Source organism: Martes martes, assembly GCF_963455335.1.
Source record: "Martes martes genome assembly, chromosome: 4".
Taxonomy (NCBI): domain Eukaryota; kingdom Metazoa; phylum Chordata; class Mammalia; order Carnivora; family Mustelidae; genus Martes; species Martes martes.
The window spans coordinates 92,463,596-92,604,525 of record NC_137891.1 but is presented as its reverse complement, the minus strand read 5'-3'; the positions used below and the strand labels follow the sequence as shown (position 1 = coordinate 92,604,525).

The window sequence follows — 140,930 nt, the reverse complement described above, 5'->3', positions numbered from 1 at the left end:
GCTGTGTGTGACCTCCAGCTTGTTTACTCTGTGGTTGTTTCTGTTGCCCAATGAAGCGGCTTTCAGCCAGGCTCAGAGGTGAAGCCAGACTCTTCTAAACTAGTAGGACAGTCGTGGAGTCATCAGTGCTGAGTGTGACCTCCGTGGTCATTGGGAATCTTGATACTGACCGTGATGCCTTGAGAGAACTGGGTTTACAAAGGAGGAGATTGCACTGCTCTTTGCTGTCCAGCATCTTGTCCTGAGAAAAGGCAGAAAGAATTTTAAAAATAGCTGGAAACGCCAAGAATTATAATAAGAACTTAGAATTCCTAAGCATGTCACCTAGACGAAAATGTTTTCAGAAATAAAAATGAGATTAGGGTCAGTGAGAGCACCAAGTACCCCCAGAGTCAGTAGGTGGGGATTGAAGTAAGGAAGAACCTCATCCCTAGGAGGGAACCCGGCAGACAGATCCACAGCTACACACCTCTGTCCTGGCCTGAGTCCTTTTACCCAGAATCCTTAGCTAATCTGAGGGAGGGTAGAGATGATGTATGCAAGGTAGGATGGGGAGAATACTTGCACTGCTAAATCATTTGTACATCAGTTCAAAAATTGATATTAAATATGCCACACATTGCTGAGCACTGAAAACCAAAGGGTCAAAGCGAAACCTGAAACCATCCCCGTCCTCCCTGAGGCTTACAGTCTCCCGTATGGCTGTGGAGTGACAGTGGTGTCAAGGGCTGCGAGAGAGAGGGGTGGTCGCTGGGAGGGCTTGGAACAAGGAGCTAGAACAAGAACTATATTAGGGAAGACTAGGAAAGCGGTGAGGGAATTGAAGTCAGTACCGAAAGGCTAACCAGGCAGAGGGAAATGCCTTTCTACATCCTGCTTCCATTAGCGGTCACTTCACCCAACCTCCCCAGAGACAAACTCAGCAGGCATGCATCCTCTGGGGTAAAGCTGAGCGAGGACTGCATTTCAGAGATGAGAGTGGGCAGGCCGCCCGGTAGATATGTATGTTTGTTATCCAAGACAGCCAAGGTGTTTATCCTTTGACGACATCCCAGAGGACAGAGGCGGTAATCTGTGGCTCCCTTGTCTTACCTGTAACACCGGAGACAAAACTTACCTCGTGACACTGTACCTTGTTGATGTTGATGCTTCACTGCTCACAACTCAAGGGTGATTTCTGAAGCACTTTGCCTCGCTGGGAGCAATTCCTAAATCTTCAGATCTCTCTTTTTTTTTCCTCACCTCAGGAATCTGGGGCTCTGCAGATCACTCTTAACTTTGCCAGGTCTGTCAGCTGGTAGGACAGTCGAATTGAATTTGGACCCCACTGTACAGCAGGCCAATGAGCAGGCCACCCCCCTCCTCCCACACAAACTATCTTAGTGTTTGTAAAGGAATTGCTACCATGAATACTGCTTCAAGGCTAGGGCATTTGCCAGAACGTGGATGTCTGACAGAAATTTTCTTTTGCACAGAGCTTCATCTACAGTAGAGTTCTACAATTACCAAAACCCTTTTCTAACTGAAATACATGAAAAGCTTTTTATCCTCGGTTCTGAAGCGTGATTTGTTAAAAGACACACGGGGAAAAATGATGTAATACAATAAGCTTCTCCACGGCAAAGCAATTCCCTGGATGTCTGAGGTAATTGGAAAATTCAAGACTGGTCCCTAAAGTGCGTAAAATTTATCTAGCAGGTTTGAGAGAAAGGCTGATTTTTTTTTTTTTTTTCCCCAAGTGGTATTTGGTTAAATGACAAATCTGGCGTTTGGGGGAAGCAAAGTCTGGCATATAGAAACAGATACCAAGGAGAGCCAAACTGAAATTTGTACCAAATGAGATCTTTTTTTTATTCAATAAAATGTTGATTAAGCCTCTACTATGTGCCAGGAACAATGTGGTCAATAAACGCCAAATCCTTGTTTTCATGGAGCTGACAGAGAACAAACATTAAACAAATAGAATATGTATGTGAGGTGGGGATGAAGCCGAGTGAGGGGGATATGGAGCCCTGAGGTGAAGAGTTGTTATTTTATACAGGGTAGTTAGGGATCTCTCTGATAGGATGATGTTTGACAGATGATGTTTGACGTAGGAGCGGAAACCTGAGGAGAAAGAGAGACAATCATTAAATATCTGTGAGAAGAGCATTCCAGATGATGGGGCAGTGATTGTAAAGGCTGCTGCACAGAGCACGTGGAGGGTTTGTGGAGCCCAGGGAGGCAGGTTGGGCTGGAACAGAGTGACTAGGGGTGAGGGAGTAAGAAATGAGAGAACAGGGAGCCGGGGTGCAGGCTCTTACATGCTGATGCAAACGCTGGCTTTTTTCTGAGTGAGATGGGAAGATGCTGGGTGTGGAGTGGTAGAGTGATGTGATCTGAGGTATTTCAGGAGGACCTCTTTAACTCCTGATGGGAGAAGAGGACACAGGAGGGGAAGGGTGGAAGCAGGGAGACCAGCTAGGAGGCAGGGGAAAGATCTGGGTGTCTTATACCAGAACAGTGGCCGTGGAGGTGGAGAGCAGTGTTCAGCAGATATATTTCGAAGGGAAAGCCAAACGGACTCACCCGTGGATTGGATGTGTACGTGAGAAGGGGAGTCAAACACGTTTGCCAGGCCGTTGACTCTACCTACCACCTGTAAGAATGGATTTGGACTTTCCTCCGAAAGAGGTGGAGCCGACTGTGGGAGAAGCAGTTTGCTAGTGTAGGCAGGTGGGAAGTGGGAATGGGAAACTGGGAGTTCTGTTGTGGAATCTGAAATTTGAGGTGCCCGGGATGCCTGCAAGTGGAGGTGTTAAGCTATCAGATATAATCCTTTGGAATTTGGAGTGGGAGATAAACGTAGGAGTTTTCATGTCTAAATGGTATTTAGAGTCAGGAGAGGAGGAGATCATCTGGGGAGGGGGAGGTCATAGAAATGCAGGAATGGATCCTGAGGGCGGTCCAACATGTTGGATCGGGAGAAAGGAAGAGGAATTAGCAAAGATGAAGAGTCAGGAAAAGTCAGAGACAGAATGAAGGAGAGTGATGCCATGTGAACCAAGCGAAGGGAATGTTTCAAGGAAGGGAAAGGGATCAGTTGTGTTAAATGCGGTTGATGGAAACATCGGGAACTGATCACTGGGTTCCATAATGTGGGCATTACTGGGGACCTTGAGGAGAGGTGGAGGGGTGAGGAAGCGGTGGAGGGGTGAGGAAGAAAGCCTGATGGGGTTAGATCTAAGAGGATGCAAAGAGAAGTAGAGCTAGTAAACAATTATTTTTGAAATTTTTTAAAGGGAAGCAGAAAATGGAGCACTGCTGGGGGGGTGAAACATGTTATGGACTAAATTTTGTTCCTCCCAAATTCATAGACTGAAGCCCTAATCCCCACTGTGACAGTATTTGGAAACAGGGCCTATAAGGAGGTAACTGAGGTCAAATGAGGTCATGCGTGTGGGCCTTAACTCAGTAGGACTGGTGTCCTTATGAGAAGAGCTACCAGGGAAGTGTCTGCACGAAGGAAAGGCCATATGAGGGCACAGGAGGCAGCAGCCGCCTGTAAGCCGAGAAAGAGGCCTCAAGAGAAACATTCATCTTGGGCTTCCAGCCTCTAGAACTGAGAGAAATCAATTTCTGTGGTTGAAGCCCCATAGTCTGTGGTGTTTGGTCATGGCAGCCCTAGCAGACTAGTACAAAAATCAAGGGCAATCTGTTTTTTTAAGAGGGGGAAATACTGTAGCATGTTCCTGAGGGAATTCCTAGAACAATGTTCCTGGGTTGTGGAGATGCAATGCAGTCTAGCATACAAGTATAGAGGTTTGGTTTTTGTCTCATTGTTTTGTTTTGGGGGATTTTATTTATTTGAGAGAGAGAAAGAGAGAACGTGTGTGCACAGGCAGAGGGAGAAGCAGATTCCCCGCTGAGCAGGGAGCCCGACGAGGGACTCAATCCCAGGACCCCGGGATCATGACCTGAGCCGAAGGCAGACCCTTAACCCACTGAGCCACCCAGGCGCCCCAGAGTTTTGCTTTTGATAAGGATATAGGCAGATTTGTAGATGTGGTGGGAAGGTAGGAGAATTCTCTTCTGAATCCTTTTATTTTCTTGGTGAAATAGGAGGCAAGGTCATAAGTGGGGAGGAGAAGTGGGGTAGAAAGTAGAGTTTGTGAGGGAAGTATGAACTAATTGTCTAGCAGAGCGGGGGAGCCGACTGACAAGGGAGATGTTGTCAGACAACTAGGTGCCCACTGAAATTTGTGGCTGTAGATTTAAAGCGAGGCTAAGTCCTCGTGCTCTTGTGTTTTTCTCCAGGATCATCCAGTCGGGTTAGATAGAGTGTTGGATCCAACCGGGGGTTTTACCAAAAATGATAGGGAGACCACATGCAAGAGAGTGATTATGATGCTGGGTCTGTAGAATCTGAGAGAGAATGAAGGAAAGCACATGCAGGCGTGAGGGGAACCATGAGAAGGTGGTGGAATCACTGCATTGTGTGTTCCAGAAGAGGGTCGGGTTATTCTCGTGGGTGAGCCGTAAAGATGGGGGAGCTTGTGGTCATGGGATGCTTGAAATGGAATCGATGCGGAGGGTGCAGTTGGAACCCAGCCAGGTGGAGGGGATGACTGACTGTATGGCCAAGGTAGGGGAAAGGGAACATGGAATTAAGAAGCCTATGTGAATATTGAATTAATCTGAGACTATGAGGCACGGTTCTGCCGTGGCAGCAGGCTCAAGCTAAAATCGTCAAGGAATGAGGGGGACCACGGAGGGGCAGCAAGTTGTAGAAAGGCATGAGGCTCAAGGCTGGCCATTTTTTGAAAAAAGAGAGGTAATGGTCTGGAACAGAGCTTCTCAACAGAGGCACGGTGAACCTTTTGGACTGGGTCATTCCTTGCTGCGAAGGCTGCCTTGAGCTGAGCAGCGTTCCAGACTTCTACACAACAGATGCTAGCGGCACCAGCCTCCAGCTAGACAAGGAAAAATGCCTCTAAGACTTGACTAAATATCCCTTGTGGGGAAAGATCCCTCCTGGCTAAGCAGCACTGATCCTAAAGCAGCAATGATCAGCTCACAGGACACCCTCCTGATGTGGGGCCCAGCAGTAATAAGAAGCAAGGAAAAGCAAGTAGCTAACACTTTGAGAGGGTCACAGGGCCATCATGGTCTTGTGGGAAGATCAGATTTGGGTTAGAGAGCACCGAAGAGAATCTTCCTGGGCAATGGTGGGAATACAGTGACTATCTCAGGATTACAGCTGTGATGTAGCTCTCTCTCAGCCCTAAGGAGGAAATAAATGTATCCCGCGATGACTGACAGTCCGTGTGTTTCATCTGCTTGCTTCACTTCCTTTGCCTGACCCAATGCACTGCTCAAATGAGTCACCTGCTTTTTAATGGCTCCTGAAATGCAGATTTCAGTAATTATATCTAATACATACTGAAATCCAGAGTCCCAGAAGATCACACCAAGTACATACAGTGAAGCTGCTGGCAGGCCTGAGGCACCAGCGCTGCGTGCTTCCTCTTCCCAGAGTTCTCTGCAGCTTCTAACAGCTAGGCAGGCTCACTCTAGGACTCGGAGCTTCGACCAAACTTCCTAGCTTTACAGACCAGAGTAAAGACTCCTCTGTAAATAACAGCAGGTTGGGAGATGTGAGGAGGATGAAAGTAGCTAGATTGCCCGGCAAGAGTAGAACCGTAACCAATTTCTGAGGTGATATTTCACACTGTTTCCCTTTATTTCCTTTCTGCTTGTTTGCCCTTGATTAAATACTAACCTAGCCTGACGAGTATGAGATGAACGTGGCCTGGGGTGAAGCCGGGGACCTCCACCCCAATGGCAAGGTCCCATTATAAATAAACCATTTAAAGTGTGCTAGGAAAAAGTAGATACGATGAAAGGCAGTCTTAATTCTTTGAGGGAAACAGCAAACATGTGGCTCTGGGAGAAATAAACGAGTTACATATCCAAAAGTTAGGAACTAGACTCCCCGCATGATTGCAAAATTCCAACGGCGTAGACTGCTCCATTCCTGTGTGAGAGAAGGGGGCCTCGGTGTAGAATGAACACTGCCAACTATCACGAAGAGAGAAGCATGGTCTCTGGTGCTCAACCGTCCGTACATACCATCAGCAAGTGACTCACAAGAAAGGACTGGAACTCGAGAGTGTAAGATAAGGCACTTTGTTTTTAATTCTATCCGTTTCTTCAGAATTAATCAAGGTCTGGGGTCCTCTGGTAACTGGAAGTTGTGCTGACGGCAGCTAATGGGTCGACCACGTGCCCAGGAAGGTGTCAGAGTGCCACGGTCCTGAGTAGACTCCTTGGTGCGTTCTGCCCACCCATCCACGTGCATTCTGACTTCTCGGCAAACTTCCCACAGCATGACCAGTGCGGGCGCCCTGGGTGGCCTTTGTGTCCGTGGCCGCAGCCTAGGTACCCACCTGTGTGGTACCAAGAAGAGACAGAAGACATCCATTAAGAGTAAAGTCCAGCAGTTTTCCGTGGAAACTTAACGTGGACTCATGGATGTGAAAACATGTAATAAAAACCCGGCAAGAGAAACAAACTGTCTGGCGCCTGTCTAGGACTCCTCCTGAGGACTGAAGACAGCGCATCAATTAAGGTTTACTGAAGTTCTGAGAGCGTAGTTTTAACATTCTGCTAACTCGAGATGAACCGGTTTAGGTTTTAACTGTAAAGTAATTGAAATAAAAGACACGGGAAGAGTGGCTGTAATAAAGAAGATAGTTCCTAAAGTGTTTACGCAAAAGGATGCATGAGCCTATCTTAAGGCCCACCACGAGAGTAAGGACACAATAGGATACTATTTAAAAAATAATTAGGGGGGCGCCTGGGTGGTTCAGTCGGTTAAGCATCCGACTCTCGATCTTAGCTCAGGTCTTGATCTCAGGGTCCTGAGTTCAAGCCCTGTGTTGGGCTACACAAAAAATTAGAGGGGCGCCTGGGTGGCTCAGTCATTAAGCGTCTGCCTTCAGCTCAGGTCATGATCTCAGGGTCCTGGGATCGAACCTCAAGTTGGGCTCCCAGCTCAGCGGGAAGCTTGCTTCTCCCTCTCCCACTCCCCCTGCTTGTGTTCCCTCTCTCACTGTGTCTGTCAAATAAATAAACAAAATCATAAAAATAAATTAAAAAAAAAAAAAAGGTCTCTTGCCTGAGTCAACCCTCCTTCCCCTAAGAAAAGAGCCAGACCTGGTCAACTGATGTAATCACCCACTTCCCCATCCTTGACTTGCTTGGCATTTCTAAGCAGAGTGGCTTTAGATTTTTTTTTACACTGCCGGACTGTTGGAAAGGGTACAGACGGAAATTGAACATCCCAGGGAGAAGCACAGGGCTCATAAGACGGGTGAACTAGATCAGAACTGCAAGAACTCAGAACTTTGGACCTTATTATTTCACTTTTCAGAACAGAGAAGCTTTAAGCGAACTTTTAGAACTGTAGTATATTGATATGCACGGATTATATTCCTAGCAAGAGAGCCTAAGTCTGAGTCTCCTAAACCCAGTGGCTGTGTGGTAGTTGACCCCGCACTGCCGGGAGATTTTCGAGTGTTCCTCCTCACCTGGCATGGTGCCTCCACAGGCACAGCGAGCCGTCTTCTGGCCTCCGCTGGAGCAGAACGTGCAGCAGTGAAACACGCCCGGGTGTGGACGATGCCTTTTCCTCACGGTCACGGTGAATGGTGAGCCCTTCAAAGTTGAGGCCAAGAGCAAAGAACAGCACGTTATGAGTCAACAGGGATGTGCTGAGCATCCCATTTGCTTAAACGCAGTGTCAGTCACAGGGCCTGGCCCTGGAGAGTTGAGGACAGCAGGAGGGAAATGGATGAGGGGACAGTGACTGGCTGTGTGACACCACGTACAAATGCATGAGAGTCAAGGGCTCTGTGCGGCCCCTCTAGCATGGAGCCCGCCTGATACATGAATAAGCCCATATAAATAAATATAATTTATAAATTTTTTAAAAAGCTGTGTTTTGTGTCACTGGTGTCCCCATCTTCTCCATTCTGGGGGGGTCTTGGGGCTCGTTAGTAGAGTGCCACAACCACAAGGCTAGGCCGTCCCATGATCCTTTCTCCAACTCCTTGTCACACACCTCCTCCTCTCACACACTGAGCCTCGCTCCCTTCCTCCCTCCCCTCCACCCTGGACATTTGTTTCCCCATCCATCTAGTCTCAGTCTGTGAGGATACAGGCAGAAAGGTGAAGAGCGTGTGCTTAATAATCCTCAAACTCGAAACTCTCCCACCTGCCCCTCTCCTTTCAGGACAACTTCCATTCTCCACTTTCTGTCCTGTGTTAGACAATCAGTAGCTAATAAGGTAGCTCATAGGCCTTTCCCTGACTGAGAAGCATGCTGTCTGCAGAAGCACAAAACACAGAATCTGGTACCTTAGAAGCCTTTCAAGTGTTCCATCTCTCCTCCTTTCAAGAATTTACGATCCATTTTAAAAACACCTTGGAGTTCAAGAAAATGGGTTCCAGTTCTGGTTTTGCTCTATAGGGACTGTGTACCTCAGCACGTTTGTTCCTTAGCCCAACTGCATGATGATCCCTAGGCCTCAACAGCCTGGAACAAAGGCCCAAGAATGTAGGCAGAGGCATTTGGCCACTCCGGCCAATGTAGTTAGACGGGCAGCAAGTGGCTGCTGAACAGGAGTCTTCCCCTCCCTTCCTGCACACACCACAAGCCCAACACGTCATGACACTATGGTGTTTCATCGTCCCTGTCAATGCTGCTTTCTGGTTGGGGAAAACCTATGAGTACTAGCGATTCTGTTGGACCTGCTGAGTATGGCCCAATTTTTAAAAATTCACAATCTCTAGATCAGAAAGTGTCATCCTTGTCCAAGGAGGTGGTACAGTAACCCTGGTAAGAGCTGAGAACATACGGAAATAGGCGAAAGAGTTACAAGGGTAGATGGTCAGGCAGAGAGACAACTGGTCAGCTGAGGGGAGAGGGCATAACTCTCCCCAGTTGTGTTCCAGTACGTTCCAGTCTGTCTGGTTACAGTCTGAACAATCCTGAGCTAAAGGCTATTACTTGAATGTGTATGCTTGTCCCCTGGCAGAATGCCTCCTGGGATGACGGTATCTTTTCCAAATTAAGAATTTTCCAACGGGAAGAATGATAAAATACAAGCCCAACAGCCAGGAGGAGGAATAGGCACAGAGTTCTTACCGTCACCAGCAAAATCTGGGTCATTTCTCTAGTGAAGAGAAGGAAGAAAGAGGATCCCATGCAATTCTTCCACAGAGCTGATCCCCCCAAGTCATGTCTCCACAACCTGAGATGGTAGAAGCCAGAGGAAGCAGGGAGAAGGGAGGCCAGGGCCAGGCACAGGTCCTACTCACCTGCACATGCTGCTCCTTGATGCAGACCACCACGGTATAGACACCCGGCTCCTTGGGGGTATAGGAGACATAGTACGTCCCGTCCTTGTTATCTCGCACCAGCGCTCTGACCGGACTGAATGCAGATGGGGTTCAAAAAACCAGTCACTCTCACAGGCCTGCTGCAGCTGCCCGCCACTTGAGGTGTGAGCCCTACACCATTCTGCCCCACATTCATCTGAAATGTCCCCCAAGCAGGACATCCCTTCCACTGGTCTCAGAAACTAGTTTCACAACAGGAAGGAAGCAATATAAATACTGCTTTAATCTGATGTACAGAGGAATTCCATGAAATCGCCACTGTGTTCTCTTTAATGGACTTGCTATACCCTCCCGCTCTCCTCCCTCCTCTGATTCCAGGAGACACACGAATATACTCCCAGCCCAACGGAGTAGCAGAGTGGGGCTGAATTTTGAGAAAGGGCCCGTTGGGTCCAACATAAGAGTATTTTTCAGGGAGCAGACTTTTGGGAGAGAGTGGAGTATTAGCATAAAACCCACACAAGAAAACACATCTGTTCCAACTGGTCATATCACATATTTTAATAGCATCTGGGGGCACGGAGGGGAAAGTTGGATGTAACTACTGCAGGCACACCTCCCCAACTACAAAGGGGCCTCAAGTGTCCAGTTTCGTCACTGCTTATTACCCTTGACACCTGGCTGTGTAATACACACCTGTCTTTCTTATCTTTAGGGATGACCGCGACTTGCACGCTGTCTCCTCCCCGCCCCATGCTCTCTCCAGCTGCATCCTTACACAGCAGAGTGAAAGAGGCTGTCTGTTTCTCCCGGGCTCGGTGGAGATCTGCGGAAGATCAAACACTCAGTCCTCACCTGAAAGGCCAGACGGGGTGACTGCCTCTGCAGATCAGACACCATCTTCCTTCTTCTCTTTAGAACAAAAGGTCGTGCTTCCTGTTTATCGTAATCATCCTGCTCCCTTTCTTTTCCCTTCCCGCTCCGGCTCCCAGAGCATACCTCTTAGGAGTCCCTCCTGGCAAGCCTGGTTGTCTCTCAGCCAGTTGCTGCTCTTGAATCACCCAGGATCCTGAACCTTAACTGCAGCCCTAAGGGAGCTTTGAAAAGACTTGGGATGGACCTCTGTAGTCAGAGCAGAAAACCTCTAGACCCTCTGAGGGAAGCTCGTAAGCCCAAAGCTATCCCATCTGAGCTGCAGATCGTGCTTGAATTGGTGGGGGGTACAGCTGATCAGCTTGGACTCTTCAGCACTTGGGCCAAGCTGCTGGGGAAATAGTCACTAGGTGCAGCTTCCGGCCCAGCAGTTGCAACAGGGTTTCTTAACAAGGGGTTCATGAACTACCATGTGGTCTCTGCAGAGGCTTATGAGAGGTCAGAGAATCTCCTGAAGTGGGGTGCCCAAATTAGTGGATGTTTCTTGGGAAGAGATCATTCTCGAAGGGACATAAGACCTCCAAAAAGGTTAAGAATTCCAGTGCCAGAGTCAGGCTGCATCCATGGTCCAGTCTGCCCATCAGGACCGATCTCCGACATATCTGTGTTTGAATAACTGCTTTTAAGAATAGAAGGGTCCTTTAGGGACAGGAGAGTCAAAGGAAATTGTTTCTCACCCTACCAAATGAAATGCCTACCATAATCTTTCAAATGTCAAGATGTGGCTTACATAAACCAAGAAGGGCACAGATGAAAGTATGCTCCAACCTTGTCTTCCTCACTCCTCTGAAACTCTCATCGGAATGATCCAAGCCCCCTGCGGCCCTGCCATGTTCCTCTGCAGGCAGGCAGGACTTTACCCCGGCCTATCCTGTCACCGTCTTTGGGCACTGTCTCTGTTCTACCATCTGATAGAAACAGCATGTTCCTGGAGGTCCTTGCTAGTAACTGCTTCGCTCAACTGGAAAAGGGTCATGCCTCACTGCTGTATGGGATACTAACTGTACCCTGGCCAGAACGAAACAGAAAGAAAGGGCAAGGAAGGGGTCACTGTCCTTTCAATCACTATGGCTCTCGCCCTCGGTAAACTGGCTGGTAGGAAGCTCTTCCTAGCTGGATGAGGGCCACAGCTGAAAAAGCCACACCTCCTTAAACACCATGTCCTTGCCCACCGCCCTCTCCAGGCCAGCGGGAAATGCCTTCCTACCTTCTCCTTGAAGGACACATTTGCTTGGATCGACCTCTTTGGTATTGATGGCCCCATAAACTTCATAGCCACGGCACCGGCCTGCTTTCTGCTGAGGAGAGAAGCATATCTTATCGTTTACTCCAGGATGGACACTGTATTCGACTTTGTTCAGCTTTGTGAGCCGTTCTACTACCACCCCCTTGGTGATGAGGATCTCCAAGTCCGAGCCACTGGTCAGCAGGTGCTCCGTGAACTCCACGCCGGTCCGCATGTCTGCCAGCAGCTGCTCTAGCTGGGCTTTCTGCAGCTGCAGGGAGTTCTCCTTCTGGACCCGTATATCTTCCAGCTGCTTCAGCAGCTTGTCCCGGTGCTCCTCGATGGCCTTGATGTAGCCTTCAGAGAACGTTCGCACGTCGGCAGCCACGGCCTCCACCCGTTCCTGGAGGGCAGTGTTCACCCCTTTGATCTGTAGGAGGGCTTCCTCCAGCGCCTCCACGTGGGGCTGGGTGCCTTTGAGGAGCTCCCGCACCGAGTCCCCATGCTTGTGGATAACATTGCTTGTGAAGTCGTAGGGGTGCTCCCGGTGCTCCCCCACCACGCAATCCCGACACACGGGCCGGTCGCAGAGCTCACAGAACAGCCTCAGCTCCTCTGCGGGGTGCGAAGGACACAGAATGGGCTTTCCGATCCTGCTGTAGCCTTTCAAGTCTTTTAGGTCCACCATCGTATGGTAAGTTGTTTTCTTCTGCCGTCTAGAGACAGAGTCAGGAACAGGCAATTAGGGGCCAGTTCGGCTGGGCAAGTCTGGCACTTTTCAGAGCATGGCTTGGAAATCAAACAGATTAGAGTTCAGTCCCTTGCTCTGACCTCTTACTTAACTATGCAATCCTCTGATTCCAGTTCCTCCTCATCTGTGCGAGGAGGAAATAATAACACCTATTTGAAAAAGGCTATTATGTTGAATAAAATGATAGTAGACTACGGCTCTCTGGCCTGGGATGGGACTTTGCCAAAGGTTGCAACACTAAAGCCTAGGGCCTGGAACTTTCACTGAAGCATTAGTTTGGCAAGCTGAGACAAGAGCCATGGCCTACTCCTTCAGTAAGCTAGAGGTGAGAGCATGGTGGGAACCCAGCACCAAGAGACAGAAACTCTGCCATATGGCACAGCAATAAGCCCCAGCAATTAAAAGTGTCCAGCTGGCCCCGACAGAGAGTCCCTCCACTTTCATTTGAGATTTTGGTAAAGTATTTCTTTTGACCAGTGTCTGCATCACCCAAAGCAGTAAGCTAGAATTTTCCCCAAGTCACTGACATTATTAGAAAGACTGAAATCAATGGTCAGTAGTCACAGCTCTCTTTTAATTCCCCTTTCCGGTGACCCTCTAGAGATTCAGGGAAATCCCCAGGAAACCCGATGACTGTTGGGAGATGCCCCAGTAGCATGATAGCAACTCGGAGCTCGCATGACTATTCTGGCACCAGAAGAGCGGCTGTGGAGAAAACAGGGTCAGCCGTTTAGCTGGTAGCAAGGCAGTCATAATTACAAGTTAAAAATAGAAAGACTGAAGATTACTAACTTGTTCTGTTGGTGAGACCAGAAAACAAATGGAAGGCAGAATTTAAAAACTATTTTAAGATAATCCTAAAATCTTGGCTATTTTATAATCTGATGTCCTGGAATGGGGGTGGGGGTGGAGAAGGGACAAAGAGTGATTCATGTGACCAGCTGTTCACCAAATGCCATGAAAGACAAAAATCTGCACCCCAACAAGCACCTATCAACAGCCCACCTCACCAAGCTCCAGAGTCACTCTAGGGTCCAAGGCAAGGCTGTGATGGGGCACCGCCAAATAGCCCTTATACTGGGCAGGCAGCATGGATTACTAGAAAGAGCACAGAATGTGGTCAGAAGACCTGGATTTAAAAACTGGATTCTGTTATATGCTACTTACTGGCTGTGGGGCCTTGGCAAATCACATTTTGCTGAGCTTCAGTTTCCCCAAATAATAAATGGGAGTGAAAACAGCGCCTGCTTTTCTATAAGAGTTACAAGGCATCAAATGCGATTGAGGCCAGGCGCTGTGCATTCTTCTGTTTATCCAGCACCCACTACAATTATTCACCATACAAACGATTGATGATCCAAGGAAACTGCGACTGTGCTTTGCAAACTGAAAAGGATTATGCAAACTGTTGCTTCTATTATTCCGAGATGTATTATGTAAGACTGCAGGAGTTCTACCATTCCAGAGTATTTATGACAGCATATACTGCTCTTTGACCTTACAAGGCATTCGAGAGAGCTTTCTGTCCCATCTGCTCACCAGGGGGTTTCTAGCTTGATACCTCTTTGTATTCTGCTCTTAAGCCACACCTGGGGGGGGAGGGGTATCTTTACCTATGAGCCTGGCAGCAGAAGTGGCAGAGATTGGCTTTGCAGGTCTGACATCTCTTCTCCACCTCTCTGTCGCTGCACAGGTCACACACCAGGCCCTGGCCTTCCCCATGAAGACTCTCCAGCATCACATCATTCATGGCCAGGTGATCTATGGTTAAAGCCTTCACTCCACCCATGGGCAGGTCCACCTGAGCATCACACACCGGACAGAGGATGCCGATCTGTGGCTGCAGACTGGGTGGCTTGAGTTCCTGGAATATTGACCCCTCAGAGCTTGTGTCAGAGTCTCCCCCTCTGAGGTCCACTACTGAGAAGGGTTCCAGCTGCTCCAGACACGTGGTGCAAACTGTGTGCAAACAAGGCAAGAGCCTGGGGGCTTTGAAAAGCCCCATGCACAAAGGGCAGTGAGTCTTGCCTGAGTTCCCCAATGCGGTCCCCCTGGGGAGTTTGCCCACGAAACCCAGCAGCGGCTTCCTCTTTTCTGACATAATCCCCACGTTTGTGCCCAGTATCAGAAAAGGCGGTGGAGAGCGCTATAATGAAGTAGTAGGTGATTAAGCCCACCCAAAGAGAAAGTTCCCAGAATTTGAGCAGAGACCATGGGGACTCTCTCTTCGGCAATTCAAAGGGCAAAATGGTAGAAGAGGAGTCGTCAAAGGAGCCACACGCAGATCTACTTAGGAGGGCCCCCTCCTTTCCATGGCATCCCATACCAGACGCGCCCACGCCCTCCTGTGCCCCCCAAGTCCTCCTTCCCGGAAGCGCTTCCAGGTCTACGTCTTGAGCTGGTCTAGCCGCCGCCAACTCCCGGACCTCCGCGCCTCTCACTCCCTCCACTACCACCCCCCTCCCGCCGCCCGCCCTACTGGCCCCGTGCCCGACACGCGACAAGAGCCACCCCCGCCCCTGCGTGATGAGGTGGGGGGGGGGGCTCCTTCTCCTTCCCTCAACCCGGCCCTGCGCGGACCGCACACGGCGCGCAAGGGAGCTGCGAATCCCGCCGGCTTCTCGGTGGCCGCCGCCTCCCCAACACCGCGGCCCAAGGTGCCCGGAGGCTCTGGCCTCTTCGCACCAATCCCAGTCCGGGTCTACACAGGGAAGTCCAATCACCGTCCGAGAAGGGCGGCCCTCGCCGCTGGGGGCCCCGCCCCCCACCAGAGTGACACCACCAGCATCCAATAGGGCTTGGAAATTCCACATCTTCGCCCGTCCACTGCGACCGGGAGGGGAGGGACCAAACTGAGGGCGGAGGGCCCCGGGTCGGAAGGTTGAGGGCTCGGGCGGAGGGGAGGAAAAGAGCGGGGCTGGGACTGAGCGGCATAGTATAGCCAGCGTCACCCTTTTACGGGGACTATCTCTCTATCGCTGTAGCGACCAGAGAGGCCAGAGGACCCCTTAAAAATCCGCGCTGATAAGCCCCGGGGACGACCTCCTTCGCGCCTTCGGATTGGGCCCACGAACCAGCCTGGGCTTTCCCATTGGTGGCTGGCGCCCCGAGCTCAGCGCACAGCTTGCCGGGAGTTGTAGGACCAGGCGTCTTCTTAGTGCCGGAGGCTTCGGACGTGACTACCGAAGTTTCTGCTCAGCGGGTGTGAGCCCGGAGCTCCCCTCGGGGCCTACCCAGCTTATTTTAGTTCAGGAATCCCTTAGGCCTAGAGTGCCGGCTACAAGAGCTTCGTTTCCCGGGGCTAAGGGCCATGAGGCCCTGGTTCTGGGGCCCCGTCTGGTTGACCGTTGAACCGAGGGGTGGCGGTTGGGGAGCTCGGCTCCCCGGTGGCTGGGGCTGGAGAAGCCGTGTTTCCCTTCGGGGCCAGGGGCGCGGAAGATCTGAGGGCATAAGGGTTTGTCCCCCAGAATGCTACAGTTCTGTATACCAGAAACGGAGCACGTTTGTCCTGCCGTTTTGATCATGGCGGAGGGCCCGTGACTGGTCACCGTGGGAGAGTGGCGGATGTCGAGGAGGGATGAACCCTTTGTGGGCTCACAGACTGATGGCGAAGATGAACGCGTCAGGCAGCCTTGACAGTTTCTTTGTCTCCTTCTCTAAGTGTCCGTACCAGGAGTCTCCTCGTTAGGCCCTGTGGGGGCTTGGCCACACCTGGGATCCGCGACCCGTAACTCCTCAATTTCCAGAAATGGTAACACTCTAGCTCCTTATCCTCCACTGTTCCTATGATTTCTGGTTGCTTCAGCCTATCTAGTATGCCTGATTCTCTCACTGCTGGTTTTGTCACCTTCCTTCCTTGATTGGACCCCATGGGTCTCCATTACTCATCTCATGCCAGAGGCCCAGGGCCTGGAGCCTAAGCTTACAAATACAGGGAATTCCGAAACACAAAACAAAGTAAAACATGACTCTAAAACATGAAAGCTATAAAAACTTCTAGGAATTGAAATGTTTGGCCATTTCCAAAATGCAACATGTCAATGAAGTCAAATGCCACTTTTAAAAATTTATTATTTTTTAATTTTTTAAAGACTTTATTTATTTATGACAGAGAGATAGGGAGAGAGGCAACACAAGCACAGGGGAGCTGGAGAGGGAGAAGCAGGCTCCCTGCCGAGCAGGGAGCCCATATGGGGCTCTATCCCCGGACCCTGGGATCATGACCTGAGCTGAAGGCAGACGCCTAACTGACTGAGCCACCCAGATGCCCCTAAAATTTATTTTTAAGATTCATTTATTTATGAGAGAGAGAGAGAGCGCGCGTGCGCTCGTGTGTGCAAGCATGCACCGGCAAGCTTGAGGGGCAAGGGGCAGAGGGAGAGAGAGAGAGAATCCTTAAGTTGACTCCCCAACAAGCGCAGAGCCCAGTGTAGGGCTCTAACCCAGGACCCCAAGATCACAACCCCAGCGAAGTCATGGAGTTGGCCGCCCAACTGACTGAGCCCCCAGGTGCCCCCAAATGCCACTTTTATATAAAAATTACATGTGATTTCCAAAAATAAATATGCCTACCAAGGTTTTAAAATACTCCTTACCTAGGTTTCTTCAGCTTCTCCTCCTCCTCCTTTTCCTCACCTACTCCGACTCAGAATCTGCTTTCTACACTCGGGTGTGCCAGAGTAAGTCACAAAAACTGTGCAGACTTGCATTTGCTATATATTCTTGCTCTCAGCTTCACCTGATGCTGGGTGATGCTTGGCTTCATCTCTTATTCATGCTCTGTCACATTTCCCATGGTAGATATTGCAAGCTTCTCTTGTTTACGAAGTGCTTTAGAATTTACACGTGCATTATTTCACTTAATCTTTTAACAACTCTGTGAGGAAATGGAGTCTCAGAGAGGTCTGGTGGGCAGCCCAAGGTAACACCTCTGAGACTTGAACTCCTGTCTTGGGATGCCATGTTTAAGATTCGACCTTGACCTCCCTTTCCTTTCTTCTTGAGCATCTAATCACTTATATACTCAGCAGGTAACTGCCTTTAATGGAGTGAGAAAAGCAAGGCTATCTGGAGAACTCCCTCACTTTCTACTTAAAAATCTATGGTTTATCAGGGTGCCTGGGTGGCTCAGTGGGTTAAGCATCTGACTCTTGATTTTGGCTGAGGTCATGATCTCAGGGTTGTGAGATCAAGTCTGGCTGTTGGGGCTCTCCCTCTCCCCCCCCCACCAAATCTATGATTTGTTACACCTCCTCCCATACCCATCCTGTCTGCCTTTCTTCTGTTCCTCAACTCTTTATTCCAGCCTCTCCTGGCTCTTCAAAACCTTGCTGCTCCTACATTTTCTTTCTTTCTTTTTTTTTTTTTAAGATTTTATTTATTTATTTGACAGAGATCACAAGTAGTCAGGGCTGCAGGCAGAGAGAGAGGGGAAGCAGGCTCCCTGCTGAGCAGAAAGCCCAATGCGGGGCTCGATCCCAGGACCCTGAGATCATGACCTGAGCCGAAGGCAGAGGCTTTAACCCACTGAGCCACCCAGGTGCCCCTGCTCCTACATTTTCAGTCACTCCTTTACTAGCATGTTGTTCTGCCAAGAGTTGTGATCAAATCCTAAAGGGGGAAGCAAATCCTCCCTTGACTGAGCTGGATTTCCACTTACTGACTTTTGTGACTCTCACCCTTATATTTCTCAGAAGGGTAGTCCCACTTTCTCTGGTCATCATCATCATCACCCATTTTTTTCCTCCCTCAAACTAACTTCCAACTCCTCTTTTCTATTGAAACTTTTCTCTTGTAGATTACAAGTGACCAAGTCATTGGCCTTTTCTCAATATACAGTCTCTTTAGTAGTCACCATTGTTACATACTTCCTCATCCTTCAGGCTTACTTCCTTCTTGACTTCTGAAATGCTCTACTCTCCTGGCCTTCTGATCTCTTGGGCTGCTTCTCATATTCCCCTTCCTCATTGTTTCCCTTTCATCCTCTCTATACCCTGCCTTTTCTCTCTACATGCCCTCTTGCTCAGATGATTCCCAGATCCACACTTTCTTCCCCCTGAGCTTTGGTCACAAGTATTTTAAATCTGCAACTAAATGTGTCTCCATCATCTTCAGGCTCACCTACCTTAAACTTCATTGAACTTTTTTGCTCACTAAACTGTGCGCTCTGAATTTTCCTATTTTATTCTCTCAAGGATATCATTTTTCCCCCTTCGCTCCAGCTTGAAACCTTACAGTGCTCCTGGCTTCCCTTCTCTTTTTCCATATCCAGGCAGGTGCCAGTTTCTTTCCATCCCTACTGCCAACATCTATCTCACTGCATAGAATTTTCAGATGACATAGGACCCTTACCTGTAGTATTACACCCTCACCTCAGATATTGTAGTAGTCTCTGAATTATCCCGGCCCTCCCTTTTTTTTTTTTTTCAATCAATCTTACAATTTTGCCCAAATTAATTGGAAAAACATGCTTACAAGGCAGGCTTCATTCTAAAAGTTTCGGTAGCTCCCTATCTCCACAGGATAAAATGTGGATTCCCTAATATATCCCCAAACTGGCCTTTTAGTTGTCCCCTAAATATTGCCAAACACACTTCTTTTGTTGCCAGTTTTGTCTGCAGAATCCTTCCACTTATATTATTTAAACCGACCCCTCCTTTGATGTCAGGCCTGATTTACACTACCTCTTTGAAACTCCCTGTTACTTCAGGACTCCAGACTTGAGCTCCAGGAGCTCTTTTGCTATACATTTTTCTTTTCAGTTTGTGTGATAGTGTTAATCATGTTTATTTAGTTTGTATATATGTATATGAACATACGGGTGCATATATGTATGTATATACATATGTATATATGTACATATGGGTGCATATATGTATGTATACACACATGCACAAACACACTGTCTCTGTATGAAGATGAGAAATGCTTAGCAATGAACCTAATGCCTGGTCACTAGCTCTGTAATAAAGGCTTATTATTGATGAGGCAGGGAATGATGATTGCAAATAAAGGACAATAAACAGGATGACATACACCCAAGAGTTTTATGGGCTGTGCAGACCATAGGTGATATGGAGTGAAGTCACAGGAGAGCATTAGTTAATTAAGGATTCTCCTGTCCCAGAATCAGTTCAGTGTTCCGTGCTCACATACTGCTTCATCTTTCTGGGGACCCCAGCTGGCAAATAGTATAGGGAAGTACTGAAGTCGCAGGATCAGAGGAATGGGACTGATGAAGGTGTCCATCAAGGTGTCTACAGAGTTTCAGCCTACCCTCGTAGCCCAAGATAGTACAAAGTACCAAAGGCAGGAAGGATGGGAAGGCAGGAGGACCTGTGAAGAATGAAGAGTGATCAATTAGCCCCACCAGAGGCAGAGTGAGTACATAGAAAGTGAACCAGACAGCTGTGTCAGACTTACTTTCACCACTGCACCTCTTTCTCACTCACCATCCCTCTTGCTTCCTTACTTCAAAAATTTTCAGTTGTTATCAAACAATTTGCTGTGGTTTTATTTTGTTTTAAGTAAGTTCTACACTCAGAGGGGGCTGGAATTCACAACCTGGAGATCAAGAGTCACACCAAGTGGCCCTACCTACCGAACCAGCCAGTCACCCCTGCTTGTGACCTTGACAAATTTCTTCTTAAAACGTTCTCTTCCCGGGGCGCCTGGGTGGCTCAGAGGATTAAGCCTCTGCCTTCAGCTCAGGTCACAGTCTCAGGATCCTGGGATTGAGCCCCACAGGGCTCTCTGCTCAGTGGGGAGTCTGCTCAACCCCCCACCCCTGCCTGCCTCTCTGCCTACTTGTGATCTCTCTCTCTCTGTCAAATAAATAAGATCTTAAAAAAACAACCACCAAACTTTCTCTTTCCTTGGTTGCCATAACACTATTCTTGATTTTTCCTTCCACTTCTTGTCCCTCTGACGACTCCTTGTCTTTCTCCCTGCAGAGCATGACTTCTTCCACCCAGCTCTGACATGTTGGTATTTCCCAGGCTCCTCAGCCCTATTTAATAAAAATCTTCGTCCTCCCTTGATTGTTGTGAGATTTGAAGGTGGTGTTTCTAGAGCCCGTGTTTGATATAGAGGGCTCTTTTTACTGTTATCATTATTATCCACACCATATCTCTGAATTGACTCCTTCCCATCCATCCCCACTATTCCTGCTTTCAAGTCAAGTTCAAGTCCTTATCACATTTTGTTTAGATTACTAACTGGTGTCTCTGTTTCCAGTCCATTCTTGATAATCCTGTCAGAGATCTTTCTGAAACTCCCAATTTGATCATCATCTTCCGTGGCTCTTCAGGACCTTCCTTTGTTCATCACATATTCTTTAAGCACCTGGAATGTGTTTTCCCAGAATGTCTTCGTGTCTAGCTCCCCCCCTAGAATAGTAACCTCTGCGGGCCTACTCAACTACCTTTCTTCTACTGCCCCACCCACACTTTTTTTTTTTTTTTTTTGACTGCCCCATCCAGACTTTTTTTTTGAAAGAGCCTGTTTCCTAAAACATTCTTTAGTGCCATCTAGTGGAAGTAGCTGCAATAAAATGCTATTCTACTTAGAAAGCTTGGACCGTGCACACTTCTATTTTGCTTGTGTTGAACTGAGATGGACAGGAGAATACTTGGTTACGTTGCATTATGGCTGCTTTGCGTTTTATCTAGGAATTCACTGTACCTTGAGATGTTTCTAATTGTGACATCTAACAAGTATAAGTAGTTCCTTAGAAGTAGTATTTTATGTTAAGTGGGCAACTCTTCAGCCTTGAGAAGGTGTAGGATGAAACGGCTCGACTGATCTGAGGTTTGGAACTCTCCTTGTGTAACTTCTTTCAGGTCAAACTGGAACTGAATAAGATATAAGTTCCATTATTACTTAACTACTCACGGTTTCAGGAAGAATTCTTTCTTTAAGATCTTCTAGCTCTTCTCACTTGACTCCTCCTCGTCTGACCAGAGGCTCTGCCGTGACCCCAAACATTCCAGAATTGATAGAGTCAAAAAGCTGCACCCAATATTAGCTAGTTTAGCCTAAATATAAGCTATTCTTAGACCATACTTTATTACATACTTTATTCATCTTTTTCTGTGAATTCCTTTTTTATGTTTATCAAATAATAAAGTTCATTATTAACCTTTTTTGAAATAGATGTTTCATAAAGCGCCTGATATATTAACATATTTACTAAAAAATTAATGTGGATAAATGCTTTGTGATTACATTATCTTTTATATAAGTTTATCTTCCACATAAAATATACATAAGCTGGATAATATAAAGAAAATGGCACATTCAGAGATTGGATTTTGTATGGCATATGGTGATAATTCTTGTGATTAAAATTAGAGCAGCAGTTGTGGAGTGCTCATACTGGTGTATTAGAGAACAGATATTAAAAGGCATGTTTTAAATGAATAAACAAGCAAAAAGCAGAATCACACCTGTACACAGAGAACAAACTGGTGATTGCCAGAAGAGTAGGGGGTAGGAGGTGGGCAAAATAGGGGAAGGGGAGTGGGAGATACAGGCTTCCAGTCATGGAGGGAATAAGTCTCAGGAATAAAAGGCACAGCATAAGGAATATAGTCAATGGTATTGTAATAGTGTTGTATGGTAACAGATGGTAGCTACACTTGTGGTGAGCACAGCTTAATAGTTAAATTTATCAAATGGCTATGTTGTACCCCAAACTAATATAACATTATGTGTCAACTACACTCAAAAAAATTAAAAAACAACAACAAAACGGGGCTTCTGGGTGGCTCAGTTAAGCGTCTGTCTTCAGCTCAGGTTGTAATCCCAGGGTCCTGGAGTAGAGCCCCACTTTGGGCTCCCTGCTCAGTGGGGAGCCTGCTTCTCCCTCTGTCCTTCCCCTCCCACTTGTGCTTGCTCTCTCACTAGCTCTCCTGCCCCCTCTCTCTCGTAAATAAATAAAATCTTTGAAAAAAAATTTTTTTAAAGGTTAATAAAAAGGAAGAAAAAAGACATGTTTTGCACTCTTTATAATATTGCATTATAATTTAACTTATGCTATGTTTTTCTTATTTGTGTTTTCTTATTTCTTATTTCTTTTCTTATTTGTGCTTAATGAACATGTCAACTTGCAAGATTAATCAGGAAAATTTTGATTTAGAGGAGACCCTTTGTCTGGAATACATTTGCCTCAGATATCTTCTTAGCTTGTTCATATCAGAATGGTAAGTCTCTGCAGGCAAGGCCTGTTGTCTCTTGTATACTCTATGTATTCATAGTATCTAGATGCGTGCCTGGCCCATAGTTGGAGCCCAACAAATATTTATTAAATGGGTATATGAGAAAATTGAGGCACAGCTAGATAGAGACATGGCCTGAGGTCACATGAAATTTCTGGAAGAACTGGGGCATGAATCCATGTGTTCTGACTGCTATTCTGTTGAGTGGTTTGGTGTAACACCTGGTCTCTAATCAGTACAGGTTTTATTCCTGGCCACTGCCCTGGGCTCTTTGTTTTGGAAGGACCTACTTGGGCCCCTCTTCAGTCACATCCTCACCCCGGGACAAGGAACACTAAGTACATTATCCCACTCCACCCCCTCCACTTTGGCCTCAGAAGTGGTCAAAGGGCAGCTGTAGGGGATGGTGGAGCTTGATGGAGTTTGTTGGGGTGTCCTCTCTTGGGTGGAAAAGAAAAACAGTATGAGCATATGACTCTTTTTCTCCTTTTGCTCATGGCCCCTCAAACATTGGGCGTGGCCATATCGCCATAGTAAATCTAGTTCTCCCTATGTGTTAAATGTTGTTTAAACACCTATATTGTACCTGACACTGTGCTTTCAAGTATATTTTCTCATTTAAATGTTATTCTTAGTGAGGCTCAGAAGTAACTTGCTTAAGGACCCACAACTAATCAGGTGCATAACCAGTTTCTTCAGGAAGTGTAGAGTGCTCTACACTTAACAAAACACTAATGGGTGTGCAAATGTGTACATATACATATGTGTGTATATAGGTTTTTTAATTGAGAAAATAATGTTTGATAAAAAAGGTGACTAATTTAAAAGAATGTAAGTAAATAGTAAATCTCCTGTGCCACGCCCTGAGTCAGGAATAACCAGGTAACAATTTCTTTTGTTAAAGGTATCTACATATTTGGGACCTCTGGGTAGTTCAGTCATTAAGCGTCTGCCTTTGGCTCAGGTCATGATCCCAGGGTCCTGGGATCGAGCCCCTCGTGGGGCTCTCCCCACTCAGCAGGAAGCCTGCTTCTACCAGTCCCCCTGCTATTCCCCCCCCTTGCTGTGTGTCTCTCTCTCTCAAATAAATAAATAAAATCTTAAAAAAAAAAAGATTCTACATATTTTTAAACTTACCACCAATAATTTTGAACTTTTTTATTTGGAAAACTTTAGATATAAGCCATACACAGTGCAGAGAGTGTAATGAACCTCCACGTATCACTTATTCAGTATCATTTTTATTTCAGGTATTTCCCCCAACTTTTATTTATTTATTTATTTATTTTAAAGATTCTATTTATTTATTTGTCAGAGAGAGAGCAGAAGCACGGAAAGCTGCAGGCAGAACAGGCAGAGCAGGCAGAGGGAGAAGCAGACTCCCCGCTAAGCAAGGAGCCCGATGTGGGACTCAATCCCAGGACCCTGAGATCATGACCTGAGCCGAAGTCAGACACTCAGCTGACTGAGCCACCCAGGCGTCCCTCCCCCAACTTTTATTATTATTTTTCTTTGTTGGAATATTTCCAATTGAATCCCAGATATCATGTCCTTTTATTAAATTATGTTAAGATTATATTGATACCTATTTGAAAACATTTAGCTATCACGATAGAAAATATTTTGACTTTTCATAAAGAAGTTTTAATTTTAAGAATACTATACACAGGGGCACCTGGGTGGCTTAGTGGGTTAAAGCCTCTGCTTTCGACTCAGGTCATGATCTTGGGGTCCTGGGATCGAGCCCCACATCCGGCTCTCTGTTCAGCAGGGAGCCTGCTTCCCCCTCTCTCTCTGCCTGCTTCTCTGCCTACTTGTGATCTCTGTCTGTCAAATAAATAAACAAAATCTTAAAAAAAAAAAAAAAAGAATACCATACACAGTGCAATACCGATTTTTTATTTGTTTTATTTTAAAATTTCCTCTTTCATTTCAAAGAGGACTGAGATGGGAGCTGGGCGTTTAATAATGACTTCTGTTTATAAATAAAACGTATACATATGCAGCCCATGTTATAGCACATGGTTTGCTTCTCAGGATTCTGTGGGACCACACGGGCCACTTTCTGTTTTTTTTCCTTTCCCCTCTTTTGGAAGAGCTGTTCAAAATGATAAGCAAATAAATAAATGCCTTTTTTTCTCCCTTCTCTGAGTGACAGAACCTGAAAATGATGAATATAAAAGGGCAGACTGTGATTTAATGTAGTGCCTTTTCTAATTCAAATGACAGCTAACTTTTCTGAGCTGAAGTGCACCCACATCTTGGTAATAGCATTTAGAGCATGAGTAGTTTATAATATATCATGGCTTATACAGAAGTCTATACATTAATGCTCCTAGTTGTATAGAAATATATATAATCCCCACCAGCTGAGACAAAGCCGAGTTATTTATTTCTATATTGACAGCAACTCTTTCTTTCTTAAGTACCTATTTTCTAGGTAGCACTTAAATCTGCACTGCATTTTAATAAATTCTCCTTTTATTTTTTGCACAGTGTGCAGAACCTGAAAGCTTTTTCTCCTTTTACTAATGAGAGGAGTACATGGTGTTTTCAGGAAACTCTGATGTGATAAATCCTTTATATTCTTCAGTGTTCGGTGCCTCTCTTTTAGACAGAGTCCCATCAGGAAGATCTCTAGAGTGATACTGTCTGGAGGGCTGGCCTGGGGAAAAGGCTTGTAGGGAGGGTGCTTGTAAATAGCTATAAGAGGGGAGCTGTGAGGGGGCAATCAGGGTGGAAAGAGGATTCAGAGGCTTCATTGGAAGCTACACTTGCAGAGCAAATCTAAGTATCGTTTAAGTATCCAGTGGGGGGCTTGGTGCTGCCCCTGCTCTATCTAGACTTGTGCTCTTCCACGTGTGGCTTTTGAGCACTTGAAATGTGGTTAATCCAAGTAGAAATGGTGAAATGTAAAATAGGTGTGGGTTGTAAAAGATTTGTAATGCGAAAAGGAAGGTAAATCATCTCAATAATATTTTATATTGATTGCATGTTGAAATGATACATATTATAAATATACGTGTGTGTGTGTGTGTGTGTGTGTGTGTGTATTTTTTAATACAGACTTTATTTTTTAGAGTAGACTTAGGTTCACATCAAACCTGAGCGGAAAGCGCAGAGAGTTCTCATATGTCCCGTCTCCGCACACATGCACAGCCTCCCCACCATCAGCATCCTGCACCAGGGAGTTAAGTTTGGTATGATCGAACCAGTACTGATACATCATTATCACCAAAGTCCACAGTTTTCATTAAGGGTCACTCTTGGTGTTGTTCATTCTGTAGGTTTTGACAAATACATAATGACACATATCCACCATTTTAGGATAGTTTTACTCTCCTAAAATCCCCCATGCTTTACTTACTTACCTCTTCCTCTCCTCAAACTCCTGGCAATCCCTGGTCTTTTTACTGTCTATCATCTTGTCCTTTCCAGAATGTCATATCATTGGAATCATACAGTATGTAGCCTTTTCAGATTGGCTTCTTTCAGTTAGAAATAGACATTTAAGCTTCCTTCATATCTTTTCATGGCTTGATAGCCTATTTCTTTTTTGCACTGGATGCTATTCCAAAGTGAATCTGCTACAGTTTATTTATCTAAAAGTGATAATATTTTAATAAAAATCTATAAAATAAAATCTACTATTAAAATTATTTTTACTCATTCCTTTTTACTTTTGTAATATGGTTTCTAAAATAAAATTGTATACACTGTTTGCATTAAATTTCTACTGGACAGAGCTGCTATGACCTTGGTAAAATGATGCAATTGGTAGTTTATCTTCAAAACAGTCTTCTTATTCCAACATCTGCCTAAGTTTTGCTGCATCCTACAAAGAGCATTCTCCTTCTCTAGGACTTGTCCACTTTGGGTTGGTTCCTCCACTGACCCCAAGCTACTTGGGATTGCCATGGTCCTCCCCCTACCTTTCCCAACAGAGACTTATGCTATTTAACTCATTTTGTCAGGAAGGTGACAATTGACGGATTAGGTCCTTTATCACTGCACTAGGTTCTTTGGAGCATATTAATTATGGTGTCTGTGGCTGAGTGGCTTATAATAAAAAAGTTTTTGTAGAAGATCTGACACAAAGTCTTAGGAATTAACTTATTTTTTGTTAGAAATCTTTGAATTTATCTTACTTTACATGTATGTAAGTGACTAATACATTAATATTGTTTACAAAAACTAATTGGAATGGGAATTCATTCTATTATAATCTGATTTATTCCTCTCTATGTTAGATGTTTATCTCATGCATTCTCAGTAGGAGTGTTATTGCCCACAAGTGGGCAAAAATTGGTTCTTGAGGTATGGAAATATCTTACTCCTTTTTTTTTTTTTTTTTAAAGACATTTATTTTAGAGAGAGGGAGCAAGGGTGGGTGGGGCAGGAGCAGAGGGAGAGAGAGAATCTCAAGAAAACTCACCATTGAGCAGGGAGCACAAAGCAGGGCTCGATTTCAAGACTCTGAGATCATGACCTGAGCTGAAACCATGACACTTGCCAGACACTTAACCAACTGAGCACCCAGGTGCCCCCCAAATCTTACTCTTTTAAGTATATGAGCATATATATTACTTATACATAATAGATGTAACATGTGTATATAATAAGCACACACACACATTATAAAGCCAAATATACAGTATATCTGCATATTAAAGTTTCCTATGAGGCAATTAGAAAAAAGTCTGAAAATGTTCCTTAGGGGCTTGGTTATGAAACATGTTGAGAAATACTGGTTTATCTGGATAAGAAATTACTGCAGCTTTCACATTACAGCAGAATGTTTTTATGAACAGTTAAGTTAGTCTTCAAAGTTTCCCAAGTAGGGAGAGAAGGAAAAACTGCAGAAAGCTGTAGAAAGATTTAGAAAACTGAGGAAAGCTGTAGGAAGATTTACCTTTACAGATTGGGAGAGAGGGAGCATCTGAAGAGTGTTAGAAATCTCTACCACCAGGTGATTACCAATTATTAACATTTTGCCTCATTCATTTGTTCATTCATTCATTCATTCATTGTATCTCTCCTTCTCCCCACCAACCCTCCACAACACTCCCTGGATTATTTAGGTGAAAGTATAGATATTCACTGCACTATTTTTTTAAGTGTTTCCTAGATGTGAAAATTTTCTTTTCTTTTTTTTTTTTTCTTTTCTTTTTTTTAAAGACTTTATTTATTTATTTGACAGATAGAGATCACAAGTAGTCAGAGAGGCAGATGGGGTAGGGGTGGGAGTGGGGTAAGAAGCAGGCTCCCTGCTGAGCAGAAAGCCTGATGCAGGGCTTGATCCCAGTACCTGAGCAGAAGGCAGAGGCTTTAACCCACTGAGCCACCCAGGTGCCCCTAGGTGTGAAAATTTTCAAAATAAAAGTCGGGGTAAAATGCCATCCTTCTCTTTACACTTTACCCACTCCTATACCCTGATTCTACACAAGGGGCCCTGTTGAACCAAAATTTCTTGGTGACATGTTTGTCACCTTTGATCTTGTGCATGTATTGCTCCCTCTGCCTGGAAATACTGAGCGGCCTCCGTTTCTTCCTTTACACCCAGCCTTTGCCTGGATAACTCCCAGAAGTCTTTTAAGGTTTTACTTCCTCCAGGAAGCCTTTCGTGACCACCCAGCCCCACTTAAGTCTAGGCTGACAGTCCTGCACATATTCCCTTTATTGTGATTGTCCTTGTTAGTGCGCTTGTTGTATAATATACCTGCACATTGAACTTGTCTGTCCTCACTGGATTGTGACGTCCATAAAGGCAAGGGTTATGGCTTCTTTTATTCATCTTTTTTTCCTTGGCAGTTACCACAGGGCCTCACACAATATTTATTAAATAAAGCAACAATTAATTTTTCTATGAGATGCATATTTGTTTTATAAAATTCCATTTACAAGGGAAAACAAGAAAAATTAGGGAAGACACTGATGTTTTATTTAGCTTGTAAAGCTTTACTGCTGATAACAGTATAATATCAGGTTAGACTTAGACTTACATAAATACTAAAAATAGCTCCTGGATCCCTATTATTACCCCTGTAAAACTCTTGGTGAGATGTCCCTGAGAATTCTGAGAAAAATTGTTTCTCTCAGCCCCAATAGAGCTGAGTTTCTGCTACAATAGCATTCTGAGGAGTGGAGTGGGGAGATACAAAGATAGGAAGTAAGGGTATTGTTTCTTAAGGAATTTGGAGTTTAGTGAGAGGTACAGACTTAGGAGTGATACTAATAGTTTTTCCTTACATTTGTATCATTTTTTAATAGCTTACAATGTAATTTCACACAATTTATTCTTCACAAAAGCCCTGGAAAATAGGTATTATCATTATTTTTTAAAAGATTTTATTTATTTGAGAGAGAAAGAGCATGAAGCGGGGGAGGGTCAGAGGGAGAAGCAGACTCCCCGCTTAGCAGAGAGCCTGATGTGGGACTTGATCCTGGAACTCTAGGATCTTGACCTGAGCTGAAGGTGGTTGTTTAACCAACTGAGCCACCAAAGTACCCAGAAAGTAGGTATTATTAACCCCATTTTAAAGATGCTGCCAGTAAGATCCAGTAAGATGTGCTATGAAGATAGGAGATTATCTTGTTTATTTCCTAGACTTTAGGCATTTTCCCCATATCTGGGGTCCAGTGATATTAAATGGCTAGAACTTTACCAAATTCTGCACTATTCCTTTTGTGTAAAATTGTGTAGGTACAACCAGGCTCCAACGTCACCTTTCACCATTAGGAGCTACTCTCTAATGAACAATATACACCAGATTGAAAAGTCCTCAAGCGAAATGCATGAAATTAGGTAAGGTCAGGTTTATTTATTTTAGTAATCTCTAAACCCAATGTGGGGCTTGAGCTTACCACCCTGAGATCAAGGGTGGCATGCTCTTCTGACTAAGCCAGCCAGGTGCCCTAGGTCAATTGTTTTTATAACTTAGCACATCTTTAGATGTATAATTCTATATATTTACCCAAGATAAAGACTGCGATTACAGCTAGATAAAATATGTATGCAGTGGGAAGAGACTAGAAGGGCATATACAGACATGGTAGTCATTATCAGGGTGGTAGATTTAGAAGTAATTTTTTTCTTTAAAAATTAAAATTTGCCTATAATTTTTAGAGTGTGTACATATGCAAGTTCTTTTGCATATTACTTAAGGAAAGCTAAGGGTCACCTATCTTGAGTCCTAATAGATTCTTGGCAAATTTAACCCCTCAGTTGAGTAGCCATTTTTCCTCTGTTTTCCCGTCTTTCATCAAGAACATCTTCCCATCTCCTCTCAAGAAAATACCTAGAACTCTGCCAGAATCATTGGCTCAAACCTCAGCAGCATGCCACATTGACCGGGAAAGACTTGTTCCTTTGTTTCTCAGCTCTGTCACTCTTCTCCTGTGAGTTGGATCTAAAGAAGTCTTGCTTTTCCCCTCTTGTTCAGGAGAGGTTAAGCTTGTATTCCCATCTACCATGTCTCAAAGGGTTGGTTCTCAGATCAAAATCCAAAAATCAAAATGAAACTAGAGGCAGAAAGATTAGTTTAGAGGCTGAGCAATTGTTCACTTGAGAAAAGATACTGAACTAAGGAACAATATGGATAAAGAACAGTGGAACAGTGAGGATATAGAAGCATTTTGTCAGTATAATTGATAAAAATTGAGGACCAATTAAGACTTAGGGGTCAAAGCTTTCAAAGACTGAAATCTCTAACTTGGATAACTTAAGTAGATAGTCTCTCACAAAAATGAGCTTGTTTTGGATATGTTTAGAATGAGGTAGCGTCACCTGGAGGTGCCTGGTCAGTAGTTGGGAACATGTCTGGATTGGGAGAGAGTGATGAAAGCTGGAGACAAAAATTTGAGAATCATCAGATTTTTGTTTGTTTGGTTAGTACCAAAAAATGTATGCAATCTTTTGGCTAAAGCGACCCTCTTCTTTTGGTGTGAATTACATCTGATCTACAATATATGTTTGAGACATTTTTACTATTTTCAAAGTGTTAATGATAACATTTGGACCACCATTTGTCCAGGGAGCAAATGAGCACAAGAAGCAGAGAGGAAAGTCAAAGAAAAGACTTCATCCCTTGGTGAACTCAGAGGGCTATCTGAGTGTGCTCTGGGGATAAAAGACTTTGATGGTCTTCAAATGACACAAAGGAATTTAGAGATCCCATATTCATGGCCATTTCTAGTAGTGTAACTCCAGAGGGTTTTCTTGTGGTTTGTTTGTTTTTAAATCACCATTTGGGCCCTAGTGCAAAAACAACCCAGGAGTCCTGCAGAGTCCTGGCTCTTAAAAGACCACACCTATGTGTGGCCACACCTATCTAGGAATTCTTTTTTTTTTTTTTTTTAAGATATTTTCTATTTATTTGACAGAGAGAGAGAGGTCACAAGTAGGCAGAGAGGCCGGCAGGGAGAGAGGGGGGAAGCAGGCTCCCTGCTGAGCAGAGAGCCCGATGCAGGGCTCGATCCCAGGACCCTGGGATCATGACCCAAGCCAAAGGCAGAGGTTTTAACCCACTGAGCCACCCAGGTGCCCTCTATCTAGGAATTCTTAAAAGAAAATCAGTCCCACTTCATGCTGCCATTTCAACAGACCAGTGGTCTGATGACATTTATATGTAGCGGGGATCACCCTCCCTACAATGGCTCGTACATATTCCTTTCCCTTGACTGGGCAGATGTGCCTCTGGAGGGTCCCGAAAGCCCTAGGGTGGAGAATGACCAAATACTAGCTCCTGCAGGGGCACCTTGGGAGTACAGTAGGTTAAGCAGCTGACCCTTGTTTTCGGCTCAGGTCGTGATCTTAGGATTCTGAAATTGAGCCCCACGTCCGGCTCTGCACTCTGCTTGGAGTCTGCTTAACACTCTCTTTCCCTTTGCCCCTCCCCCCATGCTCGCTCGCTCTCTGTCTCAAAATAAAAAAAGTAAATCTTAAAAAAGAAATATTAGCTCCTGAACTTTGGGTGATCCCCTTTTTAACAAGGCCATTTCCTCAGTTGGGGCTCCCATGGCATTAGAGTTACCTACCGTTCTTTTTCCACAAATACCTAGAGCACTGTTGAGGGGGAGGGTCACTTTGCACTGTCATGGCCTTGGGTGACTACTATCAACTTGAACGCTTGGCCCTGCTGGGTCTAGGGCAGCTATGCCCTGCCTAAGCGGGCCACTCTTATAAGGGTACAGAGGCTCGCTGTGCTCCTTCAAATCTGCTTGGAAGGTTTCTCCCCAGATAAGCCCTCCCCTCTTTTATGTTTACATTAAGTAGCACTAGGGGTAAGTGTATTTGTGTCCCTTTTGCAGGATTTTGGCCAGCACACAGCCCTTCCCATCTTTAAGGACTGCAAAAAGCAATTTAGTGAAAAGGGAAGAAAAAAGGAGAAGGCTATTTTCTGTCCCGAGAGCCCCAGGACAGAAGAGATGGTGATCTCCCTCTAGCCCCCAGACAGCTTAGTACTCAGCAATTTAGTTTAGTCTCATGCAGCCAAACTGCCCCTATCACTCAGTTCTCCTCCTTTGAAGATTGGACCCACACTGGTTTTATTTTTCATCTTTTCATGCTCTACGGTCTTTTGTAACATTTAAAATAGTAACCTATGGTTTTGGGGAGGCCATTAGCCAATTCAGTTCCCTTAGCTACATCCCCCTGCTGAGCCATTGTGCTCTAGCCTTCAAGTATCCTCTGACCTGGTTGGAATCGGTAGCTCTTTGGACAAGGCCTTCTGTTGTGCCCCAGCTGCTCAAGCATTAGATATCTATTCTTGGTTAGAAAGCTCTTCACATGTTTCCTGTTACAGTTGCATCGATGTTTATTCGCCTTGCACAACACCTGGACTTAAGGATAGCTCGTTTTTATGAGTTCTTTCATACGTGCCAGTGTTACTGTGTGAATTGATCCCCCCAAATTCGCACATTGCAGTTCAAACCCCCAGTATTCCTTGAAATGTGACTCTTCAGAGATGGGGCCTTTGAAGTGGTAATTAAGGTTAAGTGAAGTCATATGAATAGGCCCTAACCCAGTATGACTGGTCCTTATAAGAAGAGGGAGAGACACCAGGGATGCACATGTACTGAGAAAAGGCTTGTAAGGACACAGCGAGAAGGTGCCATCTGCAAGCGAAGAAGACAAACCTCGGGAGAAATGAAACCTGCCGACGCTTTGATCTGGGATTGCCAGCCCTCAGAACTGTGAGGAAACTAATATCTGTTGTTTAACCACCCCAGTCTATAGTATTTTGTTATGGCAGCAGAGTCATACAGCCAGGCAATATAGTAACTGCTTTTCATGAATTATCTCTTTAATAGTTGCACTTACCAAATGGGGTAGGTCCTATTGAGACAGGGACTCCCAATATAATTTTTGCCCACAGCAGGATCTCTGTTCACAGCAGGCTTGGCCCTGACCCTGAAGGTAGCTAAGTAAGTAGAATACTTTGGCTCATAAATGGGTGAGGTGGGGAGAGCAATTAAATGGAGCCAAGCTTTTTTTCTGACAGGTATATCTCTACCCCGAGTTTGTTTCCTCCTTGCTCACTCCATTAAGGGAGAGCGGCAACACCTTCCTTTACACCTGGGCAGATTCTTACAAGGGTTTAGTTACCGAACTGATAAGTCCCTTCTGATCATTCACTATTCATTTCTAATTTTCCCCTCTGTTTTGGTCTCTTTCTTAACCCCTCTCCAGGGAACAGCTGGGAAAACTGTATTTGCATATATAACTATCTATTCTTTCTCCTTTCCTGTATAGACTTATTAAAATGGTAGGTCTTAAAGGTTTTTAAAAGTTCAAGAACAAGGGCACCTGGGTGGCTCAGTCGTTAAGCATCTGCCTTTGGCTCAGTTCATGATGCCAGGGTCTTGGGATCGGCCCTGCGTTGGACTCTCTGCTCGGCGGGGAGCCTGCTTCTCCCTCCCCAACTCCCCCTGCTTGTGTTCCCTCTCTTGCTGTCTCTCTCTCTGTCAAATAAAATATTTTAAAAAAAGAAAGAAATTTTTAAAAAAGTTCAAGAACAGACACAAATACGTATAGGAACATGTAATATTTTTAAAACTTGGAGGTAAGGATTAATTCATAAATAGTATTGGAGAATAATTTGAAAAAAACAGTGGTTAACTCCCTTACCTCACAGATTATACCAAAAATTAAGTTAAGATGGAGTAAAGTTTTAAATGTTAAAAAAGAAACATGGAAGTATTGTAAAGATGAATACTTTGACATAATCCAGGGGTGCAGAAGGTTATATCTAAAATACAGAAACAGAAGTACTAAAAGAAGAAACAGAAGTGGAAAAACTGATAGATTTGATTATGTAAAAGCAGAGGAGAAGGGATCATGCGTGATCTAGTGCTCAACATTAGAGGATTCAAGGGAGAATTTACAGTAATTAAATGTGTTCTTTCCAGGTGTACTGGAGGCTGGACAAGAATGAACGTATAAACTGGTCTCAGAAGACATTTTGGATCAACTGTAAAAGACTTCACCTCAGCAGATTACAGTCATCTTCTGAAGTCTCAGAGGTAGTCCCGGAAGGACTGTTGAGAACACACAAGGTGGTGTCGCCAGAACCAGTTAGGAGAGACTTGAGATTCCACTGCTAGACCCTCCGTGACCCAGGGAAGGGCTGTGGTGAGAAATGGCCCCAAGTGTAACTGAGGCAACATCCCAGTCTCCCTCAGGCAGGGGAGCCGTCGTCACATCACAGTCACACGTAGCAGCGAATCCGCAGGAGCAAAGAAACTGAAAACTTCCAATGCCTCCTCGTATTTTAATACATATAATTACATGGTGGCCAATATTGATATAATATTTTAAGCCTCTGATAGCACTTTTACACATGACCAGACTCTTTCAGAAATAGTATGGGTTGTGATGATAGATTTGAGTTTGAATTCTGGTTCAACCTGCTGGTTGTGTGATCTTAAGTAAGTTACTTAACCTCTCAGGACCTGTTTTCTCCTCTGTAAAATGGTGATGGTGATGATGATGGCGATGGGGCAAGGTGATACCCGCCGCATAGGATAAGGCTTGAATGAGAAAAATATCTAGTATGATGTCTGACACATAGGAGGCACTCACTTTCCTTTTCTTCTCTAAAGGTAGCTATTTGCATCAGTTGACCTCAAACTTCCAGAGTAGTCACATGTGTAGAAAGGTAACATAGTCTCTTCAGATCTGTCTCATGTCACACAGTGATTCTTCACTGCAGTGATGGGGGTGGGGGGAGTGATGTCTTTCTTGTTAAAAAGCCCCTGCATCCCCTGCCCCCAGACTTCCCTGCTGAGAATCACTGGGCTACACTTTGATATCCCAAGTATCTCTCAGTAATGTAATATTGTTGTTTGATATTTTCACTCATGGCTTTATTTCAATAAAGACTTGCCTTCATGGGAGGGCAAGACATGAAGCTAATGAAAAAGGTTGTCCATTTTTTTTTTAAATTTTAAATTTTTTTAAAAGACTTATTTATTTGACAGACAGAAATCACAAGTAGGCAGAGAGGCAGGAACAGAGAGAGGGGGAGGCAGGCTCTCTGCCAAGCAGAGAACCCGATTCAGGGCTCGATCCCAGGACTCTGGGATTGTGTTCTGAGCTGAAAGCAGAGGCTTTTACCCACTGAGCTACCCAGGCGCCCCAAGGTTGTCCATTATTACCTTCTCATGTGTAGCTAGAGGCCGGGAAGCACTTTTTTTTTTCCCCCTTGGGCAGTGGAGGTGAGGCAGTTAATGGAAAGAATGGTGGAAACACAAAGAGTTGATTGGGCCATGTGGGGAAAATGGATAAAAGGGGAGGGAGAGGAAACTGAAGACAATTATTATTTTTCTCCTAGATCCTCATTTAGCAGGCTGTGACTTGGCTTCTTCTGGGGCACCACTCCCTCTCAGTAGAAACTCTTACCTGTATGCGATAACACTATCATACTTCTAGTCTCACCTACCCTGGGTGTGAGGCCTGGATCCACCACTGGAGTCCTATATGGCTAACCTGAACCAACTCATCGAAGTCCTATTAAGTACCATAAAGTCCTGGAATTGTATTTGTCAGAACCTAAATTGTTCTCGCTAGAATGACACATGAGTAGTTATAAATAGCGTTTGGTAACTGCAAATATAGAGGGCAAAGAGAAGGGAAATGGTCTCCCTCTGCTATGAACTGCTCACAGACCATATTAACGGAGCATCACTTTTGGCTTGTTATGAAGAAGGGATATAGGACCAAGGTATTCATAAATTTCTTATTTGGAATGTTGTTTAGAGTTTTGGGTAAGGGACCTTCTAACTGGACCTGCTAAGGATACTCTTTAGGCCAGAAGGTTAGATTTGAACCAAAGTGGTTAAGATAACACTGAAGGTCAAGTTATGACTTTGAGAAGACGCAGACATATCATTTTCTGGGGGAGCCATACCTTTCAGTACACATAGGGGCTCCTGTAGCGAGAAGTGCAGGGCCCCCTTCCAGGCTGCGATTTAACTGCTTTGTCTCAGGAAACAAGGCTTCCTGCGTGTATCTGTTTGACCCTCTTCTAAGAGCAGACTTCCAAGGGCTGCCTGCCTGGACCCCTATCCTTATTTTGTCATCATCTTCAAGGGAGTCCAAGTACACAGCAGTGAAAACCAATAGACAAAACAGTGTGCGATTTTGTGCTAAATTGTGTGCATAGACCAAAAAACAAGAGTAAAATCATGTTGTATAAAACTGCTCAGAAACAGCTTCACGGGGAAAGAATTTTTGCTGGAGGGGAGGTAGAATGCAAAAAAAGACAGTAGAGAGCATTGCTAAGGCTCTGTTTCTATGACAGTTAATTCTCACTCATGGCTTTCGTACTGAAACTCCTGGAGATGACTGATGTGAAAGAGGAAACAAAGTCAGAAGGAGCAGGAGCTCAGGCACGTTGTAAGACAGTCTGAATTAAAGCAGCCGGTGGGATGTGTGGAGACTTCCCCAGCCGGAGGGAGATTCGGAATTCCGTTTTATCAATAGAACCGAAGCATACCATGTATGCTGTGAAGCAGAAGCTTTATTATGCAGTATTGAACTGTGCACACCCTTTCCCTCGATTAATAATGCACAGATTAAGGTCACTGTGCACTGAAAACAAATCTTCAAACAACCTGGGGATAGCTGGGAGCTGATACTTCACCTTGAAGTTTGACTTGTTTGGTCAAATGTGCCTCTGGCATCAGATTTGAGCTTCTCCAGATGTTTGTGGTGTGTCATATTCTGGTTCTTGCACTTTAGCTGATACAATACAGTTGTCTAGTGCATCTGCCATGTGCTCATGGACAAGGCCAAAGAATGAACCTGGGTTGGGAATGTTTATTCTCTCACAGTTTGCTTTTTCAGTTTGGTTCAGCACTGGTCCCTTCTTGCAAAAGGCTGATTGGGACCAAGCTGGAAATACAGCAGGGAAGAGTTGTTCTGAAAGTCTCCTGAGAATTTGCCCTTTGGCAATTAAATTTTCTATAGATTTTATCCCTCTACCAACTGTCAGTGCAATTTTTGGCAAGTCACGTAATCTGAGGACTGCAAGTTATACACACTTCACCCTGGGCCTCTGGGTCTTCATCTGAAAAGTGAAAGGACTGGGAAAGATGATTTTGAGGTCCTTCACCTCTAAGATTTGAGAATTTCGTAATTCCTGAATAGTAAACATCAGGTTTTTTGACACCAGAGCAATGAGTTTGTTTACCTGTATGTGTTCTCCCAAATGTTATCTGCCTCAAGCCACTGAGATCTTTCCCAAATGGACACATGGCAGGCTGGCAAAGCCTATGGAGTTCCCTTAGGAAAGTAGGCCCAGCCGCTCCTATTTATTATCTTTTCATTCAACAAACATTTATTGAAGGTCTGTTACATGCTAGTTGCTCATCTTTAGAACTTGACTCATGGCTTTTTATCCATCTTATGCTTGCTTGCCTTGACAAACCAGGCAGACAACAGTATAGGAAATGTGCATTTAATCATTCTCTTGAATGGTCAGAACTCAAAAATCTTAAGTTTTCTATAACAAAATGTAATACAGTCATGTGGGTCCAAAGTGCCAGGGAGGCAGACCTCAACATGTGAAAAGTATGGAAAGGGGGAGGGGTGTGAACAACACGTTCTTTTTGATCAAAGCTTTATTCCTCTGTCCCATTTCAAAGGTCCATTGCCCCTGCTTTCAGAAGTCTCTGTGTGTTTCAGGGAGGGGACATGTTTTTGTTACCTTCATTGGAATTGTGACTAGTAGGGTCCTGAGATCAGAATTCAGAGCGAGAGACATTGAGATAGAACTCAGGCAGTTCTCACAGAACCTAATTTGTACCTTAGAATGAAGGGAAAGGAACCTCCTAGAGATGACCCCATCAGGAATTCCTGGCTGCCTGAGCTCTGGCTCTCTGTGCTGAGACAACAGCCAAAGAGGCAGAGGATAGTGCCTATCTGTAGGTTTTGTTAGTTCCCTCTTTTCTAGATCCTTTTGGAGGACTGACATTTGGGGCTGGGTAATTCTTTGTTGTGGGTGGATAATGCTGTACATTGTAGGATTTTGAGTAGCATCTCTGGGTTCTATCCATAACATTAGCACCCTCCCCTCTCCCCCGAGTTGTGCCAACTAAAATTGTCTCCAAACATTTTCAGATGTCCGCTGTGTGTGGGGAGGAGTGTGAAAAATCACACTGGGTGAGTCCCACTGCTCTAGATGTTGTTGAAAGCTGAGGTTATCACTGTCCATGCAAGATAGAAAAGTTGGAGCCTGACACTTCATGTTGACATAATGCCGTATACAGCGATGACGAGAGGTCCTTTCCCAGACCATTCAAGGATGCACGTCATCTGAGAAATCAAATGGCATTTTTTTGTTTAGAAAAGAAGATGCTTGGATAATTTGGAAAACCAGGGTGTCCCAACTACATGTTTTAAGTTACAATTATGACCGTGCCCACATTTCTTTAGCATTTGTCAAGTGGGAGGAGATTCCAAGGCACTTTTGGCAGCATCCTAAGGAAAGGTGAATTATTTGACCCATCACTACCTCTGAATTGTGACGTGGCAACTAATTAGCAGCTTCTTACTATATCTACTGAGGTTTAATTTATGGATTATGAAATGTGGAGGTATTGCAAATCAAAACTTTCTGGGAACTTAGAGCAACATTATAGTAATATAAAGATTCAGAGACAAGTCAGAGGCAATATCCCATCCTCTCACTGGGTGTTGCAGGCGGGGGGTGCTGGTTAGTAAGGGGAGGTCCCTGAAGTACAGAGATCCACTTGTCTCCACTTGCAATTGACTTAGTCCTAACACATATCCAGTTCAGATGAATTATGTTCCCAGCTTTTAATATATGTCTTTGAAGAGAGATTTATCTGGTTCAAATGGGAGTCTTCTGTGGGTTGCTTTTGACTTTTTTTTTTTTTTTTTTTTTTTTGCTTCTTGATCTTATTTGTTCATTCCAAACCTCTAGACATGAATTCATTTCCCCCCAGAAATACAAAACTAGGTCATATCTTATGGTAAAGTAGTTCTGCAGATTCCTGGGATTCTGAAAATAACACAAATAGGATGTCCTTACAACCATTCAGTAAACATTTATGGAGAACCAGTTGTCTCTGTCCCTGTATGAGGGTATCTCTTGTTCAGAGATGGGCTCATTTTTCTGTATTTTGATGATGTTCTATCAAGACCACATGCTACCATGGGTTGCTGGGGGAAGAGATGGCTTGAGTCTCTTCTTCAGGAAGGGGATCATGCTTAGAGCAAACAGGAATAGAGAGATGAGCCAGGAGCAGTCTCCTGGGTAGAAGTAGAAAGATGACTTCTGCTTGAGTGTCCAACCAAAGAATGTATGTGACCTAAAATGTTGTGCTCAGCGTCGGTTTGGTTCGCAACCCTCCCAGGAGCTCCCTGGGAGTAGTCTGAAACCACACCCCCTTACTTGCAGGGCAGGGAGAGACAGAAGAAAGAGGCAGGCCACTCCAGGCCACTCCAGGTTGGCAGGTGGCAGCTTCAGTAAGCAAAGGTCACTTACACACGAGGCTTGTCCAGGGCACCAAGAACACGAGTAGGTCCTTGCAAGTCGTAAAAGTTAATATAGGGGCCATTACTAGGTTCAGTCACATATACTGTGCAAGGTGTTCTCAACACCGCAATATTATCTAAAGGCTGTGTCCTTGGAGCAGCCTCTGGGGGCGAGACAGACAAGTGGGATCCTTGTCCCAAGGACAGGGGTGGAGGTGAAGAGCCCCTGATCACCTGGGTCTAGTTCATGAGTCAACTGACAGACACATCTTTTCAATGACCTTCCCCCATAGTTCCTTATGGTTTTACAAGTAATGATAATGATCTACTTATTTATTTTTTAAAAATTGATTTAAGGTTATGCCTCTGTAGTTGTATGGAGAAAGAGTTGGGGTTGTAGCTAATCTGATAACCATATATAACTTATGCATACTGTGTGTGAACATTCTTTTACATGCATGTCATGGCTTTTAAAAAGGGCTGCCAATTACTGCTCGAAGGGAATACAAGATAGAGATGAATAAGCCGTACTTTATAGGTCAGGTTTTCTAGTTGCAGGATGTTAAAAATTCATTTACAGTGTCGTGGGGAATCAAGGAAAGAAGAAAGTGTTCCTTTTCTACTAGTGAGATCCTCAAGGGAGCGTTTCCTCAGGGAAATCTCCCTCCGCTGAAAACCTTGGAGGTGGGAACCGGTGGGTTTCCTTATAAAGAATCCATTTTCTGTGCTGCACTGTTGTGTTTGGAAAACAGGAGAAAGAACGAAAAGCGGTCAACAGATCTTTGCCTGCCCTACTTAACAATCTGGGCAAGGAATATATGTGCCTTCAAGAGTGTAAGATATCATATATTCTTCATGCATGCCAAGGGGATGCGGAAGAAACAGACCATCAGGAAAGTGGGCTATAAGCTGGGAAGCACTTGATTGAAATGGGTGAAGGAAGTGTGGCTTTGAACTGCCAGCGAGTCTAGGAGACTTCCAGGAAGGGCAATGAGAGAGGGAGCAAGGCCAGAGAGCGGAGCAGGCAGCTGAGAGAAGCAGGAAGCGCACGGAAAGAAACTCTTAAGAGAGCTGCGACCACATGGCTGAGGACTTTGACACAAGAGTGCCCAGAGAGTCACCTTAGGTTCCAGAGCGAAGGAATGCTGTGATGAAAATAGCATTGGAATATATATATATATATATATTTTTTTTTTCATCTTATTTCCTATCAGTGGACACAGGGAGAGGAAGGAGCAAGTATAGGGTTTTAGAACTAGGCTGGTGTATGAAATAATGGAGGCTGGATTAGGGTCGGTCTAAGGGACAACCCAGGAAAATGCCATGGGGCCTGGTAACAAATGAATGTCAAGAATAGAGGGGGATGGAAATAGCTGTAAAGTTGTGAGCCCGGATGCACTGTGGTGATGCCACTGAGTCATGGGGTAGTGCTGGCTGGAGCTTCGTGAACTCAGCCACACAGACTCCATACAAGAAGAATATTCGGGAAGCAATATCCTACCAATAATTGGAGCCAGAGGACTGAAGTGACAGGGAGAAGTCTCAACACGGGGAGCCAGCTGGGGAGTCATTTGTCAAACTTCTGGTCAGTAGGAGCTTTGTTGAGGTGCTAGGAGGAAGTCACTTGTGTGAGTGAGTATATGCGTGTCCTGAGGCTTTATAAGATAACCGTGAAATCCAGAGGAACTCTCAGGGCTAAGCATCTCTTTCTCTTTTTGCCTTGTGGCTAGATAACTTGGTAAAAGAAAAGATGTTTGAATTTGCACAAATATTTGACTTGCAGAGTTGTTTTTGCTGTAAGTGTATCGATGAGATCTACACTCTTTGTTCACACATATTTACCTTTCACAAGACCAGTAGGAACAGTGCCCACTGCCCTGGCCTTATCAAATGTTTCTTTCTGAGGCTGATGCTGGAGGTTGCTTGACTCTTGTTAGGAACACAGCACACACAGATCCAATCCCCACACCATTCGTGATTCATCTCACCTGTCATACCAATGACTTTGCATGTTTCTGTGTGGCCAGAGGACATTATTTTAGCATCAGGTAAGGGGAGAGAGGCAGGAGTACCCAGCTGATGGCAAAGAAAGAAGAGACACCCAGGGACGCCTTTGAGTTCAGCAGCTGTAGGTGACTCCGCCTTTTAATCTCAGAGTCTGCAAAGGGAGAGAAAAAAGTTCAGGGTCACAGAGGAAAAGCTGGATGTCTTCTTCACGTGGCTGCTTGGCAAAGAAAAGTACCCGAAGAACAGAGTAAGTTGTTTCTAACAACTTTTTACCCCCATTTGGGGGCAATTTTGTACCCTATTCTCTACCTTTCTGTTACTGGCTTAAAATCAGAGCTTTCTCTTTCTTCAAAAGAAATTCCATTCTGTTATCCACTCCCATGAACACTCAGCCAAATGAGAAACTAGACCAATAAAGAGATTGTTACTGCTTACCAAAAAAAGAATAGGGTAAGCGGTCATGGCCAGTCCTTGGTTTCAGACACATTTTTTTTCCTGTAGGCAGTGACCTTTACAAGTCTGTGTCATTTGCTTCACACCACTACAAGGCGATGTGAAAGTATTGTTCCCATTTTGAAGCCAAGAAAGGGAGAAGTGAAGGAATGAGACTACTCTTCTTTTACTCTATTTGCTTCTTAGACAATCCAATCTCATTTAATTCCTTTCAGCTTTGACTTTTATTAGCTGTGTGACTATAGGCAGGTTATTCAACTTAAGCATGCCTCATTTTCTTTACCTAGAAAATAAGGCTAAGATGATAATGGGCTTCACAGAGTCGTTTTGAGGGTGGAAAGCACTGAGATACAACAGGACCTCGCATGTAATAAGCACCCAACAGGTATCACCTGTAACCATAAGAGGGACCCCCCCCCCACTCGAGCCCAATAAGCATTACTTCCATTAAGCTGACCATCTCCAAACCCACCTTCTTAGTCTGAGCTCTGTCCTGAGTTCCATATCTGGATTTATGGTTGCCACTGTATATGTCCACTAAAAATTTAATTATTCAGTAAATATTTTGGGGGACCTGCTGTTGGGGTTCAAAAGAGTCCAGTAAGTAATACCCTCTTCCCCACCTGAGTTCTAAACCAATTAAAGGGTAAGACAAAAGAATGAGGCAACTGGAAGGCCAAAATATCACCTTTATCACTGGTTAAGTGTGATAATAAAAGATGAAGCTTTATTTGCAGGTAGATGGGCTGCAGCCCAGACCTTCCCAGTGACAGGCAGCACCAGACTGGGGCATGCTTCCTGCTGCAAGGGCAGATTCTGCTTCTAGGAACTGATGGCTTGGGGGAACAGACTTTCTGAGGGTTAGCTGGAGGAAAAGGTAAAAGAAGGAGCCAAACTCTTTGTGTCTAACTTCTCCTACTAAGGTCACTAATCAGATAATTTAACGCCTCCCCCTCTGAGGAGGAGGGGAAGAAGGGAGACGAGAGACCCTGGAAGGGTTACATGGATGGGAATCCTTTCTCGTGGAAGGAAATATGTAGAGGAGGGTTGAAGTTTATGGGGAAAATGCTGTCATATGCTGTGTAATGTGTTGTAAGCATTGGACATCTCTACCTACGTGCACGATGGACACCTCCAACTCCTTGCCAAATCCTCAACTTCATGTTGCTTCTCCCTATTTTAAATTTGGTTTGATCACTAACCTCCTAAGCACCCGGGGTAGAAATATCAGACCCATTTTGACTTCCTCTTTCTCTTGTCCTTCATATTTGTGTCACGAAGATGATTTTTTTCATTAGCTTTTGATTCTTCCTCTTTCTTTTCCATTGCCATTCAGTTAAAGCCCTCATAATTTCTCCCCTGGACCACTCATATAGGCTCTTGACTTCATACCTTCCTATTCTAACAAAACCATTTTCTTCTTCAAAGCCCAGCTTGAACCCTGCCTCCTCTACTCAGCCAGTCATAATTAACAATTCTTTCCCCTAGACACCACATCTACACTGGAATTAGTTACTCTTAGGACATTTATGCTATTATGCTATTCACCTCCGTATCATCGGACTTAAAAATTGCATTGTACATATTTGGCACGCAATAGATACTTGCTGAATAAATGACCTAAATTAGAAGTAGAGTCCAAGAACACAGGATGTAAACTCTGCCATCTCATCCAATTATTTAAAAAATACACTTACTTTGTATGTGGCAAAGCTAAATAAGTCGGAGTTGGACCCTAAGACTTTTAGTCTTCGGATCGAAAAGTCTTCTCAAAGGCAGGCTAGAACCAAATATTTTCTGAATTTTGAGCTATGTCCTGCTACCATACTGTATTTAGTCCTAGCACTGATACATGGGACACTTGTCCTGATGTATTCAATAAGCATGTATGGAAAAAGAATCTGCTCACTGAATCAAAGGTGTGCTCAATTTCTGTGGTTTATTCAGTTATTGTCCTTTCCATTGGAAGGCATTAGTTATACAGTTTGGAGATACTTATTGAGATCTGAACTGAGACACTGCTGTTAACACCTAGCTTTCTAAATGCCCAATGCCTCATTTCCCCCTTTTCTTCAGGGAAGGCCTTCCATCAGGTACTGCCTCATTGATCTATGTGTGGGCAACTGACCCAAGTGGAGCCTTCCTGAGAATGTGGAATAGGACTGTGGGATTAAGGCTCACTCTGGTTACTCTATTGAGTGAGAGAGACTATTAAAACTAGGAACTCTTCGGAATCACATTCTGCCCTATAGACTAAAACAGAAGAAACTAAATTAGAGAGTAACAAGAGAATAAAGTAGAGGGTTTTGAAAATCCCAATGGAATTTAAATTCCTGGTTCCAGCAGTTCCTGAAACCAAATTGTACTTCCTGTTCTTGGTTTCATGAAATGCACTAATTCTCTTTTATTGAATTCTCCATTTAGCTTAGGGTTATTTGAGTTGGTTTTCTGTTACAGTCAACTAAAAGCATTCTATTTGCTAGTCAACAATTTGTTCCTTAGGATAGTGGAAGAGCTCTCTTTTTCTCATATGTATGATTTTTTTATTAGATACTTTTTATTGTGATAAAAAACATAAAATTTACCATATTTACCATTTTAAATGTACAGTTTAATAGTTTTAACCATATTCACATTATATGAAACATATTTCCAAAATGTTTTCATTTTAATCTGAAACTCTATACCCATTAAACAACTCCCTTTGCTTTTCCCTCCCCCACAAGCTGCTGGTAACCACCATTCTACTTTCTGTTCCTATGAATTTGACAACTACTTTAGAGATCTCATATAAGTAGAATCATATAGTATTTGTCTACCACTGGCTTATTTCACTTAGCATGATACCCTGAAAATTTATTCATGTTGTAGCATGTGAAAGAATTTCCTTCCTTTTTAAGGGTGAATAATATTCCATTGTATGTATATGGCACTTTTTTTTTTTTTTTTAAAGAGAGAGTGTGTGTCTGAGTTGGGGTGGGGCTGGGGAGGGAAGGAGAGGAGGGCACAGAGAGAATCTCAAGCAGGCTCCCCACCCAGCATGGAGCCTGACCTGGGGCTCTATCTCACAACCCTGAGATCATGACCTGAGCCGAAATGGAGAGCTGGACACAACCAACTGAGCCACCCGGATGCCCAAATATATCACATTTAGTTTATTCATTCATCTGCTACAGACATTTTGGGTTGGTTCCATCTCTTGGCTATTGTGACTCATGTTGCTATGAACATGGGTGTACAATTATCTCTTTGAGAACGTGCTTTCAATTCTTTGGGATATATACACAGATATGGTATTGTTAGATCATATGGTAGTTCTATTTTTAATTCTTTGAGAAATTTCCATACTATTTTCCATAGCAGTTGCAACATTTTACAATCTCATCAACACATGCAAAATGTTCTAATCTCTTCATATCCTCACCAATACTTGTTATTTTCTGGTGTTTTTTTTTTTTTTTTTTAAATAGTAGCTATCCTAATGCTTGTGAGGTGATACTGTGATTTGGATTTGCATTTCTCCGATGATTAGTGATATCAAACATCTTTTCATATGTTTGTTGGCCATTTGTTTATCTTCTTGGAGAAATGTCTATTCAAGGCCTCTGTGCATTTTTGTAATTGGGTTATTTGATTTTTTTGTGGTTAAGTTGTAGGAATTCTTTATGTATTCTGGATATCAGATATATGATTTGCAAATACTTTCTCCCATTTCATAGGTTGCCTTTTCATATATGTACTTTTAAATTAAAAAGTAACCTGACAAAAATATGATTTATTCAGTTAAATTCAGCAAACATTTATAGGGCACTTAAATGTTCAAGGTATTCCACCTGGTTCTGGGCTTGATATAAAACAGCAGTTCTCCTGACATACTCCTTCCACTATAGACTGAATTTAATTTAGCTGCAGTAGGGATGGTCTTAAAAGTCATAATCCAGTCTGTACATTTTCCTGACACTAGCTCAACCCTAGCTTTTTTATACACTGAAGCAGAGAAACTAGGGTGCTGGGCCTCTTGGAGTCCTACTCTTTTAGTCTGGGAGGCCAGTTCAATCTGGAGCTTTCTGACTAATACTGGGCCAATATTAATGGGATCGTGAGCCAGTTCTAGATGGGCTGAATAAGTCGGAGTTGGAGCCTAAGATTTTTAGTCTTCAGACCGAAAGTCTTCTCAAAGGCAGGCTAGAACCAAATCAGTTTTGGGTGGGGGGCTTGGGACATAGATCACCAACTGAATATATCAAAGATGTCAAATGATTGTCATTTTCCCCATTGCTTCACCAAAGGTGTCCTTTTGAGTTAGACAGGGCCACAGAATCCTGAGCACCGATCTCTAGGCATCCATCCGCACCCAGTCAATGAGAAGGCTTAAAAGATGAAGCCTCATTGTGATTTTTGACCTATATTCCATAAATATTGTTTTGTGTTAGTCTTATGTAATTCAGTCCCAACTGCAATTGTGATCAAGTTCTCCATGAAGAGGACTGTCAAGCTTTCTACGCCCCAATACATAATATATCTGTTAAACCAATTAGATTTTAATTTGTATTTGATTTAAGCCCAATAAACCATGCAAAAAGTGTGGAGAAACCCACCTGTCACTTTGATATCCCCTGTGGCTTTGGCAATGTTGTTCTCAATCATACAGGAGTATGTGTTGTTGATTGTGACATTGTAGAGCACAGACACAACCTTCATGGTCACATTCTCAGAGTTCAGCTCAAAGCTGGTATTGGAGACCTCTGAGAAGTTGGCTCCCTGGTCAACTTGGGATGCCCAGACCACTGTAGGCTGGGGGAACCATCGGGGAGCCTCACACCGTAAGCTCTCTGAGCTGGCATTATAGTCCACATTCACCTCTGGAATGCTGAAGGCTGCAGGGATGAAAGTCAAAAGGGACAGATATCAAGGTCATACAGATAAAACAATATAGCTTTGAAGAGCTAGGTCTTAAAAACACATCTTTCCACCACTGAAGTGACTCAGTACTTCCCCAATGGTCTGCCTGTGTATGGCCCATTGTATTATAGATGCAAATAATGACTTGTACAACTCTTTGACAAAAATCACAAACTCCAAGGACCTAAGTTCTAGGTGTAATTGTTATAACAAATTTCTCCAACTAAGAGGAGTTCCAGTTCATCCCTTAAAGATAAGGGATAAAGTTGGTCACAAAATTTTATTCCTTAAGGATTTGGGGCATTTTCTCAGGCACCTGTGAAGCCTCTTGGATGTTATGTATTTTTCTGCCTGGAGGATAAAGTTAGGGTGGGGAGGCAGAGGGAGAAGGAAAAAACAAACAGCATTCACCCGTCACCCACAGAAATTCCATACACAGGACTTGTCATCACGGGGGTTTGGATTTTGCTTGGGTGGAGGCTCTCCAGCCCTGGTATCCAGGGGTAAAGACAGTCATTTTTTTTCTTCTAAGATAATCCTCCTTACTGGGGAGGTACATGAACTTTGAAATTACGACTAGTTTCCTCTGATATCCAGGCAATGAGACATTTGTGGAAAAATGTTAAGACCTGGACTTTTGACTATAAAATGCTTATTATGCCAAAAGGCAAGATCCAAGTTATTAATTTATTTGGCACTTTCGTTTGCCTGGGACTGTGCTGGGACTGAGTGAGTGGTGAAAGGAAAGCCTTGATTTGCCCTTAGAGAATCTTCCATGTAGCAGGGGAGAGGAGACTCATCTGCTCACAGCAGGCAGGGAATGAACTCCTGGGAGATGATGTAAGGAGCTGAGTGTACATGACAATGAACCACCATTTATTGAGGGTGCATTTCTTGCCAGGTGCCAAATTCCAGACATTATTTCATTTGATCCTCCCTACAGTTCTAGGGATCTGTCTTATTATCAGCATTTAAAAAACAAGCTTTTAATTTTGGAATGATTTTAGATTTACAGAAGCATTGCCAAGATAGCACAGAGAGTTCTTATATATACCTCATTGTTTTCCCTAATGTTAACATCTTAACCATAGTATATTTGTCAAAACCCAGAAACCATCATTGATATATAACTACTAACTCATCTCCAGACTTCATCTGTATTTTATCAGTTTTTCCACTCATGTCCTTTTTCTTCCCAGGATCCCATATTGCATTTAATTGGCTTGTCCTCTTAGGATCCTCTGGTCTGTGTCAGTTTCTCAATCTTTCCGTGTTTTTCATGATCTTGACGGTCTGAGTGGTCCAGGTCAGGCATTTTGTCGTTGCCCCAACCTCTACTGGAATTTGTCTGGGGTTTTTCTCATGATTAGATTGGGGCTATGGGTTTTGGAGAGGAAGGCCATAGAAGGAAAAGTGCCCTTCTCATCATATCACATAAGATTGCATACTGTTGACATGACTTATCATTGACGATGTTAACTTTGATCACCTGGCTGAGGCAGTATTTGCCAGGTTTCTCTGGAAGCTGGACTTGACTAAGAAAAACACACCCGGAATGTGGTCAAGGGGGAGGGAGGAAGTACTAAGCTCCACCTCCTGGAGTGGGGAGATCTAAATACATTATTTGGAATTTATCTGTAAGGAAGATTTGTGTCATCTCCCTCATGTTTATGGAAGTTGATAAAGTTGATCACAAAATGTTCATGTGTATTTATTTTATACTTGGAGTTTTCATTTACTACCATGCTGTTTGTTTTGTTGCTCAGATTGTTCCAGCTTTGCCATTGGAAGCCCTTTGAGTTGGCTCCAGTGTCCCTTTGACATGACCCTATTAATCCCCATTTGAAGATGAATAAACTGAGGGTCAGTGAATTTGCCTTACCCAGGTCCCAGTACTTGCCCAGGTCTGGCTCTACATCTGTGCTTTACACCACTAGAAACACATGTTATAAAGTGTCCAAGGAAGGCCTGTGTAGACTAGTGTAGGCCAGGAGGCCTCAGGATACTTTCTGCCTGTTTTGTAAGTCCTTTCTTAAATGCCAGATTCTCCATGGGGGCTCTCCAGTCCCTTCCCTCCTATGCATCTGGACATGATCCCTCTCCCCCTGCATCCCCAGATTACTCTGCATTTCTCTTAAAGCATTTGATAGACTTTACCAATTATGATAGGTATTTACCTATTTTTCTTATCTCTGCCCCAGCCCTCAACTCTATAAGCTGTGTTCTATGAGCTCTGCAAGAGGAGGGACCATCATCTGGTTTTCTTTATTGTTTTTTTACTCCTCACAGTACCTAACTGAGTTTCTTTCTTTCTTTCTTTTTTAAGATTTTATTTATTTATTTGACAGAGAGAGAGAGAGAGATCACAAGTAGGCAGAGAGGCAGGTGGGGGCGGGGGCGGGGGAAGCAGGCTCCCTGCTGAGCAGAGAGCCCCAGGCAGCGCTCAATCCCAGGACCCTGAGATTATGAACAAGCCGAAGGCAGAGGCTTTAACCCACTGAGCCACCCAGGCGCCCCAGTCTGAGTTTCTTATACATAAAATTCACCAAGCTGAGTTGATAAGGAAGGGTGGATTTCACTGGGGGAGGATTAGTGAGTTTGTGGAACAATAATGTTTTTGGTTAGTTCCCTTTGAACTTCTCCTAAAATGGGTTCCATTGCCATGAGTCCCTGGAGGTACTGATTTCAGACTTGGGCTAGGGCCTGCTTAGCATAGAACAGTCTCAGGCCAGATCATAGGTTTCTCTTACCAGCAACAACAAAGGCGGTATACCATAAAGGAGACCACATTTATTTTGGTAAAATATTTCAGAGAATATACCTGAAAATCCAGAGAAGACTAGAGTCCAGAACAGAAGACTTAAGACCTAATCTTATAAGGGGCTATTTTTGGAGTGGGTGTGGGTCTTGGACAGCAAGGATGGCTGCTGGCAAGGATGGTCTTTGTCTTCTTGGTCACTCTTGAGGATAACATATTTCAGCAGCAACCCATTGTCTTTAGCCCCAATACCTTTGGGTGCTCTCTTTCCCCCTTTCCAAAAGTAACTCACCTCCAGTTTTATACTCAAGATTAGCATTCCCCTTGCCTTTGGAGGTGATGATGTAACATTGGTAGGTGCCAGCATCTGTGAGTTGCACGTTCTTCAGCCTCAGAGAGGCATTGCCACCTATCACTTGATCAGCAAACACTGCTGTCCGACCTCTGAACATTTCATCTTGGTCTGACAGGTCGTCTTTGCCTTCTTTGAACTCATGTACCAAGCCTATAACACCTTCCTTCAGCCACTGTATCACGATATCAGAAAGTTTGATGTCAGGTTCAAAAGTGCAGCTCAGGATTCCATCCTCCCCGATATTTCCTGCTGAGGTCAGAGTAGTGACTGTAATGGAGTGTCTCCCTGCAATTCAGGAAGCAAGAGTCAGCGCCCAGGGAAGTTTTCGAATGTCTACAGCCAAACCCTTCGTTACCAAAGGCCAAACAGAGACTTCTGTAATAAACTGGAAATATAGAAGAACAGGAGACGCATAAAAAAAGAAGACATAAGAATAGAAAGAACAGGAAGACAGCAATCTTGAGTCTACAGCAGATCTGCTCCTTGAGAACAAGCAACCCAGCCCTTGAGAGGCACCAAGGAGAGAACATATTGGACTTGGAGTTTGAAGATGAGAATTCAAGTCCTGGCTTTGTCACCTGATAGCTGTGTGGCCTTGAAAAAGTCATGTAACCTATCTGGGTCTCAGAAAGATGGAGGCAATATTATCTGTCTTACCTACCTTAAAGGGTTCCTGTGAGGTTCAAATCAAATGGATGTGAACTTGATTTGCAAACTGTAATTACACACATAAGGTATTGTTATTCTTAGTTAACCAGAAGTGGCCCAGAAGTGAAACCTCATGCTAACTAAATGGACTAGCAATTTGGAAGAATGCTAAATTCTAAAGGGCTATTACTTGTATCTCCATTTAAATGGTGAAGAAACCAACGACAAGATAAGTGTCTTGGTCAAGAGTATAGTAAGAGTGGGGTGCCTGGGTGGCTCAGTTGGTTGAGCTACTGTCTTCAGCTCAGGTCATGATCCTGGAGTTCTGGGAGAGAGCCCCCCATTGGGCCCCCTGCTCAGCAGGAGGTCTGCTTCTCCCTCTGCCCTTCCCCCTCTCATGCTCTCTCTCAAATAAATAAAATCTTTAAAAAATAAAAGGGTATAGTAAGAGTGATGGTATAATGAAGAATGGTAATTAAATTGATTTTTGGCTTAAGATAGAAGTCACCTCCTTCTCTCCAAACATACCTAGAAATATTAATTACGATGCCAGCCATGTCCACGACCTCTCCCTCAATTGCCCAGTGGATGGCCTGGATAGTCTGTGAAGCATCGGCCAACTGTTCTTTCCTCACTGGACACTGCTGGCTGGGGATGCCTACAGGAGGGTGATTCAATTAACTGAATCTTCTTGAGAAGCTCCTTCTGTGATTGGATATGCAGTGAAGGAGAGGAGGGGTATTTGAGCCCAAGACGAGAGTGGAGCAGTTGGAAAGAAGTATGGGGGAGAGAACATGAGAGAGAAAGATGAAGAGAGTCCTCAGAGCTGTCTTAGATCCCAAGGATTTTCAAGTCTAGTTCCTGTCTCAATTTCTGAGTATCCTTTACACAAACACTTTATATTAAAACAGTCTGCACAAACTTCTCTTTCTTACAACCCAAAAAGTCCAAATTGATGGGTCCTGAGTACTTCTCAACTGCACTTCTTAGCTTCCTTATTGCCATTCCTGCCTCTGATCTTTGCCTCCATCCAATCTATTTTGTAAAATTGCATTAATCTTACAGGTAGACCTTAAAATACAATCTGGACGTGTCAGTTTTATAATCACTAATCTTCCACGGTTCCCAAGGGCTGGGGACTGAAGTTCAGACGTGCTAGCATGGCCTTCAAAGCTAAATGCTTCATGGCACAAATAGTGCAGGGCACATAGTGAATGCCCCATAGACATTGGCTCTTACTGCTACCTTTCCAGCCGCATTTCCTACCACGTCCTTTCATAGTCTCTACTGCTTATGGATATCAAGTGGTTTATTGATTTTCTGCTTTCACTGGAAAGATACATAAGCAAAGCGTACCTGCTATTTTTCAGATTTCAGAGATAAACTTTATGAACATAAGGATATTCTTGGGGTTTCACCCCAAGGGACTGGAACTAATTGGCTCCCAGGCCTTTGTAAAGTAGGTGAAGGTAATAGATTAGGGACAGAGCTGGAGAAGCTAAGCCAGATGGATTTATATGAGAAAGAACAGAGAGTTGTTAATGGGAGAAAAATCATAGGTTAAAAAAGAGGCAGAGGAAACAAAACCTGTGCATACGGTGGCTTGGGAGAATGTTTTGGGGGCTTCAGAGTGTGGGGGAAGAGGGACTTTGGAGCAGCTGCCATGCACAGTGGCTATTCACATGGGAGATTTGGGAGAGAAATTATGAAAGAGGATAGGATGAGGTTTTGCTGTGTAATATGAATGCAACACACCCCATCCTCTGCCTTAGCATTTTTCTGAACATGCTTTAAAGATTTAATTTGCTTTTCAATTATTTTTACTTGACAGACTAATATCCAAGACATTCCAAGCTAGTACTGGTTATACAATTATACTATGCTTCTTCACACCCCTGTTCATCCTGCACCTACAATTTATAGTTCCCTCCTCTCCTTTATCACCAGTTATCCAAATTCTACTTATATTCAAGGCTGTTCAGATGGCAGCCCTTGCATGAAACACTCTTTTGATCTGCCAAGACAAAATTAATAGATTTTCTACTCTCCCGTAACACTTTCCCTTGCCTTTATTATAGCAGCTGTCCCCCTCTACCTTGTGTCTAGTCTGGCCCTGGCACAAATTTGTAAGCTTTTCAAGGACAGAAACTGTCTTAATGATTTCTGTAAGTCGTCTAATGCTACGATGGTTCACTGTATATGTCAACCTGAATGAAGCCCTGGGATGCCCAGACCTTTGGTCAAACCTTCAGAGGTATCTGTGAGGATGTTTCTGGATAAGATTAACACTTGAAGCTGTAGACTGAGTAAAGGAGATCATCCTCCTTAATATGGGGGAGGGGCTCATCCAATCAGTGGAAGAACTGAATAGAACAAAAAAGCCTGAGTGAGAGGGAACGCCTACTTCCTGACTGCTTTCAGCTGGGGTGTTAGTCTTTTTCTGCCTTTGGACTGGAAGTGAAACTGTCTTCTTGGATCTTGAGTCTGCCAGTTTGGGGACTGGAGCTACACCCTTGGCTTTCCTGGTTCTCAAGCCTTTGGACTCAGATTGGAACTAGACCATCCGGGTCTCCAGCTTGCAGACAGCAGATCTTGGGATTGTCAGCCTCCATAATCATGTGAGCCAATTCTTTCTAAATATGTATCTCTCTCATATCACACACACACACACACACACACACACACACACACACACACACACACACAAAACTATTGGTTCTGCTTCTCTGGATAAGCCCGACTAATATGAATTTCAGTACTGAGAAGTGGGGTGCTGGTGTAAGAGGTACCTAAGCATGTTGAAGAAGCTTTGCAGCTGGGTAATGGGTAGCAGCTGGAAAAGTCTTAAGGTGCGTGCTAGAGCTAGGGATGTTAGGGTTGATTCTGGTGAGGTCTCAGGTGGAAATGAGGAACATGTTATTGGAAACTGGAGGAAAGGCCAATCTGTTATAAAGTGGCAAGGAACTTGGATGAACTATGTTCTAGTTTTTGTGGAAGGTGGAATTTACAAGTGATGGAATTGGATATTTAGCTGAGGAGGGTCCTGCAAAGGTTGGAAGGAGTATCTTGGTTACCCCCAACTGCTTATAGTAAAGTGTGGGAAAGGAGAGAGATGAATTGAAGAAGGAATTGTTAAGTAAAAAAGAACCAGGGATGCCTGGGTGGCTCAGTCAGTTAAACAGCTGACTCTTGGCTTTGGCTCAGGTCGTGATCTCAGCGTCCTGGGATCGAGCCCTGAGAAGAGCTCTGTGCTCAGTGCAGAGTCAGCTTAAGGATTTCTCTCCCTCCCCTTTGCTTCTCCCCCATACTCCCTCAAACAAGTGCTCTCTCTCTCTCCCTCTCTTAATAAGTAAGTAAATATGTCTTAAAAAGAAAAGAACCATAACTTGAAGATTTGGAAAATTCTCAGCCTATCCATATTGAAAAAAAAAAAAAAAAAGAGAGAGAGAGAAATCTGTTCTGGAGAGAACAATCGGGGTGTGGCTGTACAGCCATTTGTTAAGGAGAGCACGGGTGCTACTCCTGGGCTTAATCAGCTACCTCAGCAGAAGCCTGGAATAGAGATGGGGATTATACCAGCAGCAACACTACCAGTGGGGGTCAGAAAAACTAAACGAGACAGAACAAATGAGACAAAATGAAGGAAGGCTGTCAGGTTTCTTAGATCCTGCAGGACAGGACAATAGAGCTATTCAGCCATAAGTGTGAGCTTTTCTTCCAGAAAAGGGAAGAATAACCCTAAAGATGATTCAGAGATCATTAGGGCTCCTGGAAACCTCCTTGGTTTCAAAGGATGGGGGCCACCGCCTCTGTTCAACAGGCCAGAGGGCCACTGATGGTAGCCTTAGAGATGGGGCTACCTGAAGGCTGGGGAGGACTTTCCAGCCTCCAGAACTGTGAGAAAATAAATTTCTGTGTTTTTTAAAATTTTTTTATTTATTTTTTATTTTTAAAGATTTTATTTATTTATTTGACAGAGATCACAAACAGGCAGAGAGGCAGGCAAAGAGAGAGTGGGAAGCAGGCTCCCTGCTGAGCAGAGAGCCCGATGCGGGGCTCAATCCCAGGACCCTGGGACCATGACCTGAGCTGAAGGCGGAGGCTTTAACCCACTGAGCCACCCAGGCACCCCTTAATTTCTGTTTTTTAAGCCACCCAGTCTATGATATTTTGTTATGGCAGCCTGAGCAAAGTAAGACAAGTGCCTAGTGCTCCATTTCTACAAGGAAAAATAGTATTTGTTGAGTGAATGAATAAATGAATGAATGAATGGAAATCAGTAGAAATCAAAGCACTATTTGAGATAACAGTTCTCTCCAAAATGATTGTAGGCATAAGGAACATTCAGCAGGATTACCACAGCTAAATTTTGGAGAAATGTGAGCCTGTGAAAAGGAAGGCAATGAAAATAACAGAGATTCTCAATAAAATCATGGAGCAAACGTAACTGTGTTAGAGCAAGAATAAATTTGATTGTAGTTTATAAAGTGCCATTAAAGTTGAATTGAAAAATTACTTTTCAGAAAAAAAATACGTGATTAAAGCAGTTTATGGGAGGAATGAAATGGTAATGACATATCTTAGTTTGGTAATTTTGCTACTGAATTAATTTTAATGTGTTGGCCCTGAGCCCAAAGGTAGAGAATTTGCTGAAATATCTCTTCGAGAACTTAATGACTGAAAGTAGGCAAGTGTGGAGTGCCCCAGGGACATGCTGCAGGCTTGAGCCCATTTAAGGTTGCATTAAAGATGTGGCAGATGGAAGGAGTATCAAGTTGATTAAATCCTCTCCTCCCTTATCAAATCAAAAGGAGGAATAAAAGCCAGTGAGAACTGAAAAAACCAGGAGGACCTAGCCATTGCTTTGCACCCAGAAAGCAATCAATAAATGCTTGTTAGGTGAATAAATGATGATCAGAAGTGATTAAAAGAAATGTAATTAGCAAACAGCAGCAAGTATAATTGCTTCTCAAAAAAAAAAAAAAAAAGAAAGAAAGAAAGAAAAGAAAAGAAAAGAAAAAAAGAAATCTGTATTCAAACTTGCAAACAAATGGGCTCAAAGAACTATGTTCTAGGAAACGCAGTCTGGCCTGGTAGGATCCTCCAGGCCTCTTAACCACCAGTGGCTCTTGTTTGATTTGGTGAGCCAAAAGATTTTGGTTTTGAGCCAAAAGAACCCTTTTAAGGGCTCTAGGAGAGGGGCGCCTGGGTGGCTCAGTCAGAAGTGTCTGCCTTTGGCTCAGGTCATGATCCTAGGGTCCTGGGATTGGGCTCTCTGCTCAGCGGGGAGCCTGCTTCTCCCTCTCCCTCTGCTGCTCCCCCTGCTTGGGTGCTCTCTGGCATGCACTCTCTCTCTGTCAAATAAAATCTTAAAAAAAAGAAAGGCTCTAGGAGGTGAGTTCAAGGCAGTTACCTCATGAGAGAATTCTGTTAATTGAAACCAAGGCACAGATTTGAACTTTCAAGTCGGAAGACCCACCTATTTACTGAAAATGTATTCTCTAGCCCTGGAGGGCTAATTAGTATGACAGCTCCAGTTTGCAGGGGAAAAGAGGAGCAAGCTAAAATCCAGAGTGTTCTGTTTTCACAGGGGCTGAACGCTATTCAGTTGCCCTGTGCTGTAGGAGCAGAAATCTCTTGGAAAGCGAGGTTACAGATAATACAAGGCAAGAATTCTTCAGAGATTATGAATCTGGGATGTCCCAGTAGCACTGGATAAAACCTGGGAAATGGGGGCGCCTGGGTGGCTCAGTGGGTTAAAGCCTCTGCCTTCCGATCTGGTCATGATCCCAGGATCCTGGGACCAAGCCCTGCATCGGGATCTCTGCTCAGCAGGGAGCCTGCTCCCCCCCCCCCCGCCTCCTCCTGCCTCTCTGCCTACCTGTGATCTCTGTCTGTCAAATAAATAAATAAAATCTTAAAAAAAAAAAAACAAAAACACAAAAAACCTGGGAAATGAACTCTTCCAAGAGACCAAAGTTGCGTAAGACAAGTCCTGTCTCCCGCAGCCTACAGAACATACTGGGCATGTTCAACAGTGGGCACTCAGCACCTGCTGCTCTGTATGATGCTGGACATCATAGCACAAGGCTTAACGGGGGTCTCACGGAGGCTTAAGCCGACACCAGTGTGAGTGCCACACCTGCCCGAGAAGAGAGCAGGTTTGGGGGTAGTATTGCTTCTGTGAGAAGAAATGAGGAAGGATGCTGGGCCAAGCTCGAGGAGGGAACAATGTGGGAAGCAGCTGGTGTTTGAGAACAGGTGTCAGGCCCTCTGGGTTCAAGTTTCAGCTGTGCCACTCCCTGGATATGTGACCTTGGGCACGTTTTCTAACTTCATTTTGTCGTTTTTTTTCATCTGTAAAATGAGGATGTTAATGATAGTAGAGGCTCCCTCAGTCGGTCCCTGAAAGGACTAAATGCTACAACACAGGTAAAGAGCTTAACATAGTACCTGACTTGCCACATGTTAAATCTTAATGGTATCAAGGACCGTTGTTAACTAGAATCATTTGGAAAGTTTGCAGATCAGAGCAGCAGGAGGAAAGGAACAACTTTAGTAAGTGCTTCAGTTAAAGTGACTCGTTTTCAGGCTGGTAAGAACCATGAGAGGTGAGAATTATCATTCTACCCATTTTATAAATGGTATAAGGAGGCTCCGTGAGAGTAAATGGCCACCTACAGCCTCATATCTAGCAAGCACCAGATCCAGTATTGAACACGATCTTGTCTGGAACTAAGCCTGTCCTTTCTCCCTCGTTTGGCTGATAACCATGGCCAGACTAAAATATGCAGAGATTGGTATCCCCACGTTTTATGTAAAAATGAAAACAACTGAAGACCGTAAAATAGAAGAAAGGCCAACAGTTGTTTCTCAGATGTCTACAATTTAAAAAAATCTCTCTCTCTCTCTCTCTCTCTCTCTCAAATACTTTTCAAACAATTTGTTCAGTCTCCTGTTTTGGTGCCATAAACACATGCCTGCTTGGCTTATCCAGTGTCCAAAGACACAGCTTCTATTATGAGGAGTTTCCTGTGGCCTCCTGCCCTGGCCTCTCTAATTTCAAAGGAAGTCGGCCCTGGTATGTCCAGGAAACCGTGCAAGTTTTAGGAAGTGCTATATAAATGCGTTAATAATCACAAATTACCATTAATGGCACGGATGCTATTAATATAAAGAACAATGTGCCAGGTACTTCACACACGCTTTTCTCATTTAATTCCCACAACGGCTCTATTTTACCAGTGAGGAAACTTTTCTGGAAAGTTGTGTCCCAAAGGACACACAATTAGTGTCGGACCTGAGATTAGAACGTCTCTGTCTGATTCTTAAACTCTTCCCTTACACAGAGCCATTTGAAGTCATGGACTGGGCTAAGTAGGGTCGGGGGCCTTTCCACATTTCTCCCACCCTTCTCGAAGGGTCATTCACAAATGCTGTCCTATAAGTAGGGCTTAACGGGAGCCTCTCAACCTCTCTTCCAAACAGTCTACCTCAAATGTATTTTATGTTTTATGGGGTCTATATTTAGTACTTCTAAGGGGTAGGATGGCTATGAGGAGGTGGTATATATGGCCTGAGGAGAGTTTCAAAGAAATTGAATTTTTTTTTCTGTATTTAGGAATATCTCTATGTCTTTAAAAGCTGTGGTCTCAGGCATAATGCCTACAAAGCAAATCAGAAAACACCCTTCTCTGCCACAACCCTCTATGAATGTTATTACTGGCACAGGGTGGTGGGGAGGAGTGTGGGTTCTGGAAGCAAATTACCGGGGCTTGGTACTACTGTCCCACCTGCTAGCTGTGTGCAACCTTGTGTGAGTACTTACCAGGATGTAGTAATAATACTTATCTCCTATTTGTTGTGAATGGTAAATCAGATAACGTATGCCAAGTTATTTAGTACAATGAAGTGCACATTGGAAGGATTCAGAAGATATCATCATCATCACTTATGTAATATCATTTCCTTAATTTCACTGTCTTGTGTATTAAGCCAGCTAACATTTTATTGAATTTATCTGAAGTGTGATAATATGATGCTCTTAGGTAAGTGTTATGGTCTTTTTAATAAAAGCAATTAGGAAAAATCCAACTAAAGAGTGTTGAATTTAAATAAACAGCCCATTTTATCCATAACAACCAGCTTTTACCCCATGAAATAGGAAGGAGGTGGAAAACTCTTCATTGGTGGTAGGGTTTTAATATTATGGGGGGAATATTGCTGAACTGAATAGACTAGCTTTTAACTGTATATTTACCTCTCCAAACATCCATCCACTAGTCCATTCAAAAGGCACTTAGGGAGTACCCTCTGAGCATGTCTTCAGGAAACTGAGCTAAGTACCTGAGGTTACTATAGTTATTCAACAGGGAAAAGTGTGAGTGGCAAAGTGTTGACTTTCACAGGGAAGCTAGGACAATGTGAAAATTCTTGCTAGGGTAGTCAAAGCCCCTGACAAACAAAACATAATTCCAGAGGGGCCCTGGTGCCAAGCCATTTAGCCCTAGGCCCCAAAAAAGTTAGGCACTAAGATTTAGAATGAAAGACAAACACTGGGGTTTTAATTCAAGGTGGTATATAAGATCCAGAATAGGGTAAATTATAACTAAGGAAGAGTTAATTAAGCATTAATGAGGAAGGCACCAAAATGTATGCACTGATATCCTCAAAGTTAGCCCAAAATATTGCTTTATCAATATATTACTGCTAAAAATATACACACACATATTTTATAATATATATTTGTAATATGTGTATATATATGAGTGTATTAAAGTATAACGTACATAAAAATTGTACACATTGTAACTGTGCAGTTGGAAGAATTATCACAATTTCATCACCAATATACAATTATCACAATTTCATCCCACGTAACTACCACCCACACCAAGAACTAGAACTTTATTATTCCCCGGAAGTCCCCTCGCGCTCCCTCCTAACTGGCTACCCCCTCAGGCTTTCCCTGCCTTTCTAAGAGTAGAGATTCTTTTGCCTGTTTTTGAACTATAAATACATGGAATTATACAGAATGGACTGTTTTATGTCTGGCTCCGTCACTCCACATTATGTTTTTCATATGAACATGTACTCACTCTCCTCAGTCCCCAGGAAATAGAAATTAAGCCACAACAAGATTCACAGGACACAGAGCACAGAGGGTGAGGACACAGAGCACCGGCTCTCATATGCTTCTGGTGAAGAGTAAATTGGTAAATCATTTTGGAAAACTGAATGACGGTATCTACTAACAGCTGTTTATTGCCTTCCTTGGCATACTCTTTTCCAAAGTGCTTGTTTTAAGATTTTAGAAAAAGAAAAGATAGCAAAACAAAGCAGAAAGTGGGACGTTAATAAAGATAAAAGACAAAATTAATAGGAAAACAATCAGAGAAAGTAAAAATCAAACATAAACCCAGTTCTTTCAAAACTACTGTTCTGTTGACCTCAAACCTGCTTTATGATGAGACACACACACACACACACACACACACACACACCCATGCCCAAGATTAGCAATAGGTAAAGAGATGACAAAAAGGAAAATGAACTATAAAGGAATATTAGAATGAAACAGGCTAGTACATTCAGAAACAGATCCATATACATTTGGATACTTGATTTCTGACAAAAATGGCACTTGGCGAGAAGTTGGGGGAAGGGCAGTGGTTTTAACAAATGGCGCTAGGTCAACTGGAGAGCCACGTGGAACATGAGAATTTCGACCACTATCTTGCACCATGCTCAAAATTAATTCTGGATGCTTAACAGATACGAATGTGAAAGGTAAAACAATAAGGCTTCTACAAGATAATCCAGAAAAAAAACTCCTTGGCCTTGGGATAGGCAAACACTTCTTAACCTAACAGGTTATAAAAAGTTCCCGTATAACGGAAAAGATGGATAAAATGGACCAGATTGAAATTAAGATCTTCTGTTGATTGAAAGACATCAACATCACTAAGAGTGAAAAAGCCATAGAGAAGAGATTTTACATTATATATAACCAAACTGCTTCCAAGATATATAAAGAATTCCTACAAATCAAAAAGAAAAAGATAATCCAATTGAAAAATGGATGAAAGACAAAATAACTTTTTAAAAAAGATTTTACTTTTTAAGAAACCTCTACAACCAATGTGAGGCTCAAACTTACCACCCCGAGATCAAGAGTCATATGCTATACTGACTGAGCCAGCCAGGTGCCCCGAAATACCCATTTTTGATAAAGAAAGTGAGGAAGGGGACTAATGCCTTTTCCAGGCAAACATATCTACCATGTGTTTTCTTCATTCAGGCTTTGTGACCACGATTTGGTGGCAGCACACCCACGGCAGAGAAGAGGGACAGAGAGAAAAGGCAGACTATAAAAACTCAAGTTATAGAGTGACAGGGCCACAGACTAAGTTAAAATAGACATGTTGGCTGGAATCAGGTAGTTTAAGGGAAATGGAGCAAACAGGTTGCCTCAGAGAAGATAGCTGCTGGCCTAACTCAATGTGTCTTACTGGAGGTGGCTTCCATAACAGATGCTTCTAAGACGTGGTCCACACAGACAAGGAAAGATAAGACTCTTCCTGTCACTGACATCAGCTGCGCTCAGAAACTCACCATCCACGCACAGCGGCACCTGTTCCTTCCACTGGTCACAGCTGGTATTCTCTTTCCCTGAGACCCCTGTGTGCAAAGACCTGATGCTTCACTGCACAGGGATCATCCCTCCAGACCAACCGCAGGTAGGATGGCTCAGCCGCAGCCCTTTCTCCGGGTCGCCAGAGTGACCTCTGCAGCGCTGACTGGTAGGCAGAACTCTCTGATAAACAGCCCGTGGGGTTCTCTCAACTACCTGGTCACGTGGACATTATTTCCCCACCCTATCACGGAGGAAACGGAGTCCCGGGGGGTAAAACGTAAATCGAAGAGAGCAGAGCCAATGAGCAGAAGAACCAGTGTTCTGAGATTTTCTGCACTCTTTCCATTTAGCCCCATCGAGTGGTTGGGACGTAACGGCGAGGGGGGTGAGTGAGTGAGTCACAGGAACTCGAGAAATCACATACCTGAAATACCAAAACCGATGATAAGGGCAATGGCTCCAGCCAAAATAATGATGATGCTAATAACACTATGGAGAGATAGAGAAACAGGAAATTACTCTTCATTGCACTCAACATGCTGCTTTGTGACCGGGGTTCCTGTGTGTCTATCAGAGGTGCTCCTAAAAGCATCTTGACCTCTGTCTGCACCATGAGCCCTTTCGTAGAAAGTGGTGCCTTAGGCAGGATTCTCAACAATCCCCATCTCCCGGGGTGCTGGGAGAGATGAAAGGAGTGACCCCTTTATCTGACGTTGTGTGTCATCTGACTCCTATTTCCAGATTGTGAAAGACTCTGTACAAAGATCGTTGGGGCAAAACTGATGACACCTCTGCGGTGCCAGGCGCGACTTGAGAGGGATGGGTCCCCTACTCAGTCCGCACAGAGCATCGATGCCCATTATTGACCTACCTGTCTTGTCTCCTTCCATAGACTTTACACTGAGGACGATGGTCATGTCTTTGCCTATACCCACTCATCCCTAGTTCCCCGAACCCTCTCGATCCTCAATGGAACTTTGCTTTCTCTTATTAAGAAAGTAATACAAGGGCACCTGGGTGCCTCAGTCGGTTAGGTGTCTGCCTTCGGCTCAGGTCATGATTCTGGGGTCCTGGGATTGAGCCCCTCATCAGACTCCCTGCTCAGTGGGAAGCCTGGTTTTCCTTCTCCCTCTGCCACTCTCCCTACCTGTGCTCTCTCTCTCTGTCAAATAAATAAAATCTTTAAAAAAAGTAATACATATTTCCTACAGAGAGTTTAGAAAATACAAATAGGTTAAAAAAAAAAAAGGACACTAAAATAACCTGCAATTCCATCATCCAGACACAACCACGGTTAGCTTCTTGAGATGTATCCTGCCTTTTCTCAATGAACAGATTAACAAATGACATTTGGGGAAAAAAATAAGGAAGTAGTGTTTACATTTGCTGAGTGCTAGAATTATTTGGCAGACATGTTCTAGGCACCGTTTATGGATTATATCATTTATCTATTCAATAACCTTACGAGGCAAACACATTTATCATCTGCGTTTTACAAATGAGGAGATGACACAGGAGGTTAAGCATGCGTATTGGTCAGTGACCCAGCTGGGAATAGAATCTGTCTCTGGAATCTGCACTCATCTTCTCCCCGCACTGCCTCCCAAGAGTTGGGGGCACAGGGGTCTTCTCTAGGGGGACCCATGCTCCTTGAGGGGCACCAGCTCTAGATGCTGAGAGTGACTCAGGAACAGAAGGCCCACATCGGTGCTGTGGTGTTGGCAGAGCGGTTCCTGGGAAGCTGGCCCACTGCTGCCCGCCCTTGCCGCAGGTCCTCAGGCAGGTGTCCTGGGCCACACTCTCTCCCTGCTGGCAATTCACACAGTCCCCACACCCACACTGATGTTACTCAATAGCAGGACAAAAGAGAGGCACAGGGAGGCAAAGAATGATACCACAGAGAGAAAAGGGAAGCACAGGACATTTTCCTTTCTGCCCTGAATAGACTCATTGTACCCAGCTCCCCTTGGCCCAGGGATGGGCCCACCGGAGAAAAACAACAGACGTCCAAGAAACCATTTGAGTCAACAGTTTCCCTGGAGGTCAAGCCCTCGTGAGTGTAGCTGTAGGGGCAGCCAGTGAATTAGCCAAATGATGCTTCTAATGATAATCGGGTACCTGACACTGATTCTAAGAGGAGACTGTATCTGACCACTTCCCCTCTCTCTATACCTTGGGGCACCCTCAGTTCTCACTGCTCCAAGTGTGTGAGAACAGCTACACCATCTCAGCAAGAGGTACCGACCGCTGAGCCGGAGAGTGGACTTGACTTTGGGACCCCGGCTCTCGCTTACCTTCAATTACTTCATGTCTCTGAGACTCGGTTTCTTTATCTTTAGAATGGGAGTAAGAGTAATTCCTGCTTTACGCGCTCTGGAGTGTTAGGGGTTGAAGTGTGTCCCCTCCCCCCACCAAATTTACATTTGGAAATCCAAACCCCCAAGTCCTTCAGAATGTCACTTGATTTGGAAATAGGGTCTTTGCAGATGTAATTCATTCGATGGGGTCATATCAGAGTAGAGTGGGCCCCCAGTCCAATAGGACTGGTGTCCTCATAACAAGGGGAAATTTAGCCACAGACATGCACGCACACTCAGGAAAAACACTACATGAAGATGAAAGCTGAGATTCAAGCCACGGAACATCAAAGATGGCCCACAAACCACCGGGAGCTGGCAGGGAGGCCTGCAGCGGACTCCCCTTCCCCCTCCAAAGGAATTGACCCCGCCGACCGATGAGCAGACTGCTCATCTCGGAGCTGTGAGAGAGCGCGTTTCTGGTTAGACCACGTTTCTGGTTAGACCACCTGGTCAGTGGGTCTTTGTTATGGCAGCCAGAACAATGAATATAAAAGGGTTGTTTTCAGATCAAAGTAGATAGCAGCTATGTCATAATCTGTAAGGGGCTATTTATATATTGCTTTTTACCATCAAAAAGTTTACCTGCAGCTGTTTGCAATACATTCGTTATTAAAAGCTGATTTGGGACACCTGGGTGGCTCAGTCAGTTGATCATCTGCTTTCAGCTCAGGCCATGATCCCAGGGTCCTGGGATCGAGTCCACATCAGGCTCTCTGCTCAGCAGGGAGCCTGCTTCCCCTCTGCCTGCTGCTCTCCCTGCGTGTGCGTGCTCTCTCTCTCTTTCTCTGAGAAATAAATAAGATCTTTAAAAAAATAACAAAAGCTATGACTTAATCCTGGGGACTGGCAATATTAGAAACGTTATAGTATTTTGACACATCGAAAATACCACACACCGGGCTCGGGGCTGGTGTCCAATGAGAATTTTCTCCTTTGAGTTACCAAGTCCTGCTGAGTAGCTCCTTCATGTCTCTGACACCTCTTCATTCCTGTCTTCACTGTCCCCCATTGCCACCATGTCTCCCCAGCATTTTTCCAGTGCCCTCACAGTTTTCCTTGTTTGCAGCCTGGACGTCTCCTACCCAGTCCTCCCACTGCCAGCATTAGTGTGACCTTGGAATTTCTATACGGGATTAGCCGAGGGGAGACAACCTAGTGGCAAGATGAGGGGGAGAATAGACAGGCTGAGGTCCCAAGCGTGGCTCCCAGAGTGAGCCCACATGGGTTTGAGCCTCAGCGCCCCTGGCTTCAGCTGTGTTTCAAGTTCCCGTTCCTTCTTGTTCGGATTAAATGAGTTACCACAGCGTTACCCCAAGTTAGGTGATTTTCTAAGAGATTCTTCACTTAGAAGAGTGCCTAGTGGGGCGCCTGGGTGGCTCAGTAGGTTAAAGCCGCTGCCTTCGGCTCAGGTCATGATCTCAGGGTCCTAGGATCGAGCCCCGTGTCGGGCTCTCTGCCCAGCAAGGAGCCTGCTTCTCCCTCTCTCTTTGCCTGCCTCTCTGCCTACTTGTGATCTCTGTCTGCCAAATAAATAAATAAAATCTTAAAAAAAAAAAAAAAAAAGGAAGAGCGCCTGGCACCTGGGAAGCTTCAATAAGTACTAGCTATTCCCAGTCTTATTTTTCCGCTGTGGTGAGGTAACAAACATGTTTCTAAGTTAGAATATATGTTTCCTTGCTGGTGCCCATGGTGTGGGGATGAGCCCCCTGGTTCAGCTACTGAGCTCTTTGTAATAAAGATTACAAAACAGTAACAGAGTCAGCGTAGTCCTCTGCTTAAAACTTTGAGCGTCCTTCCATCTCCCCTGGGATAACGACTCACAGGGCCTCTCAAAAGGGTACCTTCCCTTCTCCCCAGTCTTTGCCTCTCCCCACATTTCCCCTCAAAGCATTGTAGGTCCTCCCTGCCACAGGCCTTCACATATGCCATCCTCCGCCCTCTCTCAGAAAAAGCAAAGACACAGAACTGATACCTGGCCACACACCAACAGGAGGGGGACAATGGAGCTTGTGTGGACCCATCAGAGCGGCCGAGCCCAGCTCCGTCCCCACAGACCCACATGCTTCCCTAATTGTGGAAGTGGAACCCTCCTGGCTACCAGCGCTTTCTCTAAGCGGGAATCACCTTGAGGTTTGTTCGGAGCTGCTGTTCCCTTGGGAAATAGCTCACCCTCTAGAGCCTTGGAAAGAGAAGCAGGAACTCTCAGAGCAGCCAAATTAAATAGTTCCTGTTTTGCTGCTTATTAATTTTTTAAAAAGCTGAATAAAATATTCACATAAGGTGTACTTACATTGCTTTTTGGTTTTTACTTTTCCAGAATAATTTCTGGTAACGATGCTGCAGGAAATTTTTAATGTGAAACTGTCTTTTAACCACTGCACTGGAATTCACAGGGCATATTTATTAGACACTCCTTACAAAGGGGCCCAGATGGAAATCAGTGCTTTTGGAAGATTTGTTCATTTAGGAAGCGTTTATGAAGTATTTATTGCATGAAAGATATTGTTGGGAGGACATTGTAGAGATGAAGTGTCAGCCCTCAAGGAACTTTTTTTTTTTTAATATTTTATTTATTAAAGAGAATGAACAGGGGGGAGAGGGAGAAGCAGGCTTCCCACTGAGCAGGGAGCCCAATGCGGTACTTGATCCCAGAATCCTGGGGTCATGACCTGAGCCAAAGGCAGACGCTTAACTGACTGAGCCACCCAGGTGTCCCCCTCTAGGAGCTTATAGTGCAACTGAGGTAAAACACACACACATGCATGTATAACATGCACAGACATGCACACACACACACACACAGTAATAACACAAGACACATGTGGTCAGGGCTTCAGTAAAGAGAGGAATAAATTCTCACAGGAATTCTATGGAGAAGGAAGTATTTTAAAACTGAGAGAATTAAGAAGAATCAAAGTGTATTTCCATGTTCAAATTTCAAATAAAGAGAAAGTCTTCACTGAGAAATATGTTTGGCTTATTCATGCTGCTGCATGCTCTCTAAGGCAGAAACCCAAAGAAAAGTGGCATTTTCTGCCACATGGACAGGGTTAGGACCCAAGCATCCTGCTCAGGGCTCTGGGCTGGGAGTAGGGGCCTTCAGGGGCTGCAAGACTCAGAGCCTTGCAGGGGATGGACTTGGATTCCACCAAACACGTAGTATGGACTCCCCGAGGGTGGCCTTGTTCAGTCCCCTCACGTGTCTTTGCTTCTGTTGCTGCTGCCTTGAAAGAAATCAGGCATGTATGTGTGTTCCAGAAAAGCCTCATGCTGTAGCATATCACACAGTAAAGGAGCTGGGCTTATGGGGAAAAAACAAGTTTAAGGGCAGACCACTCATGACCTAGGTGACTTTGTAATCGGTCTACTAACAGAAATAATACTGGTTATGTGGGGAGGTAACTCGGACCTCCAAAGCGGCATCTCAGTAGGGCCAGAAGCCCCTTCAGAGGATATTAAAAATGCACGGAAACAACTGAGCAGACACTGACTGAGGGTACTGTGAGTCTGAGTTTTCTGGAAAGGTGGACATATGGGAAGGTGAGCCTAGGACGGACTTCTCTGGGGAGGGAGCTCCAAGGGCAGATGTTTATTTAAAATTAAAAAAAAAAAACAAAAACCTAAAAGCCACACCAAGCCACAAAATTCCCATGTGGCAGGAAGCCACAAGGTCAGAAGCCTCCCCTCATCCCCACCCCTGCATATCTCCTCTAGATCTGTTTCCAAAAACAAGGGCTTTCTGGATCTGCTGTGCCATGTGTAGAGCACTATGTCTGGAAGACATAAAGCGCTCTTTGTTTTATCCAAACATTAATGGTTTCTATGTTCTCTAATTTCTGCCTCCTTCCCCAATGCCGGCAGAACTGAGAGATACCACATTCCTTCAGATCATCAGCTTACCTTCACTTGAATAAACGATAAATGATTAAGACTCTGAAAAGAAGATTGTTAGCACACCTATGATTAACCTGAATAAATTATACTTTTAAAGTAAATATGCTTTTTAAAGTGAAATATTTAAATTTATAAATATAAATATATAAATATAAACGTATTTTATATATTAAATAAATATATATACTATATACTATATATAATATATAAAAATAAATATAAATATAAATAAAAAATTTAAATTAAATATACCAAGCAGAATATTTGAGTAAATCAAGTAAATATTTGAATAAATCAAACATATTACTTTGTTCATAAACTAACCAAGCCACTGAGTTTATAAAGAACGCTGACACCGGAGACGTTTACTTCAGCCTATCCAACACGTTTCTCTTTTTTCACCCCATCAAAGGTGAAAAGAAATTATTTTGAAATACTATGTGGAACAGAGCATTGGGCTTTAAGGCAAAATTATCTATTTTCTGAGTATCGATTAGTACAGGTTTTAAGTTTCTGAGAGGCTTAGATTATTGTCTCCTCAACACTTTTCCCCCATCTCTATGGTCCCCTGCTTTATCTCTTTATATTGGTAAAATCAAGGCCAGTATTGATCCAGGGAACTGCGAGCATGAGCATTTGTGTGTGGTAAATGGAGGGTCAGGAATCAATTGGCAAAGAGGAGACTGTTATGTGGAACTTATGTAAGTGTGTGTGTGTGTGTGTGTGTGTGTGTGTGTGTCCTTCTGGGCAGCCCTGCCCTGTCACACTGCTCTCACGGAAGTGGAGAGCATGGCTTTCAGTTTGGGGAAGACATTCTAGAAAATTGTATGGGAGACACTCATGTGCTTTTGAGTATCATGTTGAGGCATCCTGTCTTCCTTCAAGCTGCTGCTGAGAAACATGACACGATATTCTGGGGGTCCTCCAAAACATAGGCCCCATGATTCCATCCTATCTGGGCCTCAATGCCACAAAACCAGGGAGACATGGCCAGCAAATGGATTACCTCTCGCTTGCCTGCTACTTCTGAATGATTGATCGTAATGGCCTCGGGTGTTGCATGGGAGAAGATTGCAAGGCTGCCTCGGGGCTCAGCGGTGGAGAGTGCCCCCATGATGAGAGACTTCTGAGTGAGTATGCGCGCCCTGTGAGTGCCATCTCTGGGCCAGCAGCAATATAAGAAAGGGGGCTTGAACTGGCCACTTGCCACCAACTACCACAGTCCTAGGCTAAGTTTATGGAAAAGTAATGACGGTAAAATGGCGCTGTTAGCGGACTCTCCTCTGTGCACGTTTTTGGCCTGCACTTTAAGAACACTGATGAATGTGTTTGCTTAGGACAGGGCTCCTCTGGCTCAGCACTGTGACTATCTGGGCCACATAATTCTTTGCTGCTGTGGACTGTAGGATCCCTGGCCTCTGTCTTTGCGATGTCAGCAATAGTCCTGCCCTTCTTGTGACAACCTAAAATGTCTCTAGACAGGTCGCTCTGGCTGAGAACCATTGATCTAAGAGAAGTGGGACCAGCGGTGGGAATGTGACTAGAAGACATTGCTTTTGAAGGGAAGTTGAAGGAACAGGGGTAGTTCAACTTAGAGGAGTCGAAATGTAGTAACGATCATTTCAGGAACTGAAAGGTGCCTTGGGGGCCTCTTCTCTATCACCCTGGAAGAAACGGAGGCAATAGGTCGAAGTTCTAGGAGGTTAGATTGAGATTCAGCATGCAGAGGAACCTTCCAGCAGAGCTCCCTGGTCCGGGTAGGAGGCTGCCGAGTTTCCACGGGACCTGTGCCTATGGGTGGGGGCTGAGTAACTACTTAGGGACAACAGTGGGGAAGGAAGTTTGGGGGCACCAGATAGGGGGTGGAAGAGTTTTGAAAGCCCCTTACGAACAGTGGGATGATTCCGTAATTCCATGTTCCTCGGCCTTCCTCTTGCCACAGTTGCGTGTTCTGCCTCCGCCTCCTAAAACCCTTATCAATAACATAGCAACGGCAGCTGATACTTCACGAGCGCGTGGCCTCATTTATCTCACTTAATTCCCACAACAACCCTATGAGACGGGACTATTATCTTTCTTTTTAGTGTTAAGGAACTCATCCAAGGGGTCACCCCTAGATTATTAAATTAGAGCAAGATTAGACTTCGGTCTAATACTCCATCGCCTTTGGCCTTGATTATTAAACTCTATGTTATATAAATCCAAAGTTCTCTAAATCCCAGGGTTCAAATCAGTTTCCAGGCTCATGTTCTATGCAGCTGTAACCTCTGGACGGACACCATGCCCGATTTTCCTTAGACTGAGGAAGCTCACCTCTCTACGTGGTATCTTTGCTTTGAGACTCTGGAAGGAAAGCCGAAAGGCAGAGTCATGACTCTGGAAAGTTACTACTTTCCACTACAGGTGGAAAAATACAGAATGTGAACACATAGACACCTTTCCCTAAACAATATTTGAATTTGCAGCAAACCATTCTATTTTATTCTTCGGCCCGCTCTATTTATAACTGTTCCCTGATTGCCCATGAAGCACGCGCTAGCATTTCATCAGCCTTGTGCACGCTGCTTTCCAGTGGCGCAAGCAGAGCGAGACAAAAGTCAATATAAGGTTGATTGCTAGTCTTTTCCTAATCATACCTGTGTTTCCCGTTCCTCCCTATTCTCACTGCAGAGCGGGGACGAAAAACCTTTCCAGAGGATGTCTCCAGCCGTATAACCGATCCCATTGTGTTTAATAACAAACACACTTGGGACTGTCGATGAACCTCCCATGAATGTCTCTCTATACGGTCAGAAAAGCCAGGCAGCCCTTGAGCAGTCTGTGTGGTCTCAACGGAAATAGCCTAATTGGAAGTCTTCCAAACCAAAGCTTGGGAGAGATTTCCAGGGGCGCTCACAGCACCCACAGTGAGATTGGGCCGCTAATAAGGACATCCTTGCCGTGATGGGCGGTTGTTTTCGGGCTGCTCTTCTCCCACGCACGGCCTCCTTCCCGCCTCGCCCTCCTCGCCCCTCCTGCTCTAGCCTGATCCAGAGGAGAGCAGGAGCACTGCTCAGTGACAGCCTGGTCATTTCTGAAATGGATGGGACAAAGAGAAGGTGCTTCTGTGCCTCTCCCCTTATCAGCTCCAAGGAGAACCTGGTGTTCTGTTCCTGGTGAAGCCTTGATGGGAGCAGGGGGCTTGTATAATTGAGCGACGCTGCAATTCATCCTCCATGTCCACATTAAGCACTAGTATGTCCACAGAATCACTGTTAGGGTCAAAGAAACAACTGTGCTTTCTATAGATATTAATTATTGTTTTTAAATTATTAATGTTAATTCTTATTTTTAGCCCTTCTCAGTATCCTCCAATTTAAGTGCTTTCTCATTGCTTGTAGATCAAGTTCAAATTTTGCTTAGAATTTAAGACCCTCCTAAAAGGCCCCATATAATCTATGCGACGCTTCTCTCCTTCTGGAGCCGTGAATTCTCAGCAAACGGATCTGTTCATTGCCCCCTGTTGCCCTCTGCCTATAACATTTTTCTACTTCTCTAGCTATGAAAGGCAGGCCCCATTCAAAGCCCGGGTCAGCTCTGCCTTGTCTCTGACACCTTTCCTGAAGTCCCAACCCAGAGCGTGCTCTCCTTTCTCTTTCCTTAGTGGATTTCAGGGGGTAAGGCAAGGAGGCGAACCTCAGAGGGCAGGGACGGAGAGAGAGGAGGAGGGCCAGGCACTGGGGTTCAGGAGGCGAGGACGCAGGAGCTGAAACTGAGAAGCTAGATAGGGGAGGACAGGGCAGTCTCTCTCTGGGGCGAGCACGTTTCCTGTAAGCCTCTCCCATAGTCATGGTGACCTGAGCTCTGACAGATGGATGGAGCACGGACGGAATGATCTGGAGTCTAGCTTCCCTTTCAACAGCTGAAAGCCACAGTGACTGTGGTGACTTTTCATTCCTTTCTTGCCTTCAGGAAACCCACGCTGTCACAGAAGAGATTCAGAGAAGTACTTGGGCTGTCTTCTCTCAGAGATCCTAGTCCAGGGATCGGCTCATTGCGACTAGGAAAGCCGGAAACGAGTCTGTCACCTTCAGAACTTTACTGGAACACATACCTGTCAGGCGGTCTGACGTCTCTGTGTTCTGCAGTGGGATCTAATGTCATATTTGTACCCCCCAAGGCGTCTCTCATTCACTCTCTTTTAGTCATACCAGGAAAGTCCCCAGTGAAAAGCAGACCAGTGTGTGCCGGAAATCAAAAGGGATATGTTGTTCTGTCTTCCCAAAGTCCGACCCAGAGTTCCACCGCAAATCCTCCTCTGCTAGGGCCCACATCTCCTTGTGTAGATGCGGGCGTGGTTCTGCAGGTGTGGCCGGAGGAAGCTTGGGAGGTGGACGTGTGGCTGTTAGACAGCTTGACCCATTCCTTGAGGGCCCGGCCTGCCAGAGCCATGTCCCTCAGCCACTGACCCTGGGCTGTTCTCTCTAACACGTGACAGGCTTTGGCTGCTCACACCAAGGATGGGAGGGGAGACACACGCTGCCCCAGGTTCCACAGTCATCTTTGAGTTAAACTCCTCTGTGAGACAAAGACCATTATCACATGATCTCACTGATATGTGGAATTTAAGAAACAAAACAGAGGAACACAGGGAAGAGAAGAAAAAATGAAACGAGGAAACTAGAGAGGGAGATAAACCACAGGAGACTCTTAATCTCAGGAAAGAAACTGAATATTGCTGGAGGGGAGAAGGGTGGGGTGGGGGTAACTGGGGGGCGGGCATGAAGCACGGCACTGACGTAATGAGCACTGGGTATTATATGCAACTGATGATTCACTGACTACCTCTGAAACTAATAATACATTATATGCTAATTATCGAATTAAAAAAGATTATAAATCCCTCTGTGCGCCTGTTCATCTGTAACAAACACAAAGAAAGTTTCCCTGGCCTTCCAGCCTAGAATCTGTACCCAGCTTGTGTCCTGGAGCTGGGCTTGAACCCAAGGCCTCCTTGTGATTGTGGACCAGGCTGCTTGGTCGTTTTCCCCTGCTCCAGCCTGACTTCCCGGGCATTAGTCTTAGCTCTCTCCTGTAGATTCATGGTTCCTGCATTCCCCCAGGTCAGGATTCCTAGCCAGATACTCTGTGCAAGAAGGTTCTGCTGCGTTCTCCTGTATCCAACCCCAACTCCCACCCCAGACCCTGTGGGCCAATAACCATGGCTGGCCCAGGGCTTGGCACTGACCCAGGGATTAATTGGTTACAAAACTACTAGGAGACACAAAATTTCTGTTTTATCTTCTGGTGTAGACTTCTACATATTCAAATACCATATTTTAGTAAAAGCTTAAAATTTAAATCTAAATATAAAATATTGATTTGAGCATAAAAAGTAAGGAATGTATATGAATTCTGAAAGTTTAAACAGTTCCAACACAAATACAAGCTCGAAAAGAATTTACATAAATGTGTGGATACATCTTTCCATTTCTTGCCCCATTTCTGGCCCCCTACTTCCATGTTTCAACTCCTCTAAACGACTCTGGGCCTCTAAAGATGCCAGGCTGTTTCTTACCTCTGCGTTTTATTCCTGCTGTTTTTCCAGTTCTTAGAACATGGTAGGGACTTAATAAATGTTTGTTGAATAAATGCTTCGCCTTGAAGAAAGCTTCCCTCAGAGTACCTAGCGCATAGTATTTAAAAGTTGTTGAATTAATGAATAAATCAAATATCCATGCTGTGTTACTAAGGGAAACTAATGCAGTCTTCGCTTTCGAGCAGCCTTTTATGGGAGAAATTATCATTTATATTCCTCTCTAAAGGAAGATAATCTTTTTAAAAATTAGGGTCTATGAAATCTTGCTGGTGCCATGAATTCTAACACACTGCCTGGGAGGGCTGGGAATAGAAGACCTAGCTGGTGGGATGTGGGGGAGAGGACAGGAAGCGAACCTGGAGGTGGAATTAATTGATAACAGCTGTGCATGATCACTTGTTGAACTTGGGTCCTTTCCGTCATCTCTTTCCGCAAGTGATTTACAAAATAGAGGTGTCCCTCTAATAAGAAAACGGAACCTGTTGGGAAAGGAAAATGTAAATTTCCAGCAACAGTGGCTAGAAATAGCCTTTAAAAAATAACAATCTTACTTTAAAAATGCTCTGCATGCTGAATCAACCCAAAAGTCGCACACACGTTTTTTGAACACTGGTTTTGCTGGCAAGAGAGTAGAAGTTTGCAGAGTCAAAGTCTAAAACGAAGGAAACTCCTGAATCCAGACAGGTGGGAGGGGGCTGCACACAGTGGTTGTCCATGTCTTCCAGTGGCCGAAAGTTTCCAACCTAAGAGTGTGCAGAAGACAGTGGCAAAGCTAAGGGGCCACACAAGCCGGGGACTCTGAATTGGAGACTCACATAATCCAGGACCCCTGCTCCTCCAAAAGGTGACCACCTCATCTGGTCTCGGTTTTGGGGGAAGAGAAAGCAACCCTACCCTGAGAAGGTATGTATACCAGCCAGTTGTCAATCAAGCAGGTCTGTGTCCTGATTTCACAAGGACTCCAGCTCCCAAGGAACCTAAACTAAAGAATCAAGTGGAAAGGGTTCCTCATTGCTAGGGGACCAAGGCTTCATAGAAGCAACGGCAAACCTTCTCTGAAGATATGCGCTCTCAGTCCAAGCCCCAACAGATTTCATCTACTGAAATTCCCCCAACTATATAAACTCGTAATAAAAAATCACAAGGAAGAGGTGCCTGGGTGGCTCAGTCGTTAAGCATCTGCTTTCAGCTCAGGTCATGATCCTGGAGCTGTGGGATCGAGTTCCGCATCGGGCTCCCTGCTCACGGGAAGCCTGCTTCTCCCTCTCTCACTCCTCCTGCTTGTGTTTCCTCTCTTGCTGTGTCTTTCTCTGTCAAATAAATCAATAAACCTTAAAAAAAAATCGCAAGGAAAAAGTTACCACGAACAAGAACTGGTAGAAACAAGCAGCAGATTTGGAATGAAAAGATGTCAGATACTGAAACCACGGAGTACAGAATATAAAATAAGGCTTTTCAGTGTGTTCAAATGAAGGAAGGAGGGAATGGGAAGCTTGAGGAAGGAGCGAGAGACGCAATCTGACCGGATAAAGGTTTGAAAGACAACGAAACAGAGTGTCTAGAAATGGAAAACAAATCATTGAAGCTTCTTAAGTTATGACTGCATACAACTGGAAGGGAGACTTGGTTAAGCACGAGTGAGAGTTGAAGAATTACACATGAGGCAGTAGAGGGAAACAACAAGATGAAAAATGTGAAAAAGAGGGTAAGACGCTCCAAGGCCAAAATGAGAAATTTTAATATATATTTGACCAGAGGTAGAGAAAGGGAGAGAGAGGCAATGCCCGAGGAGAAGAAGACTGAGTATTTTTTAGTATTGATGTAAGATGCCAATTTGTGGATTCAGGAAGCTCAGTGAAGTTCAAGTAGGGTTAATAAAAGCTACAGGTGACTTCATAATGCCTCTGATGAGCAAAGACCAAAATGATCTTCAAAGTGGGAAGAGAGAAAAGACAGATTACCCGGAAAGGAATGATAAACTAAGAGCTTGCTTTCCGAAGCCACAAGGGATGCCAGAAAAAATGATGGAATGATATCTTCAGTGTGCTGAGAGAACAGGAAACGTGGGATATGAAGAATAGCTCTAGTGCCCAGCGGATATTACAGACACGGATATGACATGGAGGGAATATGGCACCCAACATGAAGCTTCATGCCCAATTCACAGATTAGTAGATGATGCCACAAAAATGGAAAAATAAGATTTATACCTCCACTGCGGGGTAGAATCGTGGTCATCCAGAGAATTCGTGTCGGGCAACATTGAATCAGTTAGAGAAACAAGTGACAGGGGTCCAAGCTAGCAGAACTTCCAGAGATGGGCCAAAGCAATCTTTATTGGGCAGCGCCTAAAGCCCAGGCAGCCCTGGGTTCTTTGTGAGCATGACCTTGTGGCATCAGCACAGTGTCCCTTCCAGCACAGTGTCCCTCCCACCCCTGACCAACACTCACAATGGGACCAGAGATCAGTTAAGTTTCAGTGTGTCCTCCAACCAGGAATGCTGGAGGGAAGTGGTTTAATTTTAACTTGCGTATACGTTTGTGTGTGTGTGTGTGTGTGTGTGTGTGTGTGTGTGTTTTAAGGTTTTGTACCTTTTGTACTTTGCATTACCTGCTGGTTGGTGGGGCATTAGTGGGTACCATTACCATCTTTTTAATGCTCTGAATTCAGGGGAGAAATAGTTGAAGGCCAGGGAGGGAACGACCTTCTTCCCTTGGTGCCTTTCTTCATAGTGTATATAACACCTATAGGATAGAGTCTGGCCTGTAAGAGCAGAAGATCTAAAAATATTATATTCCTTTCCTCTCCCATGAGGCCAAGGCCCACATGCAGAAGAGGGTGATGGTGGTCACAAACTGGGTTGTTCTCCAGGCCAAAGGGGTGGAGGGTGGAGTCAGGAGAGGAAGGTCTCCTGCGGGGACAGTTAGAAGCAGATTCTGTTGAGGACCAAGAGTCCTACCAGGCCTGGAAGAAATGCCTCCCAATTTTTCCCTTGGTCTAGAAACTGATTAGCTTTGTTTCTCAGGGGGCTAGATGGAGATGAGAAAAGGAAGTGATGTCAGATTCCTTAAAGCTGCACCAGCCACATCTACCTTGACTTAGATTTCAGAAGTCAGGATAAGAAACTAGCCTTGTTAGTTTCATATTTGTAATGGCTTCTTAGTTTCTTCCCCCTTTCTAGCCATCTCTGCCCCAAATCAAGGATGGAAGTTCACATTTCAGTCAAATAGGACCATTCCGGTGGCCACCAGAGCTGAGAAGAAACTCAGGATGGCCTTGGGGATGGGGCAGTGCAGACCAGGGTGGGAAGGGGCTGCAGAAGACAAGAGGCAGGGATGACTGGTGGGGATGTAGGAACTGCTCCATCCAGCCGGGTTTCCTACTACGCAATGAAAGCCAGCACCATTCTCCCAGAGGAGGTTTCCAGAGGCTGCCAGAGGAGTCAGAGTCGAACGGGGTCGGGATACCCTGGACGTGACATGCTGCTTCCCTTCTTCGAAATGGTCTCTGGTTGTGGGGGCGATCCTTCCAAAAATGGGAACAGTGGTTTGACATGTATGAGAGGTCTGAAAGGGGTAGTGTAGATTCATAAGGACTTGAATTTCTGGGCTCTGTCAATGGCTCGGAGGGACAAGCGTTAAAATAACTAAAAATATAACAGGCCTGTGGACGTGTGGCCATGGTAGTGTGTTCTCAGTGTGGGAAGTGGATTGGACCTGTTTGGACAGCTGGATGGGACATTTCCGGGATTCTGGGTTCTGGGCTCGGCAGCATAAGCTTTGGTGGAAACCCTAACTGCTTACAGCTCCCTTTCCTCTTGCCTCAGCAGCCTTGGACAAGCAAGCTCGTTCTTAGCCGTTCAGTATTTTCCTGACAATTGTGAATCGCCAGGTTTGGGGTTGGGGTTGGGGGCTGAGAAAGTTCGATGAGCTATTTATTGCAAAGGAAAAGAAGGAATTGGAGGGGAGAGAATGTGCAGAGAATGAGAAGGTAGATTTAGCGGACAAGGGTGCTTATTTTCCCTCTCTACCTCTGGCAGCCGGGGCTGTGTGTGGGGAGATGTCTCCTTTGCATTCACAGATGTCACGGAGCTGGGAGCACGGTGGTGACACGCCTCGGAGCCGCCGTGGCCCCAGAACCTGCCCCGTGTCTACACTATCTCAAGGCAGATTCAGAGAGGATTACTATTTTTACATTTGGCTGCCATGATTTCTGGGCCTCCTTTCACACACTTAGAAAAGGATCCTCTTCCTAGCTACTTTAACCAATTACACGCTATTTCCGCAAATCTGTCATCTTTTTCATTTCCCCAGGCACTTGGGCAATGAGGGGACACCTCAGTAGCTTTTGTTGTGAAGCTCGAGGTTCCCAGGCAAACACCACATTCTTTGGGCTCTCATGTAAGCCACACGGACTCCTCATTCTTTTGCATATGGCTTTCCTCCAGATAATGTTTGAGGGAAAGTGGCGACAATTTGTATCAGAAGCTGTCTCCGTGTCCTTGCTGTCCCCAGTACACGTTTCTGTCCTGATGTTTGTCACATCAAATTGAAATGATCTGTTTACACTTTTGTGTCTCCTCTGGCCTCCTCCAAACTTCTCAATAGCAGGCACTTCCTTTTTGCATCATAGGATGTTGAGTTGAAAGTTTCAGCTGGGGCTCCAAGATACAATAGAGACAGAATACCAAAGCAAGATCCCACGCCATTGTGCAGGTTTTTAAAAGGGGAGCGTTGACAGCCAGTTCCATGATTCTGAGACACCTCAATCAGATGAAGGATATAAAAGGGGCTCAGATTCGTGAGGTTGTTTCTGAGGACCTAACTCCTGTGCATCATCAATGCACCAAGCACACAGTTGGTGTGTGCTGGAGACACCATGAGCTAGACCCTAAATCATACTTGAGAAATTTAATGTGGTCTAGAACAGGTCAGTGAGGGAGAAAGAGACAGAGACAGGGGTTCACATAGGGAACATAGGGGGCAGAAGGAACACAGGGCTGCATTTGGAGGTCATTTGCCCTTGTACGAGGCAAGGCATATGTAAGTTTGTCCAACAGGCCAGATACCCTGGAGTCATGACGAGCCCTCACCGGTAGAATACCTGGAGGAGGGCAGGGGAGGGGACCTGAGCATTGAGTCATGTGAGAAGTGCCCCTTCCCAGGACCGGGGGGCTGCGGGGACATCAGCCCACTGGGGGAGAAGCCAAGTTTTCATAGGAGCGCTCGGAAGTTTCGTCATGTATTTCCCTACTGAGTGCACTTTAAAAGGTCAGAGAGATAAAAATAAAATTTCGCTTTGATTAGAACCTACTGGTCATGCTGAATCAATATATCAGTCACATTTATTCCCCTAAGTGTCAGACACAGGGCCTGACTCATCTTAAGCGTTTGATAAATACCAGACTGAGCTGATCTGATTTTGGAATGTATTTTTCTTCTACCGAGCCAAAATACGTCCAGGAGGCAGCCCAACTGAATGGCAGTCCATATTTTATTTCAGGGTTATCTCTCCTTAAATAACTTTTTGGGAAAGATTTTACATGAATAATTAAAGTGAGTAGCTAAATATAAATGCACATTTAGAAAGCAGCTTTTCATTATTACGCATAAATATTGTCTCACTCCAAAGACACGAAAATTTTAAATCTTTTTTTAAAAGCAGGCTCCTCATGGAGCCTCACATGGGGCTCGATCTCACAACCCTGAGATCAAGACCCCAGCTGAGATCAAGAGTCAGACACTTAACTGACTGAGCCACCCAGGTGTCCCCAAAGACAAGATCTCATTATAACCTATGGAAAGTCCAAATATCCTATGGTCCAGTTTTTGGCAGTGTCACCATCAAAGAAATACCAACCCAATGGAAAACTTTCACTGAAACCATTGGACATCCAGGAAAACATCAAGAGCATTACACAGACAATGCACAGCAAAACTTCTCTTAAAAAATCCTCTTTTGCAACTTCTATCCTCCTAATGAGCTAACCCAAGCTCTTCCTTCTTGAAAATTCCCTGAAACTCTCTGACGTCCACTCCCTGGTCTCCTGTCCCTCATTACTTTAAGTCCATTCTCACCAGCAAATCCTCTCTCCTCTCTCTTAGACCTTTCTCAGTGTTCTCTGCATGGTTGACTCCACTGAATTCTTCATGAGCTGGAGGGTGGGGGGAGACTTAGCAGAAAACACCCAAGATTTTCCTGAGGGGTTGGGTCGAGAAGGAAGAGGCTGTGAGTATTTCATTGTTTCCTCTGTCACTCCACATGAGAGACTTGGCAAAGGGCAGCCCTGGGGGGTTAGGGGAACAGCTGACCCTCTGTTTTACCACCTCTAGGGCTTTCTCTACTCCACAGTCTGTGCCATCAGTAGCTTGATAATAAAGTGAAACCCTATAAGAAATTTAGCCCTTTGGTTTTGTTACTGATTAAAATGTATAGTATAATATTTTATCTCATTAGTCACTGAGACCTGGGTGTAAATGAGTGTATTAGATATTTTACTGAGAGTAGGGTCGGCCAGTAAATTAAGAAGAAGGCTAAGGCATGAAAAAGAAAGCCTCAGAAATGGGAAAAAGTGGGAACATTAGATACAAAATTTGACATTTTCTTTTTCAAAACATTGGCAAGGGGTTAGTGCTGGTCCTAGAAAAGGCCTAGGCAGACATTATTATTTTGGGGGAGTCTAGATGGCTGGTAGGGGTGTGAGTTGATGCAAACTTTAGGGTGAGGAGGGGGATAATTTGGTCACATGTATCAAAAGCCTTACAATGTACCTAGCAAGCTTCCATCCAGTAATTCAACTTCTCCTTCTTCTTCTTCTTTTTTTTAAAGATTTTATTTATTTGACAGAGAAAGAGACAGCGGGAGAGGGAACACAGCAGGGGAAGTGGGAGAAGACTTCCAGCCCCCACTTCCCCAGCAGAGAGCCCGATGTGGGGCTCAATCCCGGGACCCTGGGATCATGACCTGAGCCCAACGCAGACACTTAGTGACTGAGCCACCCAGGTACCCCCAGTAATTCTACTTCTAAGAACTCATTCTAAAGAACGAAAAAGATGCATTCCTAGGGATGGCAACTAAAAGGTTAGTTAAAATTAACATAGTAACTGCAGGCCAATCATTGAAAACAGTCTACATGTCCAAGAACAGAGAACTGAGTGAGTGAATTAATGTTCATTATTAGAGGCAATACTATGTAGTTGTAAAGAATCACATCACCCAAGAATATTTATTTGTATGAGACATATTGCCAAAGCCAGTAAATAGAAAGTAGTTTCTTGGGGCGCTTGGGTGGCTCAGTGGGTTGGGCCTCTGCCTTTGGCTCAGGTCATGGTCTCAGGGTCCTGGGATCAAGCCCCGCATTGGGCTTTCTGCTCAGAGGGGAGCCTGCTTCCCCTTCTCTCTCTGCCTGCCTCTCTGTCTACTTATGATCTCTCTCTGTCAAATAAATAAATAAAATCTTCAAAAAAAGGAAAAAAAGAAAGTAGTTTCTTTTTTAAGATTTTATGTTCTTTATGTAATCTCCACACCCAGCATGGGGCTTCAACTCATGACCTCGAGGTCAAGGGTCGGCTCTCCACCCATTGCACCAAGCAGGTGTCCTGAAAAATTCTAAAATAATGTGCACTGTATGATATCATTTATTAAATACAAATAATGAGGAAAGACACTGGAAGGACACAATAACAGTGATTATCCTTCAGTTAGGGATGATACAGATTTTGATATTTTTTTCTTCCATGCTTTTCTGTATTTCCCAAAGTTTCCACACTAATCCCACATTGCATAAGTAAAACAAATAAGGAAAACATGTTTTGCAAAGAAACCACTATTTTCTTCAGGTGTGACCTGTCTTTCCGACAGTGAGTGAACAGTCTTTTAACGTGATGCCATTAAAACAGAAACAGTTAAAACAGTTTCATGGGTCAGTGGTTTACACTGGCAGAGTCGGAGAGAAGACCCAGTGCATACGGGCTAGAAGTTACCCACAACTGGTTTGCCTTCATTTTAAGTGAGCAGATGTGTTCGTAACGTGATAGGCTGTTCACACCTGCCCGGCACGATGGTTTGAGAACAGTCTCAGTTCTAGGAAGCCCAGGTGGGCAGCAGTACCGGGAGCCCCCGGAATTTTCAGATAAATAAAAAACACTTCCTTCACAGTTTGGCATTTTTGGGGAATGCCAGAGAAAACCCACCATCTTGCAACCTACTACTTTACAATTATACTTGCCTTAAGGGTAGGAAATGGGGAAGCTAGCAAGATCCTCTATACTCGTATCAAACAGACTCTCTCATAGGTCCCATATTTTCTGCCTTGGAAAATTAGCATTTACATTCGGGTAACACCTTTATTAGAATAAATGGAATACGTTGGGGTCAGTATTAGGGCAACGATAATTACCTATTTGCTAAATCTATGAAAGTCGAGCGTTTTGTTGATCTAGGAATTTTTCTATGAGAAAATGACAACCTGGAAATATGAGAAAACAGCCAGATTTATCTTTTCTTTTCTTTTTTTTTTAATTAACACATAATATATTTTTTGTTTCAGGGGTACAGGTCTGTGAATCATCCTGCTTAGACACTTCACAGCACTCACCATAGCACATACCCTCCCCAATGTCCATAACCCAATATCTTTTCCTTTTTTCCCCCAGTTTTGGTCATGGTCAAAAGCTTTTGAAGTTTGTTTGTTTTCAAGATTTTATTTTTAAGTATCTCTACACCCAGTGTGGGACTTGAACCTACAACCCTAGAATCAAGAGTCACGCGCTCCACCAATGAAGACAACCAGGCTCCCCAAAACTTTTAAAATTTTAATCTTCTCCTACAGTTTAAGCACAGAAGTTTGGGGGAAACTCTTTAAGGAAAAAAGTCCTTCTGGTGCCTCAAAAGGGCCAAGAACCTGATAGCTTTACAGTAGCAAAACACCTCTTCTCACACCAATATCCCTCTTTGCTGACATAGTTTTATTTCAAAGGACTTTTAAAGAAAGACAGCGGAACATGGCTTTTGAGGTTTTGACATTGAGGCTCCTGGGGAGCTGGGCTCTGACACAATATAGCCATCAAGTCTTTGGACCTAAAGGGGCTGACCTCATCAGAGTCACCTTGCCACCAGCCCGGGCACCCTGACTTCCCCAGCTGCTCCAACCACTTATTCTTAGCATTAAAAATAAAATAAATTTCTTTCTAAACTAGGAAAGTGTATAGACTTCGGAGGCAGGTAGATCTAGAATCTGCTTTCAACTCCCTTTGTGTATATTATATTCAACAGTTGCAATAATGGTTAAGTAGTGAAATTCATGGTCCCTTGCAGAAAGGATAAGTAATGGGCCTCACAAAGTCCTATCATTAACCAAGGGCTTCCTGATCTCATCATCTCTCCTCACTCATTTGAAAATCGTTCTTATAAGTGATTTGGTCTCCTCTGCTGGTTTTGCACATCTTCTATCTTTCCCCCAGACCTCTCCCTTTACTTTCTCACGGCACCCTAAGCCTTAATTTACTCAGCTGCAGAATGGGAGGATAAAAGCCAACCTCTTCATTTGTTGAGGTTAAATCTAGCCCACGCTGAACTCTCCAGGGGCTGCTCTTGTCCCTGCTCTGCCTTCCCACTCGTCTTCCCACCTGCCTCACCCTGTAGACCTTGCACTTTGTCTGGATGTTCTTCCTACTTCTCCTTGCTTCACTAATTCCCATTCAGAAGCCACCTTCTGATTCTCTCTAATAACCAACACTGGATTAGAAGTCAATTTCAAAGCATTCTGAAACTGGTCTGCAGTGGCATGTAGGGTACTGTATTTAATTACATGCTTATCTATCTGTCTCTTCTCATCTGTACTCTGAATGATGCTGGTACATGACTGTAATCCTAGGGACTCTGGCACCAGGTACAAAAAAGATGATCAATAAATATTTGTTAAATTAATCAGTAATGTATGCAGAACTTGTAGAACTGTATTGACACAGGAAGAACCCAATACAGGAGGCCATGATTATAAGGTTGTGGGAGTGTAAGGTGATCCACAAGAAGGCTGCCACCAGAATTGACATAGTTGTCCAAGAGAGCCACAGTGTGGGGCTACAACACTAACATGGACAGACTCTTTGAAAGCTGGATCCAAAAGGAAATGAACGATAAGGACTGTATGACCATTGCTTTTAATATTCCTGCCTATTTTAAAGTCCCCGGTATATGGGTCTTGGTGCTTTTTAAAAGTTATCTTCTTGGGGCGCCTGGGTGGTTCAGTCGGTTAAGCGTCTGCCTTCAACTCAGGTTATGATCCCAGGGTCCTGGGATCAAGCCCCGCATCGGGCTTGAAGCAGGAAGCCTGCTTCTCCCACTCCCTCTGTCTGCCCCTCTCTGCCTACTAATGCTTGCTCTGTCAAGTAAATTAAAAAAAAAAATCTAATAAAAAAATAAAAGTTATCTTCTTCAAATGGGTGAGACAACTTCTAATGAAAGATGTAAACATGTAAGTAATGCAAGAGAGCTACGTGTTGCCGTCAATGTCACTGTTATGATAATCTATTGTGCCTAATTACCTTTGATCCCCAGGGAGGTTTTGGGCTGTCCATTTGTTGTCCTTACTTAACAGGAGAAATTAAGTGACCGGCATATTACACAGTATAGATTTGGAAAGGGGAGTCGAGTCAGGTCCCTCTGTTTCTAATCTCACCCTCTTCCTATCTATCATGCAGCCGAAGAGAAGTAGCAGCATCTGCGCCCCTTCCCTTCCTGCCGCTCCCAGAGCTCCCCAAATATTATGAAGGTCATTTGACTTCTACAGGTAGAAGACAAATGAGATGTGAGGATCTGAGAGTCGATGTGGTCTGTTCAAGCCTTATCTGTGTTTGCTCTTTCAACATCCTTAAATCAAAGGCTTTGTCTTGAGTTACATCATGAGAAATCCAAAAGGCTGGTTTTTACCCTTCCTGGCAACCAAGTGTTTGTAGCGATGCCCCTGACAGGCTAAGCATTGCTTTTGTAAGCATGCCCACCGTGGGCAGTGTCTTCCACCACAGGACACAAAACCATCAGGGCCCCATTTAATGTCACTTAAGTCCCGCCAGGCTACAATTAACAACTTTAGTGAACTCTCTCCTCTCCTAGGGAAGCAACACCCTCCTATCAACTCTCCTCCTCTTCCCCAGAGTATTAGATAATACCCGCCTGCCCCTAATACCTGCTAGATGACCGCAGGGGCTGACAAATGTCCAGAAACCTCGTCACTCCACAGAGGGTTGGTCACCGTGATGGCCATTAGGTAGCACACAAATGACTCAGGGGAAGAACTCCAGACAGTGGGACAGGGGGGTTAGGGAGGATGGAAGCCCTGAGGATTTAGTCCTGGCCAAGCCCGTGTACCATTCTCTTCTACCTGAATCTGCCCTGTCCAGTGAGTTCATCCTCTGTCATGGGCATTTGGCTCTGGCGCCCGGAGAGCAAAAAATTCAAACCTGGGTACGTGCCCACTTTCTTTATAGAGCGTATGTGAGATGCTCCCTGGGGCACCAGCCGCCGGGGCTGAGACTCGTTCCCGTGTCCAGATTAGCTGAACTCACCTCACAGTTGTAAGCAAATTAGATGAACACTTCTGAACCGGGATGATGATAATACCCGGAGAAGATGAACTAATTAAGAATTATAGTAATGAGAGGACAGTCAAAATAATACCCATGTTTATTTAGTATCTGTCACTTGAGGAATATGGGGTGAGCCATTGATGTCACTTCATGAGCCCTCCCTCTACTTTAGGAGGAAGCAAAGGGCAGGTGTCAGTTACAAACAAGTCTCTTTGGAAGAAGGTTCATCAGGGAAGAATTACTGTGTAAGGGGAAGGTCTGAAAAATGGGACTTTGAGTCTCACAGCTGGCATTCCCAGGATGGAAAATGCCGGCCTATTCTTTTCCTCCTGTGCATTTGCTCAGCCCTGATGCTGCTCCCTAGCTCCCACGTTAATGTGCTTTTTTCTATTCATGACTTCTGTTCTTTCCTAATTACTCTGGCCCCTAGACTCCCAACGCATGTCCTGATGTTTATTAATAAGTATTATTTTCAGAAGGATTACATTTTCATAACATTGCATCAATCACGATCAAACAGATTTCTTTACCTTTAGGACTTTAATATGCTACTAGGTCTAAGTGAATGTACAGTACATTTTAGGTTGAGCCTTTTGAAATGACCATTTCTGTAGGTCGAAAACAATGGAACATTGACAATTTCATATGATCCAGCCTAATAAGATTCAGCACTTCCAAACTTGCCTGACTACAAAACTCTTCGGGGGAAAATTTTGTTGCTGTATCAGTGTCCTTGGGCCTCACTCTGGGAATCACTTCTTAGGTACTTAAACACAGAGATTATGAGGTGTTTGAGTCATACATGTTGCTTGGATTCCATCTCGCTCTGATGCGACAGGATAATGGGTTGAGCAGAATGAGAAGCAGGCACGTGGGGGAATCCTGCTAGGCACTGAGGCTGTTTCCAGGAAGGGTGGCCCATTATGGCCATCTTCCTACACAGCACTTGCTAGTACACGACTTACCCTAGGATCCTTATGGGACTCTACTCCAATCCCGAAGCTTATGCCAGCCCCTTTAAAGGATGATTGTCCCTATACCATTATATTTTGTTCCTGGACCCTGAGGCTTTTTAGCAGGGTAGAACCAATCATCAAATATAGGAAATGACTAAAAGTCCTCATACCAGAGCAGGTTCCCAGAGGAAGATCCTGGTTGATTTCCAGTTGCATGGGGCAGCAGAGGAAGTTGTAACCATCCCAAACCAGGACTAGGCATAGAGAAGCAGAGGTGAACCCCAAGAGACCATACTAGTATCACAGAGCTTCCTCTGTGTATCCTCTGTGTGAAATCAGGAAAGTGTAGTATCATGGAAACCAAGAAAAGAAATCCAAAAGTAGGTAGTGGGACATCTGCATTGAATGCTGTTGCGAAAATAGGTACAAAGAAGTCCACATTATGTTTGGCACTGACAGGAGCAATACCTTGATATAGAGGGGACAAAATCATGGTTTACAATAAGGGTCTGCTAAGTGCTCTATATGCATTAATTCACAAAATTCTCACGGTCGTCTTATGCAGATTCTAACATCACCCTCGTTTTACAGAGGAGGAACCCAGACACAGAGAGAATAAATAACCTGCCCAAGGCCACATGGCTAGAAAGTGGCAGCAGGGCTTTAGGCTGTGCTGGGAACCATATCGTATTCCTTTCATGACACCGCAAATCTCAGATCAGTAACTCCAGACAGTGCTTCCGGCAAGGTTGCTGAGAAGGGAAAATAGACGTGGGGTGGGAGCTTGAGAGGCTGTAAGGCTGAGAGGGGGTTTCCCCTCGAAAGTTAGTGAACACTGCCTGTGGGCTGCATGCTGACAGGGATAAAAGAAGGTGGGGGGGGGGACGGTGGATGTTGGCTGGTAGAGGCATTCTCGAGCAGCAGGTGAGATCCGGATGGATCCCATGGAGCCCTTTGATAGGAGCTGGGCTCATCCTCTGTACCAGGAAGGGAGGCAGAGAAAAAGGGCACAGGTGAGTATAGCCGGCAGTTTTGGGAGAGGAAAGATGACAAGTACTATCTGCTGACTCCTATTTTCTCTGAAGGATACAGCAAGATAATCATCTGAGACTGGGGCAGGAGGTGGGCGGGGGGGGGGGGAACCTGCAAGAGGACTGAAGAGAGGAGAGGTATGAAATGGCCATTTTGGGTTAGGGGTGGGAGAGAGCACAATGAGGAGCCCTTAGGAAGCTAAAAGAGACAATTCAATACCCCTAAGTTTTATGGATGCTCTCTCCCTTTCTCAAATCTTTCATGGTTTTTATTCTATGAAATTTTTCATTCTAAATCTGTGGAAAAAGAAAGAGGGGAAACCGTCTGCCCTTTCTCCCATTACTGCTGTGCTGGGAGTAGTAGGAATACATTTGGAAGTGATGGGCTAGTAAATCCGAGACGGTCCAGGCAGATGGTTTGGGATTGCGGAAAGCTAATATAAAGAGAAATATGACCTGGGTTTCTTACCTGCAGAAACTTAAGTTTTTCCCTTTGTTTTCATCAAGGCCCATCTGTCCCTCTTTAGGACATTTCTTAAGGAGGAATATGGGATGATAAATGATCCCAGGTGAAATTTATCTCTGCCTGGGTTAAATCCTCGTGCTTTCCCCGAGGAATCAAGGAGTACAGACAGAACGCTATTACAGCTTCTAGAGCTTGAGAGCTGATCAACATCACCTGGGTGGCTTGTTAATCCACATTGCTGGGGCCCCACCCCCAGGCTGTGAATCAGTAGGTCTTGGGGGAGTGGTACTGGAAATAATTTGCATTTCTAACAGGCCCAGGTGGTGTTCCCACCACTGCTGTCTGGAGACTGACTCGGAGTGTTTTGTAGAGTGTGTTGTCACTGGGGTGGCCAGGGATGTTCCCATATCTCACCCAACAAGGACTAGGAAAGAAGATATCTCCGGTTGACTCAAGCCCCAGAACAATTCAGATGCTGAGGTCCCTTAAACCCATCTGCTACTGCTGGACTTGTTCTTCCTTTCCCTCCCTCCAAATCACTTCGTTATTCCTTAAAAAGAGTAGCAGGGAATAATTGAATAAGAGTAACTCCTACATAAAGCGCTAACCCTGCCAGGGGTTAGCACAACTGTGTGAGGTAGGTACTGTTATTAACCCCAACTGAGTGGGGAGGAAATGAAGACACAGAGGGGTTAAGTGACATACTTGAGGTCACACAGTTAACAAGTGGAGAGCTGAATATGAACACACATTAGCTTAATTCTGGTACCAACATTATTTCTACACCTTCCATATGTCAAACAAAGGTAAATGTGGAGGTAGCTTTGGTCTCTCCAATTTAGGGATCCTTGCTGTTTGGGTAAATCATGGTTGGCTGCCATCCAACACTAGGGACACTGAGCAATACAGGATTATTGAAAGAGCTCCGTTGTACTCACTTTTCTAAAACTGCATAACCCTTGGGCAAGTCACACAATTTATTTTCATTGTCTCAGCAATAAAATGAGGGGGTGTACTGTCTGAATTTTCAAGTTCTGAAAGCATAAAATTCTCCCTGAGTTTTAGTCACGTTTTCCTCCTCAGCTCACTCATCTAGAGCTCAGGTAGATGTGTGTTACTTGAAGTAACACAAACCAGGGACGCATAATCCACAGGCACCAGCTCCTTCCTCCATGGTTAAGAACCCTGGCAGTCTCTTGTCCCAGAGAAAGTGAGCTTTGCTGTATGAGATGGGTTTTACTTCAAGTGGCAGGAGAAGAGTAAGGGCTAATTATAAAGATACTCTTCTAAAAACAGTATGGCGGTCCAGTGGGAACCAGTTGGTTACTGCCATTGGCTGGCTGGGAGACACTGAGCAAGTTGTCTTGTCTCAACATTTGGATCTGTGAAATGGAGATAATTAGGAGTGTAGGGTGGTTTATCTAGTTAACCATTACCTAGTGCTTGGTCAGATCTCCATAGCCAGACATTCTCAGGTTGAAAGACAGATTACGTATCAGTCTCATAAACAATAGAAGGTGAGGTGGTCTTGATTTTTTTTTTTTTTCAAAACAAGAATCTAGAAAACTCTGACCATTCTCCAGAGTGTCGTTAGAGTTAACTGTCTTTGGGAGACCCCATTCATGATTTAGCCAAAGTATAGTCTCACGAGAACATCTATTCAAGGGACAGGAGGGCCAGTGGGGTCATGGAGTTGAGGTTAATAAGGTCTTACAGAGAGCTAGTCATGTATTGGGCATTGTAGAATTGCAAGTAATGATTCTAGCAATAGCTAACATTTATAGAGTTCTTAGGATGTGCCAGACATACAATCATCACGTGTCATTCACATAACCCTAGGAGTTAGGTACTACTGTTGCCCCATCTTACAGATAGGGAAATTGAGGTTTATAGAGGCTAATTAGTCAGACTAATTCCAGTGGCATAAGCATTCAAGGTGACAGGAGGATTTGAACCCAGACGGTCTGATCCCAGAGCCCAGATACGCAGCCATGGTGTTACATTGCCTTCATACAATGGTGAACAAGACAAAGGCCAGCCCCTCAAGGGGCCAACCTTATGGAGGGAAACAGATGGGCACCAGGAACAGAAGTCCGTCAACATGGCCAACCACGAACATAAGAGGAGCAATTGACTGCAACCAGGAAGATCCAGAAAGACTTCAAAGTGGAAAAACCATTTGAGCTGAATGTTGAAGGAGAGGAGTGGTGTTGTAAGAGGTGGAGATGGGGAAAGAGGGCTGGCTCAAAAGATGATGTACTTCTGATAGGGGCAGGAATACAGGTGCCACCTGTTTAAGTCTTTCTTCTAATGTGCAGTTTTATCTCATTTTCTAACTTCCTGTTCTGTTCATGGGGGGTGGACCCTGAAGCCTTAGATTTTGTAGGCTCAGAGAGTCTGAAAGTTGGGTCCATCTCATCCCTCAGTGGGGTTTCAAGTGTCATCATGGCCTGTGCTGAGATCCTCCCCAAGCCAGGCCTTTCACGATTTTCTCATCAGGCAAACTTTCATTGTGCTGCCAAGCGCTGTTTTCTCTGGCCATTAACGTCTGGTATGTTTGGGCCAACCACCAGCTTGAAAACTCAGGGACAATGGGAAACCAAGACTACAGGGCAAAGCTGCTTGAGCTCTCTTGTTCTAGCCTCCCTCATTTTGTGTTTCATGCATCTTCCTCAGGTAAAAAGATTCCTGCTCTTTCTCCACCAGTAACTTCCTTCCTTTGACAGGTCTTCATTAATCCAATCATTTCTGGTGATTTCCCCCAGTCTTCTTCTTCTTCTTCTTCTTCTTCTTCTTTTTTTTTTTTTGATGCTCCAATAGCTTTATTAATTTTTTTTTTTATTCCCCCAGTCTTCTTACTGAAGAGTCAGAATAAGAATAGATGAAGAATCCAGGGAAAAGTAAGGAAGGAAAGGAGAGAGGAGAGGGGAGGATGGAGGGAGGGAAAGCGAAACAAAAATTTGAACTTTGTGCCAGCTGGGCCTCATTTCTGCTACAGTTGTGTCTCTGAGTTCAGGAAGGAGAGCTATCACATGTGACAGCTATCTGGTGTTCTCTGCTGCCTGTGCACCCATGAGCCCTTCTTCAGGCTAGACGGAGAGCCATTCCCACCCCTTCTTGGCCTGTTTGGGTGCAGGGTCTGCTTGGCAGTATGTTCTCTTCATTTTCTGAGCACATCCATGTGAGTTTTGCTGAAATGCTGCATCGGCCATATTTTTATCAGGATTGGATCTCTCTATCAGCACCAGACCTTACTGAGCCTAAATGACACCCTTCCAGCCCTGGGACCTCCATGGAACTTTTCTCCGTTGACATCCCTGAGACTTATCTTTCCTGCTCTCTTCCTACCTTTCCCACCATGGACTCCCAGTTCTTTCTTTGACCCCTCTTCCTCTGCTCACCCTTAAAATTTGGTTTTCTTTAGTTTCCCATCCCTGCCTCCTTACCCCTCTCTATGTGCTTTCCTTAGAAGACATGCCAGGTGATCATTCCCTGCCTGTGAGTCATTGACTCTCAATTGCCATCTCCAGGCCTGGCTTCTGGTTTCAGCTGCATGCCTCCCACTGCCTGTTGAACATCTCCAACTAGAAGTCCCAGGGGAACTTCAAATTCATCATATACCAGAGTTAACTGACTCTCATCTCTCCTCACTCTTCTCTATTCACTCTGTGCAATACAAAAATGGGGGGCGGGCGAGGGGGGCGGGGGCGTGCCTTCCAGACTCCGCCCTTTGCCTTACCTACTCCTACTCTGCACCACCCTACCTGTCCCTCCATTCATTTATCATATATTACTGATTTTAAGTTCTAAACCTTTCTGGAATTGATCTTCCCCTGTAGATCCCTGCTATCATTCTCTACTTGAAGTCCTAAGTATAAGAAATATACTTTGGACCACAACTGTTTCTCCTGGCCTCCAGGCTCAATGCTTTCATATCCATTCTCCATGCTACCTCTGGAGTAACCCACCTAAGAGGAAAACCACCAAGATTCTCCTGCTTGAGAGTCTTCATTGGCTCCTCATCAAAACAACAAATTCCTAACTTGGAGCCTGGCAGATAAGGCCTAGCATGACCTGGATCTACCTCTCCTATTTCATCCCAGCACTCCCTGCCTCATGCTTCAAACTCTGATGATGATGCTATGAGAGTAGCTTGTAGCTTTCCAACACCCCATGCTGGCTCATGAGTTCTATTCTATTCTATTCTTTCCTCTGAAGAGTGTCCTTCCCACCTTTCTTCATCTGGATCACACTAACTCATCCTTTAAGACTTAATCCAGCCATCACCTGGCTTAGGAAACCTTCCCCAAAACCTTGGGTTAGGGAATTTCTGCTGTTGCCTCCTGCTCTTATTATCTCTTGACCTATGAAGAGCAGGTTGGAATGATCTGTCTGGGAATCCTTCTCCTCATTAGGCTATAATCTCATCAAGGTCTTAGCTGCTTTTTCCCCAGTCCCTAGTCCAACACCCAGCATATAGTAGGTACTCAGTTAATGTTGTTGATCAGAACATAACCTCACTGAGCAGGGGTCATGAATTTTCCACAATTGGACTCCTAGCAGGTACTCAACAAATGTCCCATGGGCAAATGCTGTTCCTGTTGGCAGCTATAATGGGAAGAGGGGAGGAAAATTCTGATCACATAGTGCTTAAAGGTACCAAGGAGGTCAGGCATAATAGAAACCACGCATCGGTATTTCATCCCTGAGTGGCATTCATCTTTGAGCATGAGATTTGAAGGTATTAGGCTCTCCGGTAATTATTTAAGAGAGTGATCTACCACCAAGCCCTCTCATAAGCTCTCCCACATCACCAACGGTCATGATCACCTCAATAAAAGGAATTATTATGAATTAAGAAAATTATGGCATAGAAAGAGGGTTTGAGGGCCAAGAGTGGACCCTGGGTTCCCCCAGGTGGGCTCCCATGGTTCCCTGGGATGAATTCTCCAGACCCTGCCTCCCACCGAGCCCACCCATTGACCCTCTTCCCAGTAGCCTCTTTGCACAAAAGCTCTGCTGCTCCATGGCTTGTCATTGCTTTTGCAATTGCAGAGCATAAATAGCTAATGAGGCATGTTGGGGCCAACAAGAGAAGCCTCTGTGGATTCCATTTGGTCTCTGAAGGGTGGGGGAATATGCATTTTGAACACCCACTTCCTGCTAATCCTCCCACCAAACCAGTCGGGCTGGTTGTAATGTATTATTAGAAAGCCCACACATCCATCTTTGGAACAACAGAGTCACTTGTTGCATGAGGAGTGTTTCACATCTATAGAACCTGAATGGAGGAATGGGGGTGGGGGGAGCTGGGACAGGCAGGTCAGGGACGGGGGTGGGGGCAAGCATGGCCCAGAGGACAGAGCTTGGGTTTCAGAATTAGGTAGAATAGATTTAAATGCTGCCCTGCCCCCTGCACGCTGTGTGGCCTCGAGCCCATGACTTAACTTCTCTGAGGCAATGATGAACTCTCAAGGGCTCTGGTGAGGATTAAAGGAGACTTCTGTATGGCACCTAGCCCAGGGCATGGAGATAAAAGGTGCTGGCAAAATACCAGTTCCTCTGACGTCAGTGCTTCCTGGGGTGTTCTTGCAGGGCAGAAAAGCCCCAGTGGATGCCCTCCACTACCTGCTACTTCTCCTTGGAGCAGAGTGTTCTTAGCAGCCACAGGAAGTGAAGTGCTGCCCAGCACCCTTACTGGCCACACAGAGCTCCCCCCAACTCCTGTTGCAGGACTAGCTATTCCAGATGGACACAAGGGATGGAGCTGCCATTCTGTTTGAAGGGAGAGAATTTTCCAGGCTGCACTGCGAAGCAATATTCCCTCAACATCTCGACAAACTTAACTGTTAATCAGAGCTTTCCTTTCCTCCTTCCCTCTGTTCTTTTCCTCTCACCAGAAAGAACACCGTGAAATGAGAGGATTGGTCTCTCAAACAACCCCTAGAACCGACAGGTACCAGCCTTCCTGTCTTCCTAAACACCATCATGAGTTGTGACGGACATTGAATCACCAACCCTCTCGGGGAAAACCCTTCCTTCACTTTCCATCTCTTTCTTTGCAGAAAGGGAAGTGATGGCCTGAGGGGAAAAGAGGCAACTAGAGGTAGCTAAGTGAGAGGAGAAAAATGTAAGGGATAGGCTTTCTCCTTTCTTCATGGATGGGGGTCTAGGCTCGCCCCTGCTCTCAGCTTTGGATTCTCCAGTCTATCAGCTCTACTGCCTTCTGCATTTGTGCCTCCAACGCTCTTTCTTCCTGTGTCCTTCCCTGCTCCGCCCCAGCCCCGAGGGTGAGCAGACTCTGGGGCCTTAGCAAAGGCCTGCATTCTCAGCAGCAGCTGCAGGGGTCTCCTCCCCAGGGAGACCCAGAAGAACTAGGGACCCCATCCTGGAGCTGGGGGTGGAGGGAGGGTGTTGGTGCAGGTTACGCAGCAGTACTGGGAAGTCACACCCCCAGAGAAGGTCAGAGTATGCTCACCTTCTTCATCCCAGGAACCGCAGAGTGGGCTCCCCTGCATCCCACCCATCATTAGTCAGTGGTGTCCTTCCATCCCAGCACGCAGCCCCATCCCACCCTGCTCAGTGCCCCCCAAGAGCCTCGATGTCTCAAGGAGCTCTCAGCCTGCGAGCTGCACAGGTTTCCTGATCCAGAGCTGCCTGGGCAGGTGCCAGCTCTCCATGGCAGAAAACCAGCCTAACCCTGAATAAGTGCCCTGAGTGGTTGCGGTGTGATGCTCAGTCAAGTCTGGTGAGGCTCAGGTCTGGCCAGGCTTCTTGCCAGCCCAATGCTGGATCGGATAAGGGTACAGGTAGCCCAGGAGTCCTCAGCACCCCCCCTAAAGACCTCACCCCTATTCCCTTCACCAGCCAAGCTAGAGAAGAGTACACTACCTCCAGAAGATGATCTGCCCCAGGGAAGCCATGGTGAGGGGAAGGGTCCCTTCCCGCGGTGTGCTGGCTGCTGGGGGACGTGGAGCTGCTGCTGCCCTCCCGGAGCTGTGACTCATAGCCGGCTCTCGTGTGCTGGCCTTAAATAGCGTGCTCAGGCCGGGAGTGGTGTGTGGCGGCAGACGGCTCAGGTATGAGGAAACAGGGCTGCCGGGCAGAAGTCCCCGCAGGCGCAGAGACTGCCCGATCCCAGCCAGCCTGCGGAGGCTGAGCTTGCAGAGCTGCCTCTCTGGGCCCTGACCTGGCCGGAGGGGAAGAGGCAACAGCTGCCTGGACCCCCGGCTTCAGGGTCTTTATACAGCACACGTCTTCTCCTCCTGACTCTGGAAGGGAGCACTAGGGATGGTAATTTAATCTCCAAATAAGAACCGCCTGGAATAGCTCAAAGTGTCAGGCCATGCCAGGAAGCAGGGAGGATGGAGTCCCTCTCCTTGGGGGCAGTGGATGATCAGAAAGAGGCTGATCACCACCGGTGTGGTATCTCCAGGAGGGAATTCATGCCAAGAGACCACAGGAGGGCTATGAGCGGGGATGACAAGAGGGCTGAGTTTGTTGCCGAGGACTGAGTTCGCCCTGGGCCCCCGAGACAGCATAGCTGGAGGGGCAGACGTCTTCAGGCTTCTTCTCAGCCAAAGGGGGAGAGGGCCTGCCCTGCCCACCTCACCATGACTTTCACACTCCCGAGAGACACTGGCTGACATTCCCCAGAACCTAGTGCTGTTGGGAGAGTGGGTGAGAAAAACTGATCTCCGACATTTAATCTAGCTCTCAGATTTGCAAGGAGGCAGGAAGTTCTTAAGGCATAAAGCCCTTTCTCTTCCTCTTGTCCTATTGTTTCATCCATACCCTCTGTACCCTGGAGAGTAAACACCCACTGCCTGCCTGACTGCTGATTTCGGAGTAAAGCGCCCCAGGATTTCAGCCGCGTGATTCCAGTGTTGGTGCACTGGCTGCTGGAACAAGCATGGAGGATGCCGGGAAAGGAGGGCAGGACCAGGCAGGAGGTTGGGGGGAGACAATAAGGAAGAGGGTTGTTTGACAGTGGAGAGATCTTAAGAGTCACCCAGAGCCAGGTCCAATTTATTTTCAGTAATCTCTACACCCAATGTGGGGCTTGAACTCATGACCCCGAGATCAAGAGTTGTGTGCTCTTCCAACTAAACCAGACAGGTGCCCCTGCCTCCCAAATTCTTAAGTAATCATGCAACTCTGGGCAAATTACTTTTCTTCAAGGCATCTTGAAATCCATGAGAGGAGGTCCATGTGCCTTCCCTTTCCCCAGAGGAAGTAAAGGGGATGCCTGGAACCAAGGAATTGTCTGGGCTAATTGGATTTTCCCCAGTCTGGGCGGCTGAGGTAAGCAGGAGCAGTGATTTCCACAATTCCTAGACGTCTGAGCCCACCCCAGAGGCACAAGGTTTCTGCCCAACTCCTCAAAAAGCCTTAAAAAGAGTAGCATCACCTCAAGCACCCTGGAGAAGGGCCACTGAGTCTGTGTCCTCCTGTCACCCATCATCACTACGGGACCGACTGTAAGAAAGCCCTGAAGGGAAAACCAAGAGGGCGCGCTGAGATGCCCCTGCAGGAGAGAGCGTGACGGAGAGGCAGCTTCCGTTTGGGGCTGGCTGGAGGAGCATCCCTGCCACTAGGGTAAGCACTAGCAGGAAGGGGGCTGGAGCTAAAGGCGTTCTGCCGCCTCTGGAGAAGCAGACAGACATCGCTTCGGCTCTGACTCGAAAACCTGGAAAGCAATGCACATAAAATAAAGGAAAAATCACTGCAAAGCAACAGACCAATATTGCAAGACAGTAGAACAACATAAACGTGTGTGTGTGTGTGTGTGTGTGTGTGGTGTGAAGAAGCAAGAGATAGAGACTTTGAGATGTTGATCTCTCCAGGATTCGAGAGCCTCTCTTGACATTTTCTTCTCCTGGAAATGCCAAAGCCTCTCGCTCTGTCCTGTGCCCAGGCCATCTTTCTTTCTGTAAGGGATGGGGTTCTCTGTGATTCTGGCCTCTGCCTTCTCTTCTCAGAGCTCACATGTTCCCGGGGGGACCTCAGCTGTCCTCTGCTTCAACTGCCCCTGTGTCTGAAGATCCCATCGTCTGGACCCCCCCCCCGGATCCCCCCACCCCTGCTCCTGTGTGAGCCCAGCCCCACACATCCAGGCGCTTCGTGGGCATCTCCACTCATTGCTCTATAGGGACCACGAACACATCCCAGCCAGAACCGAACATGTCCCAGCTGGAATGCTTCATCTTCCATCTCCAACCCTACTGCTCCACCTCTGTTAGAGCTCTTGGAAAGTGGTGGCATTATCTGCCAGGTGGCCAAGCCAGAAACCTGAAAGCTGCCCTCTCCTCTCTTCCCTGAAGCCCTACATCATGTCCCCACTCCCCCCGCCCCAGGTCTCCCAAGGCTTCCTGCCTGTACTCGTTTGCTCGGGTTGCCATAGTGAAATACTACAGATGGGGTGGCTGAAACCATAGAAATGGATCATCTCATAATTCTGGAGGCTGGAAGTCTGAGCTACTGTAGCCGCGGGATTGGTTTTTTCTGATACCTCTCCCCTTGGTCTGTAGAGAGCTGTCTTCTCCCTGTGTCTTCACGTGGTCTTCCTTCTCTGCGTCTCCGTGTTCTAATCTCACAAGCACCACAATCGGGTAGGATTCGAGCTCCCCTTATGGCCATGACCTTTAACTTTATCACATCTTTGAGGACCTTCTCCCCAAACACAGTCACATTCTGAGGCACCAGAGGCTAGGACTTCCACACATGAATTTTTTCAGGGGAGAAGCGAATTCAGCCCATCACCTTGCTTTATGGCTTCCAATCCACCCCCATCTCTCTCTCCCCAGTAGTATTACCTAAATTCAATCCCTCATAATTTCTCATTTGAAGTGAATTTTAAATAGTTTCTTATGTCACTGTCTTGCCCTCAGACTGCCCCTGTATGTGCTGATTTACCCACCTCTGCTGGAAGGACCTTTCTTTCTTTCTTTCTAGATTTTATTTATTTATTTGAGAGAGAGAGAGAGTGCGTGGGGGAGAGCATGAGTGGGCAGAGGGAGAGGGAGAAGCAGGCTCCCCACTGAGCAGAGAGCCCGATGCGGGGCTCGATCCCAGGACCCTGGGATCATGACCTGAGCCGAAGGCAGATGCTTAACAGACTGAGCCACCCAGGCATTCCTGGAATGATCTTCCTAAAATGCAAATCCAACCAGACCACTTGCCAGGTTAAAATGATCAATGGTTTCCCAGTACCTGGGGTCTGGCCTCTGCCTACCTCTCCAGACTTTGCTTCTTAGCCCTTGCCTCCCCCCTGCTCACTCTGGGTACCCGGCATGCTGAGCTGCTTTGGGTTTCCCCAAAATGCTGCATTCCCCCAAGCCACTCTGCCTTTGTGTGTGCTGCTCTGTCTGCCTGGAATCCACACCCTGCTTTTCCTTGTTGGATATAAATACTCCGGGAAACTTTCCCCGACTGCTTCAGTCTGGCAGGTGCCAGACCCTGGGCTCCCATGTGAACCTCGTGCTTGCTTCTGTGTTCCAGAACGGTGACTGTTGACTCATCTGACTCCTGAGCTAGACACCCCTTAAAAATAGAAAAAGCATTCTTATTCTTTTTTTTTTTTTTTTGCATTTCACCCCAGTATTAGGCATGCACCACAGAAAGGATCATTATGTGTTTGTTGAAAAATGCACATTTTTCTTCCACAGCACACAATGATAGTGCTATTTCCTGTTTATGCATCTATCTCATCGCTAGTCTGTGAGCAGCTAGGGGATAAAAACTATGCCTCATTCATCTTTGTGTCACCAGGTCCTAGCACCGTGCCAGACACATAAAAAGGACGTGGTAATGTTTGATGGATGGGTGAGCAGGGATCAACCCGAGGTGTGATCCATCAAACACTTTCTGGAGATGTCTTGTGAGCTGGATCGACACTGTTCCAAGCAGGAGAGAACACGTTGCATTTGAGCTAGAGGAACAATTTAGAATTAGCACAAAAGGAAAGCAGATGTGTGAAACAACAGACAGCCTGTTTTCTCCTTGTCGATCTTGGGGAGAGAGACACAGAGACCAAGGCCAACTTAATGTCTCTCGAAGATTCTCATGAATTTTTTAAAAAATTTGTTCAACAACCCAGTCTCCCAGAGCTCTCTTTTGTCATTGAGTATCTGCATGTTTCCCTGGGCGCCAGCTTAGAGTTTTTCCCTCATAGCCTCTCCTGGCTGACAGACTACCCACAGATGACTTTGTACTTTATGAGCTCGTGCGAGCCTTACCATAACCCTATGGGGTGAGTTTTACAAATGGGAAACTGAAGCTCAGGGATTTGACCGAAGTCCATAATTTGGGTTTCCCCAGGCCCACTCAGCTGTGTGTATAGATGGGATCACAGCAATGAAAGCAATAAAGGGATCTCTGCCTTCTACGGCAGAAGCTCCGGATGTCTGCAAGGGTTATCTTGGAAAATTTCTGCACCTTTTACAAAGGTTCTCAGGAAAGCAAACTGTGGAAGATTCTTACACTGAAAGGTCCCCAAGGAACCAGGGCTTGGTGGATCTAAGCCCTTGGCAAGCCCCTCCCACGTGGGCTGTGGGCGTGGCCACCATGTGATGTAAGCAGAGGTCGAAGAAGGGCTAATGCAGCCACGCTTGCCCTCTCTGGCTGCCAAACACTCTTCTGCCACCTTGTGATAAAGTCTGTGAAACGGAGGAAAGCCAAACCAGCAGACATTCCCGAACATCAACCAGCCCCCACTGACCGACCAGCTGGCCACCGCCACGTGAATGACCTTGGGTGACTAGAAGAATCACTCAGCTGAGCCCAGCCCAAATTACTGACCCCCATAATCATGAACAAATAACATGGTTGTTTTTTCAAGCCACAGTTTAGGGGGTGGTTTGTTACATCAGCAATAGACAGGCTCTTCTTTCATCTTATTCTGCTCCGGGTTTTTTCTGGCGATGGCTGCCTTTGGAGTCCCTTCTGATGTCATCTCACCATTTACTACTGCCGGGACCTGTGGAGTCAACAGCAAAAGGGGTGTCTTGCTTCCAAATTGGAATGGTGTTTCATGGAGCACCCGGTATGCTGAGCCATGTCACACACACGTGCATGCACACGTGCATGTGTGCACACACACACACACACACACCTCAGATTTAACATACAAGAGTTTGCTGTTGGATGTACCATTAAGAAAGAAAGAAAGAGGGGCCTTCAGCTGCCCAAAGCAGCTACTACACCCACACCTCTGGGCCTATTCACACCTATTTCAGCCTTTCCCTGATACACTAGCATGCACTAAGGCCTGTTCTGAGAGATACCTTACGGTTAGTGGGGCTTTGGAGTCTTATGATACTCAGCTGGAGGCAGAGATCTCATAATTCTCCACAGAGCTGGGGAGAGCAGATATTGCCATCTTAATACAGAAAACTTCAAAAAGGATAATTGAAGGGGATGCTGACATCCGGTAAAATATTAAGGAGTTATCATTTTGTTTGAGACCTGGACTTTCTCTTGCTAGTTGCTAGTGCTGTCTTATTAGTAAATGGCTGATTGCTTTCTCACTGGGCAGGCCAGGGGCCAGTATTCCCGCAGAAGCCATGCTAGCTCTCAGTGCTGCCTCCTTCATCTTTCAGCAAAGCCCCTGTTTTCATGGCCAAGGCCCAATGTGCCAGAGCCTGGATGCATTTCCTGACCAGCTGACTCCAAATTCAGCACCGTTCCCCACTCCACGTTCACGGACAGCGTTGCTAGCTGGTCACGGACTTCTTTCCTGCTAATCTGGTGTGGCTCCTGAAACCCTTCCAAAAGAGCATAGAGGAGGCCCCTCCCAAGCAAATGGAGATGTTCCTTGTATTTGTTTGCTTGGACTGCCGTCACCGAGAACTGTATTATGCAGCAGATACAATTCATCTCATGGTCCTGTAGGCCAGAAGTCTGACACTAAGGTGTTGGTAGCGTCGGTTCCTTTTGTGGGTTCTGAAGAAGGGGTTTGTTCCAGGCCTCCCTCCTTGGCTTGTGGATGGCTGTCTTTTCCCTGTGTATTCACATCATCTTTCCTTGGTACATGTGTGTGTCCAAGTGTCCCTTTTTGTAAAGATACCAGCCATATTGGATCAAGACTCATCTTACGGAGCTCATTTTAACTTGAGTATCTCTGTAAAGACCCCTTCTCCGAATAAGGACTGGGGGTCAGCACTCCAATATATCTTTTTAGGGAGGCATAATTCAACTCACAACAGTCCCCTAGGTGAGGCCCCCTCATCCTCCCTTTCTGTCCTCTGCTGCTCTAGACTATACTCGTGCCTTCCAATCTGAGCAGATACAAGATCTGGGGACCAGATGTAGGGATGGGGTTCATTTGCCTCTGGCAGGTATAACCACAGACTAGCAGCCATGTTCCTTCACTAGCTGGTGAGATGCGGTCCCCAGCCTGCTTCGGGTTCCATGGGTGTTTCTTTCCAAAGCTGCACATTAGCAGAAAGCACAATTATGAAATACTGAAATGTTGTTCCCAAATATTTACTGTCCCTCCTCAGGGAAGGATCCCATTGACATCAAGATTGGTTGTGCAACTTGTGTTAGCCAATGAAATGAGAGTGGAAGGGATGTGTGTGACTTCGATGAGGAAGTTGGGAGAGGCCGTCCCTGTTGGCTCATGGTCTCTCTCCTGCGCAAGACTGGGAGTGTTCTAGATGGAGGATGGTTCATCAGTCTGGGCCCATGTGAGCAAAGTTGGTGTGGAGCAGAGCTTATGCCAAACCCTGACAGACATCTAACATGAAATAAATTTTTCTTGTTAAAAGCCCCCAAGATTAGGATTTGTTTGTAATTGGGTATGACTTAGTCTATCCTGACTGATACAGCAAGCTTCCCAAATAGAAGAGGACTATTTGTTAGTTAAGAATATAAATGTGGGGGCCTTGGTTGGCCCAGTCAGTTAAGCACCCAACTCTTGATTTCAGTTAAGATCTCCATCTCAGGATTGTGAGATCGAACCCCACGTTGAGCCCTGCACTGGGTGCGGAGCCTGCTTGAGATTCTCTCTCTCCCTCTCCCCCTCACCCCCACTTATACTCTCTCTCTTTAAAAAAATACATATATAGGGGCACCAGGGTGGCTCAGTGGGTTGGGCCTCTGCCTACGGCTCAGGTCATGATCTCAGGGTCCTGGGAATAAGCCCTGCTTCGGGCTCTCTGCTCGGCGGGGAGCCTGCCTCCCCCTCCCTTTCTGCCTGCCTCTCTGCCTACTTGTGATCTCTCTCTCTGTCAAATAAATAAATAAAATCTTTTAAAAAATACATGTGTATATTATATGTATTATACATATGTAAAAATGTGGAGTGAACACAAGGATAAATTTCAAGTGAATCAAAGTTTAAATGTAAGCAATGAAGCCATAAAAGAAGAAAATAGGAATTACCTTTATAACCTTAGAGTGGGGAAGGGCTTTCTACCTATGACTCAAGATTCAGAATCCATGAAATTGTATTATATGAAAATTTAAAACTGTGTAGAAAAACAAACTGACAAGTAGTGACACCAAGATAAAGAACCAAAACCCAAAACGAACAAATCCCATAAGTGTGGTAGATTATTTGCAAAAATGGTCACAAGTTTCTTCCTTTTATTTGTTTTTAGAGATATATTATTATTCTCAAAAGACTTTATTTATTTACTTGAGAGAGAGCGAGCGAGAGAGAATGAGCGGGGGAGAAGGGACAAGGGGAGAGGGGGAAGCAGGCTCCCTGCTGAGCAAGGAACCCAATGTGGGGCTTGATCCCAGGATCCTGGGATCATGACCTGAGCTGAAGGCAGACGCTTAACTGATTGAGCCACCCAGGTGCCCCTCTTTTTAAAGATTTATTTTATTTTAGAAGAGAGAGAGAGAGAGAAAGAGTGCAGGTGGAAGGGAGAGAGGGAAAGGGAGAGAGAATCTCAAGCAGACATCACACTGGGCACAGACCCTTTCACGGGGCTCCATCCCAAGACTCTGAGATCAGGACCTGAGCCAAAACCAAGAGTAGGACACTTAACTGACTGTGCCACCCAGGTGCCCCAAATTTCTTGCCTTTATTCATACCCATGGGTATTCCTTTCCTACCCTGACTCTAGCCTTAGCCATGTTACTTGCTTTGGCCATCAGGACAATAACAAATATGACAAAAGTAGAAGCTTCAAAATACCTGGGCATTGGTGCTTTGCTCTCTTGCTATGTTTTGGAACCTGTGACCACCATGAATACTAGGTTAGCTTGCTGAATGGCTAGTGATCTCCATTAGCTCTACCGATAGTCAGTCAACCACCAGACCTGTGATTGAGGCCATCAACCATTGGGTGGCTTCAAAGCATAGGCGAGTCCAGCTGACACCTTGTGCTACAGAGATCAGTGGTTTCAGCGGAGGCCAGACCTTAGCATTATGAGCAAATAAATGCTTGTTGTGTTAAGTCAATATGTTTTGGGATGGTTTCTTACACACACACACACACACACACACACACACATACACAACTGATGCTACAAGCAAGATCAAAAGGCAAATGACAAATTGAGAAAGTTATTTGCAACTCATACTACAAACGAAGGGCTTCTACTTCTAACATAAAATTTTCCTTACAGAAATTTCCTTATTATAAATATCAAAGTTCAACAATCCAATGGAAAAGGGGCAAAGGATACGAACATACAGTTTATAGTAAATAAAAGACAAATAGCCTTATAAAATTATGAATGCCTAAAAAAATAAATAAAATTATGAATGCCTGCTTAAACTCATTTGTAGTAAGATAAATTCAAAGCACAGCTACAGTGAGATGCTATTTTCATCTGTCAGCTTGGCAACAACCCACGGGTTTGACAACAAGGGTTGTCGAGGGTTTCTGTGAACAGGCACCCTCAGGCATTGCAAGCAGGAGGATAACTGGTCAGAGGGCAGTTCGGCAGGTTGCCCTTCAGGTTGATTAGCTTAGGCAAATGGAAATTGGTTAACTTGAGGGCAAACCCAAAGTCAAGTTGGAACCTCGAGCTGAAACCATGGTTTCAAGTGACTATTGGTCACTCTCTGAAATCACAACCTTAGAGCATTTTCTTTTGTCCATCACAGCTGAGGCTAATGACCTCTGCTGGAACCTTGTAAATTGTTCTCTTACTTCAACAATAATGCCCATAGTTGATTTCTCAGCTTGCCTTTCATGAGCTACAGGAAAACAGACTCCAAGCTGACTCGCATGATGTCATTCCTCTTTGCAGTGGTAACAGTTAGGTGAGAGTGTCTGCTTGACCCAGCAGCTAGGTTGGCCAGTGACTCTCATCTCCTATTAATTAAAGAAGGGTGAGAGCAGGCATCACATATGGGGCTCTGGTAAGTATTTACTCAGATGTTTAAGAGGCAAGGGGTTGTGTGTTTATCATTAGGTTTTACTTCTGACGCTGATCTGCTGCATGACCCTGAGGAAGTCCCTTCAACTTTCTGGGTCAGTTCTTCATCTGTAAGGTTATCCTAGTGAAGATCGTTACATCGATCACCCTCCTCCTCTTTTCCCACTATGAGCACCAGTTTGTGCTACACATGGAAGTTAAAATACACTGCTTGGTGCCATGTATGTTTGTGCTTTTGTTTCTTTCTCTTTCTTAAGGGCAGGGGTCACGTTGCTTTTAACATTATACCTCACAGAGCGTCAGCACAAGGCATTCCTCACTGTAGGCAAATGGAGGACTTTAGGCATGGGGAATCATTGGCCTGGTTTTCCTTTCTTTCCTTTTTTACATGTCATGAACTCTCACCCCATCTATTCTTTTCTTGGATCTCAATGACTTTATTTGTTCAATTCATTGAGTCTTATAGTGGGTATTGCGATATGCCACCCAGATCTTCCTTCAGAAATGAAGGAATTATATCCTCAGCTCCTGAGAGTGTTGCTGGTAGTAAACACTCAGCTGTCAGCCCACAACTCAATTGCTTAGCTGAAGAGCCCTTCCTCCAAGGTCATGCCCCCTTCCTAGGGCAACCCCATGAATGACTGATCTATAGGGGCTTACAAAGACCCAGGCTTGTCACCCCAATTTTGTACAACTCTGAAAGACTGTCCCAGCTTGAGAGTTTCCCATTGGATTGGCTAAGGAACCTTCTCCCTCTGACCAACTCTGTTTCTTTCTTTTCCATTTAATAGCTGTTCATCCCAAGAATACTCCCTCATAGAAGTCATGCACACCAAACCCTATCTCAGAGTCTGCTTCCCAGGGACCCCAGTCTATAACAAGCACCAGATATTGTTCTAGGTAGTGGGTTTAGAGTGGTGAACATGACCAGGCCCCTGTCCCCATAGAGCATTCACTCTATGGGAACAAGACAGATGATAAACAAACATGCATATAAGAAGTTAGAGGGTGTCATGAATAGAATAAGGGAGTTGGAAAATGACTTGGGAAGTGGATGAGGAATACCATTCCTGATAAAAACTAAGGAGTCACTGGTGAGCAACAACCTGAATAAAATAAGAGAAAGGGACAAGATATTTTGGGAAAGAGTACTCTAGGCAGTTGGAAGAGCAACTTCCAAGACTTTAGGCCAAAGGAGCAGTGAGGAAGATGGTAGCAGATGAGAACCAAGAGTCAGGTCAAATATGTCCTGATAATTCATTGTAAGGATTTTGGATTTTACCCTGCATGAGATGGGAAGACATTGGAAGTTATGAAGAGAGAATTTTTGTGAGCTGACCAAGAAGAATCATCCCAGATGCAATGAAAATAATTGATTGGCTGGTATGCAAAAGAAGAAGCCAGGAGATCAGTTAGAAGACTACTTTGTAAGTCCAGGAGACAGCTGATGGTGTATGGGACAATTATAGTGATGGAGATGGTAAGGGGGGTTCAAGGAGAGTGCAGTGGTACAAAGATGGGATGGATGAAGACCACAGAGGATGATCTACATTATTGTCAACATTCTATTTTCTGTATTGGGCTGTGGGTTCATAAGTAGTTATTATATTATTTAAAACAATTAATAAAAATTTTAATGAAGGCCAAGCATTGACAAAACATGAGTGTGTCATCAACCGAAGGTTATGATTAATTCATTTCTATGCACCTGAAATTTAATAGAAAAAAGGAGAGAGAAAGAGAAATGTCCATTTGAAATCCAAGAGGAGATGTTGAATACATGAGTCTCAAATTTAGAGCTTGGATATAAATTTTAGTCATCAGTGTATAGATGGGATGTAAAATGTGGGAGTCAGTATGATAGAAAAGAGATGTCTGAAGGCAGAAGTGGGAATATTCTGAAATTAATTGCTGATTAGGAACCAGCAAATGTGATTGAAAAGGAGGGGCTAAAGAGGTAAAGGGAAGGAGGCATGATTCCCTGGGTCAAATGACTGCTTGACAGGTCAAGTAAGATGAGGTCTAAGAATTGAATTCGGCAAATTGGAGGTCATGACTGATCTCAAAATTGCAGTAGAGTGGTAGAGATGAAAGTATGATTGGAGTGAGAGCAAGAGAGACAAAGAGGATAAGAAGTGGAGACAGTAAGTATAGAAACAATGCTCTTCTGGATTTGGCTATAAAAGGGTGATGAGGAATGGGGTGGTAGCTGGAGGGATTATAGCCAAAAGAGGGACAATTTAAGTTGGGAGATATTATCCATTCCTCAGTGAATATTTATTAAACACCTGCTAATTGTCAGATACAAAATTATGCATTAGAAAACTTGTACTCAGCTCCTTTAGCAGATGCTTTGGCCGCCCAAAGGCCACCCAAAGGCTGTTCTGTTGGATGGCGCTGTGCAGGTTGCCAGCACCCCAGCACATCCCAAAGCATCTCTTTGCTTTCCTGCTCAGAGCTTTCTCCTAACCCAATCTGAGTGCTGCTGGGAACCATCCAGTTGAAAGGAAAAACTGGTGATGCAGGAGAGGAGTCAACTGCAGGAGTAAAGTCTATGCTAAGGGCTGGGAGACCATGTACATTTGGAAGAGTCGGCCTTGGATTGAAGCTGAGAGAAATTGTCCTTTGTGATAGTGGAAAGGAACAAATATGGGTAAGTTTATAAGGGTGTGGCTGCCTTTGCTATGGGAATAAGTGGATATTCTCCTCAGATTAATTCTATTTTCGCTTTTTAAAAATTTTATTTATTGGGGCGCCTGGGTGGCTCAGTGGGTTAAGGCCGCTGCCTTCGGCTCAGGTCATGATCCCAGGGTCCTGGGATCAAGCCCCGCATCTGGCTCTCTGCTTGGCCGGGAGCCTGCTTCCTCCTCTCTCTGCCTGCCTCTCTGCCTATTTGTGATCCCTATCTGTCAAATGAATAAATAAAATCTTTAAAAAAAAAAAAAAATTTTATTTATTTATTTGAGAGAGAGAGAGCACAAACAGGGGCAGAGGGAGAGGGAGAAGCAGACTCCCCTGCTGAGCAGGGAGTCTGACGTGGGGATCAATCCCAAGACCTTGAGATCATGACCTGAGCCGAAGGCAGATGCTTAACCTACTGAGCCACACAGGTGTCCCAATTCTCTTTTCTCAGTGAACTAAAAAGTTGAGTGTGAATTGCAGTCAAAGAGTCTGAGGTCTTTGGTATGAGGAAAAAGTGTGAAATACTTGTCCATAACATTCAATGTACATGCTATGTACCAGGGTCTGTTCTAGGCTCCTGGGATATACCAGTGAACAGAACAGAAATCCTTGCCTACTTAGAGCTCACACTCCAGTAAATTTACTAGAGAAATGTATTCAGACTGTCAGTTGGCACTTAGAATCCACCTGAGATTTGGCATCAGACTATAAATAAAAGAGGTCACATGATTGATTACTGGTTAGTTGTTCAAGCGCATTGTTGAATGGTCAGTGTAGGGGACAAAATGGCTTCCTTTACCCTCTTAGGTTCTGTTCCCAGAGTCTACAAATTAAAATGACAAAAGACAGATTAACAGGAAAAAGGTTTATTTAGTCTGTACATGGGGTTTTCCAGAAAAGAAGTGAAAACCCAAAGAAGGGGTTAGACCCAGGGATTTATATACCACTTTAACAAAGGGTGATAAATGGTGGTGAAGTGACTAGACAAAGGAAAGAAGGGGGCAGTTTGGGCTTCTCGGGGGCAGTAAATTGTGGGAAGTTAACCAGGAAATGTGTGGTAGATAAAGGCTGTTTACTCAATAAGGTTTGTTATGAAGACTGAAGTTAGTGTTGTCTCCAGTGATAAGAGTCATCTCCAGTGATTAAAAGTATCCTCTTCCTGGTGCTAAAAAGGGAGACATCTTTACAAATGGAAATTTGTGCTTCCTTTACAAAGAAAAATTTATCCCCTCCTGTTAGCCAGTAAGGGGAAGGCTGAGAGTTCCTCCTGTGTCTGTAATTTTTTAATTGCCTTCAGCTCAAAATAATCCTTAAGCCAAAGTGGCATATTTTGGGGTGTCATATTCTGAACTCCTTCACCAGCTAAGGAGGTCCTGATTTCCAACACAGTGGTGTGTGGAAACTATAAAGTAGGAATAGATAAATTAAACATAAAATGAACACTTTTTAATGTCTGTCTAAATGGAAGAAAACCCAGTTTTATTTATGACTCTACCTCCTACTCCCACCCTTCTTTATATCTCCATTGCCACTGCTCTAGTTCAAATTCTCCATTCTTGCCTGGACTATTTCAAGAGTCTCTTGACTTATTTCTCGTTTCCATTATTTTCTCCCTTCAAATCAGTCTACAAAACCTCATTGGATTACTTTTCTGTAAATATAACCGTCAATGTGTCACTCTCCTGCTCGGAATCCCAAACCACTTCTCAATCCCTGCAGGATAAAGTCTACACTTATTTTCACTTTCAAGGCTCTTTTCAGTCTGATTCCCAATTTATCCATGCTATTCCTGCTTCCCCTTATTCCCTTATCCACATATCCTACTCCATTTAGACTAATTGGCTCAGGGGTCCTTAAACATTGCATGATCTTGACACATATCATGCTCTTTAGTTGGAAAATACAACCTCTCTGTCTACCTTAAGCACTTCTCCACACTTCATGGACTGCTCAAATAGCATTTTCTCTTACCCCCACACCCCGCCTCACCTAATATTGCCAAGTGTTTATATCACTCTTGCAGCTCCTACGTGTTACCTAACTTGCTAATTATCTTTTATGCATCTATTTCTCACCTCTCCAGCTAGATTATAAGTTCTTAGTAAGAAGAAGCCATGCCTCATACTTCTCTGTCTGACCCTGGGTGCTTTTGTTCTTGGAAAGTCAATCCTTTTTCAGCATTTAATGTTGAATGCTGATCCAGAGACAAAAAAGCATTCCATTAGGGAGCCCTCATGCGACACCTCTGATTGGTGGTTCCAATTACAGGAAGATCGCATGAGAAGCCACCCCCCATTTGTTTTCACTCCATTAGGAAATCCTTTGTGTTAATTCAACATTTTGTCCTATGACCCATTAAGGAAAGTTACTTTGAAAGCAATTTAATTAAAACCCTTGTGATTTTGCAAAATTGCCAAAAATGCTAGTAGTTCTAGGCAGACCTATGACTTATAAAATGCAGCATTTTCAGATATCAGCATAGCGGTGGAGGAGCCCAGCAAATCAGACTTGTTCAAAGATGAAGTTCTGAGAAGTTCCTCCTACATCAGTTGAGGTCGTTGGCTGGTAGAGAGCTTTTGCAAATGTAGCTTACTGTCAAAAAGCTGCAACATCGAAAATACAGCCTCTTCTTCCCCACACATATACACACATACGCCCTCTCTTTCTTTGCCTAAATAAATATAATAGCAACCCGGGTGTGCCATCACAGCCCAAGCAATTATAGTTAAAAACAGCAATTACCACTTTATAGCATCTAAAGTTCTTGGTTCTCCAGGTGAAAAGTCACGCCGTTGGAAGCGAAATTTTTTCTGCACCCAGAAAACAGTCATTTTCCCAGCAAAGATCAAAAGTTTTTAATTCACCGAAGATAAATGGAGTTGCGGTAAGCAATACAAAGAAAAAAAGGACCTGGGTTCTTCCCTCAGGAGTTTATAATCTACTAACAGGAGGCAGGAGATATAAGATTGTTAAACTCAAGTTCAGGTGCTGAACGTCAGGTATTACAGTGGTAATACACAGAAGGAAGGATAACTTGGGTGGAAGGGGAAAGACAGGTCCAGAGAAACTTCAGAGGGGATTTCTTAAGAGATGCTCAATCCACTGTTAAACATAAAAGTACCATAGGGTTGGGACGCCTGGGTGGCTCAGTTGGTTAAGCGGCTGCCTTCGGCTCAGATCATGATCCCAGCGTCCTGGGATCGAGTCTGGCATCGGGCTCCTTGCTCCACAGGGAGCCTGCTTCTCCCTCTCCCTCTGCCTGCTACTCTGCCTGCTTGTGCTCGCTCTCTCTCTCTGTCAAATAAATAAATAAAAATTTTTAAAAAAGAAGAAGTAGTTCAATATGTGTAACATTTAATCTTTTTCAGAGTGGCCCATGAAATTAGTTTTAAGCGCCTCATAAAACGGGACACATTCCAATTTTGTGTTGTCATAAGATTATCTTTAAATAAAATATCATAAAGATGTTTTATCTTGACATAACAAACTACCTTCCGCCCATATTTTCATACAATTTCCGTACATGCCATACCTAATACAGTAATAATTCCTAAGCAGTCAATCTGCCTGTTCTATGCAGACCTACAATGGCACAGCTAATTCCATGCTAGAGTAATGCCCTGTCTGTTTTTAATGACCTTGAGCCAACAAGCTACAATCCTCCTTTGGAAAGCAGTTCTAATTTAAATACACTGTTAATCAAGAAGGATATATTTGCAGTTAATTTAGAAAGTTCTTACCAACCTTAAATCAGCAGTTCTTGACTACAGACACAGTCCGTTGGGGTGGCGGTGGGGGGTTGGAAATTCACAGAGACACTTTTGGTTGTCATGATGACTGGGAGACGCTATTGGCACTAGTCACCTCCAGTCTCCTGAAGGCTCCTACCAGGCAGTTTCAGGCCCAGATGTATTCGTGTGTTATTCCCTCTTCCTGCAACATCCTTCCCCATCCCTGTGTCAACTGTATGTGTGTGTTTATTATTGACTAATTGTGCAACTGTTATCACTACCTAGTTCCGGAACATTTTCATCACCCCAAGAGGAAACCCTGTGCCCATTAAGCAGTTACTCTCCATTTCCATCACCAGCCCCTTCCCCTGGAATCCATTTAGCTTTCTGTCTTTATAGATTTGCCTATTATAGATGTTTCATATAGATGGAATCATGCCATCTGTTACCTTTGTGTCTGGCTTCATTCACTTGCCATAATGTTTTCAAGGTTCATCCATGTCGTAGAATGTATCAACACATCATTTTGTGGGTAAATTATATTCCACTGTATGAACATATGATGTTTTATTTACCCACTTTTCTGTTGATGGACATTTGTGTTTTTTCTACATTTTGGCTCTCGTGAACAGTGCTAGTCTGAATATTTGTGCACAGGTTTTTGTTTGCACTGTTATCAGTTTGGGGGGTTATATACCCAGGAGAGGAATTGCTGAACCCTATGGTACTTTTTTTTTTTTTAAAGATTTTATTTATTTATTTGTCAGAGAGAGAGAGAGAGAGCGAGCGAGCACAGGCAGACACAGTGGCAGAGGGAGAAGCAGGCTCCCTGTGGAGCAAGGAGCCTGACACGGGACTCGATCCCAGGATCCTGGGATCATGACCTGAGCTGAAGGCAGTTGCTTAACCAACCACCCAGGCACCCCATATTGAGCTATTTCTTTAAGGTTCTATCCACCAAGTGATAATGGATGCTGTTGGTTGGAATGCGGCAAGCCTTTCACAACCATATTTTTGGACCAAAATAGTTCAAAGAGGGCACAGATGGGTGGGAACATAAGGCCCACCTCCACCTAGAAACACACTTGTGAGAAGGGCAGTCCACCAATATATCAGTTAGGAAGTAACCTCAAGCTCTTTTGAAATACACTTTATATCACAGGAAAGGTAATGTCCACTTTCATTTGTTAAGGCATGACAAGGGTCAGAATTCCTTTATTCCGTTCTTGATTACCAGGGCATTTAAATTCTAATCTTTTTTCAAGGAAGCATCTCAGCTCATCGATTCAAGGTCTCTAAAAACCTGCCTCGAAGAACGGGAGAAAGCGAGGAATGAGAGAAGGAAGAAGAGAGGGATGGGAGGAGGGGAGGAAGGGAATAAGGGAGACGTTGTTTTAGCAACTGTACTTTGCTGGCACAATTATATATCCCTGTAGATATGAACATGCTTTCCTCCTAACAGATGCTGCTCTTGTGAATCCAAACCCCCACAACTGTGTAAGCACGAACACTCACCTACACATATTCACACGCTTCCCTAGAGGAGGTTGAAAAAGAATCATTTAGCATGTAATTATGACATTTCTTCCAGTTGTCAGTCCTTATTCAATTGTCTTCGTACCACCCAAGACATAAGCTCCTCCCTTCTGTCATCTGTGTTGGCTCAGCCCTACCAAGTCCATTCTGCACAATTGACCTTCTTGGTTGCCTCCATCCACTCTTATTTCCTGGCCCCCAAACTGCAATTTCCTCTATGTCCCTCACCTGGTTAGTAATCCACTCTCCCACCTGCCTTCCAGCAAACTCTTAACTCTGCCATCTAATGGCTTTTTCTAGTCCTCACCTTCTTAGCTTTTCTGCAGCAGTGAGTCTTTCAGTAATTCAAGAAATCTTTTTAAAAAGATTTTATTGATGGGTTGATTGATTGAGAGGGCGCAGGGGTAGAGGCAGAGGAAGAGAGAGAATCTCCCGCAGACTCTGCGCTAAGTGCGGAGCCTGGAGCCTGATGCTGGGCTCTCTCTCATGACCCAGAGATCATGACCTGAGCTGAAACCAGAGCCAGACATTTAACTGACCGAGCCACCCAGGTGCCCCTCATTCAAGAAACATTCGTTAAGCTCTTACAGTGTGTCATGATGGTTCAAGGCATTAGGGATACCAAAACCAAAAAGACCTGGCAGCCCATTTCCCCTTTATTTTCATACTATGTCATCTTCATCTCTTAAATTTTAATTGTTTCTTCTACCAAAAGCCAAGTAAAAACCCCCACACCTAGAAATTTCCCTCAGATCTCACAGCTAATCCCTCAGCAAGTTATGTCATTCCTACCTTATGACATATGTCAGGTTTGCCCTCCTCTCACCGTCTCTGCTGCCACCATCCATGCCCCAACCACCATAACTGCCACCTGGACCCCTTCAGTAGCCTCCTTGCTGGGCTCTCGCTTCCACACCTGCTCTCTACACTTCACAGCAGGCCGAGTGAGACTTCCAGAAAGCAAGTCAGCTGCTGTCATTCTCCTATTCAAAGCTTCCAGGGAATTCCCCCCCCACACACACCCTCAACTCCCAAATCCTTGCCCTGGTCACAAGGGCATGACCCGGCTCCTGCTTGCTTCTCTGTCCTCATCTCCTACTACTCCCCCACTCACTCACTCTGTGCCAGCCCCACTGTACCCTGGCCCCACAGCCATTCTCTGAGCACACCGAGCTGCTCTCAGCTCCTAATCTTGACACATCTGCTTTACACATCGTAAGCTTGACACATGTGCCTACAATGCTCTCCTCCCAGAGCATCTCAGGGCCACCTCCTCTTCTCAGCTTTCCACTCAGATGTCACTTTCTGAGAGCTTTTCCTTATTGAATCAGAGAGTGCTTCCCACACTATCCTTCCAGCCTCCCTTCACTCCCCCCAACCTCATCACTCTCTAGCCCTCCTTCTGCTTCATTTTCTCCATGGCTCTATTTAAAACCATTTAATTTCTGTGTATGTATTCTTTTACTTTAGAAGCTCCAAGAAGGCCCACCTTTGACCCCAGGACATGGAGAAACAAGTGGCATGTGGTAGGAGCTCGAGTGGGCAGATTCTCTGCCTCATTTCCTTAAATAGCCATCCTCAGAAGCCTTTTATTTGTTGCACACTCTCCAGGAAGTCCCTAAGTCCACAGCACTGTTTCCTCAAGTGTGATCAGTACACCACACGCATCCAAATTGTCTAGGATGTGACTTGAAAACACAGATTCCTGAGTCCGAACTTAAATCTTCCTAAATTTCTATATCCACAGGGCAGAGCCAGAAATAAATAAGCTTTCCTGGTAATTCTTCTGCTTAGTAAGCTTGGGAACCACTATTCTATTATTTCAATAATTACCTGCACTGATTTCCAAATCTGTGTTTCCACTCTTGTCTCTGAAGGATCCCCTGGGCTTGTTGACTTGGCTTCCTTAGCATTTCTCGAATCTGTGTGCTCTGTTCACACCAGTCTCTTATGGTTCAGGCATGTAAAGTTCATTTGAATCACTGTAGTTGTTGTTGAGCTAGTGTCTGTCTGCTTTCTAAACCACTCAGCTAACCCGTGTCACTTCCCCTTTCTAAAACCATCATTCCATTCCCTCCTCCTTGGGACCCCTTCCCATCACTTTCTGGGTCTTGATTCTCCAACAAGGAACAGCTCATGCACCAATATCTCCAAGAAACTTCTCTTGTCTCAGATGAATATCTTCTTCCCCTCCTTTGTTGCCCGAAGGACCATCATCTCTCATATTACTCATTCATTCTACCTTTAGCAGGGTTATTTATTTATCTATTTTATTTGCTGTATCTCATAATGTCTGTGAATGCAGGAAAGGTGGTTTATTCATCTTAGTATACTCCAGAGGATTCAGCCCAAAAGTCGGTACACAATAAATATTTGTTGAATGAATGATTGAGCTCGTGTGTGGTTCGGTGTATGTGCTGCCGAAGTGAGCGCTCGTGTTTGGTTCAAAATACACTTTATCCCTGTGTGTGTTTTTCTTCTCTCTTCAAGTAGTTAAAAAGGAAACCCACAACATAATAATTAAAAAAACTTGTATCATTCATTTCTGTTAGAAGAAAAACACTGACAGCCAAATACCGACATCCATTTGTGACAATGATCAATTTAGGTATTACAATGAAATTCAAAAACAAATTTGTTATAATCAAGGTACATAAAACCACTTACTAATTATAACAAGGAGCAAAAAAACCTTGGAGTTCTCAATCATGGTCCCCAAATGGGATTCTGAAACAAAGCAAAGACAAGCAGTCTGTTGTGAATATTCAGTTTATAGAATAATTTAAAAAATAAGAATGGGGAGAGTTGACATTCACAACTCCACCCTTCTAGGTAACTTTTCCTTGTTCCCTAGCTTGGAACAACTTTGCCTCCTCTTAGGCAGATGTCAAGACAGAATGAACTTGGGGTGGCTGGTACCACCTGTCCCCAACCATTCCCACTGCAGCAGATCTGTGTCTCCTGCTGGTCTGAGGGACGTATGTCCATGGTGTCCTATCAGGGAACACAGAATGGGTTTTTTTCCCCCCTAAGAAAATGGTTCTATAAATGAGACTAAGCATATCAAAATAAAGCTGTTAATTGTCCTTTTATATTATATTTTGGGTTAAATAGCTTTGGGGATCTAGCCTGAGAAACAACCATATAATGCTTTGGGCAAATGGATTTTGAATTCCAACCAACATATCCACTTTTGCAATACCCTCTTTCTTCACATTTTTAAGCAGATGAAAAAAGTCCTCTCCTCTCTTAATTTAGTCCTATTGACCTTGCAAAATGTCTCTAGAGCCTGTGGCCTCTACTTTGGGGGTGTGGGAGATACCACAAATACACACACCGTGTGCTGAGTGACAGCTGAAACCTCATACAAGTGGCATTGCTTAGAAAGTAAGAGAAGTAAGACAAAAATGAAACTGCACATATAATGAGGTGCTGAAGATAATTTTTGGAATGTTCTTTCTGAGATTTATTGCCATTGTATGCTATTTGTTTGTGCAATGAACAATTGATTTCTTACACAGTTCACTTGAAACCTATGCTGTTGTTCTCTTCTGCCCAGAAGTCATAAACTCACAGGTTGGAGGAACCCTCAGAGATCATCAGGTCCAATGCCTTCACTTTGCCTTACAATGAAATTGCTTCGGTTTTATCTTTATCATAAATTCTATATGCCACAAATGTTCTGAATGCTTCCTCTGGGTTCCAAATGTAGCCTATTGGTTTTTGTATTGAACCAGCTTTGTTTATAAAACTGTGTGTGTGGCGGGGATCAAAATATGGTAACTCTTTGGATACTACTAGACAGAAAATGGTATGAGAATCAACTCTATAAATTGAAATTCTGGAAATAAAAGACCAGAGACTCAAAATTTTAAATTAAGACTCTGCATGCCGGAAGAATAAATGGGAGGTGACCCAACAGCAATGGCTTATTTCCCAGACTCCTTGGCACTTTGGAGATGCACTTACAATTTCATGTAACTTTTTGGAAACTAGCAAACAGCCCGAGGCCTCTCTATAAGAATTTTCTTTGCGGTTAGGAATCTCTTTGTCCAAGAACATCTCCCTCCCCCAACCCCCCATGACCGGGAATTTGATATGGCACAAGAAGGTGCTGAGCAAGGGCACCTGGTAACACAGGGGAGTTGTCTCTTGGGGTCTTTTTGTGATACAGGAGGGTCAGGGATACTTCTAGAGAGGGCAGTGGAGTCTTCGTCAAGTGGTGGAAAAGATGTGGAGATGGGGAAGGTAGCGGGAAAGCACATCTCTTATGCACGGATGCAGATAGGAATAAAACTTGAATGACAAAATAGCCTCAGGATCAAACTCATGAATTTACTCATCAACCAGATCAGTTCCACCTTTATCCGAATTATAAGTTGAGATTTCTTGTAATGTTTTGTTTTTAATAAGAGTTGTATTGAGGAGTGTTCATGAAGACTTGAAAACCATTGATCTGTTTTGATTCCCTCAATTCAGATCAATTAAAAAACATTAATTAAGCACCTGCTACAATTTTGTGAATTGTGCTAGTTTCTGGGTTTATAAAGATGGCTAAGACGTACTTCCTGCTCTTCAGACGTTTATCGTCTTCTGGGAAAGACAGGACTCATCAATCACCACAGCAGAGGTGATAAGAGCTATAGGAACACAGATGAAGGAGGAATTAACTCAGCCTGAGAGAGCCAAATAAAGCTATAAAAAGGTAATATTTGGGGGCGCCTGGGTGGCTCAGTGGGTTAAAGCCTCTGCCTTCGGCTCAGGTCGTGATCCCAGAGTCCTGGGATCGAGCCGCGCATCGGGCTCTCTGCTTAGCAGGGAGCCTGCTTCCCTTCCTCTCTCTGCCTGCCTCTCTGTCTACTTGTAATCTCTGTCAAATAAATAAATAAAATATTTAAAAAATTTTTAAAAAAGGTAATATTTGAGTCAGACTTTACCTCTGTTAGAAGTTTGTCAGGTGACCGATAGGAGCACTCAAGGGCAGATATGCCTCGTGTCGCTGGGGTTAGCTGCCTGCCGGTAAGTGGGGGACACCGGAAGTGTTCTGGAGGGGGACGCGAGGGCCAGGCTGGGAGCTGCAGTGGGCAAAACGTTAAGTCATCACCAATTGTTGATACTATTGTTTTAAGAAGAAGGGATGGAAGGATCAGATCTGTGCTTTGAATATGTAACTTTGGAAACAATATGGAGGGTAGAGCCTAGTGGAGCGACCTGAAGAGTCTGACTGGAGAACGAGAGCTTGGACTCTCAGCAGGTCTGGATGGAAGAGAACAAGGGCAAGAAATGCCCACAGGTGGAACTGGTTGTACTTGGTGCTAAAATGGGTGTGAAAGGTAAGGAAGAAAAGGAGCCAAAGTGGAATCTTTGAGTTATTTCTTGGGAAGAAGGAGGCTGTGGTTCTATTACTCTGTCTGCAGAAACTCAGCTTGGGCAAAGTGATAAATATATTACCCAAAGATACAATTTTGGGTTAAGATACCAAACTGGAAATCAGCTGGGCATTTAGAACAGGAGAACCAGATACTATTTAAATTCACTCGTTCTCTTGTTTTCCCTCCCTCCTATGCATATGCCCTGCTTCTCTCTGTGTTAATTTTTCCTCTCATCTCTGCTTTTTAAAAAGCACCTTTGTTGAGTATTACTGACAGAACGAACTGTTCAGAGGCGCCTGGGTGGCTCAGTTCATTAAGCCTCTGCCTTCAGCTCAGGTCATGATCCCAGGGTCCTGGAATCGAGTCCCACACTGGGCTCCCTGCTCAGTGGTGAGTCTGCTTCTCCCTCTCCCTCTGCTCTTCTACCTGTTTGTGCTAGCTCTTGTTCTCTCTCTCTCTCTCTCAAAAACAAAAATGAACTGTATAAATGCACAGTATACCAACGGATAAGTTTTGAAATGTGTACCCACCCCTGAAACCATCACCACAATTAATATAGTAACATATCCATCACTCCCCAGTGTTCCATATTCCTCTTTGTATTTCCTCTCTCTCACCCCACTCTGCCTCTCCTCACCCTCCTTCTCTTGGCACTGACTGATCTAAGTTCTGTCACTCCAGACTAGTTTACATTTTTAAGAGTTTTGTGTAAATGGAATCCTATAGTAGGTTCTGATTTTTGTCTAGCTTCTTTCATTCAGGTTGGTTCGTGCTGTTGTGTACTCCTATAGTTCATTTCTTTTTATTGCTGAGTAGTATTCCATCATCTCTGACCTTTTGCTCTGTGTAATTTTACTCTTTCACTACTACCTTGCTATCTCCAGTAGAAGGAAGCCTGGCCCATGGAAGTCCCAGGATTTAACTTTAATGTCTATCTCCTCTAGGAACTGCCTGTTTCTTGTTCTGGTCCCAAGTTGAGATATGCCTAAGAAGGGCTTGGATTGACCAGTATTGGGTGAGATACTTAGCTCTGGGCCAAAGAACTGTGATTGGAAGGTCAGGGACACATGAAAAACATGGCAAAGCTATGAGAATCTTCTGGATGTTTTTGATTCCAGCTTTCAGCCCACATGGGATCATCCTTCTGACTTCCTTGTCCTTCAGGTTCACACTGAATTTGCAAAATAAATTATACTAGGACCCATACCAAATGAATCAAATATTGAATGTAAAAAAATAAATCCTAAAAGGAAAGTTCCTGTATAAACTTAGAGTAGAGAAGACCTTTCTAACTATGTTACAAAATCTAGAAGGCATAAAGTATTTAAAAATTTAATTTCATAAAAATAAAAATCTTTGCTTAGCAGAAAAATCCTTGAACAGAGTCAAAATACAGGTAATAAATTGGGAGCAAATTATTTGCAATTCATTTCACAGACAAATTTTGATGTCCTTCATATTTTAAGACAAGCATAAGTTCAAACTACAATGAAATACCATTTTTTACTGCCAACTTAGTAAAAATCTAAGTGTATTCATGTATGATATTAGCAAGGAAAGGGGAAATGGGCGTTCTCCCATGCTGTTCCTGCAAACATCAGTTGGTACCACCAATAGGTGGGCAATTTGATAAGAACCATCAGAACTGGTTATTCACTGTAGTACTCTTTGCTATGGCAAGAAATTGGCAACAACCTAAATGTCCACCAGTAGGGGATTGGTTATATCCACTACAGTGCGTCCGTGTAGTGGAATACTATGTAGTTGTAAAAAGAGAATGTGGGTAGTTCTTATGAATTGAATTCAAAGATTCCCAAAATGGATTCTGAAGTGAAAAAAAAAGTAAGCTACAAAATAACACATAGAGCACGCTTTCGTTTGTGTAGAAAGGAGGAGAATGCATTGTCAATTTGTATTTGCTTGTGCATGTATTTAAAATCTCTGGAAGAATGCATAGGAAATACTGACATGGTTACCAGTTTGGGGAGGAGGGATGGAACTGGATACATTGAGGACAGAAATAGAAAATAGACCTTGATGTATATATATATTTATTTAAATTTGAATTCTATAAATGTATTATCTACTTATAAGATTAAGTAATTTTTGAAAAATTCTATTGCTTGTCTTAAACTGAACCAAGCTATTTTCTCCTAAGTTGTCTTCTAAGGAATATTTAACCTTCAGATTTGCCTTAGTTGAGCAAGACAGCATGTTTCTTTTAGGTTTGGCTTCATGACTTCGGTGTAAGTCCCTGATAGCTATACATCTAGGCAACACAGATAACTCATATTAACAAGAACAATGGGGGTAGACACTATACATCGACACATGTAGACACTCATCTAGGTCGCATACACAGAACTCCAAAAATAGAGTTGAATGAGTGGACATCTCTATAGAGGAAGAATGCGGGGTCTCAGGAAGTGTGCTTTGGGAGGCTACTGGAGGGGGAAGAGAAGGTGAATAGGCCGAGGGAGGAAGGGGCTCAATAGAAATGGGATTCTGTCTCTTCCTGTCTGTTGTCTGGATTGCTACAGGTGCCTGCAAGCAGACGGTCTTCTCTGACTCAGCAGATCTCAGAGCTGAGTCACCTGGTTCTGCAGCATCGTGGGGCTCCTCCAGGAGTGCCCAGCCGGCCCCACCCTGATGAGTCCACATTCTGCATGCTCTTTAATTTCAAGCACATCTTCAGAGCTCCGAGGACAGCCAAAAACCTTCTGGGCACATTAAGACCTATGAGGACCTCTCCACTGTCAGCTCCTGATAACCAGAGCTAAGACCGGAAGAGAATGTCCACTTCAATGATCCCATTTCCGGAGCTAAAGGGATCACTGTGGCACTGGGCCAGATTCAAAGGGACTCTTCCCTTCAGATTTCCTTTGTTGGCTTTATGGCCTCAGGGGCTAGAATCTTCTTTCCTGGCTCAGGCACAGGGTGTGTCTCTTTGAAGCCTCCACCTCATTTTCTGAAACACCTCCCTTGTGTCACAACTGGAAAACGTTCTCAGCCAGGGGCTCTGCTCGCCCTGGAGTGGGATCTCAGTCCTGTTCTGGAACGCTTTCAGCTAAACAGGAGACATATGGACTTTTAGGTTCCTGATACTAGAGCTGTTAGGAGGAGAAATAGGGTCCTAAGTACTCGCTAACACTTACCGAGCACTTAGTGTGTGCTGAGCAACTTACCTCCATTATTTAACTTCCCCTCCACTACACGCTTATACTCCTCACATACCACTATTATCCTATTTTATAGATGAGGACACTGAGGCTCAGAGGTTAATTGAGTCCCCTGTGTTTGGAAAGTTGGTGACGAGGAAACCAGTATTTGAACTCACATTTGTATGAGCCCATGTATGAGCCCATCTTAAGTACCATGCTTCACCCGGAACATACATGTGGAAACACTTGGCAAACTCAGGTTCTGCACCCTTGACTTCTTGTTTTTCCTGTGGAACATGATAACGGCTAGCGATCTTTGAGTTCTTGCCACATGCCACATATTTCATGTATCTTATCTCATTTAATCTTAACAATAGCCCTTTGACTTTCTTACTGCCCACATAGGGCCTCCTTATCCAGGGTAACACACACAATGCACTTTCAACACTGGTAGCCTGACACCAACACCCGCTCTTCTCACCACTGCACTATGCTGTCTATGCAATTGCAACTATGTTGCAATTCTCCATTTGTTTCCAATCAGAAATAATAACATCTCCTTGAATATTTTTCCTTCATGAAAAATATTCAAGGAGATGTTATTATTTCTGATTGGAAACAAATGGAGAATTGCAACATCCCTGGCTTCTTGTAGTTCAGGACTTTGGCACTTGTGCCGATCTGCTTGGAGAAAGACAAGAGGGGGTGTGTAGTCCAAATTCTGGCCAAGTACCTTTCTAATTCCACCGCGGTTATGAGACTTAGTTATCACTGCTCTATACCCTTTCTATAAGACTGTTAAGAATCAGGTAACCAACACAATTGATCATTTAAGTACTCCTCTCCTTTCCTCTCCCCCAGATAGGTCATTTGTCCCATCAAACAGGTTGACATGTCTTTTTCCGGTGGGGTTTTCTTCTGACTTCCCACAGAAGAGATTTAAAGTAAGTGAAGGAATTGATTGCCGGCAAATTAAAAGGCTTCATCTGCCATTTCTCTGCTCCTTGGTCTTCTGCCTTCCGCCCAGAACAATAACAAGGGCGTTGTTGAGTTCAAGTGTGGAGGGCTGGCGCTCCTTTTCCAAGCTGCCTGGTTTAGCAGTTTGTGCTTACACACCTGGGGACCTGGAAATGTGATCATGAATTCTGCTCTCCAGAAGCACCTCGATTTCTTAAGGGACTGCTGGGGCTCCCCCATTGGGGAAAAAGGCTACTGCATACACTATGGGGTCCTGGAACAGAGGAAGTAGATTTCCTCCTGTTTGTGTCCTCAGCAGCTGGAATAGTGCCAGTTTATGTGCATACCTACCCTCAACTCAATTGTGTACTGATCAGCTTCCATTGTGATGTCCATAGGACATTCCATTGTCCTAGGGAAATGGTTCTATTTGTTCTCTTTCTGCCACAAACCCTTCAGTTTAGGCACCTGTAGGCATAGCCCACACAATGACTCCGGTATAATAGCTAAAATTAGAGATGGACGGATTGGGGGGAAGGAGGGAGAGAATAAGAAAAAGAGAGCAAGAGATACGCTGCTTTTCCTAGACATCAGATTTACAAAATTCTTCTCCTTAATTCTATAGTTACAGAGCTGACATAGTGTATATATCCCTCAAACTCTATTATAAGCTCCTTGAAGACTGGGATTATTTTGTATTCACTTGAATCTGCCACAGGGCTTTGCGAATAGTACACGCTTAGTATCTATATGCTGAATGAATGTAATTTGTAAATTCAGAAAACGCTGTGTCAATTAAGGAGTGTTTTATTTTTCTTAGAACTTCCTCTATACCATCAAAATTTCTATGGATCTGACAGTACTGATAGCCGGTCCTATGCAAAGCTCCTACTACGTGCTGGGCACTCTTCCAGCTGCTGAGGGTACAAATGGGAGGAAATCTACCTCCTGTGTTCCAGGAACTCACTGTCTATACTTTAGCCTTTTTCTTGGGGGAGGAGTCTCAATCACCCCTCAAGGAATTGAAGTGCTTCTGGAGAGCAGAATTCATGATCACATTTCCAGGTCCCCAGGTGTGTAAGCACAAACTGCTAAACCAGGCAGCTTGGAAAAGGAGCGCCAGCCCTCCACACTTGAACTCAACAACGCCCTTGTTATTGTTCTGGGCAGAAGGCAGAAGACCAAGGAGCAGAGAAATGGCAGATGAAGCCTTTTAATTTGCCGGCAATTAATTCTTTCACTTACTTTAAATTAAAATGTTCAGCCTTTTCCAGCCACTCATCAACAACGGTTAACATCAGTGTCTTTTCAGCATTGGAAGGCTCTGAGTATAAACAGCCCATTACCTTACAATGAAAGATAAATTGTAGAACCTTGATTAAGCAGAATGCTCTGGGAATGAGTTTTACCGGTTCATTGATTCTTCTACTTATCAAAGACTTAGCCAGAAAACTTTTTTTTTAACTTTTAGCATGCATTCATTCATTCATTCATTTATTCATTCATTCCACCGATTAATCAATGTACAGTGGGGGTACCAACAGTCTCTGGGTCAAACTGCCTAGATGCAGCCCCAGCTCCATCACTTGGTTACCTTGGGCAGCTTGCTTACCCTCTCTGTGCATCTCTCTTCCCTTCTATAAAATGGAAATGGTAATGGTACTTATTTCATAGCATATTTATGAAAATTTGATAGACTTACATTTGTAAAGTTCAAAGGACAGTGACTAGCACACTGTTAACATTATTATTGTTAATTTTATTGTTATTATTAATATTGTTGTTAATATTAATGAATAATTAATATTATTAATATATTATTTATTGTTAATATTATTGTTATTGATTGTTCCCTTATTTTATTCAACAAAGGGCAATCAGCAGGATAAGATGATCCCTGCCTCACAGTAGATTCCTATGATCATAAAAAAGTTCAAACAGTATAGAATTCTATAGAATAAAATATGAAAACCTACCCCTATCTCCCTTAATTCTATTTCCCAGAGGCAGTCATTGTCAATTATTTCATATGTATCCTTCCAGACTATTTTTCTAGGCATATGAAAAAAATATAAATACCAGTTTTTCACTTTAATAAAAAATACAATCATCTTGCTAACCATATATCATGTACATTTTTACAGGTCGATCCATACAGAGCCGTCTCCTTTGAAGTGGCTGCCTTTGCCTTCTACAGTATGAAAAGCTGTATATTTTTTATTTCATTTTTTTCGTATTGCTGCATGTTAGGTGGTTTCCAATTTTATTACTGATGCAAACAACACTAAAAAGAACATCCTTGTGCCCATAGCCTTGCACATTTATAGACTATTTATTTAGCAAAAGTTCCTTAAAATGGACATTTTAGTCCATTTGCCCTCAATATGAAAGCATCCACTTTGATAAAGTTGAACGGACAGCCTCAGACACATTATGAGAACTACCGATCCCACCACACCTGGCTGTGGATGCCCTTGAGAGAGTAGCCAGTGGGCTGACACTGTCATGGGCTTCGGAAATTGATTTTTTGAGTGAATCCATCACGACGCCTTATTTGGTTGCAGTTTTCTTTTTCTAAAGAGGCGGCAGAACATTCTCAGTAATAGAGAGCTGTGATTAGTCAAGCTGCAGGTAATTAAGGTCTTCTTCTTAATCTCAGAATCTCATTCACACCCCTTCTCTCTCCTAGCCCACCCGCCCCCAGGCACTGTGACCTGGCAAGGAAGCCCGTGATTCCATGACTTCCGTTCTTCTCCAAACATTTAGAACGCCTGCACCGTGAAAAAAGAAGCAAGTAAGCAGAGAAGGAGGGGTGGAAGAGTTAAGAGAAACGACAGCCAGAGAGGGATCATGATACCCTTAAACTGGAAAATCACTCAAGAGAACCTCATGTTGGAACTATGTACAGATGAGGACAAAGAGGAAATGCTTCTGTGGTCCTGAGCTAAGTTAAAGACCTGCCCAGTGAACCCTGGGCATGTGAGTTAGGTTATGGGCTTAAGTGTCCTGCAAAAAGATCCAAAAATACAGGGGCTCAAACAAGAGAAGTTGAACATTCCTGTGGGAAGTATCCACCGATAGACTGGCGATGCGGAGCAGACATACAGCTCTGTTCCCTAAGGTCAGCCGAGGGGTAGGCGCTGGGACAGCTCTTCCGTCCTCCGTGATGGCTCCCACCTTTGGTTTAAGGTGGCCGCTGCGGTTGCTGTGATGTAATCACATGTCCCTCCTACCTGCAAGGGGCACTGGGAGATGTGGTTGTTATCTGGATGACCGTTTGCCCAGATAAATCTTGGCATTTTATTAGAGGAGGGAAAGGTGGAGGAGGAGGAGTGAGAGGAGAAGGAGAAAAGGAAGGAGGAAAGGCTAAACGTGGGGGATGTTGTAGGATTTGGAGCTAGAAGGTAGACAAGAAAACATGGCATCAAGGGGGGGAACTAGTCAGCCAAACCAATAACCACCATGATTCATTAAGGTCTAGCTCCAATCTGCTTGTTCAAAGTGCTTTCACATAATAATCGTATTTGACCTTGCCAGAGATTCTATCGGACAGGCAGAGAAGATACAGGCATAGAAAGAGAAGATGAGTTGCGCCGGAGCGCTCAGCAAGGTTGGGCGGAGCAAGCAGTTGGGGGTGGAAGCCAACATTCTCTAAGAAAGGGACAACAGATGGAAGGAAGCTACAAAAAGGTCAATTTTCATTCAATTCAAGGGGAAGGTTCCTGCTCAAGAGGCAGGAAGGAACTGCCCCCGAGGTGATCGTTATTGGTGGGCTGCAAGGCAAGAAAGCTCTAGAGGCCACTGAAGGACAAAAATGGGAGTTTTTATACACGATGACCTTAGGTTTCTTCCATCTCTCATGTTTCTGATTCTAGGAAGAAATTTTATCAGCTTCTCCTAAAAGAATCTGAGACTAAGAAACAACTGGCCCTTAGCTTATCCCCAAATCCCAAGGCAAGGAATGGGGCTGTGAACTGCTCCTTTGCTCTGCAGGTGTGTGCTACCTGCCCGGCCTCCCTGATGTCCCCCCACCATCACCCCATCCCCACTCTGCAGCCCCAGTTCTCAGTAGAGCCTGATCTCACCTGGACGCTACTGTGTGCTGCTGGAAAACCACACAGCACCCTTTCTAGAGAACTTGTGCCACTAGGAGCACCCTGGCCAGTTTGCCCTGGGCTCATGGGTGCCAGATCTCCTGACTCAAACCTGCATTTAATACTGATGGGTTGGGGCACCTGGGTGGCTCAGTCGGTTGGGCCGCTGACTTCACCTTAGGTCATGATCCCGGGTCCTGGGATGGAGCCCCGCGTCAGGCTCCTTGCTCAGCAGGGAACCTGCTTCTCTCTCTGCCTGCTGCTCCCCCTGCTTTTGCGCTCTCTCTCTGACAAATAAAAGAATAAAATCTTAGGAAAAAAAAACCAACCCAACACTGACGTGTATGCACAGTCAAGACTGAGATACCTGCTCTAGGAGACCCACTGCTCTCACACAAGCTGCACACTCAGCTGACCCCAGATATGGAGGTGAGTGCTAGAAGAGCAAGCCCGTAGGCTCAGTCTGGGTTGACTTGGTTTCCTCAGAGGGCCTCAGAGAACCTCTGTTGGTATCCGGCTCTCTCCTATTGGTGCTCATACCCACCCTCAAACCTGCCCAGGCTTGCGGGATGCTAGGAAGTCATAGTTAAGATCAGATTTTCACACGAGCAACTAAACTTCAGAGTGTACATACTGCCTTTGCCAAAGAGCAAGTAAGGCTTACTCTAAGACCCCAGCAAATCCTATGCTCATAGGAGGTGATGGGCCCGAGGGAATGGTGAAACCCACAGACCTACGAAAACATATGTTTTTCCTGGACCCGTGTGTCATCTTTCGACTTACACCTTGATTTCCTTTAGGGCAGTCGTTTGGATATTTCTTTTCATGGCTCCTCTAATTTGAGAAACAGGTTCGCTTTGTTCTGGTAAGGTCTGTGCTTGAGAGGGAGGGTAGAAAATAATGCAGTTCCTACAGGTTCCTCTGAATGCGCTGCAAGATTGTGAAATTCGGGGCACCTGGGAGCTCAGCTGTTAAGCTTCTGCCTTTGGCTCTGGTCATGATCCCAGGGTGCTGGGATCGAGCCCCACATTGGGCTCCCTGCTTGACGGGTTGCCTCCTTCTCCCTCTGCCCCTGCCTGTGTTCCCTCTCTCGCTGTCTCTCTCTATGTCCAATAAATACAATAAAATCTTAAAAAAAAAAAAAGATTGTGAATTCTCTCTGAGTTCCCAGTGATTTTGTTGGGGTTGAGATGTTTGCCCTGGCAAGGACAGGGTTCAGTGGTTGTTATTATGGTTTGCTAAATAGAGAACCAAGGCTCCAGGTGACCCCCGAATGAACTTAAAGGATTTTGGCCCCCAAAATGGCCGCAAGGGCCCCAGCCACGGCCCTCCTCGTGGCTGCTCTGAACCTTGGCCAGCCAGAGCTCTTTGCTCCTTACCTGTTCCTTTGTAGTTACTGAGGGCAATTGACAAAAGACTCGTCTATGTCCCAAAGTCAGTCCCTCTCAGGTGAAAATCTGACTTACAAGCAGGAGCTCAGAAGAGTTTTCGAGCTGACATCTGCCTTCCAACCGGCCCACTTCACTCTCGTCCTCTCCTAGGTGCAGAGAAAGACTCAGCCTGACTCACACAATTTGTTTGCAGCAGAACACGGAACTTGGAGTGAATTCCAGGTTCAAAGTCACTTCCCAGCATTTTCCAAGCCACCTCCTCATCCTGCCATTCCCCCCACTCCAGGGGGGACCAACCCTCCAGGGGGTGGGAGCCTTTGGGACCGAGGGCCCGATATCGCGGAACATATCTATTCATAAAGAGTTACTAGAATTTTTTATGTATTTCTAAGTGAAATCACTTGCATGTTACATACTGGCTTACATTTTTTTTTTAAAGATTTTATTTATTTATTTGACAGAGAGAGATCACAAGTAGGCAGAGAGGCAGGCACAGAGAGATGGGAAGGGCAGGCTCCCTTCTGAGCAGAGAGCCCGATGTGGGGTTCAATCCCAGGACCCTGAGATCATGACCTGAGCCGAAGGCAGAGGCTTAACCCACTGAGCCACCCAGGAGCCCCCTGGCTTACATTTTTAAATGTCTTTTAAAACACCAGCAGATTGACCACTGTCCAGTTCCCAGACAGCCTCTGCAGCTTAGCAGGGGGTCAAAGGCAAACAGACAGACAGACCAGTGGGGATCCTGGCTCAGCCCCCACCTGTGACCTTGGGCTAGGCACTTCTCCCACCTTCAGTCTCCTCATCCATAAAGCAAGGGTAACGTTGGGCTTATTGCCCAGTATTCTTGGGGAGATTAAGTGACATAATGTAGCTGAAGCACTTAGAACGCTGCCAGCCACATTATCAATAGTCGATAAAAGTTAGCACTGCCATTATGACATCACTAAATCAGGTAGACCTGAAGCCTTGGTCGGCGCTCCACCCAGAAGGGTCTAAGGCAGAGACAGCACTCCTCACCCGTCACAGCCAGTGTCTGGAACAGCCCCCTCAATGGCTGAACTGTGCCTGCTGAGCGTTCTGTGTTAGGGCACCACAGCGCACCGACCTGTCCCTGGGGGAATGGATGGATGGAAAGAATGGAGGCAGCAGGCAGCTCAAACCACTCTGGAGAGTCTGGGAAGGGGCCAGGTCCTGGCGGGGTGCTCTGAGCATACACAGAGGAAAGCACGGCCTCAGCTATGAGGCCAGTGGTGTTTGGTCTGGGAGATAAACGCTCTTCCAGAAACAGCTCTGGTTATCTGTTACAAGAATGTGGGCTGTGACCTGAGGGAATTTTGTTCTGTTCCTTCTCATCCAGTCAGGCATACGTGAGTGATGTGGCTGAGATTGAGATCTGGCCGGCAGTGCCTAGTGGGGAACGTGAGGCATTCAAGGGGGTTGACAACACTTTGGAAAGCTGCTAACTGGTGCGTTGGCTGTTACATTCCCAGCAAGTTTGGGAAGGAATTGAGAACAAGAGATACTAATCTGACCATGGGCTTGGTTTAATGGGGGGTTGGTGCTCTTGTGGAAATCTGCTTCTGCTTCCTGGAGTCAGAGATGGGTTCTTTGGTTCTTTGGTGGACACAACAGCTGTGAGAGCAGGTGGGCCTTCCCAGGGCATTGCCCACGGTGGAGGGATGCAGGCAAGGCTCAAGCAGGAGGGACTGAAACACCGAAAATGGCCTGGAGAGAATGACCTGTCTTCTGAAGAGGTTAAAAGAAAATTCACTGTAAGTTATTTTTGCTTAACACTGTCTTCATAAACCCCAGAGGTCATTGAAATTACAGATAACCCCACACCTCTTGGACAGCAGATGAGGTCTCTTTTCAAGACGCATTGTTCTGTGGACACTCCTGTCCTGAAAAGCTGACTAATTCTGACGTATTCAAGTAGCGAGAAATGCATCTTAGTCTATTTCTAGTTCTTTTCATGGACATGGAAGAGATAGACCCAGAGAAAAGATTTAATATTTATGCAGTGCATAGCGTTCCTTTTTTTCTAGAAAACAGAGTATGTCTCCTCCCCCACCCAAGCTCTTTTTGCAAACCTGATTCTCCTCTTGGTGCCAGAAAAGAATTTATTATTTACAGGAATTATAGGGAAACATGCTGTAGCACAGTTTCAAGGGGTGGTATTGAGTGTTTGTGAATTAGCCTGTTTTTTGGACCCAGAAAGAATTGAGTTTGAAACCCACCGCTTCCTAGATGTGAACTTGGGCAAATTACTTAACCTTTCTAAGCTGAGCTCCCCACAACTCTAAAATGAAACTCATATTAGTATCTACATCAGAAGATTGTTCTGAGAATCAAATGGGCTGATGGATAGAAAGCACTTAGCAGGATCTGACACATAGTAAATGTAAATGAATGGTAGCTGTTGTGAAAATTGCTCTCCAATTTGACTTAAAAAAAATTCATGCCTACAAAAATGGTTTTTTCTTAAAGTTGGGTGTACCTACACTTGGGATCTATTTGTATTTCTGGAGAAAGAACGATGGAAAAAACCATTCCCTCCTACTCTGCATGGCTCATGTTGGAGCTGGGCTCACCCTGAAAGGGGTCTGGCCATGCTCTCTCAGTGAAGGTCTCCAAAGATTCCTCCAGAAGCTCTGGGCTGAACCTCAGGGTTTCAGTTTGGAGCAAAATGGCATGAACTTTATACGCTCTCCTGATCAGTCTTGGGCCGTGGGCCACCCTGAGACGGGGCTCTCCTGGGTGGAGAGGCTCCCTACAGTGGGACAGCGGAGGGTCAGCTGCCAATGGCATTCCCAGCAGTGGGGACAGCCAGCCCCTCACTGAAATGGAAGAGGCCTCTGGTGGCAGATTGCAGTTTGATAGTTCAGTTGAACTATTTTGTCTTTTATTTTTTTAACTGTATTTTGCTTCCAGACAGCTCCCAACATGTCACAAACTAGCACATTTTTCTCATCTACTCACAGAAGGTTCTCGAGGAGGGAAGTGCTCCCCTTCTCTGCTCTGGCCCACTTTTCATGTAACAAAAAGTGGTCTGTGTCAAGTGAGTGACAGGGACTCACACACAGCTCTCCTGTCATTCAGCCCGGACTCAGCTACCCCATCATTACCTACTTCTTATTTGGCCACCATAGCCAGCGGATGCACAGCCAAAGCTGAGCATTATTTTTGGTTTCATTTCCTGGAGTGTGATGCCTTTGCGGGGCTCTGCCTCCCCGCAAGGGCTTCATGAACGTTCTCCAGCATCTCTCACTCCCACATCTCAGTACCAGAACTAGGTTTAGGTGGGAGTGAATGAGGATGTCTCAACCACGGCCAACCAAACCAAGCAAGGAGTCTCAGGGAGATGGATATCAGGAAACTTTGCACACTTGACAACTTCCATACCCTGCTCTCTGAGCTCTGTCTAGGAACCCGCCTGGCTATTGCCAATTACAGCCGGCTCCAAGGACGTCGTCACAAAAGAGGCAACTATGTAGTCCAGGGTGAATCCCAAGTGCAATGCCTTTGGAGACCCTTTTTTTTTTAAAATAGTAAATAATACATTTATTTCGTAAATCTTTCCATACTAAAGTCATTGTTTCAAAGAAGTGAATGTTATTGCTAACATTTCAGACACAGGCAGTTTCATCTTCTGGCCAGGATGGACACCAGTTTTGCATTTTTTTCCTGGACAAAAGACTTCAAACATGTACCGGTTTTCACATCCTTGTTGTGGGTTGGGTATCCCAGCTGTGCCGTCTTTAGAAGTAGTGTGAGGCTGCCTCTTTGCCAGGACAGCATGTTTTGCTGAGAACTCAAGACAAACTGCCTTTGGGAGGTGGAAGGAGTACAGTATTTCCTTGCTGATGGCATTAATAATATTTATTTTTTTCTCCATTGCCCCAGGCAAAAAAGTGTCATCTCTGCTAAAGGGACAGACTTTGCAATTTTTTCCCAGATTCCCCTGGGAACAACGTGCTTTCTACAAAATGTGGTGGTCCATTCACCTTGTACCAGCCTTCTGATCCTCTGTCAGGAGCAGCAAGGAGAGTACCATCTTGTTCTGGAAGGCCAGGTGGTCTTGGGACCTCAAGACATCAAAGGCGGGACATTGCTAAACTGGTCGACAGGTATGCAATTTCTGGCTCTGGTAAAGTTGTAATTTCAGCACTCCTGGAAAAGTCAGCAATAGATGCTCTCTTTTTCCTACAAGGGAAACATTTCAAACATACAGGGTGTTAAATTCCCCTTCAAATTCAGCTGGCCTTTGGGGTGTTATTTTAACCTTTTGTTGCACATAAGGAAAGGAGCTCTGGGAGCCATCAGAGTTTTAGGCCAGAGTTTCCCAGATTCTCTCTTCAAACAAACACAAACAAAAAGAGAGCAGGCAATGGCTTATTTCAGACTAATAGACTTCATGTCAAAAAGCATGAAATGGGTCAAAGAAAAACATTTTATACCTTTAACCAAAGGTACAATCTACAGTAAAGATCTAACCACTGGAAACTTTCTGTGACAGTAACAAAGTAGTTAGAAATGTCAGAAAAAAAGTGCTTGAAATACAATATTTGTAGGAGATTTAAACACACGTATCTCAAATGTTGACAGCTGAAATAAACAAAAACTGTCAAAAACATAAAAAATTTGGATCACAGATAGAATTTTTCTTTTACAAAGAGAAAATATGCCATCTTTTTAAGCTTCTGAGGAACATTTACAAAAAGCCATCACAAATAAGACACAAAGATGAACTTGATAAGTTTCAAAACACGAAATTCATCTGAGCCATTTTATCATATAAGAATGTAATAAAACTAGAAATTATATAAGCAAATAAACCATGTACTTGAGGCAGAGGGCAAACTTCCAAACAGAATGATAAAATGAAATTATTAAAAATTAATAATTCTAAAAATTTAATTTTTCTTAATTTAAATTTTTTTTAAATTTAAATTTAAATTTTTAAAATTTAAACTGAGCCTCAGTGGCTCAGTGGGTTAAGCTTCTGACTTCAGGTCAGGTCGTGATCTCAGGATCCTGGAATCAAGCCCCGCATCAGGCTCTCTGTTCAGCAGGGAGCCTGCTTCCCTCTCTCTCTCTGCCTGCCTCTCTGCCTACTTGTGATCTCTCTCTGTCAAATAAATAAAAACTTTTTAAAAAATTTAAATTGAGGTATAATTGAGATATAACATTATACTAGGCTATTTTTGAAATCATGAAATGCAACCACTTTGAATGCATTCATGCAATTAATACTTATTGACCACCTACTGGATGCGAGACATTGTTCTACCAGCAGGATATATAGCACTGGAAAGGCAAACTCTGTTCTCATGGTCTTACATTCTACTCCTAGAGTGGGGAGAAACAGCTAATAAATGAGTACATGAATAAAGCAAGAAAACGTCAAGGGATGACACTTGCTTTAATAAAGATAAAAAAGAATAATGCAGCTGCCATGGGGGTGGGACTACTTTCGGTTGGCATAGCTTCCTTGAGATGGCATTTAAGTTGAGATCCGAACATCAGGAAGAATTCACCACATGAAGTTGTGGGAAAAGAACATTCCAGCAGAGAGACAACCTCCACTATGTGTTAGAGAACTGGATGCAGTGAATGCAAAAACTGATAACTCTAAATAGTCCAATAATTGAAGAAAGAATGGAAATAATTAAATTGTTAATTCAATTCAAGAGGTTAGAAGAAGGGTAAAAAATTCTTTAAAAAAGAGAAAGGAAAAATAAAAATAACAACCAAAATAACTAATATGAAAACAAAAACAAAAACAAAAGCTAGATTTATTTTTAAAAATCTGAGATTTATTATTTTGGAGGAAATGTATAAAAGATAAGCATCTAATCAAAAATCAAAAACATAGATAAAAAAATAAATATCAAAAGTCACCTGGCAGGATGCCTAGGTGGCTCCATTGGTTGAGCGTCTGCCTTTGGCTCAGGTCAAGGTCCCAGGGTCCTGGGATCGAGTCCCACATCTAGCCCCTTGCTCAGTGGGGAACCTGCTTCTACATCTGCCTGCTTCTCCCCCTGCTTGTGCTCTCTCTCTCTCGCTTTCTCTCTCTTTGACAAATAAATAAAATCTTAAAAAAAAAAAAGAAAAAGTGAATCAACCAGGCTTTCCAGGTGGCTCATTCGATTGAGCGTCAGACTCTTGATTTTGGCCTAGGTCATGATCTCAGGGTTGTGAGATTGAGCTCTGTGACAAGCTCCCTGTGCTCAGCACGGAGTCTGCTTGGGATCTCTCTCTCCCACTACCCCACCATGTGCCCACACAAGAGGAGGAGGAGGAGGAGGAGGAGAAGAAGATGAAGGAAGTTACCCATTTTTTAAACAGAATTAAGACATCTGGAATACAAAATCTGAACCCCCCCCCCAAAAAAAGAAAGAAAGAAAGAGAAGAGCATATCAAACTTTAGGGCAATTTTATTTATGCATCTGGATTCATGAACCCACTAAATTGAATTCACAGTAAGTTAAATGCCTCAAGCATCACAGCCCAGAAAACTTTATTGCAGAAATGAAAGAATAACTTAGAATTAGAAAAAAGTTAATATAATATGATGCATCTTTTTCAATGAGTAAGACCTATTATATAATCACAGTGGATGAAGTAAGTCTTTTGATAAACTTCAACACTCTCTTTGATTAAGAGTTATGCTGGAGGGGTGGGAGGTTGGGGGAGCCAGGTGGTGGGTATTATGGAGGGCACGCATTGCATGGAGCACTGGGTGTGGTGCAAAAACAATGAATTCTGTTATGCTGAAAAGAAATTAAAAAAAAAAAAGAGTTATGCTGGCAACTTGGGAAAATAAGCTACCTTGGATCTCTTTCTTCACTCAACATGGAGCAATGGAAGGTAGTATATGATATATACAATTAAAACACTAGTAGGGCTCCAAAGAAAGAAAAAGTTAGGTACATAAACAAGGAAGGAACTTAAGCCAGAATTATAAGCTAATGTAGTGATGATTTAGTAGATAAGAGGTTAGAGGTATCAAATCCCAATATTGCCTCTAACAGTCAAAAGTCAGCATTTTCTTGTCCATGAAGGGATAAGATAATGGTTTGGGTCCTGCATAAAATGGGAGGTTATGAATTTAGATACATAAAAATGTAAAAAAATGGTCTTTTTGTAGCATCTGTCTTTTTTAAAAAAAGATTTTTTTTATTTATTTATTTGAGAGAGAAGGAGAGAGCATAAGCAGGAGGAATCGCAAAGGAAGAGGGAGAAACAAGCTCTGAGCAGGGAACCTGACACAGGGCTTGGTCCCAGGACCCTAGGATCATGACCTGAGCTGAAGGAAGATGCTTAATCACCTGAGCCATGCAAGAGCGCCTTGTAGCATCTGTCTTTAATAATGTTTCATTTAAGCTAAATATAAAGTTAATACATTTTCCTTGCACACATACTCAGTGGAAATAGAAGGCAATTCAAAAGTATATTGGTTAGTAGGCAAAGCCAGTTTGGGATGGATTATTTCCTACTGACGATGTAAAGTTGTCTGTAATCTCTTTTTACAAAGCATCAGTTGAAAGAGGCTGAAAATTTATGATGGAAAACTGTTAAAATGCCATTATCTAAATTGATTGGGAGAAGACACTTAAGTGGATCTGTTTCTAAAACACAAGTAGACTTCTCAGCATCAAAGTTCCTTTATTTCACTCTTCCTAGGTGTCCTTCCTTGTAAAAATAAAGTAATAGATGTTCTGGTTCTACTTGATGGCCACTATGTATGATACTCTTGTTTTTCATGATTCTCATCTTTTATTGTGCTATTTCTGTTGATTGGCTTTTTTTCACTTTAGTGAACTACAAACAAACATTTAGGCCATTTGACCTAAACACTCAGTATGTGTTTTAGGATACATACTGAGGTGTAAAAAATTCTAAATAATTGAACAAAATAGCACAACGTTATATACAGTAATTGTATATGAGATGCTTGACCAGAAATAAGTTACTTTAAAACTGCTAATAAAATTTATTATTTGAAAACAAAACAAAACAAAACAAACAAACAAAAAAATCATTGCATAAAATTGGAACCTTTACAGGTGTGCACCCATCTCCCCCACCAGTGAACTAGGAACAAAAACCACTTCACTCTCTGGACCAGAGAAGTGATAAGGAAATTTGAATCTGCCTAGAACTCTGATTAGAGGAAAAATTCTTGCTGTAGAAACCAAACTATGGGGCCTTGGCATGAGTGTGGAGCCCAAATGTATATTCCCCAGAAGGTGTAATCATCCCCAAGTCAAGAAATTAATAAAACTTATTTGGGGCTAGCAAATCCCTGGGACCCCCAGCAGTTGGAAGCACACTCTTCCAATACCAATTATGGGAGTGGGCACACAAGGCTTGGAGCAAATACTGCCCATATTCTGTTTCTATATGGTGGCTTGTTAAGAATGGTGTTTGCTTTATCAAAGGAAAGAAGAAAAAGAAGGAGGAAGAGGAGGAGGGAGAGGATGAAAAGGAGAGATAGTGACTTTATGTCTGTATGTGACCTACAAAGTCTAAAATACAGTTCCCTCTCACCCACGGTTTTGTTTTCCACAGCTTCAGATACCCACGGTGAATCACCGTCTGGAAGCAAATGATCCTTCTGAAATATTCAGAATGTCAGTGTCAGCCTAATGTCTATGTCATTCACCTCACTTTATCTCATCAGTAGGCATTTTATCATCCTACATCATCACAAGAAGCCTGATATTCGAAAGAGAGAGAGAGAGACCACACTCACATAACTTTTATTAGAGTATTTGCTATAATTGTTCTATTCTTTATTGTTGTTGTTAATTCGTTACTGTGTCCAGTTTAGAAATTAAACTTTATCATAGGTATGTATGTATAGGAAAAAACAGGGTTCAGTACTGTCCATGGTTTCAGGCACTGACTGGGAGTCTTGGTACATATACTTTGTGGATAAAGGGGGCTACTGTATATATTGTCTGTCTCTTTATAGAAAAAGTACATCAACTTCAGCTCCAGAGCACAAAGAAAGCCCAAGGGGGGAAAATATCTGACTATATCTGAGAATATCCCCCATTAAAGATCAGCTTACAACACAGAACTACTGTGTGACAAAAAAAAAAAAAGTAGAATAAAATGTGATAACATCATCCACTACTTAAGAAAGTCAGTAAACTAAATAAATAGTAGGATAAACAGTCTCGCAAATTTTAGGCAAAAGTACAACCTGAAGTATAACCTGAAGTTGTATAAAATACATATTTCTAAATGATTAGGAGATAAAAGGGTAGATTTTTACAGGAATTTCTATATAAGAGAAATCCTAGCAATTGGAATTAAATTCAGAGGAAAAAAACCCAACAAATAACGGATTAAAACACAACTAAAGAAATAAGGGAAATCTGGGGAAATGAACCAGAACGTAATACAAGGTGATAAAGGGATAGAAAATATAAAAAAGAAGTTAAGAATCAGGAAAGATATATTGAGAAGGAGCAATTTAATTCCAAAAGGAAAGATTAAAGAAAATGACAGAAGAAAGTTTTGAAGAGAAAATTATTGTGAAACTTTCAGAATTGATAAAAACATAAATCTTAGATTCAAGAAGCATGCTGTCTTCAATGTGATAAAAAATATATGTCTATAGCTAAACACATTTTCATAAATTATAAAACACAAAAGAAAAAGAGGAAAAATTAAAAGTACAGAGAAAATACAAATTATTGCTGTGACAGAGTTTGCTATGTGTCCACCTAAACATATTCTAAATCTTCTGAAAAAGCAGAGTTGTAATTGGGCATATGGATGTTAATGATAGAATTCTATAAATAAAACATGCTTTGCAGATTTGACTTTAGAATCATGTAATATTTTACATAATTATGAAGCAAATTTAAAAATTTAAAAAGCCATTCCTTAAAGTGAAAAGGAAAAGGAAACAGTCCTAACTTGTATTTAAGTGGTGACATAACGGGGTGCCTGAGTGGCTCAGTGGGTTAAGTGTCTGCCTTTAGTTCAGGTCACGGTCTCTGATCCTGGGATTGAGCCCCAAATCGGGCTCCCTGCTCAGCAGGGAGCCTGCTTTTCCCTCTCCCTCTGCTCCCTCCTGTTTTCTCTCTCTCAAATAAATGAATAAAAAGCTTTAAAAATTAATTAATTAATTAATGGCAGCATAACCACATGGGAAGAAACTAGTCAAAGTGACCTGACTAATCACTAAGGACAAAAAAATTACATGAAGCATTTTTAAACTTTTTACAATAATCATATTAGTAGTGATAACAATGATATTATTGTGGGTATATTGTGAGATAAAGCAAATGAGTTACTGTGGTACTGTATTAGTCTCCTTGGGCTCCCATAACAAAATACCATAGCCTGGGTGGCTTAACAATAGAAATTAATTTTCCTAAGAAGTCCAAAATCAAGGTTCCATTAGGTTAGTTTCTAGTGAGGTCTCTTCTTGGCTTGGAGACAGCTGCCATCTCTCTGTGTTTTCACATGGCCTTTCCTCTGTGCACATGGAGAGAGAGAGAGAGGAGGGAGAGAGAAAGAGAAGAAAGAGAATCTTCTGTCTCCTTCTCTTCTGATGAGGACACCAGTCCTATCAGACTAAGGTGCCACTCTTGTAACCTCATTTAGTCACATCCCTAAAGATCTTATCTCCAAATGCATCACATTGAGGTTACAGTTTCAACATATAAATTCGGAAGGGACACAATTCTGTCCATAACAGTTACCACCAAGAACTGAATTTTATGATATGGGAGAAAGGAGACATGGGTGCAAGATGAATAAGGCTAAATAAAAACTCTGTGGTCCTGGATTTGAACGAAACTATCAGTATGAGCTCATGTTGTATTTTATATTCATAATTTATAATTAACATTATTTTAATATAATACATGATATATATTATGTACAATGTAATGTCTGTGTTGCATAAATATGTATTCCATATTTATACTCTATCTGCTGAAAAGGCTAGAAAAAAGGCCAATCCACTAGCAATGAGACCACTAGTGCCCAGATTATAGTCTCTAAATACCATTTCCTACGAAAACAAACCAGAACTCCTTCGAGAATGTCCGATTCCAGGGTTGACAAGAAAATGTACGAGCTGGGCATAAAATATCTTGTCATCCCAGGTAAGAAAGAAGTTATTGAAGTTATCAGTTCAAAGGACTCAGACGCTAACTTGAATGGTTTTTCCCTAGCCAAAAACAAAATCATTTGAATTTTGGAATTGATTTTGGCTACTGAATGTCTGAGCCTGCTTGCCCATTCTGACTAGCAATTCCACAAATGATCCAGTATCCTTTAAACAAATTCCTCTTCTGCTTAAATAGGTAAGCGTTGTTTTTTTTTCTTTTTTTTAAATTATTTTTTGTTACTTGCAAATAAAGAAAGCTGACAGATACTCTGAGGAACCTTCCTAGCACAATGTAAATCACAATAGATGTTCAATAGATGTTTGTTCCATTCTCAGGATTCAAAAATCTATAATGACTTCTTTTCAGATATTAAAACTGTATAGGAAATTTCCTTTCCATATATGAAAGAGATTCTGCCTCTGTTCATATCCCCTGTAGAGCTCCCCGATCTCCCCCACTTGAGGGAAGAGAATCTGTACACGGACTGGTCCCAGTCCAAGGTTTGGACTGGCCTCCATTTATTAGCAAGGACCACTATGTTGAAATGTCAGTCTCCATGCTCTGTTCTTACACTTTCTGCTTCTTATCTTCCTGGGATAGACATAGATCCTTTATCTCTTCCTCAATACGGTGCTAGAAGGGTAAGTGAATTTAATTTAGTTCTCCTTGTAGGACCTGGATTTCTCTATCCACCAACATGCCTTAGATTTCAAACTGAAGAGAAGTGAAAGATCCCACACAGACATCAAAGCTGAAGCCATGTCCCCAAGCGTTTACCAGAAAACTCTGCGCTGACAATTATCAGGTGCTGACCTAGCTATTGATTTGTATCTGCTACTGTTCCTTGCCTTGCGCAGAGGTCCCTTGTGAGCCTGCTAGCATGAAGGGACACTGAAAGGCAGGGCTCCTGTATTCCTGGTTTCTCCAAGAAGACAGGTCTCATCAGCAAGTAACACCAAACATCAAGTAATTCTCATTCTTACAGAACCACCAAGAAATGAGAGCAGAAAGTACAAGAGAACACAGCATGGGTGTTGACATTCAGTACAATAATCCTCAAGTTTATAATTAGGGACTCTGACGAGTGGGAATAGGGTAGAAAGAAGGAGAAGAGGAGGTGAGTGGGAGGAGAAAGTAGAAGAACGTGGCTTCCTCTGTGTTTCCCACTCCATTTTCCTTACTTTACTCTTCCTCCATTAATTCCCACCCACGCATCCAAGGCAGAGAGTGATAAAAAGGGTAATGAGGATGAGTCAAGTTCATAGGTATTTTATTGGCCACATCATTCTTTTGAATGTACGTCTTGGGAATTTCTCATTCGTACCTTTGGTGTGCTAAGAAGGGTTGTAGTCAGTAACATATGCCATGTGTATTCCAGATCTTTGGAAGAAACGCATTTCTTTCTCTTTTCCTTGACATGGCTTCCTTGGACTCATCTTTTCTTGCCATCAGAAAGTTAAAGTATGGAAGTCAAAGAAAGGTATGTGTGAAGGAGGTGTAAACTTAGGTGAAAAGATGCTGAGGAGGTCATCTGGTCTACTTTTAATGTAGAATTTCACCTTTAGGTTAGGCAAAAAGAATCCTTCAGTGGTTACCCTCAGCTTCTCAATGGCCCAGCGTGGTGTTTGAGGACAAAATACCATGATAAAAGGCGTGTGTTTTCCTGGCCCTGCCCTCTGAGCATGTCTCTCTTGTGGACCCCATGGGCGAGGGCACATAGGTCTGGGAAGAATGGTTCTGGGGTTTGGAACCTTGGGCCCAACCCCAATACTGCCCCCAAAGGAATAGCATGTCACCTGAAACAAGCAACATAAGTGATAATAGATTTGCCATTTTGTGACCATTTGTGGCTAATGCCATGGCAGGTGACTGCCTCCTCAGAGGGATCAGAGGGAGCAAACACACAACTTCAAGGAGGCCCTTCTCTTGAGAATTGTTGCTCTGATCCCATGTCTGCCTCTTTGCACGCCATGCCTCACTGTTCTCTGCAGTCTCCTTCAGTCTTTTCCTGATGGGTCTCCAGGATCTCCCCAACCTGTTTCCTGTGGGAGCGCTGGGAAATTCATATGGGCTTGAGATGATGGCTTCCAATAATGGGACCTCCCGTTCTGAAGGTGATATGGTTGAAATGTGAATGGGTCATTCTGCTTGGGAGATGATGCTCTCCAGGCAAGCCTCGACGTAGCTGCTTTATCTTAGGTGCTTGTTCCCAAGTCACCACAGGGGCCTGGGATGCCATCCCAGGTCCTCTGCTTCCCTCTTCTGGTCAATGGAAGGGAATCTTAAAAGCCATTTAGAGTTCAGAGAAAGGAGTAATAATGATGGGAGCTCCTAATCAAATCAAATCATAATCTCCAAACAAGCACTTTTCAGTTCACAAAAAGCTACAGCCAGGGTTGTTAAAGATAACATTATTACATTTCAAATACGCTCACACCAAGGCGGCCCTGACATCTACTGTACCATATAGACATAGAGGGAAGATGTTATTTAAACCAACAGTTCCTACATGTGATGACAAAGTGCATTTAAATCTTAGGTAGGTGAAGTAAGTTACACAGGTTTCTTTACTACAAAACTCCCCAGGACCTTTAAGTTGGTGATGTCCATTGGGAATCCCCTAGGGGGAGAAATATTACAGTTTTTGATCATTGAGTCCTTGATTAAGGAGCATCCTAAGGGCTAGTGATCCATCCTGCAGAATGCCCTTGGGAAAATGCAACACCAGATATCAAAGAGATGAGCTAAGAAAAAGAGATCTTCACAGTGTGAAATGACAGGTATTATCTCACCCAAGCCAACACCAGAACCAATGAAGCCAATGACCAATCCCTCGTGGGCCATTGTAAGACTCCGTTTTAGTCCCCAAGCTCAAAGTTGGAAAAGGATCCCAAAGGCCCTAGAGATCCCTTGCAGTCCAAACCCTTTAGTCTGTAGATAAGAAGACAGACTCAGAGCACCAGAGAGAATGTATAGCGTCAAAATCCACGAAGAAATACAATGATAATATCTGTTTGTGGGAGTCCAGGACTTAGGACCATTTTGCCCAGAGGAGCCATCCATTGCAGAGAGTCTGCATTTTTGCATGTTGGATTAGCAGGTAGAAAAAAAATACATAGTTTAAAAGAGCATCTATCAGGCCATCCCCTTCACTGGAAAGATTCTGCAGCATTGGACAAAACAAGATCAGATTTATTGTTCATTTACAAACTCAGAGGGTGCCCTTTCATAAAAGTCATCATCCTCATGCAAACATCGAATGGAAAGCCAGGAAATGGAGTTTGTGTTAAATTCCAAAGTGCTTTGATGCTTTTTCATAAATATTAGCACATTTGGGAGAGCACCATGCCTTCTATATTAGCTAAGAGTATTCTGGTTGCTT

The 140,930-nt window shown here is 44.2% G+C and overlaps 2 protein-coding genes across 3 annotated transcripts; both read right to left on the bottom strand.

The window, feature by feature from the left end:
- Positions 1 to 5,694: 5,694 nt before the first annotated feature.
- Positions 5,695 to 14,956, bottom strand: TRIM45 (tripartite motif containing 45). Its single transcript, XM_080801165.1, has 6 exons — positions 13,907 to 14,956; positions 11,525 to 12,258; positions 10,081 to 10,210; positions 9,364 to 9,478; positions 7,572 to 7,698; positions 5,695 to 6,428 (listed from the first exon to the last, which is right to left on the bottom strand). The coding sequence occupies exons 1-6, from the start codon at positions 14,392 to 14,394 to the stop codon at positions 6,280 to 6,282; spliced, it is 1,743 nt and encodes a 580-aa protein (XP_080657291.1). The 5' UTR covers positions 14,395 to 14,956; the 3' UTR covers positions 5,695 to 6,279.
- Positions 14,957 to 37,455: 22,499 nt separating this feature from the next.
- VTCN1 (V-set domain containing T cell activation inhibitor 1) lies at positions 37,456 to 94,143 on the bottom strand. 2 transcript variants are annotated; one of them, XM_080801167.1, is made up of 6 exons: positions 94,034 to 94,143; positions 61,696 to 61,760; positions 49,925 to 50,272; positions 46,571 to 46,849; positions 41,501 to 41,670; positions 37,456 to 38,327 (listed from the first exon to the last, which is right to left on the bottom strand). In XM_080801167.1, the coding sequence occupies exons 1-5, from the start codon at positions 94,063 to 94,065 to the stop codon at positions 41,546 to 41,548; spliced, it is 849 nt and encodes a 282-aa protein (XP_080657293.1). In that variant the 5' UTR covers positions 94,066 to 94,143; the 3' UTR covers positions 37,456 to 38,327; positions 41,501 to 41,545. The 2 variants fall into 2 exon arrangements, with proteins under 2 accessions (XP_080657293.1, XP_080657292.1); XM_080801166.1 differs by lacking the exon at positions 37,456 to 38,327 and having other exon boundaries at positions 41,287 to 41,670.
- Between the last annotated feature and the right edge of the window lie 46,787 nt (positions 94,144 to 140,930).

What these genes read in the sequence shown, in the direction of transcription:
- TRIM45 (XM_080801165.1), bottom strand. Translation starts at nt 14,394, where the DNA reads ATGTCAGAAAAGAGGAAGCCGCTGCTGGGTTTCGTGGGCAAACTCCCC. An exon ending in ATGTGTCCTTCAAGGAGAAG is followed by an intron (nt 10,211 to 11,524) that starts GTAGGAAGGCAT and finishes GATCTTCCGCAG; the next exon opens with ATCTCCACCGAGCCCGGGAG. An exon ending in TCAAGGAGCAGCATGTGCAG is followed by an intron (nt 7,699 to 9,363) that starts GTGAGTAGGACC and finishes TCAACTTTGAAG; the next exon opens with GGCTCACCATTCACCGTGAC.
- VTCN1 (XM_080801167.1), bottom strand. Translation starts at nt 94,065, where the DNA reads ATGGCTTCCCTGGGGCAGATCATCTTCTGGAG. An exon ending in GGGCAGATCATCTTCTGGAG is followed by an intron (nt 61,761 to 94,033) that starts GTAGTGTACTCT and finishes ATCTCTCCATAG; the next exon opens with TGTTATTAGCATCATCATTA. An exon ending in TCTTGAGTATAAAACTGGAG is followed by an intron (nt 46,850 to 49,924) that starts GTGAGTTACTTT and finishes TCATCCCTGCAG; the next exon opens with CCTTCAGCATTCCAGAGGTG.